The sequence below is a fragment of the Muntiacus reevesi genome, chromosome 2 (genome assembly GCF_963930625.1).
Source record: "Muntiacus reevesi chromosome 2, mMunRee1.1, whole genome shotgun sequence".
NCBI classification, from domain to species: Eukaryota; Metazoa; Chordata; class Mammalia; order Artiodactyla; family Cervidae; genus Muntiacus; species Muntiacus reevesi.
The window spans coordinates 50,036,611-50,173,795 of NC_089250.1; the positions used below are offsets into that span (position 1 = coordinate 50,036,611).

At 51.1% G+C, this 137,185-nt stretch overlaps 7 protein-coding genes and 1 pseudogene across 27 annotated transcripts; 5 read left to right on the forward strand and 3 right to left on the reverse strand.

The window, feature by feature from the left end:
• Window positions 1–273: 273 nt before the first annotated feature.
• CDC25B (cell division cycle 25B) lies at window positions 274–10,216 on the reverse strand. 4 transcript variants are annotated; one of them, XM_065921491.1, is made up of 16 exons: window positions 9,427–9,830; window positions 8,525–8,631; window positions 7,833–7,884; window positions 6,043–6,084; window positions 5,851–5,887; window positions 5,502–5,624; window positions 5,275–5,397; window positions 4,949–5,083; window positions 4,416–4,496; window positions 4,118–4,297; window positions 3,857–3,952; window positions 3,083–3,145; window positions 2,842–2,940; window positions 2,518–2,651; window positions 1,707–1,818; window positions 274–1,552 (listed from the first exon to the last, which is right to left on the reverse strand). In XM_065921491.1, exons 1-16 carry the CDS (start codon window positions 9,624–9,626, stop codon window positions 1,412–1,414), a joined length of 1,725 nt encoding a protein of 574 aa, XP_065777563.1. In that variant the 5' UTR covers window positions 9,627–9,830; the 3' UTR covers window positions 274–1,411. The 4 variants fall into 4 exon arrangements, with proteins under 4 accessions (XP_065777563.1, XP_065777566.1, XP_065777565.1 ...); XM_065921494.1 differs by lacking the exons at window positions 8,525–8,631; window positions 9,427–9,830 and adding an exon at window positions 10,200–10,216; XM_065921493.1 differs by lacking the exon at window positions 8,525–8,631 and having other exon boundaries at window positions 9,427–9,828.
• An 11,152-nt stretch (window positions 10,217–21,368) lies between these two features.
• CENPB (centromere protein B) lies at window positions 21,369–24,276 on the forward strand. The gene has a single exon (XM_065921495.1). It carries the CDS (start codon window positions 21,652–21,654, stop codon window positions 23,458–23,460), a length of 1,809 nt encoding a protein of 602 aa, XP_065777567.1. The 5' UTR covers window positions 21,369–21,651; the 3' UTR covers window positions 23,461–24,276.
• Window positions 24,277–24,406: 130 nt separating this feature from the next.
• On the forward strand, window positions 24,407–30,461 carry SPEF1 (sperm flagellar 1). Of its 3 annotated transcripts, XM_065921496.1 has the most exons (8): window positions 24,407–26,060; window positions 26,958–27,225; window positions 28,231–28,342; window positions 28,692–28,848; window positions 29,026–29,065; window positions 29,213–29,273; window positions 29,484–29,607; window positions 29,706–30,461. In XM_065921496.1, exons 2-8 carry the CDS (start codon window positions 27,117–27,119, stop codon window positions 29,811–29,813), a joined length of 711 nt encoding a protein of 236 aa, XP_065777568.1. In that variant the 5' UTR covers window positions 24,407–26,060; window positions 26,958–27,116; the 3' UTR covers window positions 29,814–30,461. The 3 variants fall into 3 exon arrangements, with proteins under 3 accessions (XP_065777568.1, XP_065777571.1, XP_065777570.1); XM_065921499.1 differs by lacking the exon at window positions 29,026–29,065; XM_065921498.1 differs by lacking the exon at window positions 24,407–26,060 and having other exon boundaries at window positions 26,816–27,225.
• A 2,397-nt stretch (window positions 30,462–32,858) lies between these two features.
• LOC136157874 (glycine cleavage system H protein, mitochondrial pseudogene) lies at window positions 32,859–33,540 on the reverse strand (annotated as a pseudogene).
• A 2,782-nt stretch (window positions 33,541–36,322) lies between these two features.
• On the forward strand, window positions 36,323–49,267 carry ADISSP (adipose secreted signaling protein). 5 transcript variants are annotated; one of them, XM_065921502.1, is made up of 6 exons: window positions 36,323–36,478; window positions 43,395–43,511; window positions 44,791–44,933; window positions 47,266–47,404; window positions 48,245–48,367; window positions 48,605–49,267. In XM_065921502.1, exons 2-6 carry the CDS (start codon window positions 43,493–43,495, stop codon window positions 48,703–48,705), a joined length of 525 nt encoding a protein of 174 aa, XP_065777574.1. In that variant the 5' UTR covers window positions 36,323–36,478; window positions 43,395–43,492; the 3' UTR covers window positions 48,706–49,267. The 5 variants fall into 5 exon arrangements, with proteins under 5 accessions (XP_065777574.1, XP_065777575.1, XP_065777576.1 ...); XM_065921503.1 differs by having other exon boundaries at window positions 36,326–36,558; XM_065921504.1 differs by having other exon boundaries at window positions 36,326–36,478; window positions 43,336–43,511.
• Window positions 49,268–49,655: 388 nt separating this feature from the next.
• HSPA12B (heat shock protein family A (Hsp70) member 12B) lies at window positions 49,656–66,884 on the reverse strand. Its single transcript, XM_065921500.1, has 13 exons — window positions 66,730–66,884; window positions 62,450–62,509; window positions 60,645–60,742; window positions 59,545–59,669; window positions 57,137–57,323; window positions 56,709–56,813; window positions 56,259–56,375; window positions 54,169–54,343; window positions 53,394–53,480; window positions 52,867–52,971; window positions 52,500–52,758; window positions 51,716–51,819; window positions 49,656–51,118 (listed from the first exon to the last, which is right to left on the reverse strand). Exons 2-13 carry the CDS (start codon window positions 62,490–62,492, stop codon window positions 50,463–50,465), a joined length of 2,061 nt encoding a protein of 686 aa, XP_065777572.1. The 5' UTR covers window positions 62,493–62,509; window positions 66,730–66,884; the 3' UTR covers window positions 49,656–50,462.
• Window positions 66,885–90,259: 23,375 nt separating this feature from the next.
• Window positions 90,260–108,309, forward strand: SIGLEC1 (sialic acid binding Ig like lectin 1). Its single transcript, XM_065921506.1, has 21 exons — window positions 90,260–90,553; window positions 90,840–91,199; window positions 91,471–91,767; window positions 93,265–93,531; window positions 93,840–94,094; window positions 95,286–95,585; window positions 96,246–96,503; window positions 97,495–97,824; window positions 98,100–98,354; window positions 98,565–98,867; window positions 100,456–100,716; window positions 100,877–101,188; window positions 101,681–101,935; window positions 102,234–102,503; window positions 102,582–102,833; window positions 103,155–103,457; window positions 104,076–104,336; window positions 105,093–105,395; window positions 105,654–105,756; window positions 106,117–106,189; window positions 106,820–108,309. The coding sequence occupies exons 1-21, from the start codon at window positions 90,505–90,507 to the stop codon at window positions 106,892–106,894; spliced, it is 5,142 nt and encodes a 1,713-aa protein (XP_065777578.1). The 5' UTR covers window positions 90,260–90,504; the 3' UTR covers window positions 106,895–108,309.
• Window positions 108,310–119,814: 11,505 nt separating this feature from the next.
• On the forward strand, window positions 119,815–136,932 carry ADAM33 (ADAM metallopeptidase domain 33). 12 transcript variants are annotated; one of them, XM_065921512.1, is made up of 22 exons: window positions 120,437–120,570; window positions 122,733–122,812; window positions 125,073–125,149; window positions 127,946–128,024; window positions 128,215–128,291; window positions 128,379–128,568; window positions 128,813–128,878; window positions 128,966–129,037; window positions 129,197–129,363; window positions 129,447–129,531; window positions 129,619–129,761; window positions 130,279–130,456; window positions 130,569–130,658; window positions 130,893–131,088; window positions 131,251–131,359; window positions 131,441–131,639; window positions 131,716–131,811; window positions 131,895–132,003; window positions 132,092–132,239; window positions 133,478–133,569; window positions 133,752–133,826; window positions 134,068–134,206. In XM_065921512.1, exons 1-21 carry the CDS (start codon window positions 120,489–120,491, stop codon window positions 133,787–133,789), a joined length of 2,373 nt encoding a protein of 790 aa, XP_065777584.1. In that variant the 5' UTR covers window positions 120,437–120,488; the 3' UTR covers window positions 133,790–133,826; window positions 134,068–134,206. The 12 variants fall into 12 exon arrangements, 11 of the variants coding, with proteins under 11 accessions (XP_065777587.1, XP_065777590.1, XP_065777584.1 ...); XM_065921514.1 differs by having other exon boundaries at window positions 131,734–131,811; XM_065921513.1 differs by having other exon boundaries at window positions 134,071–134,188.
• The last annotated feature ends 253 nt before the right edge of the window (window positions 136,933–137,185 follow it).

Sequence of the window (137,185 nt, forward strand, 5' to 3'; positions counted from 1 at the left end):
GAACAGACTTGATGACATCATTCTTGCCTTCTTGGTGCAGAATTTAGGAACGGAGGGCTAGTTTAGGAAGGTAGACCCCAGAAGTGCTTAAGAAGCCAGATGAGGGAAACAGGGAGGCTGAATCCAAAATCTTGGCAAGACTCGGGAAGAGGGTATGAGGCCACCTCCCCAGGAGTCTTCCAGCCCCAATCCGGTGACTTGCCTCTGCTGTATTCCACCATTAAGGTCTGCCATAGTCTTATTAAGGGCTCAACAGGATAAAATGCTACTTACTCAACTTGCTCAGTGCTTTATTGAACCAAGACCCTTCCAGATGACTCAGCAGAGCCTTCAAGAAGCCCTGCCCATTTCCCAAGATTCAGAATCCAGAGGTGGCTGGCCTTAGTTTAGCTGCTTCCGTGACATTTCCTTTTGAATATCTCCAAATCTTAAAGTGTAAAGATATTGTCCACAGACAGGCACATGTATACTCCTGCTGCAGGCAGTCACGCTCACTGAAATGCTTTCAGTTCAGTGGTTTGTGGACAAGGCATTGTGGGTCTATGGCCATCCATGCATCCACCATCCATCCACACTTCCATTCGTCCATCTGTCCGTCCGTGACGAGACAGTAGCAAGTTCTGACATGGGTTCAGGCCCCAGGGTTCACAGCAGTGAGGGCTAGGTTTCCAGTGGGCTCAGGATGCAGGCCTTAACCCTCACCCAGGGGCCTCCATGGATAATAACATCCCTTTCCGAGCCACAGAAGCCAGGCCCAAGTGGGTTATGAATGTTTGTATCTTTAACAACTGGACAGGGAAAACCTAAACCTTAGCCTGTAACTATCCTGAGATGGGAAAAAGAGAGATCAAACATACAACTAACACTGAAACAGGAAGGAGGAAGAGCTCATGCCTGTGCTAGAGATGTTCACATGGAGAGACGGGAAGGAGAAAGGGGAGTGTAGCACATACTTAGGAGTGTGTTAGCACCTGGGACACAGTGCTAACTCCGAGGGTAGCAGTGGCTCCTCCTAGGAGGCTGGAGCTTTCTCTCAGCCACATACATACATACAAACAAAGCTCTTAGAAAAAAAGAGGCTTTTCCGAATACAGGAAAACAAAGGGTTAACCTAAACGAGGAAGGAAAAAACACCAAAAAGGCTCCTGTTAGACACAAATACTTCCTTTGAGCTAGACTTAATCCAATTTCACTTAGTCAGCAGGCTGGGCTCTCCCGGGGTGAGGGTGGGGGTGTCACTAGGATATGGAATATGACTGGAGTGAGACAGAGGATCAGGGCTGGTGCAGACAGACAGGACGCCCTCACTGTCTTTTCCCTGGACAGCAGACCCTCAGCCCCAGAGACCACAGGGCAGCCGATGGCCAGGCCACACAAAGCAAGGAAGGCTGGTGGGACAGTTGCTGGCCCTTCACTGGTCCTGCAGGCGGCTGCAGAGCTCTCGCCGGCTCCGCTCGCCAGCCCAGCTGCGTGTCTTGAGGCGGAAGGTCTTCAGTTCATCCTTGAAGTCCTCATGGTTCATGGGCCGGTAGTCTTGAGGCTCACAGAAGCTCTAGGGCAGGATGGGATGGGGCAATAAACATAGGGAACTGGGCAATTTCAGGGAGGACCCTGTCCTCCCTTATCTGAGGGCTACTGCTTGGTCAACCCCTTTCCCTGTAGCCCAACCCTCCCACGGAGGCTATGGCCACCCCCATCCATGGTACCGGGTGCTGTGGGAAGAAGTCCTTGTAGCCGCCTTTGAGGATATACATCTCAGGATAGTAGAGGCTGGGGTAGTCATTGGAGGCTCTGTCTCGTTCCCTGATGAAACGGCACCTGGGACCAGTAGGGATGCGGGGGTGAGAGCTGGGTGTGCAGTGGGATGTATCAGGGGACCTGCTCCCTGCACCCACTCCTCTGGGAACCACAGAAGGCTTGAGGGCAGGAATGTCAGCCACAAGAACACTTTTAGTTCAGTCTGGCTAACTGGGTACACAAGAGGTTGGGGAGACAGAAAAAAGCAAATCAAAGGGGCTCTGTGTCCAGAAGACAGTTACACAATCTCTGTCCGAGACATTTCTTCTGGGCCAAGAAAGTGGAGGCAGAAGGGAGACAAGTGAACCAAGTTCAAGAGGTAAGAGTCAGAAGGTCTGGACAAGGCTTGGTGAGGAGATGGAGAGGAAAGAACAATCGAACCCAGGAAGGGTCAGCATCACTGAGGACTGGGACAGGGCCTTTGGATTTTAAGGACACCATTGGAGAGGTAGAATTAGGTTTGGTGGGGATGGCAGCAATGGACAGAGGGAAGATGGGAGGCCTGACGGAAAGTTTGAGAGGAGATAGGAGGACGGTGCAATGCACGGGGAAGCAGGGATAAGGTCTGCTCCAAGCTCCAAGGTGAGATGAGAGGCCCAGGTCCAGGATGGACCGGGGCTGGGCTCACGCCTCTTGGCCACTGGATGGTTCCAGCACCCAAAAGCCTAAACAGGGAAGGTGAGGAGCAGCACTCGCTGGCTGGGCGGAGCCAGGACTCACATGCGGGGGCCCCGCTCAGATGAAAATTCACAGTGGAAAATGAGGATGACTCTCTTATCCAGGTTGCAGGGTGTGATGGGGCTCTGCAGCAGGAAGGTCTCGGCATCCCGTTCCAGAGGCAGGTTCACAGCCGTCTGCCAGAGAAGCCAGAGGTCAGGCCGCAGGCGTGCGTGGCTGACCCTGCCCTGTGCAGTCCCCATCTTTCAGATGAGTGACTCCACCTCTTGAAGGGCAGATCCTAACCCAGGAGAGGGCGCATCCTCTGGGCAGAGGAAGGACAGAACTGGATGAGTCTTCAGGGCCTCTCCCGTCACCCTGTCTCACCTTGATGTGCCCGCCTTCATACTCATAGGGGTATCTGCAGTCGACAATCACAAACTTCTCCACGATGTGGCTGAACTTGCCTGTCAGCAGAGCCACCACCTGCAGGAGGCCACGGAGGTGGGTCCCAGCGGTTCAGGCTGGCAGGCAGGGGCTGACCCAGCGCTTGTAGCCTGACTCCAGGGGAGGTTAACAAGCAAACAGAAGTCCCAAAGTCACCGAAAAATAGCTCATCCCTGCATACCGTTTCTGGTGAGATGTACTTGAGGTCTTGGTGCTTTCCATCCACAGTCTGTAGGAGGAAGGCCTGAAGGGAAGGGGAGAGAGGCAGTGACATTGGCAAGAGCAGGAACCTGAGAAAAATGAATTTTTCCTCAAGTCTGAAAGCCAAACTTACTTGACTTTCCCTTTTATTAAATATTTATTTATTTGTTTTATTTGGCTGCATCTGGTCTTAGTTGCATGGGATCTTTGATCTTCACTGCTGCATGTGGGATTTTTTGCAGCACGTGAACTCTTAGTTGCACCATGTGGGATCTAGTTTCCTGACCAGGGATCCAACCTGGGTCCCCTGCATTGGCAACGTGGCATCTTAGGCACTGGACCACCAGGGAAGTATCTGCTTTGATTTTCAAATTAAGCTCTGGTTCCCAGAGCAACCAAGAAGTGCCTCTAGGGTCTGATCCCCAGACAACAACCTTCCAAGAGGAAATAAAGGTGGGGAGCAGAGGATATGAGCCCTTCATGCCTCCTGCCCCCATGCTTTGCCAAGCAGGCCCCAGGAGGCTCCAAGCAAGATGGAAATCTTCTTCAAGGTGGAAATACCATTGATGGCCTGGACAGATTTGAGATAGGAGATCAAAGAGAGCCAGAGAGAGGAGTCTGGGTGAGAATACAGGATAAGATGCAAAGGACAAAATGAGGGGCTTCTGGGAGAGTGGGAGTCACTGAAGTAGTTGCTGGGTTCAGGGGCCACATGGTAAGGGACCAAGCCTCCTGAGGGTCCCACTGCTGGTACCTTGGAGTAATCCCCGATCAGTTCTCGGTGGTCACTGTCCAGGATATTCTCAATCTCATCATGACACAGAGACTTTGAGCGGAGAATGCGGGCTTTCTGTGAGGCAAGTGGCAGCCAGGGTCAGGGGTGAGGCTGTCCCCTCAGTGCCCCATCTGGTTAATATCTCCCTTCCTTGCACCCTGCCCCCCTCTACAAACCCAGCTGAGAAGGGCTTACAGGGTGGACTTGGAGGGTGGCAGCCCAGCCCGGGAGGGTACTCACGGGTTCCTCAGCCTCCCGCAGCTCCTCCTCTGGAGGGGTCACGCTCCTTCTCCGCTTGTTCTGTACAGGCAGATCCCGGTCCTGCGGGCGCTCCAGCCTCTTGAGGATGGGCCGGATCACACTGCAGGGCATGGACGGAGAGCGGAAGAGCCGCTGGCACTTGCTGTACATGATGAGGTCCTGGCAGAGGCAGCAGGTCCGGGGTCAGCGTTCCTAGCCCCTGCTTTCCATCCCAGTCTCACTCAGAGGGTAGGGCCCCACCACTCCCAAGTTTTGAGGGGCCTCTCCAGGGGCTCACCTGTTCCTCCTCCTTTTCTGAGGTCTTGACCAGTGGGGCACTAATGAGGCTCTCCATGCCTGGGGGAACTACATCATTCTCCTGAGGCCAGATCAGCAAGGGTATGGTCACACTCGCAGACACAGGTCCAACCCCTAAAGCCCCGAGTCCTCCAGGGCAGTTTTCCCAGTTCTCCCAGCAAAACTCCAGGCCAACCGCCCTTGGTGACCCTGCTCACACCTCCACACAGGGCAGTCCCCAGGACCAGGAAACTGCGGGGCCCCACTCGCCGGAGGGACTTGCGTAGATAGAAGAAGCATGGCGATGCAGGAAGATCAGTCTTCCCTTTGCCCTGCCCATCCACCCTCCACTGCAGCACCAGCCACTTCCTCTTCTCTGATTGGCCAGAGGTCAGGCTGTGACTCAGTTACCTCCAGTTCTTCTTCTGACATTGAAATGAGGTCATAGTCTTACTGTAGGAGCTCAGAGCTTACCTCTTTCAGGAGATCTCAAGAGGGGAGAGGTAGGGGCCCTGACAAGGCAAGGCTGTTTACCTTTAAGTCAGTCTCCAGGACATCCACGAATCCATCGTCTTCCTCAACAGCCCCTGTGGAGGGGGTCAGAGAAAAGTGGCATCGGGCCAGGGGGATCAGCTCCTCTACTTCCATCTTCCGCTCAGGGGCGAGACACTGCATGCGTGACGAACAGACAGAGGAGACTCAACATGGGGCCCTGAGACAAGTCTCCACCCTGACCTTCTGAGAAATAAGGTTCCCACTGCCTCAGGGCTCAGGATCACCCCCAAGTTCCCCGGGCTGCCTTCACAGGCACCTGCCCTGCGTGCATGCCTGCCCTGCATGGGTCAGCTCTCCTGGTATACCATCAGGTCGGGAGCTGAGCTTGGCCTCTGGGCAAAGGCTTCTCTGCGGCTGGCCCACTCCCCAAGAGCACGGGAGTGGCTGGGATGTGTGGGTTTCCCCGGCATCTTGAAGACAAATCCATCCTGTGGGCAATACAGGTGGGGTGCATGATCAAATGCCAGAAAACACTCCAGTAAGCCCCCCTCTCTCCCTGAAGTGCTTCGACTCTGGCCTTCTGGAAACGCACATTCTCTTTGTCCTCCCCAGAGCCGTGGGCAGCTTGGTCACACGCCTCACTCTTCCTCCAGGTGCCAGATGCTTGGGAGTTGGTGATGTTCCGCAGCACAAGACTGTGGCCCAGAAGCCTCCCCTAGAGAGCCAGGAAGGCAGTAGGTACAGAAGGCTGCATTCCTCGAGTGCCAGCCCAGGCCCTACCTTCTCCCATCCCGGCTCCAACTCCCCCAGCTCCCATAGCCAGACAAGGGACATGCAACTGCTTCAAGTCCGCCCTCTGAGAACCAATCCAGGTCCTTCCTGCACCCTACAATCCTGGCCAGCAGGCCCAAGTCTCTCACTGGGCCTCAGAGGACACTCACCGGCAAGGACTGGAAACGTCGGATGGCAAACTGCTCACTGCAGAAGGAAACAGGGACACCTCAGGGCTGGAGAGTCAGGCTATGGTGGAGAGTATGCAGGGTGCCCCTCCACCACAGAGCCCTGTACATCCTGGGGCCTCTACCACCCACACGGGGCAGGGGAGCCTGGGCAGTGAAGGCCAAAGCACTTACTTTCGAATAACTCGGCTGGCTGCCTGGATGGCCTGTTCAAACCTAGGACAGAGAAGGGTCCCATTCAACCTAGGTTTCCTCACAGCCCACTGCCTATCCCCAGCCTTTGGTCCTCAGTCCACAAGGCCCAGGGAAGCCTTGTGGCCAGGGGAAAGAGGAGGTAGGAAGAATGCAGCACCTATCAGGGCCCAGGTATAGGGGAAGAGGGAGATAAGAGGCAGCCTGGGATTTTAAAAGCTGCCCTAAATGGAAGAGGCCCGAAGAATGGCAGTGACAGAGACAGCTGGGGTAGGTCTCTGGGTAGCTGAGGAGTTACCAAGGCAACGGTCTCACCAGCCTGCCCACAGGCCTTCCACCTGTATGCAAATCACCTCAGCAGGGCCATATGGCTGCCAGGAAAGGCATTCATCCATCCCATGACAGGCCTTGTCCTGAAAATGGGGGTGTCTCCAGGGCCTGGATACCAGCAAGGCAGGGCTTCCCTCCCCTTGTGTGGGATAGTCCTGGCTCCTCCAGGACAGGGGCCTGGTTCAGTGTGCCCCTGGATCAGCCCTGGTCTGCCATGTCAGACCCCCTAGTGACAAATGTTCAAGGTCATAACCTCTCCTCCCTCCTGTGGAATTTTAGGACCCAGCCTCTGTCCCACCCCCCTCCCCCCTCCTGCCTTAGAAGAAGCCAGCAGGCAAAGAATTCCAACAGATGTTCCTTCTGAGCCTAGGTATGCTACCAGGGACCACCTGCCAGGCAGGGCTTTTCTGTGTCTATGTGTACACACACACACATACACGCACACACTTCTTTCTGTGTAACTGTTAAGGCAGGTGCAGTGTTGGTGGTGGGAAACTGAGGGCTAAAGTGTCAAGAGGATGGGCACCCCCCTGCCCCGCCCAGGTGGGGCAGGGTGGCTGTATGCAGCCAACCTGGCACCAGGATGACCAATTTAATTGGCTTGGTTTTCAGTCTGCACCTGGGCCCTAGGGGTGAAGCAGGGACAGCTCTGTGTTATCATCAAAACCCCACCTGCGGTCCCCACACCACCACCCAATGCTCTCTCCATTTCCTGTTTATGAACAAACCTGCAGCCCAGCCCAGTCTGATCAAAGGCAACGGGAGGAAAGAGAGCCACCGCCCTAAACCCAAATCCACAGTCCCTCAGCCCAGGCTGGGGATGCCTGCTGTTCCCAGGAAGGCCTGGCAGCTGCTCTCCCTGTTGGATGGAACAGCTGTGCTCTGGAAGGTACTACTCATGCCCCACAACCAAGAAGCAGAGAACTGTGTTGAGCAGAGCCCCCCAACTTCTCCACTCTCCTTCACAAAGGGCCTGGTCCAAGGGTTGGCCAGCAGGTGAAATGTCACTGAAACCAGTGGTTACTGATAGGAGGGCCAAGAGCCAAACCAGCTTGCAGCAACTGTTTTGTTTGGCCTAGAGTAAATTAAAAACTTTGAATTAGTTGGACCATATTTTAAAATTGTGATAATTCACAGGAAAAAAAAAAAAAATGTGTATAGGCAGAAAGGGCACATACAGTCCTGTATTCCCGCAAGAGGCTCCCTGTGGCTACTGTTCCTTCCACCCTGGTCCTGAACCCATTCTAAGCTGCTCCCATGATAGTAGACCCTTTCCTGAGACAAGCAGAAATCCAGTACATGGGAAGGTCAATTAATGCCCCTATATGAGGGTTCAAAGAGGTCTGTCTGCTCTCCAAGCTCCCCTAGTGAGTTTAGGGTGGAACTAAGATTTTCAAGGCAGGTTCCCCTCCTTGACCATGTGGTCCCTCTTCTCTACTCACGTCTGGTCTGCCATGTTGGGGTCCATAGAGCTGGGAGAGTCCATGCACAGACCTGAGAGACAGAGTGCCTTGGTTTGAAAGTGGTGGCATTTCCTGCACTTTTCCCTACCATGTCCCAACCCTATTCAGAGAAGGGGGAAAAACCTGTTTTTATCTTAGGTCTTGATACATTACAAACTGAAAGAAAATCCACCCATAGACCCCAAGGGCTGACACATTGCCAAGTTACACAGGGCTCCATCCCCTATTTACTATGGAATCACCTATTACTATGGAAACTATAAAGCCTAAAGTTTAGGCTTTAACCCAAAATTCGGCTAAGCATTTTTCTTGAACTGATTTAAAATAATTTGTTCTAGAAGAGATTACAGCTTTTAATGAAAGTTAAAGCTGAAGGCAAGTGAATGTTATAAAATGACAGACTTTCAGCCTAATTGCCTCCCAGGTGGGGCTGTGGTTTAGGACTTCTGCACCTAGTTTTAAATAGCAAGATCTCATCTCCCTCGGAGGACCCCACCCAGCACCAGCCTTGCTCAGCCAGTCTATGCTGGGTGTGGTATGCCCCACCAGAAGTGAGCAGGGGGAGGCTGCTGGGGTCCCATCAGGTTGTGGTGAGGATGTTAGTCTGATCAGGAGGGAAGTGGGGAGGCTCAGGCAGCCCCCCAAACTCCCCTGGCACCCCTGGGCCTCACCTGCATCAGAAGATTCAGAGGACTCAGACGACAGGGAGGATTCAGACGCCCGACGGGACAGGGATAGGCATGTGAGCAGGCTGCCTATCTGACTCTTTGGGGTCTCGCTGGGAAGGGAGCAGGGACCCAGGGAAGGAGAAAGGTAAATGTGGGGCTCAAGGGCTGGCTGGCCCATGTTCCCACCAACACCGCCAGCCCCCCCAACCTCTGAAGGGCCCTTCCAGTCACTGCACTGTCCCAGGGAGGTAATGGCATCAAGGATCTACCCTCTTCTCAGGCCTTCTACAGAGGCCCTAAGTGTCTTCTCTTTGTTGATTGATTAAAGGTTCTCCTGGGTGCAGGGAAGGTGAACCCAGGGCAAGAGCAAGGAGGTGGGTTGGGACCACCCTGGGGAATGGTGAGGCAGCAGACAGCCCTAGAGGGCCATCCCCTAAACTCTTCAGGTCCCTGCCCACCCACAAGCCTTTCTGGAGGACTGGCCAAGCCTTTGGTCTTTATTGCTTCAAGGACAACCCAGCCTGGAGCTGCAGACTTGCTCAGGGAACAGGACCAGTGTTTAACCCCTTTACCCCAGGAAACAACTGAGGATGGAGGGAACAGGACCACCCTCAAATTCCCCCTCCACGCTCAGGATCCCCTGCCTGGGGCAAAATGGTGGAGATTTGAGCCAAGATTAGGGAGGCAGCATGGTGGAGGTGGGGAAGAGGGTCTCCAGAGGCTTGTGGCAGCCAAGAACAAGTCACTTGGAGGGTGTGAGCAGCACAGCTCGGTCCTGAGCCCTGAAGCAGGCTGTGTCTGGGATGCCTCTCCGTTTGGCACCCATGCCGGGTTCCCGACAGGCCTGGGACCAAACCCTAGTGCGGGCCTCCCACCCTACACCGAGCATCCCTGGGGCCCCCTACCTGCCGAGCCCAGCGAGGTGGTGCATAGTCTGGGTGAGGGTGGTGACCGGCGAGGAAGCGGCTGAACGCTCCGGAGACCCCAGGAGGCCATGAGCCCCCAGCCGGAGGCCCGGGAGGTGGCCAGGACGCTGGGCGCCACCGCGCATGCCGGCCGGACTGAGAGCCGAGCCTGCCACGGGCTCCGGCTGGGGCAGCTCCATCGAGGTGGGGTGGGCGGGCCTGGCGTAGGGCGACCGACAGACGCCGGGCACAGCTGGCCTGGACGAGGTAGGGAGCCGGCCCGGGGTGGAGGGGAAGGGAGGGAGGAAGAGCAACGGGGCAGGAGCGAGAGAGGAGAGGGAAGTGGGGAGGGTGGGGAAGGGAGGAGGGACACGGGGACAGGCCACCAGCCCAGGAAGCCTCTAGCAGAGGCTGCCACCTCCACCTCCTTATATATTCGAAAAATAACAGCGGCCGCGCCGCCGGACGCCGCCAATGGGGGCGCAGTAAAGAAGAGAGGCGGGACAGAGGGCGGGGCCAGTGTGGTGGAAGGCGCGGAGGCTGGACCAGTCCGGCCTCGCCCGGTTCCAGGCTTAGGGTCGGGTGGAGAAATCGAGGAATTAACCCTCGCACTCCCTCCGAGCCAAGGTTTAAGGAGCTGGGCTTCTCAAATTCCGATTCTCAGTATGTGGTTTGGAGCTACCCACCCCCTACCCCCAGCGAATAAGGCCTCAGGAGATACAACAACTTCCTAGAGTAGCCTCAGAGGGACCCAACCCTTTAACATCACTTACAAGTACCGGCTGGCATCCTGAGAGCCTCCATTCCAAGAATCTGCGGAATACAGTTGTGCAATGCGGTCTGTGTTCGCCGTTCCACTTTACCGACAGAGACGATGAGGCGTAGAGAAGTTCATTAACTCGTTCAAGGTCACATGATTGTGCAGATGGTGAAGTGGAGATATACCCTAGGTACATCTACTCTCCCAGCTTCCCTGACCCCGCGACTGGCAGCTCCTGGGGCGGCCCCCAGAGTAATTCCCACGGGGAGCCCCCGGTGCTGGAGGTGGACCCGCGGTGGGGGCCGACACATAACTAGACAGTGTTTCCGGGGGTCCCCGGTTAGATGTGATCCCAAGCCGCCCAGTTTCTTCCTGCAGCTCCAGAGGAGGCTCTAATGATTGGTCTAGTCGTGAGTTTCGGCAGTGAGGACAAAGGAGGGTGTCAGCAGTCTCAGAACCCAGTTATGGAATGCCTATTGATGATTTGGCTAACTTGGTGCTAATGTTTAATTGGTGTTTCTTTGATCAGGGAGGCTGAATCTGTCACTAGTTTTAACTGAGCATCTTCTGATTATCTGATCACCTGCCAGTGAGCTTGCTGTCCTTGACTGTGGTGGGAAGGCTGCACTCAGGGGAGTAAGCTGTTTTTGCACCCCATCTTCCCAGGGAAGAGGTGGCCTCCAGCTTATCAGGTCACAGCTCAAGAATGCTGGCACTTCAGCCTTGAGCCCCTTCCCATACAGCTCCAATCCTTCAGGCCAAGGAGCAGTAGCGGGGGGTGGGAGGGGGTGGCAGAAAGGAGGGCCTGGCATTGGGGACTGGGGCAGGCCAGGAGAAACATGGAAGAGGGAATGAGAAGACCCTAGTCCCATCTGAGAGGGATGAGGAGGGTGGGGATGTGACAAAAGTAGATCATGAACCCCAGACAAATCTTCAGGACTCTTCCCCAGTCACTATAGTGAATGTGTTGCGTATTCTTCCCGAGTTTAGTCTAAACAGTCCTAACCAATAGAAACAATATGGGAGACACATAGGTAATTTAAAATTTTCTAGTAGGCACATTTTAAAAAGTAACAAGAAACAGATGAAACTTTAATATTTTATTTAACCTAATATATTGTTTTTAATTTCAGCTTGAGAACTTTTTAATATTTTTAGTTATTTATTTGGTTATGCAAGCTCTCGATTGGAGCACTTGGGATCTTGGATCTTTTCTGTGGCATGCAGGATCTTCAACCATGGCATGTAGGATCCAGGTCCCCAACTGGGGACCAATACTATCACCCCTACACCTTGGGAGTGTGGAGTCCCAGCCACAGGGACCACCAGTCAGTCAGTTCAGTCGCTCAGCCATGTCCAACTCTTTGTGACCCCATGGACTGCAGCACGCCAGGCTTCCCTGTCCATCACCATCTCCCAGAGCTTGCTCAAACTCATGTCCATTGAATCAGTGATGCCTTCCAACCATCTCATCCTCTGTCATCCCCTTCTCTGCCTGCCTTCCATCTTTCCCAGCTTCAGAGTCTTTTTCAATGAGTCAGTTCTTCTCATGAGGTGGCCAAAGTATTGGAGCTTCCACTTCAGCATCAGTTTTTCCAATGAATATTCAGGGTTGATTTCCTTTAGGATTGACTAGTTTGATCTCCTTGCAGTCCAAGGGACTCTCAAGAGTGTTCTCCAACACCACAGTTCAAAGTCATCAATTCTTCGCACTCAGCTTTCCTTATGGTCCAACTCTCACATCCATACATGACTACTGGAAAAACCATAGCTTTGACTAGATGAACCTTTGTCCACAAAGTAATGTCTCTGCTTTTTAATAGGCTCTCAAGGTTTCTCATTGCTTTTCTTTCAAGGAGCAAGCATCTTTTAATTTCGTGGCTGCAGTCACCATCTGCAGTGATTTTGGAGCCCAAGAAAATAAAGTCTGTCACTGTTTCCATTGTTACTTCACTTATTTGCCATGAAGTGATGGGACTGGATGCCATGATCTTTTTTTTTTGAATGTTGAGTGTTAAGTCAGCTTTTTCACTCTCTTTCATTTTCATCAAGAGGCTCTTTATTTGCTCTTCACTTTCTGCCATAAGGGTGGTGTCATCTGCATATCTGAGGTTATTGATATTTTTCCTAGCAATCTGGATTCCAGCTTGTGCTTCATCCAGCCTGGCATTTCACATGACGTACTCTGCATATGTTATATAAGCAGGGTGACAATATACAGCCTTGACATACTCCTTTCCAGTTTGGAACCAGTCCATTGTTCCATGTTCAGTTCTAACTGTTGCTACTTGACCTGCATACAGATTTCTTAGGAGGCAGGTCAGGTGGTTGGTATTCCCATCTCTTTAAGAATTTTCCACAGTTTATTGTGATCCACAGTCAAAGGCTTTGGCATAGTCAATAAAGCAGATGTCTTTCTGGAACTCTCTTGCTTTTTCTATGATCCAACAAAAGCTGGCAATTTGATCTTTGGTTCCTCTGTCTTTTCTAAATCCAGCTTGAACATCTGGAAGTTTTCAGTTCATGTACTATTGAAGCCTCACTTAGATAATTTTGAGCATTACTTTGCTAGCGACCACCAGGGAAGTCCCTAATGTAATGGATTTTTAAAGTTATCATTTCAACATGTTATCAATATAAAAATTGTTAATGAAATGTTTTACATACTTTTTTTTCTGATACTAAGCCTTCAAAGTCCAATGTGCATCTTACACACACAGCACATCTCAATTTGGAACTGCCATATTTCAAGTGCTCAGTAACCTCATGGGCTATTCTAGTGGACAGTGTGTATCTATATATTCAATTGTATGACCATATTTTTATAAATCTACAAATAGTATATAAAACAGTGTTTTATACCTTGCTTTCTTTTATTTGTAGATATATTTACTCAATTTCCTAATGCTGTACATTTATTAGCTTTTAAATGATGCAACAGATAAGCACAGAATGAATCCCTAAAGAGAAACTGCTGGACAGAACAGACTTTATTGAAATCTTCTTTTCCTTTTCCTAAATCTCATTTTCTGAAGCTGACCGAGTTTTTGAAGAACAGGTAGCAGACCATTTGCTTCTCCCCTGTCTCCCAGTACCTCAAATAGGCCCGAGCCCAAGTTTGGTCTCTCTAACCCCAGTATCCTACCTCTAAAAATTTCTCTTAAGATGATACAAGTACATACAGATGTATGTTTATAATATTGAATAACAATGAAAAATGAAGAGCAAGCTGAGTGTCCTTCAATAGGGGCCTAGAGTAATGAGGGTGGTTCTCCTACACTGTGCAATACCTGAAGCATCTAAAGAGAACAGATATGGGGAGGGGAGGGATATTTGGCACCTGGCAGGCTGTATAATCCTTGTTGTTCAGTCACTCAGTCATGTCTGACTTGGCGACCCCATGGACTGCAGCGTGATAGGCTTCCCTGTCCTTCACCATCTCCCGGAACTCACTGGAATTCATGTCCATGGAGTCGGTGATGCCATCCAACCATCTCATCCTCTGTTGCCCCCCTTCTCCTCCTGCCTTCAACCTTTCCCAGCATCAGGTTCTTTTTCAATATGTCAGCTCTTTGCATCAGGAAGCCAAAGTATTGGAGCTTCAGCTTCAGCATCAGTCCTTTCAATGAAAATTCAGGATTGATTTCCTTTAGGATTGACTGGTTTGATCTCCTTGCAGTCCAAGGGACTCTCAAGAGTTGTCTCCAACACCACTGTTCCAAAGCATCAATTCCTCGGCACTCAGCTTTTTTATAGTCCAACTCTCACATCCATACATGACTATTGGAAAAACCATAGCCTTGACTAGATGGGACTTTGTCTGCAAAATAATGTCTCTGCTTTTTAATATGCTGTCTAGGTTTGTCATAGCTTTTCTTCCAAGGAGCAAGCGTCTTTTAATTTCAAGGCTGCAGTCACCATTCACAATGATTTTGAAGCTGAAGAAAATAAAGTCTGTCACTGTTTCCATTGTTACCCCATCCATTTGCCATGGAGTAGGTGTGACTGGATGCCATGATCTTTGTTTTTAGTTTTTTTGAATGTTGAGTGTCAAGCCAGCCTTTTCACTCTCCTCTTTCACCTTCATCAAGAGGCTCTTCAGTTCTTCTTTGCTTTCTGCCATAAGGGTGGTGTCATCTGCATATCTGAGGTTATTGCTATTTCTCCTGGCAATCTTGATTCCAGCCTGCTTCATCCAGACCAGCATTTCACATGAGGTACTCTCCATATAAGTTAAATAAGCAGGGTGACAATATACAGCAGTGATGTACTCCTTTCTCAATTTGGAACCAGTCTGTTGTTCCATGTCCAGTCCTGTTGTTTCTTGACCTGCATACAGGTTTCTTAGGAGGAAGGTAAGGTGGTCTGGTATTCCCATTTCTTTAAGAATTTTCCACTGATGATGGCATGATTACCCACTGGGCTTTTGGAAAATGGTCTCTTAAAGAAAGGGTTCCTAGACTAAAAGAATTTTGAATCTCATTGATGCACATATTGACATGAGAAAATATTTATACTATGGGCTGAAATATTATGCCAAGTGTGGTCCCATTAAAAACAATATGCACAGCTAAGTATCCTATAAGGGTATTCTCGGAGTGGTGGAATGAATGGTAATTAAATGGTTTATCCTAAAATTTTTCTGTATTTTAAAATATCTTCCAAAGAACAGGTGTAATTTTTAGATTAATTAAAAGAACATGGTGGTACAGTGGATTAGAATCTTCTGGCCAACACAGGGAACACGGGTTCTGATTCCCTGTCCCAGAAGATTCCACATGCCATGGAGCAACTAAGCCCACACAACACAACTACTGAGCCCCTGTACCCTAGAGCCCATACTCGGCAACTACTGAAACTCATGCTCTGCAACAAAAGAAGCCACCACAATTGGAAGCCCAAGCACTGCAATGAAGAGTAGACACCACGTGCTGCAACTAGAGAAATCCCACAGGCAGCAACCAAAAATAAACAAATCTTTAAAAATCAAGAAGTACATAAAAAAGAAGTACTAGAATGTCTCTAGTGGTCCAGTGGTTAAGAATCTGCCTTCCAATGCAGGGGACCAGGGTTCAATCTCCGCTCAGGGAAAGAATATTCCACATGCAGGAACACAACTACTGAGCTCACAGGCCTCAACTCAGAAGTGCACATGCCTCAGTGAAGACCCAGTGCAGCCAAAAAAGAATGGAAAAGAACATGATCTCCATCTGGCCATTCCTCAAATGATTAAACATAAAGTTACCACGAGAAAAGGAGAAAAGCAAAGCAGAAAAGGAAAGATATACCCATTTGAATGCAGAGTTCCAAAGAATAGCAAGGAGAGATAAGAAAGCCTTCCTCAGCGATCAGTGCAAAGAAATAGAGGAAAACAACAGAATGGGAAAGACTAGAGATCTCTTCAAAAAAATTAGAGATACCAAGGCAACATTTTATGCAAAGATGGGCTCAATAAAGGACAGAAATGGTAGGGACCTAACAGAAGCAGAAGATATTAAGAAGAGGTGGCAAGAATACACAGAGGAACTGTACAAAAAACATCTTCATGACCCAGATAATCACAATGGTGTGATCACTCATCTAGAGCCAGACATCCGGGAATTCGAAGTCATGTGGGCCTTATGAAGCATCACTACGAACAAAGCTAGTGGAAGTGATGGAATTCCAGTTGAGCTATTTCAAATCCTTAAAAAAAAAAAAAAATGATGCTGTTAAAGTTCTGTACTCAATACGCCAGCAAATTTGGAAAACTCAGCAGTGGCCACAGGACTGGAAAAGGTCAGTTTTCATTCCAATACCAAAGAAAGGCAATGCCAAAGAATGCCCTAACTACCGCACTATTGCACTCATCTCTCACGCTAAGTAAAGTAATGCTTAGAATTCTCCAAGTCAGACTTCAGCAATATGTGAACCGTGAACTTCCAGATGTTCAAGCTTGTTTTAGAAAAAGGAGAGGAACCAGAGATCAAATTGCCAACATCCTATGGACCATCAAAAAAGCAAGAGAGTTCCAGAAAAACATCTACTTCTGCTTTATTGACTATGCCAAAGCCTTTGACTGTGTGGATCACAATGAACTGTGGAAAATTCTTAAAGAGATGGGAATACCAGACCACCTGACCTGTCTCTTTAGAAATCTGTATGCAGGTCAGGAAGCAACAGTTAGAACTGGACATGGAACAACAGACTGGTTCCAAATAGGAAAAGGAGTACGTCAAGGCTGTATATTGTCACCCTGTTTATTTAACTTATATGCAGAGTACATCATCAGAAACACTGGGCTGGAAGAAGCACAAGCTGGAATCAAGATTGCGGGGAGAAATATCAATAACCTCAGATATGCAGATGACATCACCCTTATGGCAGAAAGTGAAGAAGAACTAAAGAGCCTCTTGATGAAAGTGAAAGAGGAGAGTGAATGAAAAAGTTGGCTTAAAGCTCAACATTCAGAAAACTAAGATCATGGCATCTGGTCGCATCACTTCACGGCAAATAGATGGGGAAACACTGGAAACAGTGGCTGACTTTATTTTTCTGGGCTCCAAAATCACTGCAGATGGAGACTGCAGCCATGAACTTAAAAGACTACTTACTCCTTGGAAGGAAAGTTATGACCAACCTAGACAGCATATTGAAAAGCAGAGACGTTACTTTGGCAACAAAAGTCCGTCTAGTCAAGGCTATGGTTTTTCCAGTAGTCATGCATGGATATGAGAGTTGGACTATAAAGAAAACTGAGTGCCAAAGAACTGATGCTTTTGAACTGTGGTGTTGGAGAAGACTCCTGAGAGTCCCTTGGGCTGCAAGGAGATCCAACCAGTTCATCCTAAAGGAGATCAGTCCTGAGTGTTCATTGGTAAGACTGATGTTGAAGCTGAAACTCTAATACTTTGCCCACCTGATGGGAAGAGCTGACTCATTTGAAAAGACCCTGATGCTGGGAAAGATTGAAGGCAGGAGGAGAAGGGGATGACAGAGTATGAGATGATTGGATGGCATCACTGACTCAGTGGACATGGGTTTGGGTGAACTCCGGGAGTTGGTGATGGACAGGGAGGCCTGGCGTCCTGCGGTTCATGGAGTCACAAAGAATCAGACACAACTGAGCGACTGAACTGAACCACCATGAGATCCAGCAATACCACTCATAGACATATACCCAAGAGAAATGAAAACATATGTCCTTGCAAATAAGTGTTTATAGCAGTTATTAATGGTTGCCAAAAGCTAGAAACAACACAAATGCCCATCAAGCTGACATTTTGATAAGCAAAATGTCATGAATCTCTATAACAGAACATTATTCAGCTATAAAAAAATAATGAAGTCCTAATAGATGCTACATAATGGATGAATCTTGAAACATGAAACTAAGTGAAAGAAGCCAGTCATAAAAGACACATATGATTCTATTCATATGAATTGTTCAGAACAGGGAAATCTATAGATGGAAAATAAATGAGTGGTTGTTTAGGGCTGGGCAAAGGACAGGGGGTGGATAGGGAGATGATAGCTTAAGAGTATGAGCTTCCTTTATAAAGTAACAAAAATGTGCCATTTTTCCTATTTTCCACCTTAGGGAAGTCCACAGTCTACCTTCCTTTCTTTTGGCCCAGGCTGTTCAAAGTTGCCCATCAGGCCTATACCCATTCCTCTTAGCTCATCACTATTCTTTGTGCCTCTCAGCAAACTTTTCATTTTCATTTTCAAGAGCCTGTAGTATTTGCTATTGAATAAAACTTAGAAAATCCAACAAAGTAGAAAATTTTAAAAAAAGCTCAACCACAGTGATTTCACCCAAATATCCATTGATTATAAGCCAGGATGGGTGAGGGATAGGAGGACATAAGTTCACATGGAAGAACCCTCCAAAACGTCGACTTGGTTTCCTGAGGATTTGTGGGAAGGAGTGCTGGTGGCGCTCGTGGTAAAGAAACCACCTGCCAACGCAGGAGACATAAGAGATGCAGGTTCGGTCCCTGGGTCGGGAAGATCCCTGCTATCCACTCCAGTATTCTTGCCTGGAGAATCCTACAGACAGAGGAACCTGGCGAGCCATAGTCCATGGGCTTGCAAAGAGTCAGACATGACTGAAACAACTGAGCTCGCACATCCTCAGCCAGCTGTACCTTCTGCATAGGGACCACAAACCCATTATGGCCCAAGCACTGATCTGACTCTTATGAGAAAAAGTCTCCCAAGTTGTCTTCTGGACCTTGTGATTAGAAGGATATTTTTTATGTCTTGAGATGGGAGGAGGGGGACAGGGAGAGAAACCCTCTCTAAGCAAAACATAAAATCCAGAAGCAATAAAGGAAAAAACTGACAGACCTACCTATTTAAAAAGATTTTTTAAAATTCTCATATCTGAGATTCCTTGTTTGTTGCTCAGTGGCTCAGTTGTGAGATTTCTTAGGCTAAGTTAAAGGACAGCGGCAGATTGGGAGAAAGTATTTTCAATATACTAAAAGATTTTATGTTCAGAGCCTATGAAGAGCTCCCAAAAGTCAACAAAATGACAAATACAAGAGAAACAAAGGCAAAAGATATGACTAGAAAATTCTCAGGCCTCAGATGGTCAATACACATATGAAAAGAGAAATGCACACTAAAAGAATGGTGAGTTACACCTTTCTTAACTTCCAGAACAGGATACGAGACTGAATTTCCTCCTACTGGTTTAGCTGTTCCTCCCAAATTTCTTGTTAGCTTTTCTTGAGCCCTTAACCTTGGAGAACCCAGGGCACTGTCTGGTCCTCCTTTCTGTTTTGTTCACATCCATTTCCTTGAAGCTCCAAATCCTCAGCCTGTCCCTCTGGGTCACAGCCTTCCTCTCTGCCTACTCCTCATGCTACTTAAAGATTTTTAAAAAAAACACTACAATTCATTGCTTTAAGAACTTGTCATTTTTATGCATTTGGTGGAGGAAGAGGCTTCAGAGATTTGTATGTATGTATATATGTATGTATGCTTATGTACATACATGACATTATTTCTGTAGGTACAAACACATACATTTATTGCTAAATGCATGGAACAGCACAGAAAGTGACCCCCTGAGATGTTATCAGTGTTTATATATAGATTGTAGGATTATCATCAAACAGATTTAAAACTATAGTGTTGCTTATAAAAATAACCTAAATGTGTAACAATAGGCTTCACTGATTAGTATTCAACCATAGTTGGGACAATATACAACCATTAAAAAGTTTGCAGTACTTTATCAGTAAGGCAAAATTCTCATCACCTGATGCCAGGTAAAGAAGCATTTAGAAAATTCAGCAGTGGCCACATGACTGGAAAAGACTACTTTTCATTCCAATCCCAAGAAAGGCAATGCCAAAGAATGTTCAAACTATCCCACAATTTCACTCATTTCACATGATAGCAAGGTAATGTTCAAAATCCTTTAAGCTAGGCTTCAACAGTACGTGAACCGACAACTTCCAGATGTACAAGTTGGATTTAGAAAAGGCAGAGGAACCAGAGATCAAATTGCTACCATCTGTTGGATCATAAAAAAAGCAAGAGAATTACAGAAAAACATCTACTTCTGCTTCATTGACTATGCTAAAGCCTTTGACTGTGTGATCACAACAAATTGTGAAAATTCTTAAAGAAGATGGGAATACCAGACCATCTTACCTGCTTCCTGAGAAATCTGTATGCAGGTCAAGTAGCAACAGTTAGAACTGGACATGGAACAATGGACTGGTTCAAAATTGGGAAAGGAGTACGTCAGGGCTGTATATTGTCACCATGCTTATATAACTTATATGCAGAGTACATCATGCGAAATGCCAGGCTGGATGAAGCACAAGCTGGAATCAAGATTTCTGGGAGAAATATCAATAACCTCAGATATGCAGAGGACACTACCCTTATGGCAGAAAGCGAAGAGGAACTAAACAGGCTCTTGATGAAGGTATAAAAGGAGAGTAAAAAAGCTGGCTTAACACTCAACATTCCAAAAACAAAAATTATGGCATCCGGTTCCATCACTTCATGGCAAATGGATGGGGTAACAATGGGACAGTGACAGACTTTATTTTCTTGGGCTCCAAAATCACTGCAGATGGTGACTGCAGCTGTGAAATTAAGACACTTGCTCCTTGGAAGGAAAGCTATGAAAAATATAGACAGTGTATTAAAAAGCAGAGACAAAGACTCTTTAAGGGTCTTAAAAAGCAGAGACTTTGCTGACAAAGGTCTGTATAGTCAAAGCTATGGTTTTTTCCAGTAGTCATGCACAGATGTGACAGTTGGACTGTAAAGAAGGGTGAGTGCAAAAGAACTGATGCTTTGGTATGGTGGTGTTGGAGAAGACTTTTGAGAGTCCCTTGGACTGCAAGGAGATCAAACCAGTCAATCCTAAAGAAAATCAGTCCTGAATATTCATTGGAAGTTAAATGAATGATGCCAAATCTGAAGCTCCAAATCTTTGGCTACCTGATGCAAACAGCTGACTCACTGGAAAAGACCCTGATGCTGGGAAAGACTGAAGGCAGGAGCAGGGGAAGACAGAGGAGGAGGTTGGCTGGCATCACCGACTCGATGGACATAAGTTTGAGCAAACTTGGGGAGACAGTGAAGGACAGTGAAGCCTACTGTTCTGCAGTCCACGCGGTCGCAAAGGGCTGAGCGACTCAATGACTGAACAACAAAAAAGCAACAGGAGATGCCAATATATGCCTATACCGTCTGATTCGTTTTATGCGATAAATTTTTAAAAAGAAAACTACATGCGCCTAGAGATAAGACTGGAAGAAAATGTATCCAATCGTGAGCCGTGCACCTCTCCAGGTGTTGGGATGAAAGCTGCTTTTTTAGTTTCCATTATTTTTCAGTTTCCGGGGGGAAAAATAGCGGGATATTTCTATCTTAATAAAATAAAAAAGACAAAACACGGTTGTTATTCTTTGAAAGTAGCAAATCTCTGCCCACCCGGCGCAAAGGCCGGGCACACAGCCGCAGCCCTCACTGCTGCCAGAGGGTCACCAGACGCCACAGCGCTGGCCTTTCCGGCAGGCCGAAGCGCCCCCGCGCGGTCTGTCCCGGGCGGCGGGGAGAAGGGTGGGCGCGGAGGGCTGGAGGCGGTGCCGGGCGTCCCCGCGCTTCCCGCGAGATCCCGCTCCCCGCTCCGCCCTGCTCGCCGCGCTCCCGGCTCCCCGCTCCCCGCTCCCCGCTCCCCGCGCCGCGACACTTCCTGTCTTCAGCTCCCGCGCCGCCCGCCCGCGCCCGCGCCTGGCGCCTGCCGCCCACCGCCCGGCGCCGCGCCCGCCGGCGCCCCCGAAGGTGCCCCCGGCCCGGCCGGGTCGCCGCCCCGCCCGCCGCCCCGCGAGCCGCTTTGTCTCGGGCGGGGCGCGCGGGAGAGGCCGCCAGGTGCCCCCCGCCGCGGGCCCGGCCCCCCGCCCCGGGGTGGCGGCGGTGGCGCCGGGCCCCGGGGCGGGGGGCGCGCCGGGATGGGCCCCAAGCGGCGGCAGCTGACGTTCCGGGAGAAGTCGCGGATCATCCAGGAGGTGGAGGAGAACCCGGACCTGCGCAAGGGCGAGATCGCGCGGCGCTTCAACATCCCACCGTCCACGTTGAGCACCATCCTGAAGAACAAGCGCGCCATCCTGGCGTCGGAGCGCAAGTACGGTGTAGCCTCCACCTGTCGCAAGACCAACAAACTGTCCCCTTACGACAAGCTCGAGGGGCTGCTCATCGCCTGGTTCCAGCAGATCCGCGCCGCTGGCCTGCCGGTCAAGGGCATCATCCTCAAGGAGAAGGCGCTGCGTATAGCCGAGGAGCTGGGCATGGACGACTTCACTGCCTCCAATGGCTGGCTGGACCGCTTCCGCCGGCGCCACGGTGTAGTGTCCTGCAGCGGCGTGGCCCGCGCCAGGTCGCGCAGCTCTGCCCCCCGGCCCCCAGCGGCGCCCGCCAGCCCTCCCGCAGTGCCCTCGGAGGGCAGCGGTGGGGGTACCACGGGCTGGCGCGCTCGGGAGGAGCAGCCACCGTCGGTGGCCGAGGGCTACGCTTCCCAGGACGTGTTCAGCGCCACTGAGACCAGTCTGTGGTACGACTTCCTGCCCGACCAAGCGGCGGGGCTGTGTGGCAGTGATGGACGGGCACGCAGGGCCACCCAGCGCCTGAGTGTCCTGCTGTGTGCCAACGCCGATGGTAGTGAGAAGCTGCCCCCGCTTGTGGCTGGCAAGTCGGCTAAACCCCGTGCAGGCCAAGCTGGCCTGCCCTGTGACTATACCGCCAACTCTAAGGGTGGTGTTACCACCCAGGCTCTGGCCAAGTACCTGAAGGCCCTGGACACCCGCATGGCTGCAGAATCTCGCCGAGTCCTGCTGCTGGCTGGCCGCCTGGCTGCCCAGTCCCTGGATACCTCGGGCCTGCGGCATGTGCAGCTGGCCTTCTTCCCACCAGGCACGGTGCAGCCGCTGGAGCGTGGCGTGGTCCAACAGGTGAAGGGCCACTACCGCCAGGCCATGCTGCTGAAGGCCATGGCAGCGCTAGAGGGCCAGGATCGCTCAGGCCTGCAGCTAGGCCTCATGGAGGCCCTGCACTTCGTGGCTGCGGCTTGGCAGGCTGTGGAACCTTCCGACATAGCTGCCTGCTTTCGTGAGGCTGGCTTTGGGGGTGGCCCTAATGCTACCATCACTACTGCCCTCAAGAGTGAGGGAGAGGAAGAGGAGGAAGAGGAGGAGGAGGAGGAAGAAGAGGAAGAGGAGGGTGAAGGGGAGGAGGAGGAGGAGGAGGATGGTGAGGAGGAGGAGGAAGGGGGGGAAGGAGAGGAGCTCGGGGAGGAAGAGGAGGTAGAAGAGGAGGGTGATGTTGATGATAGTGATGAAGAGGAAGAGGAGGAGGAGGAAGAGAGCTCCTCTGAGGGCTTGGAGGCTGAGGACTGGGCCCAGGGTGTAGTGGAGGCTGGTGGCAGCTTCGGAGGTTACGGTGCCCAGGAGGAGGCCCAGTGCCCTACCCTCCATTTCTTGGAAGGTGAGGAGGACTCTGAGTCAGACAGTGAGGAAGAAGAGGAAGATGATGATGAGGAGGATGAAGATGATGAAGATGATGAGGAGGATGGTGATGAGGTGCCTGTACCCAGCTTCGGGGAAGCCATGGCTTACTTTGCTATGGTCAAGAGGTACCTCACCTCCTTCCCCATCGATGACCGTGTGCAAAGCCACATCCTCCACTTGGAACATGACCTGGTTCATGTGACCAGAAAGAACCATGCCAGGCAGGCAGGAGTTAGGGGTCTTGGACATCAAAGCTGAGCCAGTGAGCTCAGCCATGCCCCCAACCTGGATGTGGCAGCACCAGGGCAGAGGACTCTCTGGGCGACTGCTGTGGATGGAGGCAGAGTGGGGAATCCCACATCCTTTAGTGATATTCTCCTGGCCCTGTGACAGGCCCAGTCACCTCTCTAGGGCCTGGGGCTGGCATCAACCTCACTGCCTGCTTTTTGCCTCTTTTTCAGAATCCTCTTTCCTCCCCAGTTGCCCCTGGGCATGGGGGACTCGGTGGGGAGGATGGGGAGCTGTCCGGTGCTACCACACCGTGCCATCACTGGACTAGGCCACAGTAGCAGCCAGGGGTGGACCCTGGAAGCTCCTGGCCAGAGAGTGCCTCTCCCCTCTGCCATCCACACCAGGTCTTTGGTGGGGGGGACCCCAAAGCCATTCTGGGAAGGGCTCCAGAGAAAAGTCCAGCCTAGGACCCCACAAGGCTGGCAGCCCCACATCCCTGTCCCCAGGCCACCTTGAGAAGCACAGTCTAACCACGGGCTCCCAGGCCTGCCTCAGCCTGCTTCCCCACTTCCCAACCCCTTCCTCTGGCCCAGTCCATGTTACTTTGGCCCTTGGTTTTCTTTCAGATTGGAGGTTCTCAAGAGGCCCTCCAGAGGAGTGATAGTGGGCACTTCCCTTGTGGGCAGCTGCAGGCCCCATGCCTCTCCTCCCTCTCTGGCAGGGCCCTATCCTGGGCAGGGGGCCTGGGGCTGGGCCCAGAGTCCAGCCATCCAGCTGCTCCTTTCCTAGTCTGAATTCAATAAATCTGTCTGCCCCCCTTTTGTGGGAGTGGACATTTTAACAGCCAAGGGTGCATCCTTCATGGTCTGGGCTTGCGTCTGTCTTGGGGACACTTCTTTCCCGGTTCCTTTTGATCCCTGTTCTGGTGGGACAAATGTTGAGAGAGTGGCTACAGCCCAGGCCCTGACCAGGGTGAGGGGCAACATCTGTATTTAAATGTTGCCTTAAAAAAAAAAAAAAAAAAAGTTGCCTAATCTGCCTGCCTCCTTAAGTGCAGGAGACTTAAGAGAGTCGGGTTCAATCCCTGGGTCGAGAAGATCCCCTGGAGGAGGCAATGACACCCCACTCCAGTATTCTTATCAGGAGAATCCCATGGACAGAGGAGCCTGTCGTGCTACAGTCCATAGGGTCGAAAAGAGGCGGACATGACTGAGTGTCAGCACAGACTTGGGGGAAGGAGGGATCTTCAGTGCACCAATGCCTGGGGGTGGGTTTGAGGAAGCTGGGCCTTGCAGTGCTTAGGGGTTAGAAGCTTTGGGTCACTTGGCTAGGATAGGAGGGAGGGAGCCAACAGTCCCTGGAGAGGCAAATTAAGCTAGGTGCCTGGGAACTAGGCTTATCAAGGCCCATTAAAGAAGATCCTTGCAGGAGAGGGGCAGGAGGGCAGAAAGAAAAGAATGTTGGGGGCAGCTCCTGTGGTCCAGGTTGGAGTTGTAGGGGTATCCCTTGTATGGTGCCTTAAGTAGGGAGTCCTCTACGCCTTTCAGTGATTGGCATCTCCAGTCCTGGTGGCTATCCTTGGAAACAGTGGCAGGGTAGAGGTGGAATTGCTGGGGACACATTGCACCCCGAAGAGGTTGAGGATGTTAACCACTCCCTGTGTGATGCCCTCTAGAGGCCCCCCGCCCCCCCCCCATCCAAAGGTGAGACTGCCTGCTCTGCTGATCCTACCTGCCTTTTCTCACCCCTCCCAGGCCCTTCCTCATTGAGGCCCTCAGGCCCCAGTGGTTCCAGTGAGGGGAGGGCCTGAGCTTGAGCAGGCTGGCAGCTCTGGGCCCCAAACCGGTTTTCCCACCTTGCCTGGCACATCACCCCTCTGTTTCCCTGCCCCCACCTCATTGCAGTTCCTCCTTTCTCCACCCTGGAATGTGGGGGCCGGGGGGGGGGGGGGGCACTTATCCATATCATCTTTTTAAACAGGAAGGTGGAGGGGCTGTTCCACACTTTCCCTTCTACACCTCTGGCACTCAGGGATTCCTTCCAGGCCTTGAAGGCTTCAGAACTAAGAGCAAAAAGCACCTGGGATTCTCAGCCCCACCTTGGCCCACGTCTAGTCCCCATCTGAGTTCTGGAGGATGAGACAAGCCCAGTCTACCCCTTCGCCTGCTCTGGAGTAAATGGGTGGGAGCAGTAGTCTTCTCCCTAGATGCCACTGGCCAATCCAAGTCCCTCGCCTCAAATACCAAGCAAGGCAAATGCTTCCATTTGTCTGCTGCCAACAAGAATGCCTCTTGCTCGAACTGAGATCATCTCTAATGATAACACCAATCGACATGAATAGGGCTCTTACTGTGTGCCAGCCTCTGCTAAACACTAGATGCTCACAAAGCTCCTGTGAGGGGACTTCCTTCCCTGGTGGTCCAGTGGCTAAGACTCTGCTCTCAGCGCAGGGGAGCCTGGGTGCGATCCCTGGTCAGGGAACTAGATCCTACAGGCTGCAACTAAGTTTCAGGCTGCAACTAAAGATCCTGCTTGCTGCAACGAAGACAGAAGATCCCCTGTGCTGCAACTGAGATCCAACGCGTCCAAATAAATAAAATATTCTTAAAAAAAGAAACCCGTATGAGGTAGGTAAAACCATGAGAAAACATGTACAGAAAAGTGCCCAAAGCCAAATCACTAGTCTGTGGCAGAAGCAAGCTCTCTTCCCCAGGCTGATCTTGAAGTGTCCCTTTACTAAGACATTCTTAGCTCTGTTTTCCTAAAGGAACTGGTTACTGACTCAGTTTCTAAACTGAGAATAACTCTGGGAGATGAACGGTGTAGAAGTGTCTATAGGAGCTGAAGCTCCGTTACTTATAACTAACTCCTGTTCCCCTAGTCCCAAAATACAGATCTGTAAATATCCTTCCCATTCTCCCTATTACTCCTTTGGGACAAATAGATGAGAACCATATCCATTTCATGAAGAAGGAAATAGGGTTAAGGACTTAAATGACCTGCAAAGACACTGGTCTTGAGGTCTGGTGTTCTCCCTGGAAATCTGGGTTACATATTAAATGCCTCACCAGGATTCCACTGGGGATGGGGGTGGGGGGTAAGGGACAGTGGTGTGGAGATGGCTCTGTGAGCACAGAGCTTTGAGGAGGGACTTGGCAAGGACTGTCACACAGCCTTCCAGAGTCCAGATGTGAAGCAGCTGGTGACTAACAGTGGACCCCCAGATAAAGCTGACAAACGCTGGGCTGCTGCCTTCACTTGGGACTGATTGCTAAAGGACCCTGAAGGGGATCCTTGTTCTGAAGACACTGATGCAGGGGTTCTGGAGGCCTGGTTGTCTTTGGCAGTTCCCAGAGTGGGCCAGTCTCCGGTCAGCATTTGGCAGAAGTGGTTTCTTGGGAGGCGGGGAAGAGAAACCGCCTTTTCAAAGTGAGGCCTGAAGGGAGGCAGCGGGAGGGGGGGAAACTACAACTCCCAGAAGCCCCTGCTCCCCGGCGAGTCAGTTTCGGTTGCCATGGTTTCAGAAAACAATATGGCCGCTCCCAGCTGGGACGCGAGTCTGGGTTAGAGACGCAGCGGCGGATCTGGGTCTCAGCAGTGGCGAGAGAAGAGGTCTTGAGGGCTCGTGAGGTTGGCCCTGGACGCTATACAGCTGGAACAGGCTGACCTTTCCGAGGGCGCCAATGGCGGGCAGCGTGGATGAGGAAGCACTGCACCAACTCTATCTGTGGGTAGACAACATCCCTCTGTCCCGGCCCAAGCGAAATCTGTCCCGGGACTTCAGTGATGGAGGTGTGTGCTCCAACGTGTGTGAGTGTGTCCGTACGCACGCCTGGGTGTGTCCTGTATGTCTTTGTGTGTCAACGCCTTCTGTCCTTTATGTACGTGTGTACAGGGTCTATGTGAATACATGTCTCTTGGTGCTTGTGTGCTTGTGGCAGAGGGGTTAGGTGTGGGTTAGGGAGAGGGGTGTCCATCTCCTAAGATTTCAATTGCAGAAGTGTGCATCTGTGGGAATGTGAGCATGTGTGTGTCCATATTTATGTATACATGTTCTATCCTTTGTGTGGGGTGTATTGTGTGTGTATATGTGACTATGACTCCTTCCCTGAACTTTAATGACTAAGATGTGTATTTGTGCATCTGCGTGTGTGTGTGCATGCTTATTCTGTGTTCTATATGTCTTGTGGGAGTCTGAGCATGTGTTTGTTCATATGCAAGTTGATATGTTCTGTCCTATATGTAAAAATGGGCGTGTTGTGTGCGTATGTTTCTTTGTGATTATTTAGGTGTCTGTGTGTTGAAGACTCTCTCCTGGGATTTTAATGACAGACGTATGCACTTCTCTGTGTGTATATTGATGCATATGTGATACTTTGTGCTTCCGTGTATATGTGTGTTGGAAACTGTCTCTTGGGACACTGGTGATGGCCCCATGTGTCTGCGTGTGTTTCTACATCTCTGTATCATTGTGTGTTTGTGTGTATTTATATCAATTCCTATATCTCTTGGATACTCATTCTGTAATAGGGGACTAGAGACCTTAGTATTCAGATGCCCTGAGTTAATGGCAAAGGGATGAAGCTCCTCTGGAGAATTTGTCTCTGGCTGATCACTGTTCTTGCTCTCTTACCTCCCCTCCATATTATCCTTCCCCTTTCCACATCTCTACCTCTTCTCTTGGCCCCACCACTCTGCCACCCCTGATTCTCCCACCCCACCCATTCCTTCTCCCTCTTCCTTCTTCCTTACCCATCTCTACACCTTCCATGTCTGCTCCCACCTCCTCTCCCTCAGTCCTGGTAGCAGAGGTCATCAAGTTTTACTTCCCCAAGATGGTGGAGATGCACAATTATGTCCCTGCCAACTCTCTCCAGCAGAAACTGAGCAACTGGGGTCATCTGAACAGGTAACAGAATGCCTGGGCACACTAGTGAGATTTCTAGCCCCTACCCTGGGATCCGAGCAAGGGTTGCCCAGCCCCTCCACCTCCTATAGTCTCCACAGTCCAGGCTGGTGGCTGGGGTGGGGAGGACAATGCATACAGAATCTATCTGGTAACAAAATCAAAGGACTCTTCTTTGGGGGAGGTGACAAGGATCCTCGAGACATACATGCTCTGGGCTCAGGTTGGGTGCCCTTCCATTCCTCCCAGAGCTGTGCACGGAAGGGCTACCACTGCTGCATCTCCTTCCTTCCCCCTACCCCTCACTTCATCCACCCAGGAATCAATCCACCATCCCTGTGTCTACCCCCAGGAAAGTGCTGAACAAACTGAACTTCTCTGTACCAGATGACGTGATGCGCAAGATAGCACAGTGTGCCCCAGGTGTGGTGGAGCTGGTGCTCATTCCACTGAGGCAGCGCCTAGAGGAGCGTCAGAGACGTAGGAAGCAGGGCATCGGCTCCTTACAGGTGCCTCCTCACTCCAGCTTCTTGCACTGTTCTAGGAGAGTTTCCCAGGCAGCAGAAAGATCTGCCTCAGTGACAAGTTGGGAGAAGGGTGTCTGGCTAAAGGGAGCCCACAGCGGGAGGGATGTCCTTGGGAGTGGGCAGCCCAAGGTCACTGCAGACTCTGGGCGGTTCTTTCAGGAGCTGGCTCCCCAGGATGGCACTGACTACATGGATGTGGGTAAGGTAGCCTTTACTTGCCTTCCCTTCCAAGAAGAGCTTTTCTCCTGTCCTTCCTTCCTGTGGGGGAAGGGGTGGGACTATGGGGAGGGGGAAGACAGGAAAATAGGACTCCTTCAGGGTTATTCGTATACTTGCCTTGTCTCAGGTTTGTCCCAGAAGGCCCGAGGGGAAGGTGCCCCAGACCCCCAGGGACGGGGGCAACTCAGGTAAGGAAGCTGGGAGCTCCTGACCTTACCAAGCCTTATATTCTCTCTACCTGGGAGGTCAGGGTGAGGGTTGCATCTGGAAAGATGGGGAAGTCAGGGATGGAGGGATTTTAGGGACAATGAGAGGGAGGGAAGGCTTGGCCAGGGACACTGAAAGGGTGATGGTGGGGTCTAAGATCCAAGCCTCAGCTAAGCTGCATCTCACCCCAGGGAGGGCCGACTGCCTGTGCCCCAGCCTCCAGGGTACAGCCAGGCACTGCAGAGCGACCCAAGTTTCATCCTCCAGATCGCTGAAAAGGAGCAGGAGCTGTTGGCCTCGCAGGAGACCGTGCAGGTGAAGGCACACTGGGAGGGAGCGGGGGGATTGAGGCCTGGGAAGATGGGCAGGGGGCAGCAAGCCACTGGACTTGACTTCTGTGTGGCTTGGCCTAGGTCCTGCAGATGAAGGTGAGACGCTTGGAGCACTTGCTCCAGCTCAAGAACGTGCGCATAGAAGACCTCTCCCGGAGGCTCCAGCAGGCAGAGCGTAAGCAGCGGTGAGCCTGGGAGACGCCCCCTTATCCGCCAGAGCCCTGACATCGCAACTGATGCACCCACCTCGAAGGGCAGACGAATGGGCGGGCGGAGCCAGCTGCTCCAGTGAGCCTCCTGGGACACAAGCGCCCCCTTGGGGTGTGAGTGAGCATGGGGGGCAGTGGGATAGGAACCCTCCAAGCGGAGCCCAGGAACTGAGCCACTCCTTCCGCTCCATCTGGGTCAGGAGAATGGACTGCTTTCCAGAACCCAGAAGCCACATGCAGAGACCTGGCGTGCACCCCAAAGCAGTGCTTGACACCAGGGACTCTGCCTTGGTGCTCCCGGTGCTGGGCCTTAGGGGGTGGTCCCCCAGCTTGGCCCGCACCCTTAGAACCGGGTCCCCACCCTGCTCTGGTGACAGCAGCGTCTCCATCCAGGCTAGTTCTCTGTACCTTGGGTCAAAGAGGAGGCTGTCCGAGACAGCTGAGGGGCTTCCTTGCCCCTCCTGGGCACTCACCTGGGACCCAGCTAAAAGGCTGGAGAACACAGCAGCTGAAGAGGAAGGGGTGAGGTGTGAGCTCAGCCATAGACTGTGCCTTCCAGTTGTCCTCCCCTCCCACAGTGTATGTTGAGAATATTTGGGGGATGTGGAGCTGAGTTGTTCCCATTAAAGTTATGGTGTCCTTCCTGTGCCTGCTTTCTCTTCTCTGAGGGAAGTGAGTTCCTGTTCCCCTTGTGTTATCCCCACCCCTTAAGTGAAAGAGCCTTGTGGGCCCAGGCTGGGTCTCAACTCTTGGGGAGCTGGACCCTGCAGTGGCCACTTCTTGGTAGGAGGATGGTTTTGTGCACTAGGACAGCCTGACTTCTAACTCTTAGAAGTTGAACTCTTAACTAAGTCAGGCCATGACTGACCCCCAAACTTACTCTCAGCATCTTCCAGCATTGCCCAAACCCAACCACAAGTCCAGGCTTCAGATTCTTCCCAAATGTAGCCACAGAGTCACCCTCAAACTTGCTTATGGATTCACCCCTAAACGTGTATGACTCCCGACCCTGCCCACAGACTGACCCCAAGTTCTATGGACCTAGACCAAGCTTGAATCCCAACCCTGACCAAGATACCCTGGCCTTGGTGTGACTTTAACTCTGATCATTACATTCCTAGTAACATTGAACATTTGAATATCCTGGGACCCCACAATTCTATTCCTAGGCATATATTCAGCATCACTTCAGTTCATTTGCTCAGTCGTGTCTGACTCTTTGCGACCCCATGGACTGCAGCACGCCAGGCCTCCCAGTCCATCCATAACTCCTGGAGCTTGCTCAAACTCATGTCCATCAAGTTGGTGATGCCATCCAACCATCTCCTCCTCTGTCATCCCCTTTTCCTCCTGCCTTCAATCTTTCCCAGCATCAGGGTCTTTTCCAGAGTCAGTCCTTCACACCAGGTGGCCAAAGTATTGGAGCTTCAGCTTCAGCATCAGTCCTCCCAATGAATATTCAGGGTTGATTTCCTTTAGGATTGACTGGTTTGATCTCCTTGCAGTCCAAGGGACTCTCAAGAGTCTTCTCCAACATATTCAGCATATCCAGGGGAAACTTAAGTTCCTATGTTTTGTGACACATGGACTGCGATGTTCATAGCAACACTCCTTGTAATAGCAGAACTGAAAAGAACTCCTTTCTCTATTACAAACTTAGTGACTTGAACAGCACATATTTATTACCTCATATTTTCTATGGGTGAAGAGTCCAGGCATGGCTTAGTTGGATCCTCTGGTTCAGGGCTTCTCACAAGGCTGTGGTCAAAGTGTTGGCCAGAGCTATGGTCTCATCTGAAAACTGGGGAAAGATTGACTTCTGAGTTCACTTGGTTGTCGACAGTTAAGTTCTTTGTGGGCTGACGGACTGAGGGTTTGCTTTTTGCTGGCTATTGACTGGTGGCTGCCCTCATTTCCTTGCCACGTGACCATCTCCAGTATGATAGCTTACTTCATCAAAGCCAGCAAAGGAGTTAATGGAGTCTGTTAGCAAGATGGAAGTTATAATCTTCTCTAATGTAATCGCAGAAGTGACATCCATCACATTTGTGGTACTCCATTTATTAAAAGTCATTAGACAGGGACTTCCCTGGTGGTCCAGTGGTTAAGAATCCACCTTGCAATGTAGGGGACTCAATTTCAATCCCTGGTCACGGAAAGAGCCCACAGGCCGTGGAGCAGCTAAGCCTGCGTGCCACAACTAGAGAGCCCATACTCTGCAACAAAGATCCGATGGGCTGCAGCTAAGACCCAAGGCAGCAAAATAAATAATTCATTAAGTCCAGCCCACTTTCAAGGGGAGAGGTACACATAGGTGTGAAAACCAAGAGGCAGGGATAACTGGGAGCTATTTTAAAAGCTCGTGACCATGCAGATGAAGGAACAGTGAAAGGATAAAATCTAGAATAGTGTTACTTCTGAGAGAAAGCAGAAGACTTATTCTATTGTTGATGGACATCTGGGTGGTTTCCAGTTGGGGGCTATTACAAATGATGCCGCCACGAAGATTTGTATACATGTCTTTTGATGTGTAAATAAGAGTGGAATTGCTGGGTCACAGGGTTGGCATTTTATTAGCTCTATTAGATACTGCCAAGTAGTTTTCCAATGAGGTTATAACTGTTTAAATTTTTTTTAAGAAGTTGAATATTTTATTACTAAATTGCTTATTCTCCTGCAAGGCTGTTGCTTCACTGTATAAAAATAGCACCAGCAAACACAGTATATTGCAAAATTAAGACAGTAATATTCTTCACTGGACACTATACAACTAACAAACTTTTCTCCACTGGCAGTTATTTCTAGTGGGAAGATCATTTTGACCCAAGTCCAAGGATAGCTGTAAGCAAGTTACAATGTCATATAAGGTATAAGATAACCATGTTATCCTTGAATTACATAATTTTTATAATTAGTTTTATCAGAGATAATTTCAGGAATTCTGAATATTATAACTGGAGCCTAGCCTAAAAATCAAAGGATTCTGTGGAAAAGATACACAGTGTTTATCTGAAGGCATTAGAAAGTTAAGGGGCATTTTCTTCAGGAAACATTGTTACAAGTAGTTTCTTTTGCTAAAAGTTGCTTTTTAAATATCTATCCAACACTAATTTAAGACAACTATGCTAGATTAAGTTGTTTCAAAGTAGTTTATTTAGGGGTTCCACTTTCATTCCTCAATAGATTTTATGTATTTTTCATATGCTTCTTCACTCATTAGTTCATCTAGTTCTGAAGGGTTACTGAATGTCATCTTGATCAGCCAACCATCTTCATAACAAGACTTGTTGACAAGTCCTGGATTTTCTGCTAGAGCTGTATTAATTTCAGTTACTTCTCCTGATAGAGGGGAATAGAGTTCACTAGCAACTTTGACACTTTCCAAAGCACCAAACTCCTCTTGTTTGTTCAACTTTGTCCCAGCTTCAGGCAGACTACAGTAAACAACATCTCCCAAAGCTTCCTGTGCAAAATTGCTGATTCCCACTGTTCCAACACCGTTTTCTGTTGTTGCCCATTCGTGTTTTTCTGTGAATTTCTGCACCGACAGCAGAGCAGGGCCGGTGCGCAGTGCCCGGACCGCACCCGCCCGCAGTCCCCATGGCCCGCAGTCCCCATGGCCGCGGCGAGCAGGGCGCGCTGGGTGCCGAGATGGCGTGCAGGCTGCCGACCGCGGCCCGCACGCTCCGCACCGCTTGCAGCGCCATGTTCGCACGGGTGCAGAGGGTCTCGGTGCCATAACTGTTTAATTTTTATTAAAAAGAAAGAAGTCCAGGGAATTCCCTGGCAGCCCAGTGGTTAGGACTCCAGGTTTTCACTGACAAGGGTGCAGCTTCAGCCCCTGCTTGGGGAAACCAAGATCCCACAAGCTGGGCTGTACAGCCAAAAAAAAAAAAAAAAAGAAGAAGAAGAAAAAAGGAAAAAATAAAATAAAAATAATGAAGTCCAGAAAACCATGTGTTTGAAGCTGGAGTGGATGCTTTACATATGCTCAATCTGGAGTTGCTCATAAATCCTCCCTTGCTGGCTCACCCTATTCTTGGTACACAGGCTGTTGGACTTTGGGGGGGGGGGGGCAGCTGGGTACCTTCTACCCTGACTTCCTCTTGGCATGAAGAGTCTGATTTCCTCCTGGAGGCTTTCTGGAACCATCTGCATTTGCACTGTGGCTTTGGGGCCTACCCTGGGAGCCTGTAATATCCCCAGGCAGGGAAAGCTCTGTATTGCAGGTCCCCCCAACTGGCCAGTTAGCCAGACTGCCCAGTGCCTGGGAGTGTGAGGAATGTTTGGTAGGGACAGGAGATCACAGTTCTTTTTGTCTTTTATCTCCCACCCTAAACTGCAAGTGCTTTTAACTCCAGAGCCTTGCACAGTAACTTGCTTGTCACATACACTTAGTAAACAGTTGTTGAAAGGAGGTAACAATTAAAAGTCCCAAGGGAAAGAAAAGAAAAGAAATAATAGTCGTTAGTCTGTATGTCTGAAAGAGTCCATAGCAGGGATGATTTTGAGAAGTTGACTAGAAAAACATAACAGGAAGGCATTAACCTGGTCTTGAAAGGAGGGTAGTTTTGCCTATGAGAGAGCAGGAAGGCCATTCCAGGTGGGAAGGTAGTATAAGGAGGGGATCATAAATTCAGATGTCTACATAGACCCAGAGGTAAAATAAATGTCAGAAAATAGGGACTGGTGAGGACTATGGTAAATTGAGGTGTCAGCCTTTGGTGCCAGGCTAGAATTGAATCTACATTGTTCAATCAATAAGAGGAAGAACGAGCAGAGAAGGAGGAAGAATTAGACTTTTTTTTCCAAGAGTTTAGTTTTCTTTAATTAATTAATTAATGTATGGCTGCACTGGGTCTTCCCTGCTGTGTGTAGGCTTTTAGTTGCCTTGAGCAGGGGCTACTAGTGGTGCAAAGGTTTCTCACTGCAGTGGCTTCTGTTCTTGCGGAGCAGCACGGGCTCTAGGTGTGGGGGCTTCAGTAGTTGCAGCACCCACCCAGGCTCAGTTGCCTTGAGGCATGTGGAATCTTCCCAGACCAGGAGTCAAACTGTGTCCCCTGCATTGGCAGGTGGGTTCTTAACTACTGGGCCACCAGGGAAGTCTGAATTAGAATTTTTTAAAGCCCATATGGACTAAACAAAATACATCTATAGCTTACTCTGGGCACATCGTCTGCCATCTTGAAGAATAGACATAGGACTGCAACTGAGGGGGAGACAAGTGGGGCACATGGACTGGTGGAGTTGGATAAAGAGAAAGCATCTAGCAAGAGTGGGTGGGCTGAGATCAGAATGTGGAGATCTCCCGATGATCCGTCATCTCAAACACCAGAGTGTTCACGTTTCACCCAAAATGATGCTAAGAAGTTTGAGGTTTTTCTGGACACTCCCAGAGCACAGAGCACTTTGGAGCAGGGTAGGATTCACTGGAAACGATAGCTCAGGAAGATCTGTCAACAGGGTGTTAACCAGAGACCAGAAGATAAGTTAGGGGGTCACAGGGATCCTGCAGAGGGTAGGAGCCTTGGAGGCTCCCCAGACGCAGTGACCGCGGTCTTTCTGAAAAGAAGCTGGCCTTCAGCCGCCCATACCATCTCTCTCCTAGTTATGTTGTTAGAAGGGTTCATTCCCCGCGGGTACTTTAGGGACCCTGTTCCAGTCAGCGAAATGGGGAGGGGGTGTTGTTTGTTCAAGGACCTGTAGGCGGAGCAGTGGCTAGAACCCTTAAAGATCCGAGGGCTACGTTTTTGCTCCGAAGGCTCCTTGCAGGTGCGCACCCTGGGACGCAGAGCCAGGCGCATCCTTCTGACACTGCGACTGCCTCCATAGAGACCGAGAGCAGAGGCTGTGGTCCCCGGAGGCGCCTGAAGAGGTTCTCCCAAACCCCACCCTTCTTTGTTCTGATGCATTTCTGGGCCAGCCGGGCGCCAAGGATGTGTCTCGGATCCTCAAGGCAGGGAGATTTCCTCCGAGGCAGGGAGATGAGACGGAAGAGGAAGATGCAGAAACCAGAGATAGCAGAGCGAGAATGAGGGTTCTTCCCTTCCAGGACAGGACCTAGCGATACCCGTATCAACTGCCAGGCGGGCTTGGAAGCCTAGGGGGAAAGGCAACCTCCAGGTGCCCCACCTAGCTCTGAGTCCCACCTTACGGCCGCTCCAGGGGGCGGAACACGAGGGACGCCCCTTCCAAGTTGGGCGGAGACGGAAAGTGCAAACCCCAACGCTGAGAGTGGACGCGCGTTGAGTCCATTCAAAATTGCTTCTTCCTTCTCTGGCTTCTGAGCAATTCCGGTCTTTGGCTACAGCAAACTCGAGGGCTAACTTCATCGCGAGAACTTCTCGGGCCCTGGGGCGTGGGTCCTCACAGCGCAGCCGCAGGGCCTCCTGACGCAGAGGCGCATAGCCCGTTGGCGGTTCTCTGGCGCCCGCTTATTGGTCCGAAGCGCCCTCGCCCCACCCCCCCCGTCGACCAATGGGCGGGGGGAGGGGCGTGCCCTGGCGGCGGGCGGTGGCGGCGCGGGGCTCTCTCATGTTCGGTGTTGAGCCCTGGCTGCTGCCGCGGTCTCCAGAGCTGCCGCCTCAGCCACTGCCGCAACTGCGGTCGTCCTAACCGTCGCGGCCTCAGGGTGCTTCCCGCACGGTGAGACTGCTCTTCCTTCTGCCACCTCCCAGTTTCATCCCACTCACAGAGATCTCCTCCTAACCGAGCCACCGTTCTAGGTAGTCGGTGCCTGGGACCCTTCCGGCTGGGGCTGGAGCTGGAGGAAGGCTCCGCTGTCGGGGCCGGGCCAGGGAGGGCTCCTTGGCACCTGAGCTGGGGAGGTTTTAGACCCCAGGGCCGCAGGTGACCGTTAGGTGGTAGAGTTGAAGTGTTTTCCGCGGGGCGCTGTCGAGGGCACGTGTGACACAGTGAGGGTGGGGGCCTATGGGGTCAGCGCCGTCAGCAACTCCCAGCACCCCCTCCCCACCATTGTCATCGCCTCGCTGCTGACCTTGGACGAGTAGTCTCTGAACCTCGCGTGGCTCGGCACCTTCAGGGAGGAGGGTAGTGATGTTGGGGAGTATGGGCTCGCGAAACTACTGCGTCAGCAGAGGTGATGGTGGGACAGAGAAGATTATCTCTGAGGGACAGAGCCGCCGCCTCGCAGCCCGGGAGGGATGTGATTGGGGGTGGAGGGTGGGGGCGGCGTCCAGACGCATTTGTCCCCTTAGAAGATGAGGATAGGATGGGGATGGAGGGTAGAGAGGATACAGATTCATATACCCAGGCCCCTGATGTCTCTGGGAGCTTGATGATTTACCACCCCATTGTCACAGAGCAGGAGGCCTTCCTTTAGGTTCTGGACCAGTGTTTCTTTTAGTGAGCAGGGATCCTGGTGTACTGAGAAGGGAGACATTCAGTTGCTTTCTCTCTCGAATCTTGGCTTTGGGAAGTGTGGGTAAGGCGTTTCTCTGCCCAGGGAGCTGAAGCAGGTCAGAGGCAGCTGTTGCCCCCTGGACCTGGCCTCGCCTGGGTGGGCAGTCAGTCTGGAGGCTAGAGGTGTCTAAGCACCCTCAGGCTAGAGGGATTGTGGGGAGGAGATGCTGGGGAGAGGAAGGCAGCATTTCTTGGGGGAGACAAGAGGATGTGAGATGGTGGGGTTCTTTCCTCAGTTCAGCCCTGCTCCACCCACTTTTGAGAGAGAGACCACCCATACTTACCCTTGCAATTTTGGCCTGCTGGAGGAAGGAGGAAATGGAGTCACATCGAGACTGAGTTGCCACAACCACTCCTGACCTCCAGCCTTGCCTTTCCAGGCCTTGTTCTAGGTATGCAGGCCCTAGTGAGCTGGGGCTGCTCTCTTGTTGCAGAGCACAGGCTCTAGGCACATAGGTTTGAGTAGTTGTAGCACGAAGGCTCAGTAGTTGCTGCTTTCGGGCTCTATAGAGTGTGGGCTCAGTAGTTGTGCCTCACAGTTGCTCCTCAACAAGTAGGATCTTCTCTGACCAGGAATCAAACCTGTGTCTCCTACATGGATTCTTTACCTCTGAGTCACCAGGGAAGCCCCATGCTTGAGCTTTGAGGAACAGCTTCTGTGGGACTGAGTGCTTAAGCCGGGACTGAGTGCTTAAGCCAGGACTGAGCCCAGAATTGGGGTGGGGAAGGTAGGAGATTGTACAGTTACTGGCTCAGAAAATACTTCAACAGGTTGAGAATGGGAATTGAAGAATGAATGAGAAGCAAGGCCCCAAGAAGCATGTCCCTAACCACAAAGCAGAGGACACACTGGGGCTGGTCCTGTGATGCTTGGGACTTGGGGGTTGCAGAGAGGTGCTGGGAGCATGCAGCTGTGGGGTATAGGGTAAGAGGGTGGCAGGTCCTGGAGCTCTACTTTGCCATGGACAGACTGCCTTTGGCCCACTCTCCAGCCTTGGACGCCAAGTGTGGCACAGTCTGGAGTAGCAGCTAGCACCCTGTGTGCATAGCAGGAATCTGAGTTTCTGTGTAACTGTCTGTCTGCCCAGCTGCCATTTCCTTGTTTCTGTTCCTTATGCCAGAGGCGCCAGTGGGCCTGGCTGAGCCCTACCCTGGGTAGGATAACCTTGAAGCAGCTAGTCTCTCTAAAACTGAGAGGGACCTGAGCGGGGAGCTCTCTGTTTCCCATAGAGAAGGTTCTGCCAGTTTCCCTGAGAGAGTATCTGAGAGCTGAAGAAGTCCCCCAAGGCCCTTCTTTCAGCTTCTCAACCCTCCCCATCCCATGACTCTCCGTGGTATCACCTCTGACTGGTATCACCTCTGACAGCTCATTTAAAGAGTGGGTGTCTTTTTTTTTTTTTTTTGCTGGAATGAGGGCATTTCCCAGGATACATATTCTTCACATTTTCTTTATAAGTCCTTCTGGTTGAGGGAGGTGGACAGTGAGTTCCCAACAGTCTGCTCTCTGGCAATCCCTGGAGAACTTGCTGGCCTGGGAGTCAGGGAGGGGGTAGACAGGATGATGGAAGGGAGAGGGAGGCCCCTCAACCCTTGAGCTGTTTTCTGAGAAGGCTAGAGTCTCTGGGGCCTGCCATAAGGGCCATTCCTGACTGCTCAGGATTGGCTTGAAGTGCTTCTTTGATGCTGAAATTGCTGTTGCTTCAGAAAGCAGTCCTTTGGGGGATTTGTTCTGCAAAGGTGGGGGCAGAATGGGGAGTGCTGTCACAGAGCTTCAGGCACCAGCTGCACCAGATCCACTGAGGAAGAGGCCATTGCTTATTCCTGTGCTGCAGGTGAGGAAACTGAGGCACTGAGGCATGAAGTAACTGCCATGCAGCCTGAATTTAAACCAGGTCTTTGGGGTTCTGGAACCCATGCTCTTTACCATGGCCCTGCTGCCTCTTGGGGGCTGAGCTGCTTGGGCCACGATCAAGATTTGGCTGGCACGAGAGGAGGCCTGGGGCTTCAAGGGTACCTGGTGTTTCTCTTTGGACACAGCTGCTGCAGGAAGAGGCCTGATGCCCTCTTCTCCCGATTCTAATGAAGAATTGTGTGTGGCACAGGGTCTGGCTCACAGGGGACAGTGACCAATGAGGCTTTCTGCTGGGAAAGGAGCATTTCCAGCCTTCTTTGGGCCTTCTCGTTCTCTGTTGTCAGTGCCCAAGGGTTACAAGGCAATGCCTGAGTGCTTGCTCTATACTGAGCTCTGCGCAGTGCAAGAGACACAGGTCCTGCCCTCGTTGGTGGCGGCAGTGGGGAGGTAACAGCCGATTGTGGCCAGGCTAGAAGATGCCCTGTGGGAGGCACCACTCTGAGATGGGGGAAAGGGAATGCCTTCCAGCGCAGGGGTTGCTAAGAGAGCAGGGTGGGGAGCTCTTCTTCTGACAGCCTCTGGGCCCTGATGTGCTACGTCTGCCTAAAGGGCCCACTGAGGCCCATTCTTGGGCTCCGTTTAGTTTGGTCCTTCATTCATTTAACGAATATAAAACTAACACAGCTGCTCCCTGCCAGATGCTGGGCTGGGTGCTAGGGACACAGGGTTTGGCAAAAGCACAGTCGCTGTCCTTGCAAGGTGTCAGACAGAGATATTAAACGATCCTAGAAGTGAGAAAGGGAATTCTTTTTGAAGATTTTCAGGCCTATCCTGGAATGGGAGGGGGTGGGAATGGGTTGTGCTGCCATGAAAAGGGTCCCAAGGCTGAGATGTGGATGGGAGAACAGAATTGTTCCAGGCAGATGGCTTGGGTAAAGGCAGGCAGGCAGGCAACAGGCAGTGGACAGGGGAGGAAGACAGGTACAGGACCCTGCATATAAAAGCCCCAGGAATCTTTGCTCACCAGCCTCTGTTTCATCCAGGCTTCCCAGGAAGTGTCCTGGGAAGGATTGCCATTTCCTACTCCAGGGGACCTTCCCAACCCAGGGATCGAACCCACATTTCCTGAGTCTCCTGCATTGGCAGATGGATTCTTTACTACTGCAACACCTGAGAAGCCACAAAATTATGATTGTTGTTGTGTAGTCACTAAGTCGTGTCCGACTCTTTTATGACCCCATGGACTGTAGCCCACCAGTTCCTCTGTCCATGAGATTTCCCAGGCAGGAATACTCAAGGGAGTTGCCATTTCCTTCTCCAGAGGATCTTCCTGATCCAGGGGTTGAATCTCCACATCTCCCGTGTCTCCTGCATTGCAGGTGGATTCTCTACTGCCGAGCCACCTGAGAAGCCTGGGAAATGGGGGGGGATCTTGTCATTTTTCCCCTGGCTGTAGAGATGTGGCTGGAACAGCCTCCGCGCAAGGTAGGGGGAAGGCCTGGTCCCCTTGCTCTTGGCTTGTGTTTCACAGGCTCTGAGTCCACAGCTTCGGGGGTGACTAGAGTGGGTAGATAGGGCAGGCTGCTCTCCAAGGGCCAGACTTTCTGGAGACAGCCTTAGGGGCTGCCCTTCTGGGACTGGCCAAGTGCGGGCCTGCGGCTATTCCTGCATTCCTGAGGCTCTAGGTTTGCCCTTCTCTGTACCTCCTGAGGTTTCCAGTGGGGGTGCTTCTCATACCCAAGCTGTTAGCCCTGCCTTTGAGGTGGGGCTTGGGCCTGGGTGGGCTTTTGCATTGGGAAATGGGGAGGGAGGTAAGGCCTGCTCCTAGGGTAGCTCAGCACCTGAGGGGCCTTGAGGTTATGCCCTCCACAGGCCCAGCCCCAACTCTGAGGCCACTCTATGGTTTTTCTTCATTCCCTGGACCAGCAGAGGTCATTCATATATCACTCATCTCTACTTTAGTGTATGTCTCTGACAAATAAGGACATGTGCATGCATGCATACTCAGTCAGTTGTGTCCAACTCTGCAACCCTATGGACTGTAGTCTGCCAGGCTCCTCTGTCCATGGGATTCTCCGGGCAAGAATACTGGAGTGGGTTGCCATCTCCTCCAGGGGAAATAAGGACATACTTCTCTACATGATCTAATTCCATTATCTCACCTAGCTGATCAACTCTTATTTCTTAATGTCATCTAAGATCCAGTCCTGTTTATTAACATTTCCCAATTATCTCCCAAATTCTCTTTTTTAGGTAGTTAGAAATCCCCCTCTACATATATTTTTCTTTTTGAAACTGACATGGTGGGAAAAACCAGGTCAGTTGTCCCATAGAGTATCCTGCCTTCTTAGTCTCTTTGTGTATTAATTTAGAACAGCAGTTGGCAAACTTTTACTGTGAAGGGCGAGATAGTAAATATTTTAGACTTTGCAGGCTATGTGGCCTCTGTGGCAGCTACTCAGAGTAGTTTTAATGTGTGTGCTCAGTCATGTCTGACTCTTTGCAACCCTGTGGACTGTAGCCTGTCAGACTCCTCTGTCCATGGAGTTTTTCCCCAAGTAAAAATACTGGAGTCAGTTGCCATTTTCTCCTCCAGGAGATCTTCCTGAACCAGGGATTGCTTTAGTGCAAAAGCAATTTTAGGTGGCAGTCCAGTGGTTAGGACTTTCACTGCTAGGCTTTAATCCCTGGGTCAGGATTAAGATCCTGCAAGCCGTGAGGGCACAGCAAAACAAACAAATAAAAGCAATTGTAGACAACATGTAAACAAATGAGTACTTGGTTGTGTGCCAGTAAAACTTTACAAAAAAACAGGAAACAGTGGCAGCCTGACAGGCTGTAGTTGGCCCATCTCCTATCTAAAGCAACTTCCCTCTTTTATTAAAATTAGGTCACTTGTCTTGCAGAATATCTGGCCTTCTGGGTTTGTCTCCTTGCTTTCTTGTGGAGTCATTTAATTGGTTCTGCTTGCAGGTTAGACATTTGGGGCAGAAGTGCCCTGTCAGCGGTGCTGTGACTTGGTGCTGCTTCACATCAGTAGGCACACTTGTGCCCGGTATCCCATTCTGAGTGAGAGGAGGCTGACTAGTGCAAGACTGGCTGATGTCACTTTGCTCCATGGCAAACTTGTTCCCTTTAACCTGAGGTCATCTGTCAGTGGTACTTGTGCATCTGTGAGCATCCACGCCTTCCTGGTTTAGCATCCACTGATTAGTGTTGCTTCCAACATTTGTTTTTGGGGGGGGGGGTTGCAGAATTATTTAGCATTCAGTCATTCCTTTGTTAAGAAAGAGCTATCCTTTAACCACCAGGGCAATTTGGCTTCAAGAAAGACCAAGAGACAGACTGAATTAATTCTCTTTAAGATTGCCAGTTTTCAGAGCAGAGAGTTAGGGTGTTGGTATTGTCGGTAGTGACAAATGAGGGTTTGGATTTGTTTTGCTTTCTTCTTTTTTTCATAATCACTGTGAATGCTCTGATTTTATATAGTTCCATCTGTTAACATCAATTGCATAATATTCTCTTTGATGCTGAGATGGTCCCAGCCCAGTGTTTCAGAGCTGTGCTGCTTACACAGGCTTCCTGGGGGTACCTCCCACTGCCTCTGCCCTGAGGCTGCCCTTGGGGAGCTGAACTGGAAGGCCTGCCAATCAAGCCAGAGTCTGAACTGTGAGTTCTGATGGGTGGCAACCCTGTCATAGGTGCCTGTTCTGTATATGGCCCTGTTTGATCACCAGGAGGGAAACCTCTAAGAACATGTCTTACTCTATAGGCCCCCGTATTTCACCTCCTCGAAGCATACTGTTAATTCTGACCTGGATTGACTTGTGCAGCGAGAATACTGTGACCTCTGGATGTATGATGGTACAACCTGTGTGTCTGGGCTGGGCCAACTCCTGGATCACCAGCACCAGAACTGGCCCCTGGAAAGTGCCAGTAAAGTCCCCTTCTTTTGCTGGCTGCCTCTTCCCACCAGCCTCAGGTCTGCTGGGCACTAGAGTTCTGGGCTGGTGCTTTGACACCCAAAAACTGCAGGTCAGTACATGCTGGCCAGGCTGTGGGTCAGTAGTGCGTCAGGCAAGGGCGAGGGCTCTTGGCAAATGTGGAGTGGGTGGAAGAGTAGGGGGCAAAAGCCCCCTCTGCTTAGGGGGTGCAGGTACCACTTGGACTACTGAGAGCCGCAGGGGTTTGGGTCCTTCCTGAAGGGAAATCTCTGCTCTCCCGCCAGCCACAGGCCCATCGGTGGTCCTGACCTTGCCCTCCCCTCCGCACCCCCCCCCCCATCAGGCTCCTGCTGGTGTCCCTGGAGCATGGGAGGCTGCTGAGCGTGACCGGTGGTGTCCGGCAGGAGCTGCGTGTCTCACCCTGTGGCAGGGAGGGCGTCCATGGCTGCAGCCAACAAGGGTGAGTGCCTGCCTGGTCTGCTGGGGTTTGTAGAGTCTTCTAGTGCACCCTGGTGGAAAGGGGTATTGTTGCATGTGGGGTCTGCGTTGGCTGTGTGTGTGTGTGTCTGTCTGAATGTGACGTATGAATTATATTACATCAGTAATTACACCAGTGTTTGTGTTGGGGATGCCCAAGCCCTAGCAGGGAACCCTGGTGTGCTGACCTGTGGAGGTGTGTGCCCTCATAGCCCCATGTTCTAGCCTCCCCGTTCCACTGTAGAGGTTGGGAGCACAAGGGGCTTGGTGTGAGCACTGAGGCTCTGAAGTGGGTAGGGCTACAGCAGGTTGTGGAGAGGAATTTGGGTTTCATTCAGAGTCCAGAAGGACTCATAGAAGGTTTTAGGTGAGGTAGGATATGAGGGTTAAATCTGAGGGACTCAGCAGGGAAACATGGAAATGCCAGGTTGACCCCTTGGGCCTCCATTGAGTCTTCATTATGTGCAAAAACCCAGGCAAGGACTGGCCCAGGCCCCCACCAAGCTCCTAATAATCTGCCTGCCTTAATTCCCTGACTGCCTGGCCTTGGAAAACCTGACCCAGTGAGGGACAGCCGAGGGCCACGTGATGGGTTAAGCAGAGGAAGGAAAGGTGTCTCTGGGAGGGGGCCTGGAGCTCCCCTGGGTGGTTCTTACCTGCCAATGATCAGTAGTGAGGTTTAGAGGAAGCTGCGGCCCCTTCTATGAGGGCTGAGTGTGGTTTTTGACCCTCTGTTTCTCCCACCCCCAGCCAGGTCCCATGGAGCCCAAGCCCCTTCCTGTCTCTGCCCTTCTCCCCTCTCAAGGAGGTCAGCAGGAGGGGCAAGCAGAGGGCCTCAGGACTGGCAGACCTAGAAGAGAAGGCCTGAGAGATGCGGAGCTTGGAAACGTGAAGGAGAGCACAGGGCAGGGTATCCTGAGCACTGGGGCTGAGTCCTGCACTGCCTGGGGTTTGGTCAGAGTCAGGACTCTCTTCCCTGTCAGCCCCATTCCCTCTAAGTGAAGGGTCATATTAGCTAATCCCTAAATCCCCCCATACCTTCTCTCAGGGTGTGCATTTTCTGTGGGAGGACTAAGCAGGCAGGGGCAGATGGGAGTCTCAAGCCTTATGATCTCCATTATCAAGTAGGATGTGGCCTAGCTCAGCAGTGGATGCTGACTGATATGAAGGGGCAGTCACGGGGCAGGACAGCGACGCGGTGGAGTAGTTTCCTGGGGCTCGAGAAGGCAGCAGCCCCTGGAGCCCACTCCCACTTTTTGTAGGCAACAAGTCCAGAGTCCGGAGTATCCGCTTCGCAACAAGCCATGATGCAGAAAGCTCCCAGAGTCATGTCCACTTTGATGAGAAGCTGCATGACTCTGTTGTCATGGTCACCCAGGAGAGCAACAGCAGCTTTCTGGTCAAGGTATGTGCATACCTCTCCCCCTTATAATCATCAGCCATATTCCCTCTGCCTTCTCCCTGGCCCTGCCCAGATTCCTGGGCCTGTTCCATTTCCTCTAAGCGGGCTCCATCTTTGTCCTCCCCTGGGCCTCGGTTTCCCCATCTGTAAAGTGGGAAGTGTGAGACTGTGATGAGATGCGTGCACTTAGGATGTCACTCGAATGGGAGTGGTGCTGCTGCTACCATCAGCATCTCCCCAGCCACTGCAACTGGAAGGCAGGTGTCCAGGCTTTGGTGTCACAGGCCTGGGTTCAGTTCTGGGCCTCCTGTTTTGGCTCTGTGACCTTGGGCAGGTCAGCTCGGTTTTCCTTCCCTGAAGTAGAGACAGTTGACACCCCAAAGAGCTGGAAATGGAAGGGTGTATGTATGTGAGGCTAATTATATTGATAACACGTGTGACTTTATTTACTCTGCTTTGCCAAACTTCTGGCTGATTTAAGCTCTTTGCAGTAGTATTTATCTCCCCCATGGTTTTCCCTTCTCCCTCTCTTCTAGTGTCCATATCTCGTATACCCTTGGCTCCTCCAACTGCTGGGACACTGTTAGATCCCACATCCATTTGGGAGGGGCAGGAGGAATTCTTTGGAGGGGATGGATTGGAGGGAAACAGGGAGTGAGGCCTTAAGGTTGGACAGTACACCAGGGCTCCTGTGTTGAGCCGTGGAAGGCATGGAGGTGAGCATGGTGGTTGGCATCTGATCTATTGAGACCACCCTGAGGAGGGGCCCAGAGTCATAGCCATTTCTGCCCAAGTCTAAAACCCTTGCTCTTTCTCCAAGAGCTGATAGTTTCCCCAAGGGAGCAAAGAGAATGAACCCAAACTTTCAAAAATAGCTCCCTGCCTCCCATTGCAAAATCTATTCATGTCCATGGTAGAGAAAATTTGGAAGATAGAGAAAACTGTAAAGAAATTTAAAAGTATCTACAATCATACTATCCAGAAATAACTATGGTTAATATTTTGATGTGTGTTGTTCCAGTTTCCTTTCTAGCTTTCTTTCCAAAAATGAAAAGCTGGTATACTAGTGTACATACTGTTTTTTGCTTGCTTCTGTTGTGATCCATCTCCTGTTTGTTTCAGTAAATAATTTTCCATGAGATTTTACAACTGCCTGCTATTCCACTATATCTGTCATCATTGATTTAGCTGGCTCCCTGTCCCTGGTATTACAGTTGTTTCCATTTTGTACTGTTATAAATAAGGCAGTGATGGTTTTATTTTTTTACATCTGAGTATTTCCCCAGGGAAATACTGCAAGTGGTGCAGCTGGACCACAGGGTCACCATTGGCAGGTACAGCCAGAAAGCCCTCTTGAGAGGTGTGCCCTCTTAGCAGAGTGTGGGAGCCATAGGGACTGAGCTTTATCATGCAGTGACATCATACTGATCCTATTGAAAGGCTAAATGCTCCCCCAAAGGACTGGGCCATCTATTTCCTGAAACTGAGCAGGAGAGCGTGTGCCCTGTGAGCTGTGGATAACAGCACGCACATTGCCCCTTCTGGACTGGCACTCCAGTCAGCCTGCCTGCCCGACAGCTACCCTGGCCTGTGGCCTGTCACACAACTGAGTTTCTGAGGATGGCAAAGCTGTGTGTATGAACAACAGAAATTACCCAGGCTGTGAATCAGGGCTGTTGGACACAGTGAGCCTTTGAATGGGCAGGCATCCATGTTCATGTGCCAGTAGGGCAGGCTGGATTCCAAGTTCCATGACTGGTGCCAGCCTTGTGGGCCAGCTCTGGGCTGACAAAGCTCATCTAGTGTCTGTTTTTATGATTCTGACCCACCCTCCATCTTGTGCTATCTATGTTGGCTGGTGGCCCCAGTATGAGTGACTAGCGGACCAGTGTCCCTGGCACATGCTGATAGTGGTGGGGGCAAGTGGATAGCCTGTGTCGTGGGGTTTTGAGCCTTCCCTGTGGCCAGTGGCTGGTGCCTTGCTGTGTGGCAGTAGCCAAGAGGTCCAGGGAGGACTATAGCTTGACCACGCTGTGGCCTTCAGCCAGTCATTTCCTGGCTTCTATTTTATCATCTACAAAATGGGCCACCAAGGAACTTCAGGGCCCATGAGACAGATATGGGCCAAGTGATGGGGTGGGGTCCTTGGAGAAAGGGCCTGGAGCTGCCAGGCCAGGGGTGTGGACCAGCTAGAATGATGGAGGGAGTCAGAATCCCCTGGGATTGTCAAGGAAGCAACTGGAGGGCCCACAGGACCATCAGTGGCGCACCCTGGTGGACCCAGGGGGAGACTGAGAGTGAAGGCGCCTCCGTCCCCTGCCCCGCCCTGCTGCAGGTTGGATTCCTGAAGATCCTGCACAGGTATGAGATCACCTTCACCCTACCCCCAGTGCACAGGCTGAGCAAGGACGTCCGAGACGCACCTGTCCCCAGCCTGCACCTCAAGCTCCTCAGCGTCATGCCCATCCCAGAAGGTGCGTCCTCTGCTTGGGGTGCTGAAAGCTTGCCCTCCTCCAGCAGAGCCTGGGTGTGAGTAGGAGTGACAGCATGGGTACTTCCTTCCCCCCCATCGAGGGCTGATGAGTAGCTCAGAAACCAGGAGACATGGTGCCTATTTATGGGCCTGCTGTGTGGCAACTTGGCAGGTTCCATGTCCCAGCCCTCACTCCTGGACAGAAGGCCACGGGCTCACACAATTGACCTGTGTCTGTTCACTGCCTGATGGTTACTTCAGGGGGATGGTGGGAGCTACTGAGGAACTGCTCTAGGCCTCTAGCCCTTCCTTTGCCAGGGGAAACCTACTGGAACCTCAGGAACTTTGGACAGCTACCTCCCAGCACCCACCAGACCTGAAGCTGCTTTTCCATACCCTGCCACCTTCAGCACCCCTCCTCCCAAAGGCTAGGGAATCAGTTTCACCATTTACAGAAACCCCAGCTTCAGTTTCATGTCCCCCCTACCTCCACTTCATGACTTTGCCCTTAAGTGGGTTGAGCAAGCCTTCTCAGGTCTTTGCCTCTTGCCACCTGATCTGCTCAATCCCTGCCCTGCTCCTTCCTCCCTCCCCCGTCACCCTCTCTCCCTGCCTGTGTTTTTGGGGAATCCCACCTCTTGCAAGCCTGAGTTTGACTTCTGGCCTACATGTAGAGCTCAGTGAAGAATGACCAAGTTCCAGAGGCCTTTGTACCCAGCCCGGGGGGCAAGGGTCGGGGGAGTTTGGGCCATCCTTGCTCCTCTAGAGGTCTTAGTGGTGGGTGGGGACCCATGAGTGCTGGGGGGCAGGAGGCCACAGAGGTGCTGATCACCCCGGGCAGGTTACAGCGTCAAGTGTGAGTACTCCGCGCACAAGGAGGGCGTCCTCAAGGAGGAGATGCTGCTAGCCTGTGAAGGTGGCACCGATACCTGTGTGCGCGTGATGGTGCAGGCGCGCGTCATGGGTGAGAGCTTGAGGCCCGGGTCTGGCTAGAGGAGGGAGGCACCAGCTTGGCCTCAAGGAGTTCCCACCCTCCTTAAGTCTGAAAAAGGGATCCTTGTTTTGGCCCATTCCCAGTCTCCTTGGTGGGTGCCTTTCTCCTCATCCTCTAGCAGAGCTGGGAGGGAAGGTAGAGGAGTCCCCTTGGAGTAGGTGGGGCCAGGGTCCAACCTGGCATACTGACTTGTCACCTGTCTTGCAGACCGACACCACGGCACACCCATGCTGCTAGATGGTGTCAAGTGCGTGGGTGCTGAGCTAGAATACGACTCAGAGCACAGTGACTGGCACGGCTTCGACTGAGGCCCTCCGCCCCACCTGCCTCGGGGCCCCTCAGCCTTAAACCCAACCTCATCTCCCCAAATGCTGCGTGACGGTGTGGCTTCCTCACCCTTCCCCAGGGTGGGTGTGGAGGTGGAGGGTCCAAGGGCCTCTAAGCTAGAGCCTTGCCCACGCCTCTCACCTCATTTGTGCCACCTCCCTGCCTCTCCAACATCTTCTCCCACTTTCTCCTGTGTGCCTCAGCCTCCTGCTGGAAGAAATGGATTGAGCCCCCAAGGAGGCTATCTGAGGAGGGCCAGGGGAGGGCCTGGGGTGGGTCGTACCCACCCCTACCCCAAGCCATAAGGGCTCTAGTCTGAGCCTAGGAGAGGAGGGAGCTGGCTCTGTGGTAGAGCTGCCCCTATTACTACTGCTGCTGTCTCGCTTTAGCCACCTCTCCTGTCTACTCCCTTTTTTCCACTGCTGTCCATGGTGAGGAGGAAGGAGATGCAGTCCCCAATCCCTACCCCCTAGGTCTGTGTTGTTTTTAAATGAATGGTTGGGATAAAATCCTGAAGAAATAAAACTTCCACTGGATACCAGAGGCCAGCAGGGTTTTTGTTCTCCAGGGCCCTGAGAATGCCCAGTCCTTGCAGATGGGCCAAGGAAGAGTTTTGGCTACTTACTCTCTTTGGAAGCAGAGTTTCTTTGTGGTATTATAGCACCTAACCCCAAAAGAGGTATGTGTGGGTGGGGGCATTTTTGGCCTGCCAAGACAACAAAGCCTGCACGGGGAGGGGCCTTCCACCCAGGTCACAGAGGGGTCTTGTGGAGTGGGGTGTTGTTTGGAGGGCTTGATGGGAGACAGCAGCACTCCTTTCTAGTCATTTCACAGCTCCATGCACAGCTGAAAACCTGCCTTTGTAGAAGAACCCAGCCCCCTTCCACTACTCCACTATTGGAGTCCCCCCTTGTGAGATACCAGGAGGCCATGGTTTCACCGTGAGCTTTATTGTCACCTTAGGGCTCTCAGGCAGGTGGGACTGCTGCATGTCACAGGAGGGCAGGCACACTATCCTGATGTCAGAGCTGGGACCAGTGCTCTTTCTGTCCTCCCTACTCTCCTCCCTCTCCATGACCTGAGAGTATGCGGATCATTCCCAGGCTGCCCCTGGGGCCTTCTCAGATAGAAAGGAAAGCCCCCCTCAGCATGTTATCCCACTCCCCCCTTGCCTGTACCCTTCTCATAGCCTGCTACTGCCCTTTCTACAATCAGCATTCATACTCGGTGGTCAGCACCACACCCAGGAAGGTAGGTCCTGCTACTTCTGTCCCTCTCCTGTCAGCTTCGGTCCTTGTCCTGCCTGGCTCCCTATGCAGGCTGAGCCAGCCAGAGCACTCTGCCCTTCGGCTCCAGACCCTGCACAACCTCCTCCCTCTTGCTGCCCTGCCCGCAGCTGTACCCCCACCCTCACCCCCCACTCCCACCCTGGCCCCTAGTTCAGACCAAGGGTCAAGCCTTCTGACGCAGCCTGCTTTCAGGACCACGTGCTCCCTGTGGGGATGCCTTTGCAAACCTTTTAAGTCTCCTTGACCTCAGTCCTTGGAAGCGCCCTTCAGCCTTTCCATCAGAGGACTGAGGCCCAATCCCGAAGCCTGAGTTTCTGGATGTGTCCCCACCCATCCCTCCTGCGACCTCATCTCCCCCCAGGCAGGATGGCGGGAAACAGGGTGGACTTATCTGCCCCAGCCCTGGGCCAAAAGTTTTGTTGGGTCGAGGGGGTGCTGGCACTGCGCCCTCAATTGGAAAGAAAGTCGATGGCGGCGCGCACGGAGCGATTGGTGCTGACATCGACGGCGGTGACCTTAATCTCAGTGTCGCCAAACTGCATGGCAGCGCGGATCTCGCGGCGGCCGGGGGGCATTCCAGCGGCGTCGGGGCCTCCCTCGGCTGGCTCAAGCTCCAGGCTGAGCGCGCCACACTTGCGCACTCCTGGGTCGGTGATAAAGCGCGCGTCCTCCGCGGCGCAGCAGTATAGGTTGATGAGCACTCGCCGCTGTCCCGGGCGCGCTGGGCAGTAGCTGCGCCGCACCTCCTCGCCCAGGGCCACCGACTGTTCGGCGGCCACGAAGCGCTCAAAAACGTCGGTGCACCAGCGGCGACCGTCACGAACCAGCAGCTTGTCAGGCGGGTGAACACCAGCCACGAAGCGGTTGAGCACGCCCACGCCGTAAGTGAGCGGCGATCTACGCACCCGAACCACTCCCGGCGCCTGCCCAAAAAGCACTGCGCCTTTGAGGATGGTGAGGGCTACGTCGTGCGGAACCACCACACGCAGGCCGCGGGCGCCCAGAGCTGCCTGCACCGCGTGCTGCAGCATAGCCGATTCCGCGAAGCCGCCCACCAGGAACAGCAGTTTGACACCCTGCACCTCAGGGCGCTCCAGCAGTGCTTCTGCGGGGACGGGTGGGGAGGGGGTAAGGAAGACGGACGGGGCGTGGGCCCCTGAGGCTACCGCTGCGCAGCCACTGGTGCTTCCCTTCTGCCCTCCTGCATCCCTGGGGCACCGAGAACTAACCATTTCACTATAAAACCTTAGCCTGGTTTGGATGAAGAAAAACACAGAGCACTTTCATGAGGGACTCTGCCATCCTCATGGCCTCTGCTTCCTCAACACTATCTAGCTTTCCCACTACACTGTGGAGGCCTTGAGTAAGGGTGTGAATTTACATGTATTAAATGCCTACTGCATGCAAGACATTGTACTTACTCTCTAGATACTTAAACTTATTGAAATCACTGTGATAACAGTTTGGGGAAGACCTAATACTACTTGGGGAGTCAGCCACTAGAGTTACTTTAACCTGGCAAGACTACACATCTTCCTATATTAATCCCCAGGGCACTACATCCTTCAGGTATTCCTGATGATTCTGGGTCTCAATCCAGTGTATGGATTTGGGGAGGTTTCCAGGTACTAATAGGGGAAAATACTCTCGCATGTGGGTGTGTATGCTAAGGTGAATGAACGACCCAAGCTCAAGCACTCACCTATATGCTGGATGATCCCGCTGACGGTGGGCTGAAAGAGTTCATTCATGGCCTCACAAGACATCCTGAGCATCCCATGTGAGGACCACTTCACGAAGTTCACGCTGTAGATGGTGAAGGAGGCACAGGCCCATGGGTCAGGGCCCAGGTCCTACTTCTATTCCAGGCCGAAGTACCTAGGCACATTCTGTATTGTGCCAACCACACTTGCAGGGGCTTTAGGCTCAGGTCTGTTCCAGGTCCAGACATGAGGTCCCAGGAGAGAAGTCTCCTTTTGCCCCGAGCAGAGGAACACAGACTGGTTGGCTGGCAGGTGTGTGTGTGAGTACGTATGGCTGTAGGGAAAAGGAGATAGGTAGGGGTGTGTGTGTGTGTGTGTGTGTGTGTATGGAAAAGGAGATAGGGGTGTGTGTGTGTGTGTGTGTGTATGGAAAAGGAGATAGGGGTGTGTGTGTGTATGGAAAAGGAGATGGGGTGTGTGTGTGTGTGTGTGTATGGAAAAGGAGATAGGTAGGGGTGTGTGTGGGGATGTGTGTGTGTGTGTATGGAAAAGGAGATAGGTAGGGGTGTGTGTGTGTGTATGTACAGCTGTGGGGAATAGGAGATAGAGACTGGCTTTTCCCTGGGGGCTCATGATCCTCTTGCCTCAGTTTGGGCTGCAGATTTCAGCTGGGATACTCATGTTCCTCCCCCTGCCTCCACCTGGGCTGGCATGACTTGTGCCTGGGCCAGATCAAGTGGATCCCCTACTGCCTTCCCCTGTAGGGGCAGTCCCCACACTCACCTGCTCTTGCGCAGGGCTGTCTCCACGTTGTGGCCTCCCTGCTTACGGTAGAAGTCAATGAAGGAGAACGGTAGGGAGATGTTGAGCGCCCCTGTACGGTGTGGGCCTGCAGTGCGTTTCCGGGCCTCGAAGGCTATAGTCAGATCCACCCAGGCTGCTGGACGTTGCCTTTTGAAGGTGGTGATGAAGTCCTCACCAAAGATGCGGCCCAGCAGCTGCTCGAAAGCCAGGTCCACGCCCACCGCGCCGCAGGGCCCGCCTAGCGTCCAGCAGAGGAGGAAGAGGGCAACAGTGCTCATTCCACTGCCAGGAGGTGCTGGCAGGGCAAGGGCACTCTGGGTACCAAGGGCACGGCCTGGCTACTCACCAGACGCCTTGTAGAGCTCCTTGAGGGTGCCATGGGGCTGCTCCAGCTGGTGCACCGTCAGGTCCACTGTGCCTCCCCCACAGTCTGCCACCACATAGCGATCTCCTGTGGGGGCAAGCATGAGCACACACTTGTGGCCGTTTAGCTCTAGACCCTCTGGAGACTCAACCAGCCTTCAGCCCGGCCCCAGGTCCTGAGCCCTGTCTGCAGGGCTGTGGGGGTTACGGTTGAAAGGGGCTTCAGGTCACCAGGTAGGGGCACAAGGTGTGAGGGAAAGTGGCTCCAGGGTTCTGCAACTCCATCTGCAGAGAATCCTCTGGAGGAATGGGGGTTAGTGGCATGGCTGTGAGTCGGGGTGGGAATGCAAGTGATGGTGAGGGGGACTACCAGTTTAGGTATAGCTATGGAGTTGGAAGGGGCAGGGTTCCTAGAGGATAGAGCTGACTTCAGGAATGTTTTCCCACCTTCAGTAGCTGGTATCCCGCAGGGCCCAAGGAATATCCCTCCATCTCCCCTCCCTCCCCCACCTGCTTGCATATCGGCCCACAGTTCTCCAACACCCGACTCCACCAGGAATGTCCGGCTGTGGCGGGATCTTCGAAGCTGCTCTCGGGCTGAGTGTTGAGGGACAGCAGGACAGTGAGGTCAGGAGGCTGCAAGACCTTGCCTTAATATAGAGGGGCTCAGGCCATGGCAAAATCAGAATTAGGAAGGTCTAGACACGACTGAGCGATTTCACATTCACTTTTCACTTTCATGCATTGGAGAAGGAAATGGCAGCCCACTCCAGTGTTCTTGCCTGGAGAATCCCAGGGACGGCGGAGCCTGGTGGGCTGCCATCTATGGGGTCGCACAGAGTCGGACACGACTGAAGCGACTTAGCAGCAGCAGCAGCAGAGGAACTGGGGAGGAGGGGAGATCCTGAGACCTGTCCCTATCATGGAAGGTTGACTACAGCAGTCTCAGCACTTAGTCCTGGCAGCAGGAGCCTGGGGCTAGTGGGGGTCGGGGGACAGTTGACACGCCAGGATGGGAGGGAAAACTGATTCAGTAGCTGTTTAAGGGAAAGCTGAAGACCTCCACCTTCAGCTCAGAGTACCTTTGTCAGTAACCCCAGCACCTCTTTCTAGGGTAGGCTGTCACCACCCCTAGCCCCACCCCGACCCCTACTCCCCCACCACCTCAGATTCAGGGTTGGATTGAATCTTACCATCCTCAGACAGTGCTACTCTAGGGCACAGTATAGTCTTCAGTGCCTGCCTCCATGGCCACCCCTAGGCACCACCCCTGGGGTTGGCTCACCCTGACGGAAGCTGGAGTCGATGGAGCGGCGCTCACCCAGGCACCCTCTGCCTGGAGCTCGGCTACTCAGATCCACGAGCTGGTGCAGACGCAGCTTGCGGCAGTAGACAGAGGCAGCCTCAGGCTCCAGGGCGATGAGTAATTGCTCTGCATCCTCTCTCGACACTAGTCCAGCCTGATGGTGGTTGGCAGGGTTGGGGAGCATCATGGACCAGGCATCACACTAAATGGCACCTCAGGGCAGGCAACCAGGGCTTGTGGGGCTCCTATCTCCTCCCCATTATAGTGCACTCACGCTAGGCCTCTCAAGGCCCTTCCATGCTGCACAGATTTGGAGCTGTCTCAGAGCCACCCTATGACCAGGCTTGGGGTGGGAGGAATGGCTGTGGCCAAGGATGCCATGGGGTTGCCCAGCAGGGAGGGACCTTAGACTGAGTGAAAACCTAGAGCACCTGGGATCTGCCCCAGGCTGCCCAAGGTGGCCCTGGGCTGCAGGAAGGTCCCCTTCACAAGTCCTGGGTTAGCAGCTGACCACTGGCTGAGGGGGTTAGTGGAGACTCCAGTACAGTGTATTAGGGGGTATAATGGCCAGAGCATCAATCAGAGGGGATGGTGGGGGAGTCCCCTTTAGCTCACTGAACGCCCTTTCTTCACTGGTAATGGACCGTGACCATGGGCTTCCCCACTCTCTTGAGAACTTTGTTCCCAAGGAATGTGATATAGAAGAAAAGACACTTTAGCAGTGAAATTTCAGGCACCAAGGCAAGCGAGCTAGGGGGAAAAAAACACTTTCTGTTACTTCCTGCATCAGGACAGGGGATCCCCATAGGAAATACTTTATGGTTTCGTGGGGTTCCTCAGATTCTGACCAGGTGGGGGGATGGGCTAGGCGGATATCAAGACTTCCTGCCCAGGGCCAGCCCTTTCTGAACTGACAGCCAGGGAACAGTGTGGGAGGAGGCAGGGTGGGCAAACTGGCAGGGGGCTACTGGGGTGGGGGCATTTGTTCTGACTGGGCACGGCCATGCTTTCACTCTGGTCTCTGAAAGGGGGATGGATGCCCACTGGCCTTGGGGTTAGCTCCTTCCAGAGACAAGTGAGGGCACCTGCGGATTTGACACCTAGGAAAAGGTATGCTTCTGGGGGGTTGGGGGTTCTGGAATTCCTGAGATTGGGTGCACTGGAATTCCTGAGATTGCTTTTGGAAATCCTCGGGTGTCCCCCCACCCCTGGCCCCAGTTTCAGGGGCAGGATGAAACAATGAGTCCCCCTCCAACCTTCCCATCTCCACTGGGGGCGGGGGGGGGGGTGCCTGAGCTGCAGTCCCCCTTTCTCCAGAACTTTGGGCCTCTCTTATGGTAGGAAGATCAGCAAACATTGGCCCAAATCACCTCCCTTCATAGTTTCACGGTCTTATTTCCTCTACTCAAGAACTTAAAATGGTTGGGGCTGTGGTAAAAATACTGATGCTGGCTACAGTGGATGTTCCTGGTGTCCTGCCCAGCTCCTGTGAGTGTTGCCTATCAGTTCCCCATTGCCCCTTCTCTGGAGAACTGCCTTCAGCTGAATGGGAACTACCTCATTTGGGGGGGCTTAACCCGACCAGTTACCAGTGACAGACTGATAAGGATGGACCAAAAGCCACCCCTCTTGCCTCCCTGTGGCTAACCCTAGGGTACATTCTCCCTCCAGAGCTCTCCATGGGATCAGGCTGAGGCTAGACTTCAGATGAGACCCATCCCTGTTCAGCTGTTTCTCCTGTCCTGCTTTCCTCACTCCCCTTTCATCTGAGAGTCCTTCAATACACCACATGCATAAGAATTCCCATCTTGGACTCTGCTTCTAGGAAACCTGCATTCAGACACTGGTTAAGCTGGCCTGGGCTGTCCCTTGTCCCTCAGCTCTCTGTTCCCACAGGCCCACCACCCCCTCTCTTGGTGGCAACAACCCTCCAAAATGCCCAGCAGGGTGGGGTTGGCAGTCTTTACACGATGCCTCTGTGGTCCCAAGGGTGGTGTATGAATGAGGGTATGGCGCCATGCCCGGGGCCCTTCCGAGCAACACCCACAACTCTGCCGGCATGTTCTCACCAGGTAGGCAGCCTCCCGCATGAACTGCTTGGCTGGCTGTTTCCAGATGGCAGGTACGGTCAACACCCAGCGCACAGTGTCCTTCTCCAGCAGTGACGGGCACTGCTCCCTCAGCTCCTGGAGCAGGATGGGGCAGTGAAGGGAAGGGCTGGCTTGGTCTGAGGGGAGTGTCCTTACAGGAGCTGGAGGAGCTAATCAGGCCTGAGGAAGAACTTCCCAGCTGACTTGGGAGAATCTTAACACCCCCTTTCCCACCACCACCACCACCACCTCCCCAACACCTGATGCAGGGCTACCAGATAGCTGATGCAGGCTCTACCAGATAGGAAGGCAGAGGACTGGAGAAGATGACCCCTGTCTTCTGACAGTGGCTACTCAGTGGATGGGCTGAGGGGAAAGGATGGACCTGGGGGTTGTCCACCCCAGTAAGCAGAGAGGGTCACAGCGCACCTGAAGGGCATGCTCCTTGAAGAAGCGCAAGGCATGAGCGAACACCTCCAGGGCAGGCATTTTCTTTCCATTTACTGCTTCTAGCTGGGTCTTCAAAGTGAGATCCTGGCAGGGACACAGGGCAACTCTGTAGGAGGCCACAGCTCTCCATTTTCTGACAACCTCTTACATTTAACCCCATTTCCTGTGCTCCCCTCTTTGGTACTGTCCCACTCTGGCTCTAATCTCACGGCAGTTCTTCTCCCCAGCCCTTCTCCTTACCCTTTCACACCCCATGGTCATGCCTCCATCCCTTCTGTTCAAACTCCGCCTCCGGGCCCCCCTCACCTTTTAGCTTTGCCCACCCTCCATGAGGTCTCCCTCCCTGCTTTCCCTCCTAGCCCTGCCTTCCTGGCTGGAGCTGGGCCCTGAGCCAGAATGTGACTCACGGTGGTACTGTGGATCTTCATCTTGAACTTTTCGAAATAGAGCCAGTCACGAGCCTCCTCAGGGTCCAGGTCGTGGTAGTAATCTCGGGCTGTATAGCCAAAGCTGTGAAAGGCACCCTCTGGGGTCAGCAGCAGGCAGGTAGGGGTCTTCTGGTGGGCCACACCTGGGTCCCCACCTTCCCATTTCCTGTGGAGGCAGAAGGCTGTCAGTGTGGTCAGAAGTAATCGTCCCTTCATGGGGTCGGGTGCTGGCTCTGGGACCAGCTGTGTGACTTCAGGCAGCTCACTTGGCTTCCCCAGGCTCCATATGTAAAACGGGAATAATAACGGTACCTACCTTTTAGGGTTCTTGTGAATATGGTGCTTGGCATCCACTTAAATCTCCATAAATGTTGCTCATGGGATCATCTCTATCCATGGAGCCATGGGTCCCATCCGATATCCTCAGCTTCTGCTCCCTCCCATGAAGTACATCATTTGATTTCACCTCCCTGTCCTTTTAACAAGTAGTAGCAGGCCATCATCCATCTGCCTTGTCTGGCCTTCTGATGTGTCTCTCCAGGACCCTGGCAGAGGCCTTTTCCAAGCCAGCTGGATGCCCTCCTCTAGGCCATCTTCCACATAGCTAAGCTCTATGATCATTCCTGTCTGGCCCACCTCAGCAGCTACACCCCAGCTGACTGCACCTTCAACAGGCCCCCAAAACCTGAGATTCCAAACTTCCCTGTATGCTGTCATCATCTGGACCTCCACAACTCACTGCCCAGGTCATTGGCCTGGTAAATCCTTCCTCCCCTTCCTCTGCCTTTTCTGATGCCCTGACTTCTTTAGGCCAAGCTCACCATTGCATCCATTGGGGGAAGGAATTAAGAATCCAGGGAGAAGGAAGAGCATGTGCAAGTTTATAGAGGTGTCAAAGAGTGGGGAGAACTAGCTGTAAGTTGACTCAAAGCAGCAATGTTAAGATCAACTAAGGAGTATCAAATGTCATACCAGAATTCTGTCTTGGTGGGTTTTAAGGGAGTGAAGAAGCATGACCACATTTGCCTTTAGAAATGTCTCTGGTCCCCATGTAGCAACAGAGTGGAGGAGAGGGAGGGTGGAGAAGAGAAACCAGGGAGGATATTGCAGTCATTCAAGTGAGAGAGGGTGGGGCTGAACTCAGGGGTGCGAGTGGTGGAAGAAGTAGATGGGTATTACAGAGATATTAGGGAGATAGAAATGATGGGGCTTGGTGGCTAGTGGGAGTGGGAAGGGCTTGGGAGGAGGCCAGGATGTCCCCTAGTCACTCCTGTGACTATCCTCTCCACAGTATCCCTTCACGTGTCCTCAGCCCTAGCAACAGGCCCAGCGTGGCCTCAGCTGTGTGTGCTGACAAGCTGGGATGCCATTCAGCTCCTAGAGAACTCTAAGGTCCTAGGGCCTTTGTGGCCTCACATGGATATAGAGGGAGCAGAGAAAGGGGAAGGACAGTCCACATTCATGCAGGTCAAGTCCCCTGTATCTTTGGGACAGTGACCCTTGGCTGTCTTTCCATATAGCCTCCCAGGCCCTGGTGAAGCCTGCTGATCCTCCATCCCAGTCTGAGTTGGGAGCTTTGGCATCTTCCACCTACAGGCTACAGTCTCACTAAGATACATTCAAAGGATCAGGGTCTTGAGGCCTGAAGGAAGGTATCAAACAAATGTTTTGTTCAAACAAAACTCAACAAAATTCATCAGAATGGATTTTTTCAGACAGCTCTTTCATGACAACTGTGTGACTTGTCAATTCAGCTAACCTCTCTAGTCCTTCATTTCCTTGTATTTCATTTGAGATGCTGAACCTAGGACTGCCTCTAGGAACCTACCACATAGAAATTCCAGCACAAGTTTCCAAGGAAGAGTATTCATTGCAACGCTTTTTGTAATGAAAAAACTTAGAAGGAAAAACTTCCTGAAAACCATCAATAGAAGAATGAATAAATTATGATACATCCGAACTGCGGAATACTGTGCAACAATGAAAAGAAAATGGTGGCTCTCTCCATATTCACATGAGACATCTACAAAATAGTGCTGAAAGCGTAAAGCAAGTTGTATGTTTTATTTTAAAACCACATATTTGTGCATACATGTGTATCCCTATGACTAACCTAGAAAAAATAATAAAAAATTGAAAATAAAAAGTGAAGCCCAACATTTTCTTGCAGAGGTCAAAGAACTGCCCCAACTGGGGCTGAGGGCCCAGACCTGGGTCCCATTCTCCAAACTTTTGCCCCAGTAGGGAGCCCAGACTAGGGCTGGAAAGCTTCTCTGAGAAGACCCCTTAGTGACAGTACTTCTCCTTAGTGACAGTACTTCTGGGACTAGGTCTCTCCCAGGGTGCAGGACTACCCCCAACCAATCTCCCAGTCCAGCCACTCTCACCTCATCATGTGGATGGCCTCAGGGTCACTGGCAAAGCTGAAGGCATAGCCACTGGATGTGGTGCCAAAGTCGATAGCCACGACCACGGAGAAGGGGGCCTGCTGAGGGCCTCGGGCCTCAGGCTTCTGCAAGTGTAAGACCTAGTCAGGAAGCAGCCAGAGGGCCAGGCTGGCTGTACGTGGAAGTCCTCACCCCTGGCTGTGGTCCAGACCAGCCCTGGCCCACCCCCACCGACCTCCTGCCTGATTTCTCTCCCCTCCTAAGCTCCAGGCTGAGCCCTTGAGTTGCTAACTGCTCAGAAAGCCCAAGGCCTCTCAGGTAGCCCCATGAAGTTTTGAGCTCAAGTTCCTACTTCCCTGCCCTTCTGCCTGGGCTGCCTTAGCCCCAGCCCCATCTTTCATCATTTCAAGCCTGGGCCCAGCTGGAAGCAGTTTTGCTGCCCTGAGCAGCTTCATAGCACATGGACCTGTGTATATGAGACCCTCCTGCTCTTTGTGGCCACAGTGAAATAGCCTGACTCTGTCCAGTTTTGTGGCAGAGAAGAGAACCTCATGCGTGTGCCCCAGAGTGGTCCTTACCTTCTCCCAGGCTAGGACTGGGCTCCCTGAGAACAAGGGGGTCCCCAGGCTGGATCACTAGGGTGAGGCCACCCTGGGTAGGGTGACTTAGGGAATTTGGGGGTGATGGTTATGTCTTAGATATTTCAAGCTAGCAGTTTCCAAACTATTTTTTAGCCATGTGTCTCCTCTTCCCTAGATGTATCTTTTAATAAGGTGGGGCTGTGGTTGACAGGAGGGGAAGCAAGTCTGGGAGGCCCAGTGCTCTGAGGACCTACAAAACTAGTTGCTCAGAAGTACACCTGCCAAGGCAGGCTAGTGGCAAAGGTTCCTGGATGTCATCCTGGAGGGGGTTCATCTCAGTAAAACTGTCACTCCTATAGTCCAAGGTCATAAGGCTAACCCGTCTGGGGAGAACATGAGTATATAGGGCAGGAGGCATGGTGGTATTCCCAGCCCAGACTTGCGAGCTCTTCTAGACACCAGTGTGACCCTCCCCACCACCCATGCCCCCCACCACCCCAAGCCCTGGCCTAGGCTTACTGGGGACTGTGAGGGTGTGAGAGGGGCAATGCCACAGCTTTCCTGGGTCCTTGGGGAGGCAGGTGGGCTGGGCACTGGAGACCGCTGTGGGCTGGAGCCTGAAAAGAGAGGACAGGTCACTCTGGTACAATCAGGGTAAGGGGCTGCTGGCTAGGTCCTGGGTGTGGGGGTTCTCCATCAGTCACTGCCGGGCCAAGGTGAGGGGTACCCTGCTGGGGAAGAAGGACTAGGGAGGGAAGGTAGGAAGGACAGGACTGAGGTGGGGTTGGGGGATACCTGGGTTCAGGGCCCGTTATCAGTTAGAGGCGACCTATTCCTGAAGGGTGACTCATACTTCACCTAGGACTCACTGCCTTCTTCAGCACCCGTCAGACACCGCGGGGAAGGGGAGGGATAGAGAAGCATTGTGGGGGGTGGGCAGGACTGAGTCCAAAGATAGAACGGCAGGAGAGAGGGGCAGGTAAGCTCCTGGGTGAGGATGGAGAAACCAGAAGAGGTGGGGGAACTACAGACCTGAGTGGGAGGTGGAGCAGCCCCTCTCCCCGTTAAGTTCAGCCTCATGTTCTCATCAGGACCTGGGGGAATTGCCTCTCCTACTAACCCTCTGCCCCCAAGGGTCATGGACAGGCCCAGCACTGCGCTGAGCAGCCCTGAGCGGAGATGCGTTTAACCACAGGAGGAGGGCAGATTCCAAGCTCCCCTCCCCCACAACATGCACAGACCTGAACCTTTAGTGGGAGGAAGCAGTGCAGCCCCCAGAAGGCAGCTGGCTGGGAGGCTCAGGCAGTTCAGGAGGCAGGAGGGCCTGCCTGGCTGGACATCCCCCAGGTATGGGCTGGTGGCCCAACACCACCACACCGGCCTTTGCTGAGGCCCCTGTGCAGAGCACTGGGGCTGCCCTGAGATCTGTGTGTGGGGACAGGAGGCTGGCCAGGGAGATTGGTGGGGTCTGGCATTTAGACACACTGGCAAATCAAACAGGCCTGTCTAGCTTTAGGCTGAGCCAGGGCTGGGGCCTCTACTCCCTCAGCCACAGCCAAGGGGCCCTGACAAGTCCCAGGCCACCCTGGCCTTGGGGTACCCTGGGAACATATGTGAGGGGGGGGGCATGAAGGGGACTCTAGGAAGTGCCTGCAGAGGGCTGGCATCTGTCTTGCAGTGCTGGAGGGGCAAGGACGCGGTGGTCACACTTCCAGAGGCCCTTTTTCTTAGCCTACCGGTGCAGGCTCGGGCCAAGCTGCTGTGGCTTGAGCCTGGGAAGGGAGGCAGGAAGGAAGGCCCAGCCCACCAGGTCTTTGTGAGTGGACTTCCTGAGGCGTGTCTGTCCTGCCGCCTGGCCTCCCTCCCCTGCACAAAACCCAGAGCCTGCTCCCAGACCTGGCCAGACGTGCATGCACAGAGTTCTGTGCAGATATACACACACTCTCACTTGAGACCCTGTGCCCAGAGAGCTGCCCTTAGACAGACAGGCAGGGACACACACTCACACATACTACACACACACCCTGCACAAAACACATGCACACCCATACAGCCCTGTGCACACAGGCCTGCCCTGCATATTCATACTTGTAGACACTCGGGGGTCCCATGAACAGGCTTGCAGAGTGTGCACACGCACACACACACACACACACACTCACATACATAGTCCTGTTTCACTAACCCGCCCCGTGCACACACACTCACAGAATGGCTCTCAGGAGCCTCTGCTGAGAGAGGCACGTGGACAGACTAGGGGTTGGTCTGAGTGCTGGGGTGACAGGGACAGTGGGCCTAGATGGAGGTGAGGGGGCAGGTCTTACCAATGTACAGCCCCTGTAGGTCCATCTCCGGGACAGCCAGCATCTTTGCAGGCCCTGTAGCTATGAACAAGAATGGACAAGCAGAATGGCATTTATTTATTCCTTTGTTCCCTTACGGAATAATTATTTATTTACTTTCAGCTGGAGTTCTTTGAAGCAAGTCCCAGACATCATGTTGCTTGACCTATAAATTCTTTAACTTATCTCTCCAACAGATACGGATTTTTAAAAAGACATTGCCACAACACCACTATCGTGTCCAATAAAATCAGTAGTAATTCCTTAATCCAGTGCTCAATCCCACAGTCCTAGCTTGTCTCAAAAATGTGTTTTTTTTTTTTTTTTGGCTGCACCACCTGGCTTGCAGAATTTTAGTTCCCCGAGCAGAGACTGAACCAGGGCCTGCTGCAGTGGAAGCACGGAGTCCTAACCACTGGACTGCAGGGAAGTCCCTCAGAAATGTCTTTTTTTAACAGTTGCTTTGTTGGAACCAGGATGCTCCTAAGTGTTTTCAGGTGCCCACTCTCTGCCAGATGCTGTGGGACATCAGTGACCCAGAGACACACTGTTCCTGTCCTGGGGGCCCATAGCCTGGTGGAGAAATCATTCATAGTCAGATAATCATGTACCTGAATCTGAGATTACAAATGGTGCTATGATGGATACAAGCAGGGCAGAAAGAGTAGCATGACAAAGCTGGAGAGAGGGGTTGGGCTAGGCTTACCATGCAGGCAGATCCTGGTGGACTCAATTTTAGATCTGGTTTTATATGAACGACAAGGGCAAATCCTGAAGGGTTTGAAGTGGCAAAGTGGAGACAGGCGCATGACTAAATCTGTTTTAAAAATCCCACCTGGCTGCATGGAAGTATGGACTGCAACAAGACAACATGAAAACAGGGGCCAATAGTGCTCCAGGCAGCAGATGATGACTGCGTGTCTTGAGACATAAGTGCACACATTTAAGTTAGAAGTTAAAATCAACAAGCCTGACAGAAGTTGGCTGGATTGGACATGGGAGATTAGGAAAAAGAAGGTGTTCTTCTTGGACTGACTGGTCCAAGCAAGCAGATGGAAAATACTGCAGCAGGGCAACCTGGCAGGGGGAAAGGGGCAGTGTTCCCCGTGCAGTTTTTGAAACTGCTAAGAAAACAGACCAAGGAGTCAGGTGACATATGACCTAGAGGTCAGGGAGAATTCCGAGGTGGAGATTTGTGTTTGGAGTCATTGTCACAGGAGGTTTGGCAGAGTAGCGTGGGGGAAGGGAAAGAAGGAGAAGCTCTGAATAAAGGTTGCCAGGAGGAAGGTTGAGCCAGGGAGACAGGGATGCCTGCTATGGTTTCATGAAGATCTTGATAAGAGAAGGCCACGAAGCTAGATCCTTCAGAGATTTTTAGCTGAGACTGGAAACACCAGATTTAATGTTTTAAAGGCCCAGGGCATTTTGGTGGAATGAAGGAGTGGGGTGGGAGTCTGGTAGGCAAGGAGGGAGCAGAGGATGAGAGAACAGCTAGCACTTCCCGCTAGTGCAGCTGAAATCAGGAGGTGATGTGTGTATTACCTGGAAGAAAATAAAGCTTGAGGAGGGGAGGACAGGATTTTATTTTCTAAGATGAGAGGAACTTGAGCTTCTGTCCGCCAGCTCCCAAGAGCTGATTCTGTGCATCTCTTCTCAATGTTGCATTTATTGACATCACATTGATAGCTTGAAATCAGCCATGGTGATTACACCATACAAGCTGGCAAACTGCAAAACGGATTTTTCTCCCTCTTGGGGAGAGGACTGAAAAACATTTACCAACAAAGGCTGGATCAAGGCCACAGGAGAGATGATGGCAGCCGTTATTTATAAGTTGTTTCGATTCATCAGCAAAAACATTGAACCTTTCTTCCAGCCAGGTTCTACAGCTAAGTGCTGGGGAAACACTGCTCAATGAATGGATTTTCTCAACCAAGGATATTGTATTTGGAGCAGAAACAATCTAGAATAACCAAGAAAAAAAGACTCAGGGGTTGTCATTCTAAGCTGATTCCTTGTCCAAACCATTGTCTATAATTACCCCAGCTCTTATCTCTGAGCCTGTGACACATTGAGTGCTCTGATACTCGGCAACGGCCTATTAGGCACCTTAAGGACACCGGGCTGGAGTGCATCTGGTTACCTCTCCATGCCTCAGTGCCCTTTCCTGTAAAACAGATCACGCAGGGGCTTGTGAGGGTCAAGTCCAAGGACGAAAGAAAGGCAGCTGATTAAAAGGCAGATGTGAGCAGTGTTCTTTCCCTTCATAATATGGATTCTAAAGTTTCTCTTGTCAGAATTTTTGGTCCTATTGAGACTTTTATTCTAGTCATTCTGAGTTCTTTAGAGAGGGAGGGAGGCCCTGAATCAATTTGTGTTAAAAAAGGAGGATCCTGCTGATTCTCTGAGAGGTGGAGGCAGAAGCAGGTGGCACCCACACAAGCATGCATCCATGCCCCATATTTCTTTGGGACATCCTTACCACGCATACACACCCATTTACCAGAAACATTTAGGGAGAATGCTGATCATGGGACTCAGGACAACCTCCACTCCCAAACACTACATCTGGGCAGGGTCTGCAGCTGGAAATGGGGGGTGGTAGAACCCTGCCCCAGGGGTCCACTAATTTCAGACTGGTGATGCTTATGGGTTTGAGAATAATTGAATGGGGCAGTTTGGTTTACACAGAAAGTAACCATTTCCTGGCTACAAGAGCAGGCTAAACCCTGGCCCCAGCTTGACCCCTGCCCTTCGCACAAACAGACACTTAATCCCACCTCTGGTCTGTCCCTTAACCTCACCCACAGCCCTTGGCCTCATAATGACCTCTGATTTTCAGCTTTGCCCTGACCCAATAAGCCTGACTGGGGACTAGGACAGGGTGTGGCTGAGTAGGGAGTTGAAACCGGAGATTCCCATCCCACAGTGTTCCCCAGACTACAAAAGCCTAGGACTTTTTGTCCAATGGAGAAAAATCTCCAAGGATCTTTTCCTCAGTTGGGTGTGATGAGACTGGGTCCTTATGTCCCTTCCCATCCCCCACCAGATTACTTGGACATGTGGTCTTGCTGGAGTCCAGGGCACCACACATCCCATCTTCTGCCCATGAAGGCAAAGAGCCCACCCAACTTTACAGCTCACCTCCACACCCCCACAGGCCTTTCCCCTGCACCCTGCCTCTCCTATCCACTGCTCTCTCTCATCATCCTGCCATTCAGCAAAGAAAGAGAAGCCACAGGCATTTTTTCCAAACCAGAGACTGAATCAACCTGGGCCCAAGGGACAGATCAGAAATGGCACCCAAAGGGCTGCCCCCGTCTGTCTCTGGAGAGGCGCCCTCAAGGCGAGGGACCAGAGGGAGGCTGTGGGGTGAGGAAGCTGCCTTCTCCTGGGCTGGGGCAGGGAGCTACAGAAAAGGCCTCCTGCATCCCCTCCCTGTCCTCCGCTTTTCTTTCCATACATCCTGCCCCACCCCCCTGGGTCCCCATCAAGGGAGCAGCCAGTTCACAAACAACCTCAGTCCCACACAGCCTAGGGCCTAAGCCCCTCCCAAGCTCTCCTGCTGTCCATCACCTCTCTTACCTTTCGGGGGATCCAGGGCTGCCTTCACTCTCACAGGGAGTCCATATTTTAGAGCTTCCTCCCTCCCAGCCTCTCTCCCCGACACAAGCTAGCTTTGCCTCCTGGCTCCACCGCCCCCACAGGGAGCCCAGACCCCACTCCACCTGGACTCCCAGGCTGGCCTCACAGAGAGAAACCAGAGGTCCCTGTTCATGAGGCCAGCGCACAGTCTGGCACTGTGGGACCCCAGCCACTCTTGAACTTTTGAGACCAGGGGCCCTAGGAACTCCCCCTGCAGGCGCCCCCAAAGTACACACATATTGAACCCCGGGGTCTCCACCTTCTGGCCTAAGCACCGCGTCCCTCCACAAACTTGCTCCCCTGGAGCAGCCCCCAGCCCCACAGCAGACGCCCAGACATAGAAGTCTCTCGAGCCCCCCCCACCGTCCCTCCCCTCCGACCCCCACCCTCACCAGTGTGGGGTCCCAAAGCCCGGATGGGAGCCCTCCGTCGCTGCCCCAGTTGCCTTCCTGAACCCCAGAGCCCTTCTGGAGGCAGGGGCTTGCAGCTCTGTCCCAGTCCCGTTCTCCAGGGTCAGGAAGTTTGTGGTGGGGGTCTCAGCCGTCAGCCCGCGATGAAACCGCAAATCTTGGCGCCCTTCTCTCCAGGAGCCCAGCAGCGCCCTGCCCAGAACTCACCTCTGCCCTCCCGACAGCTCGCCCTCTGTCCAGACGCCTGCAAGCTGGGCCCGCAGCCGGTGGGGCGGCCGTGCCCTGCCGCGGCGGCCACAGCCCTCGACGTGCGCCCAGCCCCGGCCCCGCTCTCCGCCCTGCAACGCCCCGACCCCTCTCCCTTCCCCTCCCCCTCCCCCGGGCCGGATGGCCGCGCCGCCGCGCCGCCGGGTGGGCCAGCGCTCCAGCCCAGATGTGCGAGGCCGGGGCGGGGCCGGCAGCGCGGGCCTCCGCCGAGGGGCCCCGCCCGGCTCAGTCCACGGCCCCTCCCGGCGCCCCTCCTGCGCCTCCCACTTCCCAGCCACCCGGGGGGCCGCGAGGGAAGAAGGTTGAGGAGGCGAGGTAGAGGGTAGAAGAGAGGAATTTCAGAACCACCCCCTAGGCCTCCTGCAGCCGGGCTGCGCACGGGCCCTCTGCCCACCCCAAGGCTACCATGGGCCAGCTAGAAAGCCCACCTGCCTAGAGGGAGGGCCCTGCCACAGACCCTCAGGGCCCCTTCACCCAGACACCTACCCCCGCACCACATCCCCACCAAGATCCCTAGTTTGGTCTCCAAGGATCAGAGAAAAAGAAGCCAATCTGAGGGTGAGGACAGGCCTTCCAGCCCAGACTGGGCCCTCGGTCTGTCCTTGCTGAAGTCTGGGGCAGGGAGGGAAGCGATCTCACAGTCTGGGTCCCCCCTCCTAGCAAAGGGAGCACTCGGAACTCATTCTGCTTCGACAAGGAGCACGTAGCCCCTTTCCTGTGAGGGCTCCTGGCCTTCTTTCTAACCTAGCCTTCTGTCCCAGCTCATGCTTTCGTGAGGATCTGGGGACCTGGCCTCCAAATAGAAGATTGACAGAGTGGAGATCTGGGTTGCTAGGCCCTTCTAAGGCCGCTAACCTCCCATGCCCCACCCCCCACACCTCCTGGTTCTGGTAGGACCTGGGCCTGACCCATTTCCTTCTGCCCAATGTGTCCCCGCAGAGGCTGAGGCTAGCCTGGGTGGAATAGGGCCAAGGGTTGCTTCTTAGCTTGTCTCTCTGTGCTAGGGCGGCCGGCCTCTTGTTTGTTCCTTCAGCCCCCTCCTCAAAGAAGGCTCCCATAGTTCTCTAGGCATCAGTTGCCTCCACCCCCCACCCCCCCTCAAACCTTGACATGGCCTATTTTCCCTCCCTGGATTACTTTCTTTCCTCCTCTCTGTTCATCTAAAAGGCTCCTCAGTTAAGGTGTCATCTCTTCTAATCTTTTGGCCCTTTTTGTCAGGGCCACTGCTCTAGAGGGCTCCCTGCAATGAGGTTGGGGGTGAGGGGTGTGCAGCACCAAGCAATTTTTGATGTTAGCACCGGGTCAGTAAGCAAGGTATTCAATTGGCAGCCTCCACTGGCTGCTCCAAATGTGTCTGTAAGAGTGTGTGTCTCTGTTGGTGTGTCTCTGTGTGTGTGTCTATGTGTGTGTGTGTCTTTGTGTGTCTGTGAGTGTGTATATATATATATATATGTTTTTGTCCGTATGTGAGTATGTCTCTTGGGATGTCGGTGTGACTGTGTCTGTGCCTGTGTGTCTGTATGTATTATATATGGGCATGTCTGTGTCTTACATCATTTTGTGTATGTATTTGTCTGTTTGTGAGTGTATGACAAGTATGTGATGGGGGCTGGCAGACCTTCATCTCATTGCAGAGACTGAGAAAAGCCAGGGAGGGTTGAAGTGCGGCTGTGCACTAGGGGAAGGGGCAAAGGGTCTAGCCTCCTAAACACAACCTGCTTCTTGTTTTTCTTGTTCCTCCACCCTCACCCCCAGCTTCACAGGCTGGCTCATTCCTGAGGGCCATGGCAGCAGGCTTTGAGCAGGAGTGAAGAATCATGGGTGGGGGTCCTTAGCTCCTGGTGCCCTTCTGTTTAGGAGCCTTCTGTTCCCCACTATTTTAGGCCCCCTCATGTGTTGCAGTCCCACCCTTGGGCAGTTTCCAGTCAGACACAAGAAGACAGCAAACAATCCCAGTGAATCCTTGCCCACTGGGAGATTCAATTCAATTCAATTGCCACCAGAAGATTTGGGCCAAGATAGGCATGATGAGGGTCCCACAGAGCCCCCAAGGGACCTCTCTGAGCCCTTGCATTCCCTCTCTCCCCTCCAGTGCCTTGGAGATGCACCCAGTGACCTCACTGGCTTCCTGCTCCTCCCTGGTGGGGGAGGAGGGGGGCAGGATCTGCTTAGGAGTAGCCTCTCTCCAGGCCTTGCCTCCCTCCTCTGGCCTGCACTCAGGATCTCCCTCTCTCCATTCTGTTCCCAGCCCTGCCCCTCCATTCATCTCTTTCTTGCAACTGCAGGAGACTTTCAAAAGTGCAAATCTGATTCCACTGCTTCACTGATCCTACACTGTCCCTTACCTACAGGAGAAGAGCCAGTGATCCAAGGCTTGGACTGCCGTTGGCTGACCTCTCAAGCTCCCCTTTCCAGCCCTAAAGTCCAACCCCATCTGCTGCCCTTCAAGCCCAGCTTGCCTTCTCTGCTTCTAAACCTGGGCCAGCCCCCAGCCTGCTCTGCTCGGTAGGCAGCACCCTTCCTCACTTGGGCTCTTTGGGAAAAACTGGCCCCTGGGGAATTTTTGTGGGTGATATGTCTGCTCAAAGAGCTCCCAGCTGTGGCCACACCGATCTCGGGTGACCTTGATCTGCAATGCCTTGGAGCAGGGCTTAGGTTCCCAGCGAGAGATTGGGCTGGGTTGCGGCAGTAAAAGCACCAGTTCCTAACCACTAGGTCAGTGGCCAGTGACAAGGGCCCTGGCCTTTCGGCTTTGCAGAAAAGAATTCCCACAAAGACAGAAAGTAACAAAGCAAATAAAGTATTTATTAACAGAAAAAAGAGTACAGTATGTGTGGATAGGTACAAGGGCAGACTTAAAGGGAGAGTCCCTGAGCTGTGCCCTTGTAATAGTTTGAACTACTTTTATGGGGTATTTCTTCCCAGTTCCCTTTGGCCAATCATGTTGATTTACCTGGTTCACAGTCTATATCTGGGATATCAGGATCCTCCCAAGTGTGCCCACTCATCTCTTAGCCTAGATGGATTTTACTGAAAAGACGTAGGGTAGCCTGGCATTAGTTAGCATCATTCTACCTTGGACCTCCAAGGAGCTTTTCTGTGTATGTATGGTCTAGGAGGTCTCCTGACTTTGAGAATGAGAAATATGTGGTCTAGGCAGGACCCAGTGAAGTGAAACTCGTTCAGTCACATCTGACTCTTTGCAAACCCATGGACTTAGCCCTCTAGGCTCCTCTATTCATGGAAATCTCCAGGCAAGAATACTGGAGTGGGTAGCCATTCTCTTCTCCAGGGGATCTTCCCAACCCAGGAATTGAACCCGGAGTCTCGTGCATAGCAGGCAGATTCTTTACCGTCCGAGCCACCACAGAGAGGGCCCAGGCAGGGGCCAGTCTCCTCCCTTAATTGTCCTTTGGACTTTCAGTCAGTAGGGAATGAATCTCCAATTGCTTTACCCTGGCGGGTGGCCCATCTACCTTCTGCCTCAATACCAAGTGGTTTTCAGGAAAACTGTCTGGGTTTGGAAGACAAGAGCAGGGCTCCTCTTGTCTGGTGTCTGATACGCACACCAGCAGGCAGTTTTAGGGCAGAGGGCATGTCTGCCTGTCTTTAGGACATGTCATTCCCCACCTAAGCTTATGTGTACTGAGCGGCTGTGGGGAGAACTTCTGTCTCTCCTCCCTTTTGCCAGAGTCTGGCTGCTTGCTCCACCCCAGAGCTTGGGGCAGGCAGACACATCACCGACACACCACACACACACATGCACACACAGCACATACCATATATACCGGGGGAAGGAAGGTGTTCCTGCCTTGGGAGGAAAAGGTGGGCAGAGGTTGTTTTTTTTTCCCTCTCATCAGTACCCTGTTAACTGCACCTGATGGTGTGCTGGTACTACCTGCTGTTTATGCTGCCACAACACCCTTGGTGAGGAAGGACTGTCCATCCTCACTCTACAGAGGAGAAAGCTGAGGCTTAGAGAAAACAGGACATTGTCCAATTCAGACCCCTGTCGATTCAGGGCACAGATTGATTCAGTGGGCTGTCTCAGAGTTTGTGTTCTTGCCAATGCCACATGTTGCAAGAGACTGATGAAGGGAAGATGGTATCTGGGCACTCAGAGTCAGGCTTCCTGAATAGTTGTCCAGTCCTGCCTGCCCCTCCCTGGAGATGGAAGGTGGGTGGCTCCTGGGACAGAGGCCTCTGGAGTGTTCCTCTACAAGATTCCTGAGGTGTGAGCTTCCTTCCAGGAATGACTTTGCCTGCCCCACCCAGCTGGATTTCCTCTCTGTGGCCCACTGCCTCCATCTGCATCATTTCCCTTTTTGGAAATGGGAGCGTGGGAGGCCCAGTGTGTGCCTATCAGTCCTGATGGTGCCCAGCCTCTGCTGTTCATGGGCAGCTGGCACTTTCTCCTACATAAAAAGAGAGCCCTGGGGTTCTCCCTTCGTGCTGAGCCGCCCTAATACCCTGCCCTAAATGACCCCCAAAGCACCAGAATTGGCCTGGTCTCCCAGAACTCTGCACTGACACGGCTCAACTCAGCCCCTTCTCCAGTGTGATGTCATTAGGGCTCCAAACGGGGACCTTGGAAAGACTTCTTGGAGGTGGTCTGTGTCGTGAAAGATGACTGAGAGAGTTCTTGATGTGGAAAAGCAGGAAGGGCCTTCCAAGGGGAGGAAGCTGCAAACAAAAGCATGGAGGATGGAGTGAGCAGGAGGCAGAAGGGGATCAACAGATTTAGCACTGGATGGGGCTGGTGTGTGTGTCCCTGGTGCTTTCAAGTACAGAGAAACCTCCCTTGTCTCCTTTCCCAGCAGGCACCCTTGTTCTTTGCTCAGGAACCTCAACCCTGCTTGCTCCACTTGGACACCTTCTGTTTGGGATCTTTGACCACTGGGAGTTCAGCTTCATTGCACAACCCTTTCTCTGCTCACCCCTTCACTTTCCTCGAGTGACACCTCCCCTTGTCAACCCCTATCCCATAGAATAGCCTTTCTGCTAGAATATAGGGATACAGAAAAGGACCGAGACTCTAAAGGAAGAAAAGATGTTGAGGAGAGATAATGCTTTCATTTCAGCCCTGTCAAGTTGGAGGGAATGCCATAGACAGTGCTGGATGCCCTTGCCCTATTACTTAATCTCCTTTTCTTCATAATAGAATCTTCTTTTTTCAGTCATGCACATGCCCCAGCATTAAGAATAGATCTCCCAGCCTTTCTTGCTGCTAGATGTGGCCTTGTGACTGAGTTTTTACTATTGAGATAAAAGCAGACATGTTCCATGGCACCTTGCAGCCTTTAAACATTGCTATTGACTCCCTACTGTCCATGTTCCTTATCCTGCTTTTCTCCATCTTGCCTGGAAGGTTGATGGGATGATGGAGCTCTAACCATCATGTTGGACTGTAAGGTTGAGAGTCACACCCCAGTGATAGCAGAAAACAACTGGCAAAGAGACTGGCACTCTTTGAGAGTAGGTAGGCCCATCTAGGCCGTGCCCATCCAAGGCTGTGTACTTGCAAATGTTTAAATGTGAAAGAAGGAAACTCTTTTGTTTAGGACCTTGTATTTTCAATCTATAGAGCTGGACTATAAAGAAAGCTGAGCACCGAAGAATTGATGCTTTTGGACTGTGGTGTTGGAGAAGACTCTTGAGAGTCCCTTGGACTGCAAGGAGATCCAACCAGTCCATCCTAAAGGAGATCAGTCCTGGGTGTTCATTGGAAGGACTGGTGCTGAATCTGAAGCTCCAATACTTTGGCCACCTGATGTGAAGAACTGACTCATTGGAAAAGACCCTGATGCTGGGAGAGATTGAAGGCAGGAGGAGAAGGGGATGACAGAGGATGAGGTGGCTGGATGGCATCACCAACTTGATGGACATGAGTTTGAGCAAGTTCCAGGACTTGGTGATGGACAGGGAGGCCTGGCGTGCTGCAGTCCATGGGGTAGCAAAGAGTCAGACTTGACTGAGCGACTGAACCTTTGATTTTCAACCTCTGTTACTCATAGCAAAATGTAATCCTATCTGATTTGACCCTAAGGAAAAATGTTGACTAGGCAGTGGATAATGGATCTGGAGCACAAGCAGAATTTGGAGTTGAGGGTAGGACTTTGGCAGTCATTCTCATGGAGATGTGAATTGAAGCCACCAGCGTGATGAGATCACCCAGGCAGAAGTATGCTGTGTGGAAGAGCCAAGAGGCCTTCCCAGAAGGCAATCCGCCCCCTTCTTGCCCAGAATGACTATCCTGGCTCTGCTGCTCAGTTTCAGCCACCCTCTTCCAACACAGATGTCATTGCATGAGGAGGGTTCTGCCACCTCAGCAGATTTCTTGGCTTTTATGATGCAGAATCTGGATGGCAGGAGGCTGGGGGAAGACAAGAAGTGTATGAACTAGGATTAGGGGAAATTGTTTTGAAGAGTTTTGGGAGAGATACTTTTAAAAGCAGCTGTAATTTATAAAAGATGACAGGAAGGAGGAGAAATGGGCTAAAACACCTTTTAGAGAAAGATTTCATTGCTATGAACTACTCTACTTTTATCAGACGATGCATACTTAGTCATTTCAGTTGTGTCCGACTCTTTGTAACCCCATGGACTGTAGCCCACCAGGCTCCTCTCTGTCCATGGGATTTCCCAGGCAAGAATGCTGGAGTGGGGTGCCATTTCCTTCTCCTATCAGACGATGGTTGATAATCTATTGGATGGTTTCTTGGAGACATTCATTCACAACTTCATTTTAGGAACATTTCCTCTTCCAGGTTAGAAGTCTTTTCCAAATTAGAGATTCAATAATTGGAATTGGTTTAGGACTTCCTTTTCATGCCTTTCTAAAAATGTAAAATCATTACATAGAAACAAAAAAGTGTAAACTTTCTATTCAGGCAGACTTTGTATTATATTTTGGTTAGTGGATATATAGACTGGAGTAAGTAGTTTAAATTTTATTAATTTTCCTCTTCTGTAAATATGGAGACATTAGCACCTCCCTCATTGCACCATTTCAAGAATCAGTGAAATAAAATAAACAGTTTGCTTGGCAAAAAAAAAAAAAAAATAAATAAAAAAAATAAAAGCAGCTGTGGTGTGTATGGCAAAGTGGATTGGAGAAGGAAAAAAAGAGGTTTTATAATGTGTTGTTGTGAAAACCCCTTTTGTGGTGTTTAAGAAAACACACAACTTGAAATGTGTTGAAATTACTTTTTGGTTGCTAGACTGGACCTCATCTGTCACAACATCACCTGAGACTGTTCCACTTGGATGACGGCTTGAGAAGCGCCACCCACGTAATAGAAGTCCATTAAAGCGGTGTAAGTAAAGGAGAAGCTCACGTCACAGACACAGGGGTTTGTATATTATAGAATCTGGGAGCAGAGGAGTGCAGCTGGGCTCCACAAGGGGCTGAAACAAGGAACTGGAAATAAGCCAGCAGCAGAGAGCTATCACCCTGGCCACTTTCCTCCTTCTGCTGCTCCCTGTATATCTGCTAAATTCTTCCTTTGCAGCAGACTGTCTTTTTAAACAATTTAGTAGATTTCATTTTCAAACCCAGTTTTAGATTCATAAAGATACTGATCAGATAGTAAGCAGTTTCCATCTATCCCCTCTCTCACACAGTTTCCTCTATTACTAAAATCTTGGGTTAGTGTGATATATTTGTTATAGTTCATAGTTTACATTAAATTTCACTCTTTATGTTGTGCATCTGTGAGTTTTGCCAAACACATAATATCACATATTCACCATTACAGTTTCATACAGAGTAGTCTCACTGCCCTAAAAATTCCTGGTACTTTACCTATTCTTCTGCTGAACACCTGGTGACCACTGATTTTCTTTTTTCCATTTATTTTTATTAGTTGGAGGCTAGTTACTTTACAATATTGTAGTGTTTTTTGCCATTCATTGACATGAATCAGCCAAGAATTTACATGTGTTCCCCATCCCGATCCCCCCTCCCTGATCTTTTTACTATCTATAGTTTTGCCTCTTTCAGAATGTCAAATAGTAGGAATCATACAATATGTAGCCTTTTCAGTTTGGCTTCTTCCACTTAGTAATATGTATTTAAGATTCCTTCATGTCTTTTCGTGGATTGACAGCTCATTTCTTTTTTGTACCGAATAATGTTATTCCATTTTACGTATGTAGCACAGTTTATTTATCCATTCACCCAGTGAAGGACAGCTTGGTTGCTTTCAGGGTTTGGCAATTATAAATAAAGCGTCTATAAACATTTGTGTACTGGGGTTTGTGTAGACATAAGTTTTCAACTTAATTGGGGATATATCTAGAAGTGTGACTATAGATCATATGGTAAGACTATGTTTAGCTTTGTAAGAACCATAGTGGCTGTACCGTTTTTGCATTCCCATCAGCAGTGTGTGGGAGTTGTTGTTGCGCCACATCTTTGTCAGCATTTGGTGTTGTCAGTGTTCTGGATTTTCACCATTCTAATAGTTGTGTAGTGGTGTCTCATTGTTGTTTTAATTTGCAATACCACACATGTTGTTTTAATTTGCAATAACACAATGACACGTGATGTTCGGCATCTTTTCATACGCTTATTTGCCATCTATGTCTTCTTTGGTGAAGTATCTGTTCAAATGTTTTGCCCATTTTTATTTATTAATTTTTTACTTTTATTTTTGGGGCTATGCCTCACAGCACACGGGGTCTTAGTTCCCTGGCCAGGGGTCAAACCCAGGCCACCTGCAGTGGGAGCCCGAAGTCTTAACCACTGGATCACCAGAGAATTCCCTGCGTATTTCTAAATGGAGTTGTTTGACTTCTTCCTTTTTTTAAAAGGATTTATTTATGATTTTTGTGTTTCTGGTTGTGGTGGGTCTTTGTTGCTGAATGCAGACTTTCTCTAGTTGCGATGCGTGGACTTCTCATTGTGGTGGTTTCTCTTGTTGCAGAGCGCAGGCTCTAGGCACACGAGCTTCAGTAGTTGCAGTACATGAGCTCAGTACTTGTGGCTCACAGACTCTTGAGCACTGGCTCAGTAGATGTGGAGCTCTGGCTTAGTTGCTCCGGGGCATGTAGTTCATCCCAGACACCCAGGGAGCTACAGGTGTTTCCTGTATTGCAAGGCAGATTCTTCACCAATGGGCCCCCATGGAAGCTGCTTGATTTCTTGAGTTTTAAGAGTTCTTTTTATATTTTAAATACAATCTTTTATCAGATATGTTTTGCAAACATATCTGATAAAGCATATCTATATCTGTGCTTATCTTTTCATTCTCTCCCTGGATTGCCTTTTCTTTATGTCTTTTTTCCTCCATGCATATGATCATTCCACAGCTCCTGAATTTATTTGCCTTCAATTCAGCTACAAGCAGATGCCAAATAGTGTCTCTTAGTCCCAGTTCCAGATTTTTGGTAGAGACTGTTTGGTGAAGTGGAAAATTAATTATGGCTGGATGGTATGGTGACTTTAAGGTAGCTGGAAGGGGATCTGAGAAATGTAAGTTTAGTTTTCTAGCCTTTCCTCTGCAGTACAGGAAAATAAACCAGAAGGAGGTGGGAGGGGAGTGGGAACCCTCCATGTAAATACAGGAAATAGAGCCTGGTGGGTGTTTGGCAGGCTGCTGCTATGGTGTAGTAACTGTAGGTAAAGAAACTCATCCAATATAGAAGGAGACAAATCAAACAGCAAAATTTCCCACAATCAGTGCCAATCCTCAGAACTTTTTCCATTTTTAGATATTCCAGAGTTTAACATCATAGTTTTAAATAGTATGCTTTACCTTGATTTCTCAATTTAGTAACTCAGAGAACACCTAATAATGCCTCATCATTAAAGCAAGAATTTAAATCACACTATCTCTCATCTCTCCATGTCTACTTCCTCAATTGTGTTAGCTATATTATTACTGCAGTCTTATTTTTTGTGTTATTCAAGTTTTAAATACCCTGGGTTTAAAGCTTAGTTCCTTTCTCATCAACTTCAGACAGAATTTCTTGAGCCCTAACCTCTAAGCCATCTGCCGTCTTCCTTCCCCACCTCCTTCTAATTTCTGGTGGTTTTGTCTTTGCATTCCCATGGTAAAAGTTTATAATACTTCTATTCTGTATTATAATTATAGTTAAATCTTCCACTCTTTATCTTTAAGTTGAAAACCAACCAATTTTATGATTATATCAGCGTTATTTACTGCAGAATTAAGTAATAAGGTAACTCTGCTGAGAAGGAAATATATTGCCATTTCCTCCACCCTGTGCTGCTTGAGGCAGAATATGTGCTGCCTCAAATGCTAAGGTTAAGCAATTTCTCTTTTGTTACACTCCACTAATTGCTCAAAATCACGCCTCAGATGTGTTTGCTTCATATTTTATTCCTGGAATAGATTTTATTGTTTCTGTTTTTCTAATTGCCTCCCCCCCCCCCTTTTTTCTGAGAGAAGAAACAGATGTTGTCTCCATTACGTTACCACGAATTCCACTTGCCATCATCACTGTCCCATGCCAGATCCTTCGTCTGTGTAGTGAGATGTGGTAGCTGTTGCTGAGTTTATCCAGCATTCCATTCACCTCTCCTCTCTTTTGGTGAACTGCTGCGCCCCACTCCAGTGGTATGATTTGGAGTTTTTTCCCCAACTGCAGTACCTTCAAGGGTGGGCTGTACCCAATGCCTGGCGGTTTACCTTTATGGTGACTGATGAGGGTTGAACACAAAACTGATGTGAGAATAACTGGAATCCAATGGGACTTGATCAGTGGCTATTGAGAATGAGAGGCACTCACCCCTTTGGCTTCAGGTAAGGCTTGACCCACGGACTTTAATGATGTCATCAAGGGCCCAGAGTCACTATATATCTTTCTTCTGCTCTCAGTGTTTTATTCATTCCCTGGCTCCTCATGGTGGTCTGCCAGGAGCGACATGTTTATCTCATGTAGCAAATGTGGGGGTTGGGGGGTCAGTCTCATCCAATTCACAGAACTTGAGAATATAAGTGGGAAATCAGTATTTTTTTTTATCAAAAAGAGAATGAATTCATTTTGTACACTCAAACCACAGATGTTCACACTCTTTTGATTGAATTTCTTTTTATTTCAGTGATTCTAGCTTAAATTTCCAAGTATTATTTCTTGCTTTATTTTCACAGCTTCCCCTTTTTGGTTTATAAATGTAATAGCATTAGAATCTTTTTATAAATTTTCTTCTGTTCCTTATCTATTTCCTCTGGGATCAGTTTTTCACCTTTTATTTAATTTATTAAAGAGGCAGAACAGTTGAATGATTCAGGGTATGATGCAAGAAACAGGCTGCCTGGATTCAGATTATATCTCTCTGCCCTTTACTAGCTAGGTAAGCCTCAGCCAAGTTATGTTGCCTTTTTGTGACTCAGTTTCCCAGAAAGTGGATAATAATAGCACCTAACTCAGAGATTGTTACATGGGTTGCAGGCATGCATGCTAAGTTGATTCAGTCCTGTCCGACTCTTTGCGACCCTATGGACTATAGCCCACCAGGCTCCTCTGTCCATGGGATTCTCCAGGCAAGAATACTGGAGTGGGTTGTCATGCTCACCTCCAGCGAATCTTCCCAACCCAGACCAGGGATCGAACCTGTTTCTCTTACATCTCCATCGGTGGGTTCTTTACCACTGGCACTGCCTGGGAAGCCTCGTTACATGCATACTGAATGTAAAATGCTTAGACCATGGACAGGTCCACAATAAGCCCTGAAAAGGTATTTACTGTTCTTTTCTTTATCTCTTTGTTTTTTTCCCCCATCATCTCCTTTCACTAAGAGTAATGACAAGGAAACAAGAATTCTTCTTCCAGTCAAATATACTTCTGCGCCCTCTTATTGATATTTTTATGACAACTGCCAGGTAGTACAGGATACATTCAGTTGGTTCCACCCAGATGTGTGTCCATCTTATGACCATTCTAATGATCCATTTGCAAGTTCATTAAGATGGATGTATGTGTAGATAAATATAGTGGATACATATATTTATATATGGCCCATTATCTGGACAAGGGTTTGGGATGGTACAAGACCTTAAAATTATACATCCTCAAAATGGGCTCTTTGCCCAGTGCTATTCTTTGTTAATCCTTCTCCTTTTGTTGATTTTTCTCAGTTGTCTGGTAATACTTGGTAATACAGTTCATCTTTATGACTGAAGGGCAGGGCTGGTCAGTATTGGCATTGATGTAGGGTATCTACCCTGCCCTGGTGCGTAAGCAGTGGGCAGGGCGATGGGGAGTGATCCATGTGCCACTCACCATCCCTTTAAGGGGTGAGGTCTCCCATGGTGGGTCCACTTCTGCCTCTGTGCCTGCTTGGTCCTTTGGGGCAGCTTTTTCTCAGGAAGGCTTTGACTATACTTTCCTCTGCCCCCATCTGCGCCTTATTGCAATTTACCCTTCTATCTTCCAGAAGTAAATAAAAATCCCTGGACAGTTGAGGCCCCACCTCCAGCCATCAGTCCTCAGGCCTTTGATGGCTTTGCTTCCTTTTCTCTTTCCTCACTGTGCTTTTGATGGTATTTGAGGGACTAGGAGCGGTAGGGACATGTTCTCAGCCCACCATCTTGAACTGGAAGTTGGTGTAGTGATTTAAATGTTTCTGACTCCATCCAACTCTGCACATATGGGGTCCTTTGGGGCCTGCAGTTGTTCACACTGGATGTCCAGACCCTGCTCAGGAAGGAAAAAGGGAGAGATAAATAACCTGGGTCTTCTAATTTTCTTGCGAAGCCTCCAAGCCAGTCTCTCAGACCTGGGGGCTGTTTGGGGAAGGAAGGTGGCCCTTCAGTTTTGCTAAGAACTCCGGAGACTTCAAACTCTCAGGGAACAGAAGTGAGTGAGTCCAAGGTGCATGTACTGGGGAGGAGAGCCAGAGGGACAGACAACAGGCTTGGAGAGGTGCTTAAAAGGGTGAAAATCCAGGGTGTATGATTAGAGTGGAAGTCATCTTTGGGGGAGCAGAGCACCGCCTTCAGTCACTCCCACTCTGCACTCACAGAGCTCTTCCGACAGTCCAGGCCCTGTCAGAAGCTTTTCCTGCAAGCTCTTGGGAGGCTCCAGGTTCTGAGAGGTGTGACTGACTTCTCCATGATTGCATAGCTGGTGAAGGATATGTTATGGATTTGAACTCAGATCCATACAGGGCCTGGGATCCTAACTACTGGGTTACATGACTGCCACCTGCCCCAAAGCTGACCAGAGCAAGCTCTGGAGGAACTCTCATGGGTCACTTGGGCTGAGCTGTCCACACCTCAGATGTTGCAGTTGGGTCTCAAAGGAGAAAAGCAAGGAAGCAGAGAGCTCTGGCGCCCTCTGGGGGAGATAGGAGGCTCTGCAGAGTTGCAGCAGTGGAGGTGGTCAGAGGCCTAGGCCTGGGATCCAATTAGGTCCAAGAAATAAACGATTGAATTAGGGCAGTAATTAGCCTCCAACTAATAAAAATAAATGAAAAAAAAAAAAAAAAAGAAACACATAAAAAAAAAAGAATTAGGGCACTGATTGTTCTGTATGAGAGCAGGACTTTACCTCCCCAACTCCTTAGTAAACAGTCCCCAATATTTACCTGGGCACATCATCTACAGGAATAAAGACATAAGGCTATGTGTCTAATTTCTGGCTAGTGCAACATAAGCAGAAAGGAAGTGCACAATATAAGGGATTAGCTTTAAATGAGGGAGCATACCTGCCTTGTTCCTTCCTCCATCCTACTTTCTGGAATACGGATATAATGACGAGCTCAAGCAGCCATTTTGAACCAAGAGTGAAAACAACCCACTGAAGAGGGCAGAGTGAAAAATAAGAGGGGGTCTAATTTCAGAATGATCATGCAGTTGCCCTATCAGCCTTGGATGCCAACACTTTACTTGAAGGAGAGGGAAATATTCTATTTATTTATTCTATTTTATTTAAATCACTGTTACTTTCCATTTTCTGTACTTTTAGCCAAGCTTTTTTCTTTTCACTTAAAAAATTAAGCTTGTTCATGCCAGAACAAAAGTAAAATGCATTATCAAAATTTTACTAAGCCTGAACCATAAGCCGTGAAATAAATTAACTTAATAGCCATTTGTTTATGAATAAATGGATTTTTGAATAGGATTTAATTTCATATTCAAGATTTTATATCTCAAGTATTTCCACTAAAAAAATACTGTTTGCTGTCTTTGCTCATGTTCTTTCCCAATTCTGGTGTGTTCTATTGTTTTAGAATCTACCATTCTTAGGATAGTCTGTGATATGATATGTTTAACTATGAAGTGGAATTTTTAAGATTACTTTATGTCTTTTCATGGCTTGAGAGATAATTCATTTCTCTGAAGAAAATTCCATGGTCTGAATGTGCTACAGTTTATTTATCCATTCATCTACTGAAGGATATTCTGATTGCCACTAACTTTGGGCATTTATGAATAACACTACTACAGAAATCTGTGTGCAGGTTTCAGTTCAGCTCTATAAATGCCAAGGGGCACAATTGCTGGATTGTATGGTAAGAGTATGCTTTGTTTTATAAGAAACTGCCAAACTGTCTTCCAAAACTGTGGTAGGGACAGTTTTGCATTCCCATCAGTAACAAATGAGAATTCTGTTGCTCCATATCTTTACCAGTACCTGATGTTGTCAGTGTCCTGGATTTTGGCCATTTTAATAGGTATGTAGTGGTGTCTCTTTTTGGCTTTTCATACTGTTCATGGGGTTCTTGAGACAAGAATACTGATGTGGTTTGTCATTCCCTCCTCCAGTGGACCACATTTTGTCAGAACTCTCCACTATGACTGTCCATCTTGGGTGGTCCTGCACGGCATGGCTCATAGCTACACCGAGTTATGCAAGTCCTTTCACCACAACAAGGCTGTGATCCATAAAAGGGTGCTGCAGTTCATGGTATCTCAAAGAATCAGACACAACTAAACTACTGAGCAACAACAACAAAGCCTTTGACTGTGTGGATCACAACGAACTGTGGAAAATTCTTAAGAGCTGGGAATACCAGATTACCTTAACTCTCTCCTGAAAAATGTGTATGCAGGTCAAGAAGCAACAGTTAGAACCAGACACGAAACAACTGACTGGTTCACAATTGGGAAAGGAGTACAACAAGGCTTTATTTATATTGTCACTCAGCTTATTTAACTTCTATGCAGAGTACATCATGCAAAATGCCAGGCTGGATGAATCACAAGCTGGAATCAAGATTGCTGGGAGAAATATCAATAACCTCAGACATGCAGATGATACCACACGAATGGCAGGAAGTGAAGAGGAACTAAAGAGCCTCTTGATGAGGGTAAAAGAGGAGAGTGAAAAATCTGGCTTAAAATCAACATTCAAAAAACAAAGACTGTGGCATCCAGTCCCATCACTTCATGGGAAATCGAAGGGGGAAAAGTGCAAACTGTGAGAGATTTTATTTTCTTGGGCTCTAAAATCACTGCAGATGGTGACTGCAACCTTGAAATTAAAAGACGCTTGCTCCTTGGAAGGAGAGCTGTGACAAACCTAGACAGCATGTTAAAAAGCAGAGGCAGCACTTTGCGGACAAATGTCCATCTAGTCAAAACTAAGATTTTTCCAGTAGTCATGTACGGACATGAGAGTTGGACCATAAAAAAGGCTAAGTGTCAAAGAATTGATGCTTTTGAATTGTGATGCTGGAGAAGACTCTTGAGAGACTCTTGGACTGCAAGGAGTTCAAACCAGTCAATCTTAAAGAAATCAACCCTAAGTGTTCATTGGAAGGACTAATGCTGAAGCTCCAATACTTTGGCCACCTGATGTGAAGAGTCAATTCATTGGAAAAGATCCTGATGCTGGGAAAGACTGAGGGCAGGAAGAGAGGGGGGCAATGGAGAATGAGATGGTTGGATAGCATCACCGACTCAATGGACACAAGTGTGAGCAAACTCTGGGAGACAGTGAAGGACAGGGAAACCTGGCATGCTCCGGTCCAGGGGGTGCAAAGAGTCAGACACGACTTAGTGATAGAACAGAACAGTGGTATCTCATTGTGGGAGTTTTTGGTTTATTAATTTGTTTGTTTTTGGTGTAGACACATGGTCTGGGGGGATCTCAGTTTCCTGACCAGGGATTGAACCCTAGCCTTTGGCAGTGAAAGTGCAAAGTCCTAACCAGTGGACCACCAGGGAAGTCCCATCATACTTGCTTTAATTTGCATTGCTCTGATGGCATTGATGTGGAGCATCTTTTCATATGCTTATTTTCCATCTGTATATCTCTTTGTTAGTTGCTCAGTTGTGTCTGACTTTTTGCAACTCCATGGACTGTAGCCCTCCAAGGTCCTCTGTCCACAGAATTTTTAAGGCAAGAATAAGGGAGTGGGTAGCCATTCCCTTCTCTGGGGGATCTTCCCAACCCAGGGATAGAACCCAGGACTCCTGCATCAGGAAGATTTTTCACCATTAGTGCCACCTGGGAAGCCCATATATCTCTTCAGTAGTAGTAGTGTTAGTCGCTCAGTTGTGTCCGACCCTTTGTGACCCCATGGACTGTAGTCCACCAGGCTCCTCTGTCCATGGGATTCTCCAGGCAAGAGTACTGGAGTGGGTTGCAATTCTCTTCTCCAGGGGATCTTCCCGAGCCAGGAATCTAACCCAGGTCTCCTGAATTGCAGGCAGATTCTTTACCATCTGAGTTACAGGGAAGCCCTTTATACAAAGAGAAATTTATCTCTTTGGTGAGGTCTTATTTTTCTGTAGCCAAAAACTTTTATCTTGGACAAATATCTCACATCCCCATGTCTTGATTCTCACATTTGGAATGAGACTAATAGTGCCTACCTCACAAAATGTTTGTGAAAGTTAAAAATATGTGTAACAGTGAGACCTATTGAGAAATTACCAAAGAATTTTTTATTTTAAAATTTGTTTTGGCAACTATGGACTTGGAAAACACAGGAAGGTCATGTTCCGTGACCAGGCAAAGCAGACAAGTCTTTGTTCTCCTTACCCTAAGGAAAGGTAATCTGTGCTATTGAGACTTAGGCCTTGTATCAGTTTACCCTTGTAGCTAACGCACAACCACAGAATTCTCAGTGGATTCCAGCAATAGATACATAGATCTGACAGGTTGGCTGAGGTCTGACTGACTGGATGCATGGCCTGTGGGTTTGGTTCAGGTCTGTTCCACATGTTTCTCATCCTCTTTGTCCCCACAGGTTAGCTGGAGTTTCTGCTTGGCAATGGCAGAAATCTAAGACAGCAAGGCCAACTATGCAAGTACACTTCATTACTATGTTTGTGTTGTGTTCACTCACACCTATCGGCTAGAGTAAGTTACATGGCTAAGTCCAAAATCAAGGGGTGGAGGAGAATGCTTTACCCACCATGGCGCTGTGGGGTAGATATGTGTAGTCTAGAGTCGACTGAGGGATTGGGGCTGATAAGCCACACTCACACAGGCCTAGAGTTAGGGGGTCTCTGGGCCCACAAGTCTTATGTTGGTGTTGGAGAAGGAGGCAATGAGATTGCTTCAAAAAATGTCAAAACAGGAAATGAACAGGACTTACCTGGTGGTCCAGTGGTTAAGACTCCAAGCTACCAAATCAGGGGGCCCAGGTTTAATCCTTGGTCAGGAAGCTAGATTCCACATGCTGCAACAAAGATCAAAGACCCCACCCACTAAGACAAATAAATAGATACATTTTTTTTAAAGGTGTATACAAGGGCTACAAAAAGGACAGAGTGATAGAGTTCAGTCTCTCTGGACCTGAGGATTTCGGGGTTGAATGTCAGGAGACATCTGTTTTGGGCCACTGAGACCTGAGATCCTGGGTCCCTCCTGATTCAAGGTTTCATGTCACTTTTGATCTGCATGTGTGGGTTTGCCCACAGGGTATAAACAGCCTGATCTGGCTGGGCTCCCCACCACTACAGATAGGCTAGGGCTGAGCTGAATTACATTTGAGTTGTGAAACAAAGAAATGTATTGTCACTTGTATCCAAGATTCTTTGGAGCAATTAATATCTGCCCTATACCCTAAGTGCCTGACACATGAAGTGAAGTGAAGTGAAAGTCACTCTGTCGTGTCTGACTCTTTGCAACCCCATAGACTGCAGCCGGCCAGGCTTCTCTGTTCATGGGATTCTCCAAGCAAGAGTATTGGAGTGGGTAGCCGTTCCCTTCTCCAGGGGATCTTCCCAACCCAGGTCTCCCGCATTACAGGCAGATTATTCACCGTCTGAGTCAACAGGGAAGCCTGAGAATATTGGAATGGGTAGCCCATTCCTTCTGTAGCAGATCTTCCCAACCCAGGAACTGAATCAGGGTCTCCTGCATGGCAGGCGGGTTCGTTACCAGCTTAGCTACCAGGGAAGCCCTGGCACATAGTGGATCCTCAATAAAATGGGCTCTGTTATCATGCATGACAGCATCACAGCCATGACAAGACCTTTCCTCTTCTGCTTTAGCAGGGGTGGGGGTGCTGTTGAAATCCCGTGGGGACACATGGGGGGAGGGACAGTGGGGAAGGGAAGAAGGATTAGAAGATTAGAAATACTCTTCTAGCTTGAGACTGGGGCCTCTGCGTCCCTCACATCTAGAGCCTGCTTCTCAGAGGGTTGTCTCCAGAATAGCCAGGTGCAAGGGGGTACTTGGAAGGTCCCAAAGGACTTGGAAAATCAACACCTTGGTCTGGGTGCCTTGTCATGCTCCCCTACCCCAGGACAGACTTGTCTCCTCTGTTGTCAGTAGGAAAACAGTGTGCAGAACGCTCCCTTCCTCCTCTCTCAGATTCCCTAAAAGGCCAAGTGGTCCCCAAAGAGAGGAGTATGGTTGTGGCTGGTGACCAAGACCCCTAAGTTCCCACTTTGCCTGAGAGGAGTCCCCCTCTCAGGCAAAGAGGCCCAAGGTTCCACATCTGCTTGCTCAAGTCCCGGAGTCGCAGGCCTTGCCGGGGTCTTCCCCTGCCTGAGAGGTCTTTCCGGTCTTGATGTTGTGCAAGACTGGTCTTCCTCCCCGACTAGCTTCCAGGGCAGGCAGTGGAGCTGAGGCTTTAGGAAAAGAGGAAGCAACCCCGAGCTGGGTCTCCTCTCCTGGAGAGACAGCAGCACTTTGAGCTCCTGGCCCTCCCCCATGTCCTCCTCACCTGTGGTTCTCCAGCTCTGCAGCCCTGTCCCTCTGTGGAGCAGGTACTACCATCCCCAGGCCTAGAGGACGAGCTGAGGCTTGGGAGCAGGGCTGGATTGGGATTTGGTGGAGGACACCTGGGTGTCCAAGCCCAAGACAAAGATACGCTCATAACCCAAAGGCTTGCACAACACCAAAGTTTCCCCAACTCATATCCCAACCCCCATCTAACCCTGACTCCTGCCCCGTCCAGCCTTGGTACTTATTCCACCCCTACCTCACCCTCCATTGCATCCCATCCCCAACCATTTAGTAACCATCATCTCCATCCAGCCCCAGGCCTGACCAGCACCCTCACCCAACCCCATCACTCTCACCTCCATGCCAAGACTAATTCCATTCCAAAACTCAGCCTAACCATCACTTTCACCCCAAACCAACTGCAGCCCAACCCTCACCTTCCCCTCAGTTTTCTTCATTCATTACCACTTCATTCATCTGAGCAAAGGCCCCCCCCGCACCATCCAGCATAGCTTGATGGGATGGGCATTCAGGCTAAGGGCATTTACAGCCAGATTAAGGAAAGAAATGTGACACATCTACTACCCATTTCAAAGCCGATAGACCTCATTTATGGATAATGTAGTTTTCCGAGTTAAATGGCCTACGTTTGGGACTTTCCATTATTATGAAGACAATGTGTTCCCAGAATCTCCCATCTGAACCTGCTTTCTGACCTGTTGAGCAGAGCGCTGAAACTGGCTTGGTCACCCTCTTTCCCTCCTTCTCCAACTTGAATAGGGAAGTTGGGAGAAGCTCTGGTACTGGGAAATAGAAACTGAATCCTGAACCCACGCACAGCTGCCTACAATGAAACTGCCTCTGTCCTTTCTTCCCCAGGCCAAACTTGGCCTCTGGGATCAGAAATCAGGGACTTGTGGCCCTAGTCGCCCTCCCAGATGTCCTGGGACACTTGGTCTCATACTTACCCACTCACTTGAGCAAACATGGGTGTCCCCCATGTGCCATACACCCCAACGCAGTGCTGATGTGTCTATCAGCTCTGAGGAGTGGGACTTTAAACCCTGTCTTCAGAGGGTCCAAGGCTTGGAGATTCTAGGATGAACCCTGGGACTGTGCTCTCCCAAATGGTCATTGCCTGAGGGCTACAGTGCTTCCCGTCCCCAGTATAGCCACCCCCTTCCCAGGAGCTGCAATCATCCGTCTACCATCTGGAGGTGCTAGGCGCCCACCAGACACCCCACCCAACCCGAGCCCTAGGGACACCTCCCTGTCAACACCAGGCTCTTAACTGGGACAAGGAGCTCCCTTCCTGGGGCTCTTCATGCCCTTTCTTTTTTTCAGGAAAGTTCTCTGGGCTGAGGCTGGTCTTTGGGGTAGAACAAGCTGAACCAATAAGCTGGACTCTGGTGGGACTGACCCCTTGGTTATTGGGACTGGGCTAAGTATAGGTGACATCTACAGGAAATGACTTTCGGTGGTTCTAGAAAGGGTCCTCTCAAAAACCCCTGCTCCATTCTGGGGTCAGTGTGTCTAAAATCCCACCATTTATCCTGTAGCTTCAGCATTCCTCTTTCCAGGGCCCCAAATGGGAGCAGCAGGGGAGCTGGGGACAATATGAACATTGGTGGTATCCCAGCTGTAGAGGAGCTGACCCTGATGCTCAGTGTGGCCCTGGGCCCCCGGGGCTTCCAGGACACAGCACCCAGGTCATGGGGCCCAGCCTGGGCCAGCACAAGCCAAGGACCAGGTGGGGAGGGTGTGAGTACATCTTCCAGGGAGAGGAGCAGGACTAGGACTGCCCAAAAGACTGAGGACAGGCCACTGGGCCTCACCAATGACCAGACCTGTCTTCAGGAACAGCCTAGCCAGGGGCCCCAGTCTCCTGAGGAACAGGGCTCTGCCTATTCTTCCCACAGTTTTGCCTTTGCTGTGCTCTCTCTAAGGACATCCCTCCTCTCTTCACACGGCAAGTCATCCTCACAGGCAACGCAGCGCCTCTCCAGGCTCTGTTCAGCCTCTCCCCAGGAGTGCCCTCTGGTAGCCACCAGAATCAGCTGGGCCCCATCCCTGAGACAGATGGACTTGGGACCGGAAGATATCATGAGTTTCCTGTCCCTACTTCCAGGTTCCCCAGGCCCTTCCCCTCACTCTGCAGGGTCAGCATTTAGGGCCAAGGAAGATTGCAAAGTTGACAATATGGGTTTTGTATGTGTATGTGGTAAAGTTTACTGTTTTAACTATTTTTTAAGTATGCGATTCGATGGCATTAAGTATGTTCATACTACTGTGTAACCATCATTACTATCTATTTCTGGAAGTTTTCCATCATCCAAAATAGAGACTCTGTACCTATTAAACATTAACTCCTCCATCCCTCCTCTTTCCAGGCCCTGGTAACTTCTATTCTACTTTCTACGAATTTGCCTATTCTACGTATCTCATACAAGTGGATTCATTTAATATTTGCCCTTTTGTGCTTGGCTTATTTCATGTAACATGTTTTCAAGTTTTGCCCATGTATGTAACATGTGTCAGAATTTCATTCCTTCCTATGGCTGAATACTATTCTGTTGTATGGATATATCACATTCATCTGTTGATGGACACTTGGGTTGCTTCTACTTTTTGGCTATTATGAGTAATGCTGCTGTGAACATGTGTGCAATTATCTATTTAAGGCCCTATTTTTTATTCTCTTGGGTATATACCTAGCGGTGAAGTTGCTGGATCATATGGTAATCTATGTCTGACTTTTTGAGGAAACACAAAACTTTCCCAAGGGGCTGCACCATTTCACATTTCTACCAATGGCACACGAGTCTTCCAATTTCTCCACAGCCCCGTCAACATTTGTTATTTTCTGGTCTTGTTTGTTTGTTTACAGTGTGAAGTGGTAACTCACTGCGGTTTTGATTTGCCTTTCCCTAATCAGGGGCTTCGCTGGTGGCTCAGAGGGTAAAGTGTCTGCCTGCAATGTGGGAAACTCGGGTTCGATTCTGGGTCGGGAAGATCCCCTGGAGAAGGAAATAGCAACCCACTCCAGTACTCTTGCCAGGAAATTCCCATGGACGGAGAAGCCTGGTAGGCTGCAGTCCATGGGGTCTCAAAGAGTCAGACACGACTGAGCGACTTCACTTTCTTTCACTTTCAATGACTACTGATGTTGAGTATCTTCTGATGGGCTTGTTGACCATTTATATATCATCTTTGGAGAAATGTCTATACAAGCTTTCAGCACATTTTTTCAAATTTAGGTTGTTTGGGGGGAGGGTTGTTGTTAAATTATAGGAGTTCTTTATATATTCCAGATGTTAATCCCTTATCAGCTATATGATTTGCAGGTATTTCTCTCCCATTCTGTGGGTTGAATTTTCACTCTCTGGATAGTATCCTTTGATGCAAAAAACATTTTTCATTTTGATCAAGTTCAATTTATCTATTTTTTTCTTTTGTTGCTTTGCTTTTGGTGTCATGCTTAAGAAATCATTGCCTGCTACTAGGTCATGAAGATTTTCACCTGTTTTCTTCTAACAGTTTTATGGTTCCAGAGGCACTCTGTGGTGAAGGGCCTGCCTTCCTGTGCATGGCATACAGTAGGCATATATCTCTTGTTTGTCAGCGATATGTCACGCGGGGTTCTTGTGTCCCCTGTCATACCAGACTTGCCCTGCCATGAACTCTAAACCCTCAAGGACCACACTCTCCTCTTGCCCACTGCTGCAGGGGGCGAGGGGCTCTGCACCGCTGCAGGACACATGTCCTCAGCCCCAAATCCTGAGAAATGGGTGCTCACAGCTACAAAGAACAAGGCAAATACAGAAATGGCTCTAGGGTGGCTAGAGACCCCAAAGGGAAAGTTTCAGCTAGAAGCCACGTTGAAGACTGAATAAGATTTCAACAGGCAAAGATCATTTGTGGTGAGGCCAGAGCTGGATAGCTGGAGAGCTTGTGGGCAGACACGACCAGCCCCAGGGTGGGAACTGGTCGCAGGGGGAACAGTAAATGGGGGCAGAGCTGGCAGTAGGAAAGGAAGGCCTTTCGGGGATGTAGGGGAGCCACATTTCATGGGCAATGGGGACCCATAGTAGGTTTTTGAGCAAGGGAGGACTCTTGAAGTCTACAGTTTTCTAAGTGCTCAAACTCCATTATGGTCTACAACTGGTAAGACTGGTGGTAGGGAGACAAATCTCAAGTAAGAAACCATCATTTTTGCTGGATGCCTTGGAGTAAGTCATTGTGCCTCTCTGACCTCCGGTTGCTGGTGACTTGGGCAGCAGGGAGGGGGCAAGGAAGTGAGGGAAATAGAGAAACAGCTGTTCATCTTTGAAGAGGCTGGGAAAGCAGAACTTAGGGTGGGGCCAAGCGACAGACAGAGGATTTTCTGGGGCCACCAAGTGAAGGCATTCCTGGACACAGCGTGAGCTGGGAACATGGGCTTCTGGATCCCAACTGGCAGCTGCCCTGACCTCTCACTGGGTCAGCCAGCATAGTGTGTGGGGAAACAGGACTGGCATCCCAGCAGGCTCTGAGACCGAGGTTCCCTAGGAGACCCCTGTGTGCCCAGCACAGTGCTCACCCACCTCATAGGCAACAGAACCAGCGTGAGAACCTGCTATGGACTTCTTGCTCCAGCTCCTCCTCCTGGCCTTACCTATCCCAGCAGGTAAGCTTTGCTGGCCTTTTCCTTCTTGCAGGGCCTGGCCTCGGCGAGCCCAGCCTCTGTTGGCCTGGGCAGACTGAACTGTATCTGGTCACAGATTTAGCTGCTGAGGTTGAAGGAGGGCATGAGGAGGCAGTGACAGGGAACAGGGACCCTCTCTGAGGTGCCCAGAGGGGTTGCATTGCTGGGGGCCGGGCAGGATTTGAGAGTGCGTCTGGGACACCTTCTGGGGGGCAGAGCATGACCCCAGGGCTGCATTACACTCTTTCTTGTCCTATCTCACCCTCAGACCTGACCTCGTGGGGCGTCTCCAGTCCCGACACCGTGCAGGGTATAAAGGGGTCCTGCCTCGTCATCCCTTGCTCCTTCAGCTTCCCTGCCAGTGTGAATGTGCCCCACGGCATCACAACCATCTGGTACTATGACTACTCTGGCCAACGGCAGGTAGTGAGTCACTCCACAAACCCCGAGCTGGTGCAGGCCCGCTTCCAAGGCCGCGCCCAGCTGCTGGGGAATCCTGAGCTGGGAGCGTGCAACCTGCTGCTGAAGGACCTGCAGCTCGAGGACTCGGGCACCTACAATTTCCGCTTTGAGATCAGCGAGGGCAACCGCTGGGTAGATGTCAAAGGCTCTGCAGTCACCGTGGCAGGTGAGAGCAGGCTCACCGGCCGGAAGGGGCTCCAGGCTGCTCCTGGCCCCACTGGCTCACAGCCCCAGCCCTGGTCCTAAACCCAAACCCAAACCCAGCCCCAATCTTGGCTGCAGTTCCAGCCCAGCCCTGTGCCCCCTGGCATTTGCCCCCAGTGAACCCCTGGCTTTCTCCTTCCCCTTGAAGTCCCGTGCCCCGGGCTGAGGTCTCCAGGGCAGGAGGTCTCAAGTATGGTGAAGGGGAGCCCCCAGCCTCCTGTCTTTGTCCTCAGAGGAGCTCATCATGCCCACCATTGCCTCTCCGGCTGAGCTGCGTGAGGGCATGGAGGTGGACTTCAACTGCTCCACTCCCTACGCATGCCTGCAGGAGCCAGTCACCCTGCAGTGGCAAGGCCAGGACCCTGCCCGCTCCACCACCTCCACACTCCAGAAGCTTGAGCCCACAGGCATCCACCACCTGGTGACCCTCCACATGGCCCTGTCCTGGCAGGACCATGGCCGCACCCTGAGCTGCCAGCTCTCGGCGGCCAGCCGTAGGACTCAACGCGAGATTCACCTCCAAGTGCAGTGTGAGTGAGCGTGGTGGGTGGGGTGGGTAGCGCATCCTTGTTATTGAGCTCATACACATCTGTGGTTCCCCAGTGGAAACCATCCCTTTCAGGCCTGTAGAAATAGCCAGGCTATGCTTGGACCTCCAGGGTGGAGCAGGTGGAAAGAGACGGCTAAGCCCCAAGAGTAGTATTGAAAGGCTCCCTCCACTTCCAGTCCCTGAAGCTAGGCTGGGCAGGGAAGGGGAGACTCAGCCAGAGAACTGGGGGTTGGGCAGTAGGGGCCCTGGGATTTAGACCAGCTCTGGAGGAGGAGGAGGAAGCCAGGGTTCATCCCTTTCCTGCCACTCACACTCCATGACCAGGGGAACACTTGGATATGGCAAAGAGACAGTGGGAGGAATTCCAAGTTTTCACTTGATTATGCATCTTCCCATCACAGTAAAGACAGGCAGCCTGTTCTAGAACAACTGCCTTACACAGGCATCAGGCTGCTGGCTTCACCATAGACTAGATGAGCAAACTTTGGACAAGTTACTTGCCTCTCAGAGCCTCTGTTTTCTCACCAACTCTCTGTGGTGGAGGTAATAATAAATGATAAATACATTTTATCTCACAGGATTGTTATGAAAATTAAAAGCATCAAAAATATTAGTTTCTATTATTTTCATACTTACATAGATTAAGGACTTGAAAATACTAGCTCATTTTTTGTTTTTTTTCCACACTGCATGGCTTGCTTTGGCGGGAGGAGAAGGGGACAGCAGAAGATGGGATGGTTGGATGACATCACCAACTCAGTAGACATGAGTCTGAGTAAACTCCAGGAGTTTGTGATGGACAGAGGCCTGGCATGCTGCAGTCCACGGAGTCACAAAGAGTCAGACACGTCTGAGCAACTGAATTGAACTGGACTGAACTGCATGGCTTGTGAGATTTCAGTTCCCTGACTAGGGACTGAACCCGGCTCATAGCAGTGAAAGCCCAGAGTCCTAACTACTAGGCAATCAGGGAACTCCTGAAAATACTAGCTTTTATTAGCATAGTTACATAGAGAGAGGCTTTAGAAAAAGATTTAAAGAAATGCAGTTTCTTTGTATCGTTGGCATCTCCCAACAAATGAGTTAACCATTCTCAGAGAGAATTTGACTCTGCCTTTAGCCATTGCGTTAGGTGGTTTGTCCTTTGCCAGCAGCTGCCACAAGCCACTAAAGCAAGCAGTGTGCCCATGGCCCTCAGATAGAAGAGATGGCAATGGACGTGTCAGGGGCAGAAAGCCATTGAAGGCAGTGCAAGCTGAATGCTATGCCAAGCATCACGATATCAAGCCGTCAGTAGAGAAGGACAGGAGCAGGCTTCCTCACAATGTACGGCCAGTGCCTGCCCTGGACAGGGGACTAATGGGAGTTCCAGTTTATCTGGGTGGGCTTCCTTAGGGCAGAGTGTTGAAAGGGGAGTGGAAAAATGCCCCTGCCTTCCCTGGGCACCATACTCGACAACCCCTGTCTTGCCTTGCAGATGCCCCCAAGGGTGTGGAAATCCTCCTCAGCCCCTCGGGGCGGAACATCCTTCCAGGGGATCTGGTCACACTCACCTGCCAGGTGAACAGCAGCCACCCTCAGGTCAGTTCCGTGCAGTGGGTCAAGGATGGGACGCACCTCAAAAACCGGAGTCATGTACTACAGTTGCCCCGGGCAGCCTGGGCTGATGCTGGCGTCTACACCTGTGAAGTTGGGAATGGCGTGGGCTCTTCGGTCTCACCTCCTGTCAGCCTCCACATCTTCAGTGAGTCCTGGGTGAGCCTGGGTCTTGACCAGAGGGTAGGGAGGCATCCAGGCCATGGGGGCTGAGGGAAACGAGGCCAAGGTGCCTCCTGGGATGCCTGTGTGGAGTTCCGGCTTGGCTTCTGACAGGTGACAAACCTCCCTGGCAGTGAACAGGGCAAAGAGATGCATGGCCAGTCCAGGAGGCTCCTCCTCAGAGGGGTGTGGCGTACAGCGTGCAGAGGTTTAGGCCGACGGGCCGCAACCCTGAGGGGTGGGGCCTGGAAGTCACCCGAGTATCCCTCAGTGAGCTCTCTGCTGCCCCCACAGTGGCTGAGGTCCAGGTGAGCCCAGCAGGCTCGATTCTGGAGAACCAGACTGTGACCCTGGCCTGCAGCACGCCGAAAGAAGCGCCCAGGGATCTGCGCTACACATGGTACAAGAACCACGACCTGATGAAGGACACCCACAGTCACATCCTCCAGCTGCACTCAGTCACCAGGGCCGATACAGGCTTCTACTTCTGTGAGGTGCAGAATGCCCAGGGCAGAGAGCGCTCTGACCCAGTCAGCGTGGTGGTGCGCCGTAAGTGGTGGGGACGAGGGCCCTGGAGCTGGGAGCCAGGCCAAAGATTAGAGCCCCGCAGGAGGGCTGGGGTCCTGGGCCGGGGTGCCCTTGAGCTCACATCTGGGCAAGGCTTTGAATTCCCCAGGCCTCAGTGTCCTATTTTAAACAACTTTTTATTTTGAAATAAGTTCAAATGTAAAAGTTGCAAGAAAAATACAAAGAATTATCATATACTTTTAACCTCGATTCCCATTTTTTAACATTTGATTTTCTTTCTAACAATATATTATACATGTGTGTATATATGTACTCACATACATATATGTATGTGTATTCAGAAGCACATATATGTGTGCACACTTGCACACATTTTCTCTACATAAACACTCTATTCACATGTGTATATACATATGTCCTCTATATGTATACATGAACACATAATCTATCTATCCATTTATATTCCTCAGGCATAATGGCCCTTTACTCCTTAATTTCTCAGCATGTATCTCCTACGGTCATTCTCATGTATAACCATAGTACAACAATTGTATGTAGTCAAGAAACTTAACATTCATACAAGATCATTATCTAATTTACAATCCATGTTTAAATTTTACCAGTTGGCCCAATAATGTCCGTTATGGTAATTTTTTTTCTGGTTTAGGATTCAATTCAGGATCTTGCTTTGCATGAAGTTGTCAAGTCTCTTTATTCTTCTTTATTCAGTCTTTCCTTGCCTTCCTTGACATTGAACCCTGACGAGCACAGGTCAGTTGTTTTGTGATATTCTCACCTTGCATTGGTCTGAATGGAGCAGACCAAGCCCATGCACCTGGGCAGGGATACCATGGACATGATTCTGTGTTTGTCTCCCTGTGTCACCTCAAGAGGCATGTGGGGTCAGCCTGTCTCATTGCTGGGAGTGTGGACTTGGATCATTTGGTGCAGTGCTGTCCTCTGCCAGGTTTCTTTACCAGTTTTCCCACCATTAAAGTGGGGTCTCTGGATCCCCACTCTCAGGGTGACTGCAAGGATTGACTAGGAAGACAGAATGATTTGGCCAGTCTGGGGACAAATAGGAGCTGCTGGGGTCACTAACTTTTCCCAGGGCATCATAGGACAAAGTAGGTGCAGGGGTCAGAGGCTATAAGAGGAAATCCAGGAATGCCCCTGTTGAGGGTAACAGGCCTGCGCCTCATCTCCATACAGACCCACCCCTCACCCCACGCCTAACTGCCTTCCTGGAGACGCAAGAAGGACTGGTGGGCATCATCCAGTGCTCTGTGGTCAGCGAGCCCCTGGCTACTCTGGTGTTGTCACATGAGGGCCTCATCCTTGCCTCGACTTCCGGAGAGGGTGACCAGAGTCCACGCTTCAGTGTCTACTCTGCCCCAAACTCCCTGCGTCTGGAGATTCAAGACCTGGGGCCAACTGACAGTGGGGAGTACACATGCTCAGCCACCAATTCCCTTGGGAATTCATCCTCCACCCTGGACTTCCATGCCAATGGTAAGATGGTCCCACTGGGGCTGGTAGAAGGAGCCTGAGGAGGAGGCCTGCTCTGGCCTCTTCCTCCTGAGAACTGAGAGGGCTCAACCGAGGGCCTGACCTAGCTGGCTAAAAAAAAAAAAATCACATCAAAGATCTGAGCTATAATGTCATCCCAGTCTCAGAGTTTCCTGTAAGTCAAAACAAAATGGAAAACATGGCAGATTGAGTTATTCCTTTTGTATCCATTCTGACTCTGAACTTACAGGGTTTTTCAATGCACATTCATTTGTTTTTTATTTACTGAACATTTGGGGGCAGACTCTGTGGTAGGAGTCAGATGCAGAAGCCCAAATAGAGAGGTTGAGTCTCGGTGCACATGTTGCCCTTCCCTCCTTCTGAGGCAGGCATAGCTAATCGATCAAGCCAGGTATTTGACGTAGGCCTAGGATCTGGCCCAGAATGCTGCTCAACCATGCTGCAGCCAGCTACCAATAGATCTGAATTGGCATTCAAGGTCAAACCCTTCTGATCATCAAGAGATTCACAGAGCTGATGCTATGATGCTCAGAACTCCTGATAATTGAGTTGGGAGAAGCCCAGGAGGGCTTCCTGTAGTGGGTGGCATGGAGCCGCAGACATGCAGGGGAGCTGAGCTTTCTCCTCTCCTTCTCCCACTAGTGGCCCGCCTCCTCATCAGCCCGGCAGCAGAAGTGGCAGAAGGGCAGGCGGTAACACTTAGCTGTAGGAGCAGCCTGAGCTCAATGCCTGACACCCGCTTCTCCTGGTACCGGAACGGGGCCTTGCTTCTCGAAGGGCCCAGCAGCAGCCTTCTTCTCCCTGTGGTCTCCAGCACTGACGCCGGCTCATACCACTGTCGGGCTCAGGATGGCCATGGCACCAGCGGGCTGTCCTCACCTGCTGTCCTCACTGTCCTCTGTGAGTAGCCTTCCCGCCGGCCCCTGCCTGCTGTGGGAAGATCAGCCACCAGAGGCAATCAGCCCCCTCCTCCAGGCCCTCCTGACTCTGTCCTGCCCTGAGTCCAGATAGAAGGCAGCCGCAAACCTGGGCACCATGGACCTGACCACCCTAGCTGAAATATGGAGACCGAGTATAGGGCATCCCATTTCCCCATCCCAGTCCCATCAGAGCTCTGCCTCTAGCCTCAGACCCATCGTGGACACCATGTCCAAGCTTTATCCTCTGGGGCTGGGCCCTAGGCTGCACCCTCACAGGTGCAGACACAAAGGCAGAGCCTCCCCACACAGGGCCTGCATCGTGTCAAGGGTGGATGCTCCTGAGAGGCTGACCAACATTCAGGACACATTCAGCTTCCAGCACACCTTCCCTAACATGTGCAGGACACAGGTCCAGGGACTGTCAGGAAGAGCGGTCACCTCTTGGGGGTTTTCTAGTGTTCAGTGTGAGATCACCTAGGAGTCTTGGTCCCACTCTTCAGAAACTTCTAGGAGGAGGGCAATTTAGGCATTATCTGTTCTCCTGGGAGCTGGGTTGGAGATCAGAGATAAGAGACAGGCAGAGTCTTAGGGGAGGGGGTGTGAAGAGAGGACACAGATCGTAAGACACCCAGGGATTGCTCTGTAGGTACCCTGCCCAGGAGCACATGGCGGTTATGCAAGGTGGCTGCTAGCCCCTACAGTTTTAGCTCTGTCTAAGCAAGAAAAAGGCCCCCCTTCCTCTGGGAAGACTCAGTCCAGTGCTAACGCGTAGTTGAGCACACGGGCATGGGCTGAGGTCCTGCCATCCCAGTCCAGTGGTCCTTGTATAATGCACAATCTGCACAGCTGTTTGTGGCAGCTCTGGGTTCATGCCTTTGCTCAGTGTGTTTTGGGAGCCTAGTTAGCTTTGACTGCACCCCTGGGAGCCTGGCAGAGGCTGTGGGATAGTGCCCATACTCTTCTTTCTCCAGACGCCCCACGCCGACCCACGTTCACTGCCCAGCTGGACCCTGACACCGCCGGAGCCGGTCAGCGAGGCCTCCTCTTGTGTCGTGTGGACAGCGATCCCCCGGCCCAGCTGCGGCTGCTCCACAGGGGTCGCGTGGTGGCCTCTGCCCTGCCATCAGGGGGCAGCTGTAGCACCTGCGGGAGCTGTTCCCCACGCACAAAGGTTACCAGAGCCCCCAACCTGCTGCAGGTAGAGATCGAAGACCCGGTGCTGGAGGACGAAGGCGTGTACCTCTGCGAGGCCAGCAACGTCCTAGGCAACGCCTCTGCATCAGCGAACTTCAATGCCCAGGGTGAGGCAGGGGAGGGAGCAGGTCGCTTGGGATCAGGGGCTGGTGCTTGGGACCCTATTCATTTGCAACCCCCAGCTCCAAGGAGGGTCAATTGGGTGAAACCACCTCCTGTCAGCAGAGCGAGTTCAGTTTGCTCCCCTTGCCCCGTGGGCACCTAGAAGGGGCTCCTTCCCACCTGCTCCAGACGGGGAGGCAGGACCACTCACCCCGGGGACCGGGGGGAAGCCGTCAGGGTTGAGGCCTGTCTCAGTAAGCCTGTGCTGCCTGCTCTCCAGCCACCGTCCTGGTCATCACACCGTCACACACGCTGCAGGAGGGCACCAGAGCCAACCTGACTTGCAGGGTGAGCCGGGAAGCTGGCGGCCCTGCCAACTTCACCTGGCTCCGGGATGGGGCCCTGTGGGCCCAGGGCCCCCTAGAGACCCTGACGCTGCTGCCGGTGGCCAGAACAGATGCCGCCCTGTATGCCTGCCGCATCCTCACCGAGGCCGGTACCCAGCTCTCCACTCCTGTGGTCCTGCGAGTGCTCTGTGGGTGATAGGCAAGGGGATTTGGGCTCTTGGAGGGTGGAGGGAGTGGTCTGGGGGAAACAAGGCTGAGGTTGGGTTTGAGGAGGCAAGAACATGGCTTGGGTGTGGGCGCGTGCGGGCCAGGACTGCGTATCTGGAGGAGGACAGCCTGGCAGCTGAAAAGTGGTAAGCTGGGCAGGGACTGGCCTGAGCTCCCCACTGTCTCTACAGACCCCCCAGACCCTCCAAAGCTGTCTGCTCTCCTGGATGTGGACCAGGGCCACACGGCTGTGTTTGTCTGCAGTGTGGACAGTCGCCCTCCCGCCCAGCTGGCTCTGTTCCGTGGCGAGCACCTCTTGGCCACCAGCCCGGGGCCCCAGCTTCCATCCCGTGGCCTCCTCCAGGCCAAAAACACAGCCAACTTCCTGCAGCTAGAGGTCCAAGACTTGAGCCTTAAGGACTCTGGCAGCTACCGCTGTGAGGCCAACAATACCCTGGGATCAGCTAACACTTCCCTTTTCTTCCAGGTCCGAGGTGAGTGTCCTCTGTAGCTGTGGTGCATCCAAATGTCCTGGGGGCCACTCTGCATATGTATATAGAGATATGTAATATATGGGCTTCCCAGGTGTTACTAGTGCTAAAGAACCCCCGTGCCAATGCAAGGGATGCAAGAGATACAGGTTTGATCCCTGGGCAGGGAAGAGCCTCTGGAGGAGGAAATGGCAACCCACTCCAGTATTCTTGCCTGGAGAATCCCATGGACAGAGGAGCCTGGCAGGCTACAGACCATGGGGTCGCAGAGTTGGACACAACTGAAGCGACTTAGCACGCACATGGAATATGTAATGTATGTGTTAAGTCATTCAGTCATGTCGGACTCTTTGTGACCCCAAAGACTGTAGCCCACCAGGCTCCTCAGTCCATGAGGTTCTCCAGGCAAGAATACTGGAGTGGGTTGCCATTTCCTCCTCCAGAGGATCTTCCCGACGCAGGGATTGAACCTACATCTTTTATGTCTCCTGCATTGGCAGGAGGGTTTTTTGTTTATTTATTTATTTATTTTTTGGCAGGAGGTTTCTTTACCACTAGTGCCACTTGGGAAGCCCCATATAATGATCACATTTGTATATACATTGTTGGTTGCTGTTCAGTTGCTAAGTTGTGTCTGATTACACATATATATATATATGAATATATCCATATTTTTCATTTATCTCTCTGTATATATTCTTCTCTAATAATCCTGCCTAAGTGAATAAGCCAGAAAAAAACAAAGTTAATACCAATAATGCTGGGAAAAAAAACTTTTTTTTTTTCCTCCCACAGTGACAAGCATCAATTTTTGAACATTTTCCCTGGGACTTGGTTCTGTATATCCTATTTATCATACCCTTTTCACAGGCGGAGAAATTGAGAAATTTAGGGGCTTGCTCATGGTCACATGACCAGGAGGGGACCCTGCTAGCTCTGGATGAATTCAGTGCTGGTCTCTGGCACAGTCTGAGCTCTCAATCACCACTCTAGCTGTCCCTCCTTCTTACTTCCCCACCCTGCTCTCTTCCTGCCTCAAACCTGGGGGGAACCAGGGACAGCTCTTTGCCTGGTCTTCCATTCCTGGGCTCTCATGACTTGGAAATTGGGTGCAGAGATAGGCTAGAGAGAGCTGCTAATTTCCCCTTCCAAGCTGTTGGTCACCATGCTGAGGGCAGCTCATGATCAGTACCGTGGTCCTTGGTTGGACCTAAATCCCTACCATTTCTGTGCTTTATGGGGTCAAAACAACATCTGTCAAGAGCTAACACGTGCAGGTGCTATGCATGGCACTAGGGTTGGACCCAGGTAAGGCTCACCCTGTGGAAGGTGAGATATGATTGACAAAGCAAAACGATAACTCAAGGTGCTGGGCAGTGAACGCCAGGTCAGAACCAGGGCAAGGGAGTCAGGCGCAGGAGAGGAAGAGGCATGAAGCTGCAGTGGGGCCCTCAGCAGTGGTCTGGTGGGTGAGCAGTGGCTCTGGCACATGGGGTTGGGGTCTCGCTGTCCTCATGTGTACACAAACGCAGTCCCAGCTGCAGAGGGGTGTGGTGGAAGGCCCTCACCTGCCCTTGGTTTCTCCCTGCAGGAGCCTGGGTCCGGGTGTCACCATCGCCTGAGCTCCGGGAGGGCCAGGCTGTGGTCCTGAGCTGCCAAGTGCCCACAGGGGTCCTGGACGGGACCTCATACCATTGGTATCGAGATGGCCAGCCCCTCCAGGAGTCCACCTCAGCCACAATCCATTTTGCAGCCATAACTTTGAGCCAAGCTGGGGCCTACCATTGCCAAGCCCAGGCTCCCGGCTCAGCCACCACGAACCTGGCGGCCCCGGTCAGCCTCCATGTGTCTTGTAAGCACTTTGATCCCGTTCATGTTTCTTGGGGAAGGAGGGAGCCAAGCGCATGACTGGGGAAGGGGACCTTGAGCCCCTGGTCCTGGACTCTACTTCCGAGAGAGTCCTAGATGAGGGACCACCTGGTCAGACCCTGACCATCGTCTGCCTTGTGTAGATGCCCCTCGTCAGGCCACACTCACTACCCTCATGGACACAGGCCCTGGGCGACTGGGCCTCCTCCTGTGCCGTGTGAAGAGTGACCCTCCAGCCCAGCTGCGACTGCTTCACGGGGACCGCCTTGTGACCTCTACCCTGCAAGGAGCTGGGGAGCTTGTGGCCAGCTCTCCCCGGCTACAGGTGGCGGTGGCCCCCAACACACTGCGCCTGGAGATTCGCAATGCAGTGCTGGAGGATGAAGGCGTCTATACCTGCGAGGCCACCAACGCCCTGGGCCAGGCCTCGGCCTCAGCCACCTTTGATGCCCAAGGTCAGAATGGGGGTGTGAGTGGGTGGCTCTTTTAAGAGAAGAGGAGGTTGGAGAGGGTTCTGGAAGCCTGAGACACAGGCAGGAGGGCTGAACATCGGACAGTCTGCATTCCCACTCTTGAGGGCAGCAGTCTCCAAACTTGGTTTTCATTGAAGAACCTTTTTTAAAAACAGAATTTTACATGGATGCCCAGGGGATAAAACTAATCAGACAGGGGTCACTCAAGGAGAAACCACGGCAAGGCTTTTGAGGCCTGGGTTCCCCCAGGTGGTCCTCCAACAGGGTCAGGGAAGGCTCAGGGCACTCCAGGGAGAGCTCTGCGGGGGACCACCTGACAGGTGATGAGCTGTTGCCCAAGCTCCATCTCTGAGCCTCACTTACAGGTGGGTCACCTGTGCCTCCCAGAGGCTGAGAGGCTGCCCACCCTACAGATGGCTTGCCTTCCACAGCCTTCGTATTCCCTGGTGTCCCTGTGCCCTCTTCTGTCCCCAGCTGTGAGCGTGCAGGTGTGGCCCAAAGCTACTGTGCAGGAGGGGCAGCTGGTGAACCTGACCTGCCTTGTATGGACCACTCACGTGACCCAGCCCACCTACACGTGGTACAAAGATGGGCAGCAGCGCCCAGAAACTGCCCACTCCATCGCCCTCCCCAATGTCACGGTCGTGGATGCCATCTCCTACAGCTGTGGCGTGTTGATCCCTGGCCAGACACTCCGTCTCTCTAGGCCCGTCACCCTGGATGTCCTCTGTGAGTCTGGTTGCAGGCAGGGTGGAGCTTAGGAAGGAATAACAGCTTGTGGGGATCAGGGCACGGCCGAGTCCCATAGTCATCTACCCCAGGAGCTCAGTACCCAGCTGTACCTAGTACTGGCCAAGGAGCATTAGAGTTGGGGGGGGGGCATGGGGGCAGAGGAGCAGTGCCCCAGGTTGGGCAAGTGGAGGCCATTGAGGGCAGGGAGCCAAAGCCTTCCTGTTTTGAATGCCACCTGCAAACTGGCCTCCTTACCACTGTGTGAGCTGAACTCCTCTGCCTTTATGCATCACAGATGCACCCCGCAGCCTGCGCCTGACCTATCTCCTGGAGAGCCGTGGCGGGCAGCTTGCCCTGGTGCTGTGCACCGTGGACAGCCGCCCACCTGCCCAGCTGGTCCTCAGCCATGCTGGCCGCCTCCTGGCCTCCTCAACCGCAGCCTCCGTCCCCAACACCCTGCAGCTGGAGCTGTGGGAGCCCGGGCCCAGCGATGAGGGTCTCTACAGCTGCTCGGCCCGCAGTCCTCTGGGTCAGGTCAACACATCCTTAGAGCTGCGGCTAGAGGGTGAGGCAGGGGCTAGCCAGGGGTGGGATCAGCTACGGTGTCTCGCTGGACCCAGCTGACCCTGTCTTCTTGGTACAGGTGTGCAAGTGACCCTGGCTCCGTCCGCCGCTGTGCCCGAGGGGACCCCTGTCACAGTGAGCTGTGAAGACCCTGCTGCCCGCCCACCCGCCCTCTACGCCTGGTACCACAACAGCCGTTGGCTGCAGGAGGGGCCAGAGGCCTCTCTCTCCTTCCCAGTGGTTACACGGGCTCATGCAGGAGCCTATACCTGTCAGGTCCGGGATGCCCAGGGTACACGCAGCTCCCGGCCCACAGCGCTGCATGTCCTCTGTAAGCAAGGGTCCTTGCCTGGGGGTGCCCAGGGTGGGTGAAGGGCGCTTCTGGGCCCTGGTCTGGGTGGGCGCAAGGCTGCACAGGACTGAACCTGGGAATGGACGCTTGGGGAAAGACACAGGGGATGAGGGAAGATTCCTCAGGGTCCTCTGAGCCCTGCCTGGAGGAATCTGCCCACAGGATTCCTGAGAAGCTGTCACTCCCCAGAAGTGACCATTTTCCCAGAGGCTTCAGCCTCACCAATGCCAGGCAGGTGGGCAATGGCTAGCACAGGGTTTCCAAGCAAGACCCTCAACTCCGCCCTGCTCCACAATCCAGATGCCCCCCGGGACGCCGCTGTGTCCTCCTTCTGGGACTCAAGGACCAGCCCCATGGCTGTGGTACAGTGCACCGTGGACAGTGAACCACCTGCCGAGCTGGCCCTGGCCCGCAATGGCAAAGTTCTGGCCACCAGCAATGGCATCCATGGCTTGGCAGTGGAGACGGGCCATGTCCAGGTGGCCCGCAATGCCCTGCGACTGCGAGTGCAAGCTGTGCCCTCAGGAGACGAGGACACCTACGTCTGCACAGCTCGCAACTTGCTGGGCTCGGTCAGCACCTCCATGGGGCAGCTGCAGGCAGGTGAGCTGGCCAGGAGGCAGGAGGGGCGCCCTTGCTGTGGGGTCTGAGTCTGTGTGAGGGGTGGGGCTCCCACAAGAAGAAGCTGGCTGGCCTGACCTGATGGAGAGGAACAGTGCCCACTGGAGGGGGGTTGCTCAGGCTGAGGGGTAGAAACAGCCTGGCTTTTGGAGAGCTCCCTACAAGAGAGGTGGGTGGAGGTATGGCAACATCTCAAGGGGAGCATGGCTGGAGGGGAGACACAACCTTGCCCTCAGAGAGCCCAGACTGTGGGTGGGAGCACAGACCTGCCTTTGGGGAAACTGGGAATGGGAGGACAGATCCAATCTTACCTTCAGGGAGCTCAATTTGAGGGACAAGGTGCAGACCCATCCTTGGGGAGTTCAATCCAAGGGCAAGACACAACCTTATCCATCAAAAAGCCTGAATTGATGAGAGAGGGAGGCATCGTTTTGCCCCAGAAGTCCCCAGGGCAAGGAGGAGAGGTAACCCTGTTCACAGTCTGATGGGGGAGACACAGTCCCACCTTTGGAGATCCAGATCCCATATTATGCACAGAGGATAAGCCAGAGGTTGCAGCTCCCACAGGTCTACAGACCCCAATCACGTCTGGTCCTGCAGGTGTGCATGTGGTGGCCGAGCCAGGGCTAGATGTGCCTGAGGGCACAGCACTGAACTTGAGTTGTCACCTCCCTGGTGGCCCTGGGCTCATGGGCAACTCCACCTTCACTTGGTTCTGGAATGGCCGGCAGCTACACACGGAGCCTGTACCCACCCTCGCCTTCACCCACGTGGCCCGCGACCAAGCTGGAATGTACCACTGCCAGGCTGAGCTCCCCACTGGGGCCACCGCCTCTGCTCCAGTTACCCTCCGGGTGCTCTGTGAGTGTCACATCCTTGACATCCTCCCCCTGCCTCAGTCTCCCCACATCTCACATGCCCATTTCAGGTCTTCCTCCTCTTCTGTCTGCAAAAACCAAAGACTTCACAGCAATGGAGTCCTGGGTCAGAAGATCCCCACTGACTGGTGTGTGATCCTGTGCCTCTCTACCTTGGTTTCCTTATCTGTAAAATGTCAGTCCCCTCTCCTTGTGAGGGGTCCAGGAGGTAGAGCATGCAGAGTGCCTGGCACACAGTAAGCCCTCATAAACCTTAGCCCCTATTTTATTCCTCGCAAGGGCCCCACACCGTATTAGTCAGCTATTGCTATGTAACAAGCCACCCCAAAACCTAGTGCTTAAAACAGCAGCCACTTTTATTTGCTCACAAGTCTATGGGCCAGAAATTTGGGCTGGGCTAGCAGTTCTGCTGGTCTTACATCATGTGGCTGCTGTTATTTCAGCTTCTTGGCTGGCAAATGGAGTGGGCTGTCGGTTGGGCCTCATGTGTCCAGCAGGCCGGCCTGGGCTTCCACATGGTTGTTTTCCAAGGAGAGCAGAAGCTGCAAGGCCCATTGAGGTCTAGCCCTGAAGTCACACAAAGTCACTTCTGCCTTCAAAGGCAATCACAGATTTAAAGAGTGAGGAAACAACCTCTACCTCTTAATGGAAGGAGCAGCAGTCACCTTGCATGGGATACAAGGAGGGGAGGAACTGTGTAGTTGTTTCTGCAGTCACCACACTCCCTGTCTTCCTACAGATCCCCCCGAGACACCCACGATGACAGTTTTTGTGGAGCCTGAGGGTGGCATCCAAGGCATTCTGGACTGCCGAGTGGACAGTGAGCCCCTGGCCAGCCTGACCCTCCACCTCGGCAGTCGGCTGGTGGCCTCTAGCCAGTCCAAGATTGCTCCTGCCAAGTCACACATCCATGTCTCAGTCACCCCCAATGCCTTGAGGGTGGTCATAGAGGAGCTGAGGCCCAGTGACCAGGGGGATTATGTGTGCTCCGCCTCTAATGCCCTGGGCTCTGCCTCTGCGGCCGCCTACTTTGGAACCAGAGGTGAGAGCTCCCACCCTATCTCCTAGGCCGTTCTGCACAAAGGCCCAGTTCTCAGGTCCAGAGGCTTCCTTCTGAGGTCTTTCCTGAATCCCTTCTGCTTGTCTAGTCTAGACTGATTGCTTGAAACTCCTTGGCATATGGAAATTTCCAAGAGAAAGTAGAACTTAAAATAAGTTTCATCTTGGGGGAGTCAGTTTGGGAGGGAGGATCAGAAGCCTGGAGCCACAGCCACCCCCTAAGCCTCACTTCGTGTTCCAGCCCTGCACCGCCTGCAGCTGTTCCAGCAGCTCCTCTGGGTCCTGGGGCTGCTGGCTGGCCTTCTCTTCCTACTGCTGGGCCTGGGGGCCTGCTACACCTGGAGGTGGGTCTGGAGCTAGAAGGTGAGCAGAGTAACCTCATCCTTCCCCCATGTCCCTCCCACCAAATTCACAAGCTCCATACTTTCTAGCCTGTCCCTCTCCTTCCCCTTGCTCCAAATTTGGGAAGCCCATCTAAAATTGTCTCTAAATCTATCTTTCTGTAGTTTTCTTCTTTCCTTTTCTCTGCTCTCTCACTGCTGAAGAAAGGACTGGGGAGGAAGAAAGATCAAGTAGCCTACTCTCCACAAATCTCCCCCACAGCTCTGTGTAGCGAGCAGGGTGTAAGCTTACAGGGTGAGGGGATGGAACGGGGGCAGGTGGGGGAGGAGAGAGGCTCTCTGAGTCCACTCTTGTCCTTGCAGAAGGAGGCATTTTCATAAGCTGAGAGAATGTGAAAATTCAGTGGAGATGGCTTCTCAGAAGGAAATCATGCAGGTAATCCCTTCACCATGTGGGCACATGCAGACACAGTACTTGGCTAACCAGCACTGTGGGGCTAGCACCGAGAGATTTTTCTCATTTATAGGACAGTGCTTGGGGCTGGGGGAGATTGGAGAGAGAGCAGAGACCCAGCACCCCCTGGGAAGACAGTGGGAGCCATATTCTGAATAGGGCAGAGCAGCCACGGGCTTGCTGCATGGCTGCCTGAATAACTGGAGCAGCATTCTGAACTGAGCAGCGTCGCCTCTACTTCCAGGACACATCTTGCAACACGGGACCCCACCTGGGTTTTAGGGTCTCTCTTCCTCACCTGATTCAGCAGGGGTGAAAGTCTGTTTCCCCTCGCCCGTGGTGTGTCCCCTTCTGTAGATAACCCATTTGGCGGGCCAGGGCTCCCAGGCACATTTCAGCCATGCACACTCTCCGATCCCCTGGGGACCCATACCCAGGGCTGGGGACTTGGAGGACTGCCCTCCAGAGCTAGAGGTCAGGTGATGACTGCTCCCAGAGTCCTCCAGTGACCAGTTTTCTTGGTGGGAAGCTCATTGATCCTGATGTAGCCACATCTTGGACCTCATGTTGGGCTCTGCCCCTGAGTTGACCTGTGGTGTTTCCTGCCTTTAGGAGGAGGAAGTCACCAGAATCTGTGATGACTCGGGCCCTGTGAACAATGCGGCGTTGGGTTCTGACTCCCTCTGAAAACATCTCTGTGGCATCTGACTTTCTATGACCTGGCTTCAACCACCAAGAAAAATGGGTGGTGAGAGGTGGTGGTGAACCTCAATCTACCCATAAGGGTGTTGACCCTGGACAACTGTGAAGAGAAATGAATTGATCACATTGTCTATTTCTCTTTCTCTCTTCTCTGGATCTCATCTCTCTATTTACCTTCCAATGCACTACCTCTTCACATCTTCTTCCTCCAAGCTCACCTTGGATTTCTGGGATGGATTAGAATATAAGAGCTTTCTATATCATTACAAGCTGGTCAAGGCACCCTATAGTGACTAGAATACAAGCTAGGCTGCTCTAAAAAGACCAAATACAGTAACTTCAACATGAAAGAATTTGATTTTTCTCTCTCATACTAGTCTGGGTATGTTATGGTGGTTTAAGATGTTGGAGCTCTGGACTCTTCTCTTTTGTTTTTCTCCATCCCTAAAATGTTGCTTTTGATTGTGAAGTTCACAATGATCCCATTGTGCTCATACTCCTTCCAGCAAGAAGAGGGAAGAGTGGAAGTGAAATGAAAGGCACACTCATTCCTTCTGGATACAATCCAGAAGTTCTGGCTGGAATTTTGTCATATAGCTACTCCAAGCTGCAAGGGATTTTGGGAAATGTAGTTTTTATTATAGTTCCAAAGGACTCCCAGCTATGGACTCATCCCTGAGACTTTGAGAACATTGATGAGAATGCTGCCAGCAGGCCATATTCTGTCTCAGTGCCCATCTACTGAAGGCCAGGGTATGTCATTGTCCTTTCTGGTCATGAGTCCTGGAGTCTCACACATTAAGACTGAGAAAGTCAAGAAGGATTCGTGGTCCCTAGGGAGAGGGAATGCCAGGCAGTCGAGTTGCCAAACAGGCATCTTGTGCCAGGCCTAGCCCTTGAAAGAAGAGGTGCTCCCATTTACAATCCCCACCCCCAGAGAGTGTGGGGAGCAGACATGGTATCAGCATCCTTGTTTCTGCTCCAAGTGCATTCCTGTCCACGATCAAGTGAGCTCACATCCTCTTCCTGGAAGTGTGTGCACCAGGGGCTACTAAGACAAACAAGGGTCACTAAGAAAGAATAACATGCCCCTAGGGAAGTCAGTGCCTGAGGGGAACCAGTTCTCAGGTGGGCTAGTGACAGATGACAGATGACAGATTATCCTGGTGGCAGATGGTGGGAGGAGCACAGAGCTCATCACTCTGGGATTTGAGATGACAAATGTGAAGGGAAGTGGGAAGGTGGCATAGAAGATAACAGGTTGGGAAGAGATTGGAGGCCAGGTGAGCTTCATGCAGCCGTAGATGGACTCTTCTGGTTCCAGGTCCCATTCTTATTAGTGCCCAATTGCCAGGCTCTTCCTGGAGCCTATCAAGCATGTCCTCCCAATAAACATACATCCTGTGACATAACTGGAATGAATCTTTTTCTTGAAAGACAACTGCTGGACTGGAACACAGAGGATTAGAATGTAAGTGGTGTTTCTTCTGGAAGACTGCCTGCTGAAGGCAGCAGTGGGTGCAAAGTACATAACATTTACCACAAACTACCTTCAGTTCAGTCGCTCAGTCGTGTCCGACTCTTTGTGACTCCATGAATTGCAGCACACCAGGACTCCCTGTCCATCACCAACTCCCGGAGTCTACACAAACCCATATCCATCGAGTTGCTGAAGCCATCCAGCCATCTCATCCTCCGTCGTCCCTTTCTCCTCCTGCCCCCAATCCTTCCCAGTATTAGTGTCTTTTCCAATGAGTCAACTCTTCATATAAGGTGGCCAAATTATTGGAGTTTCAGCTTCAGCATCAGTCCTTCCAATGAACACCCAGGACTGATCTCCTTTAGGATGGACTGGTTGGATCTCCTTGCAGTCCAAGGGACTCTCAAGAGTCTTCTCCAACACCACAGTTCAAAAGCATCAATTCTTTCACACTCAGCTTTCTTTACTGTCCAACTCTCACATCCATACATGACCACTGGAAAAACTGTAGCCTTGACTAGACGGACCTTTGTTGGCAAAGCAATGTCTCTGCTTTTTAATGTGCTATCCAGGTTGGTCATAACTTTACTTCCAAGGAGTAAGCGTCTTTTAATTTCATGGCTGCAGTCAACATCTGCAGTGATTTTGGAGCCCCCCCCAAAATAAAGTCAGCCACTGTTTCCACTGTTTCCCCATCTATTTGCCATAAAGAGATGGGACCAGATGCCATGATCTTAGTTTTCTGAATGTTGAGCTTTAAGCCAACTTTTCCACTCTCCTCTTTCACTTTCATCAAGAGGCTTTTTAGTTCCTCTTCACTTTCTGCCATAAGGGTGGTGTCGTCTGCATATCTGAGGTTATTGATATTTCTCCCAGCAATCTTCATTCCAGCTTGTGCTTCTACCAGTCCAGCATTTCTCATGATGTACTCTGCATATTAGTTGTACATATTAGATGTACACCTGCTTATTTGCAGGGTGACAATATACAGCCTTGACGTACTCCTTTTCCTATCTGGAACCAGTCTGTTGTCCCATGTCCAGTTCTAACTGTTGCTTCCTGACCTGCACACAGGTTTCTCAAGTGACAGGTCAGATGGTCTGGTATTACCATCTCTTTCAGAATTTTCCACAGTTCATTGTGATACACACAGTCAAAGGCTTTGGCATAGTCAATAAAGCAGAAATAGATGTTTTTCCGGAACTCTCTTGCTTTTTCTCTGATCCAGCGGATGTTGGCAATTTGATCTCTGGCTCCTCTGCCTTTTCTAAAACCAGCTTGAACGTCTGGAAGTTCACAGTTCATGTATTGCTGAAGCCTGGTTTGGAGAATTTTGAGCATTACTTTACTAGCACGTGAGATGAGTGCAATTGTGCAGTAGTTTGAGCATTCTTTGGCATTGCTTTTCTTTGGGATTGGAATGAAAACTGACCTTTTCCAGTCCTGTGGCCACTGCTGAGTTTTCCAAATTTGCTGGCATATTGAGTGCAGCACTTTCACAGCACCATCTTTCAGGATTTGAAATAGCTCAACTGGAATTCCATCACATCCACTAGCTTTGTTCATAGTGATGCTTTCTAAGGCCCACTTGACTTCACATTCCAGGATGTCTGGCTCCAGGTGAGTGATCACACCATCATGATTATCTGGGTAGTGAAGATCTTTTTTGTACAGTTCTTCTGTGTATTCCTGCCACCTCTTCTTAATATCTTCTGCTTCTGTTAGGTCCATACCATTTCTGTCCTTTATTGAGCCCATGTTTGCATGAAATGTTCCCTTGGTATCTCTAATTTTCTTGAAGAGATCTCTAGTCTTTCCCATTCTGTTGTTTTCCTCTGTTTCTTTGCATCAATCGCTGAGGAAGGCTTTTTTATCTCTCCTTGCTATTCTTTGGAACTCTGCATTCAGATGGGAATATCTTTCCTTTTCTCCTTTGCTTTTCACTTCTCTTCTTTTCACAGCTATTTGTAAGGCCTCCTCAGACAACCATTTTGCCTTTTTGCATTTCTTTTCCATGGGGATGGTCTTAATCCCTGTCTCCTGTACAATGTCACAAACCTCCGTCCATAGTTCATCAGGCACTCTGTCTATCAGATCTAGTCCCTTAAATCTATTTCTCACTTCCACTGTATAATCATAAGGGATTTGATTTAGGTCATACCTGAATGGTCTAGTGGTTATCCCTACTTTCTTCAGTTTAAGTCTGAATTTGGCAATAAGGAGTTCATGATCTGAGCCCCAGTCAGCTCCTGGTCTTGTTTTTGCTGACTGTATAGAGCTTCTACATCTTTGGCTGCAAAGAATATAATCAATCTGATTTCGTTGTTGACCATCTGGTGATGTCCATGTGTAGAGTCTTCTCTTGTTTTGTTGGAAGAGGGTGTTTGCTATGACCAGTGCATTCTCTTGGCAAAACTCTACTAGCCTTTGCCCTGATTCATTCTGTACTCCCAGGCCAAATTTGCCCGTTATTCCAGGTGTTTCCTGACTTCCTACTTTTGCATTCCAGTTCCCTATAATGAAAAGGACATCTTTCTTGGGTGTTAGTTCTAAAAGGTCTTGTAGGTCTTCATAGAACTGTTCACCTTCAGCTTCTTCAGCATTACTGGTTGGGGCATAGGCTTGGATTACCATGACATTGAATGGTTTGCCTTGGAAACAAACAGAGATCATTCTGTCATTTTTGAGATTGCATCCAAGTACTGCATTTCGGACTCTTTTTTGACCATGATGGCTACTCCATTTCTTCTAAGGGATTCCTGCTCACAGAAGTAGATATAATGGTCATCTGAGTTAAATTCACCCATTCCAGTCCATCTTAGTTCACTGATTCCTAGAATGTTGATGTTCAGTCTTGCCATTCCTGTTTGACCACTTCCAATTTGCCTTGATTCATGAACCTAATATTCCAGGTTCCTATGCAATATTGCTCTTTACATCATCGGACCTTGCTTCTATCACCAGTCACATCCACAACTTGGAATTGTTTTTGCTTTGGCTCCGTCCCTTCATTCTTTCTGGAGTTATTTCTCTACTAATCTCCAGTAGCATATTGGGCACCTATCGACCTGGGGAGTTCATCTTTCAGTATCCTATCTTTTTGCCTTTTCATACTGTTCATGGAGTTCTCAAGGACAAAGTACCTTACACTCAAGCAATTCATACCTCTTCCTGCTCCCTGAGGCTCTGGGCACTGCTCACCTCTGCTCGCATGACCAGCACTGTGCTTGGCAAGCACTTGGTAAGGGGTGTTTTTTCTACATTGCTATTAAGTGGAAACTGTGGGTTAAAATCAGATGGGATAGGGAGAGAGCAAGCCAAATGCAACCAAATATTCCCTGGTGGCTCAGGTAAAGAATCTGCGTGCAATGCAGGAGACTTGGGTTCCAGAAGGGAATGGCAACCCACTCCAGTATTCTTGCCTGGAGAATTCCATGGACAGAGGAGCTTGTCGTGCTGCAGTCCACGGGGTCTCACAGAGTGTGACACAGCTGAGCATGCACTCACCTCGCCAGGAAGAGAGGGTGAGGGGAGGACCACGAGCAGTCACAGAAAGGATGGCTACTGGGGGATTTGGGAACATTTGACCTGGGGTCTTCATCTGCTTCTGCACACCTTCAAGCGGGTGTAGGTCCACCAGGGATTGGAAGGTTCTCAGAGATGTTAGTAGTTGTGTCTACCCCTGGTAGTCTGAGCCTCCTCAAGACTTTTGAAATAACGTTTAATTCAAGCGTAGCACACATAGAAAAGTGCACACATTTTAAGTGTACAGCTCAATGACTTTTCACAAAGTGAATATGCCCATGCAACCAGCTCCCAGAGTCTCCTTTGTGTCCCTCCCCCAGTCAAAGCCCCCAAAGCTAACTAGAAACAGACACCCCTCTTTTCTCCCATTCAGGGAGGATTTGGGGAAGAGGTTTCACAAGAGAATGTGGATCCTGAGAGAGGGCAAATCAAGAAGTTACAAGTCCTTATCCCCAGGGAGAGGGGTTGATGCCTCTCTAGCCTGTCTACACTGGAGCACCCAGCATCACCAAAGCGATCTACGTTTGTACTAGATCTGGTTCCCCAAGACAAGGTTTCATGTGCAAGTGAGCTATTAAGGATATGTTCCCAGGGGAGACCAGGAAAGGGGTGGAAGAAGCAGGACAGGGAAAGGGAGGAAGTTAAGGACACACACAGCATTTTTTCATAATGTCTTAAAACTAAGAACCACCCAAAGGTCCAGCAACAGTAGTGTCAATGAAGAAAACATGTGGTTATAGTCCACAATTGAATGCTACTCAGCAGTAAGTATAATTGAGCTGAAGTCATACACCCCAGGCTGGATATATCTCAGAAACTAGGGGAAATGTTTTCAATTCATACTCCAGACAAAGGGTTCATCTCCCTTATATAGAGAGTTCCTTCAAGTTGTTAAGAGAAAGACCTCAATAGAAAAATGAGCTGGAGATATGAATAGGCAATTCAGGGAAAAAGACATACAAACTGTTCATAAGACATACAAACTGACTCATAAGACAAAATGGAAATGAAGACTCCATTTTCACTTGCAGACTAGCAGATATCATATCAATAAAGTCTTGATAACTGTGTTGGGAAAGTTGTAGGAAAATGAGCACCCCAGATGCACTTGTAAACTGGAACAAGTCGGAGGGCAGCTTAACTCTATCTGCCCAAATCACAAGACACATATCTTTTGACCCAGAAATCCTGCTTGTAGGAATCATCTCACAAATGAATTTGTGCATGAAACTATCCATTACAGCATTGTTTGTACGAGCAAAGTGTTTGGAAACCATTTATATGCCCAAGAGGAGACTATGAATAAAAGACATCGTGTAACTATTAAAACTGATGAAGATTTTCGCCATTAGAATGGCTAAAATTTTAAAGGCTGACCAACCCTGAAATGTTGGTGAAGATATAAAAAACTCTGACACATTGCTGGTGGGACTGTAAAATAGTACAGGTACTTTGGAAAATAGCTTCTTTAAAAAATTAAACATGCCTTTTACTGTGTGACCTTGCAGTTCTACTTCTAGGTATTTACAGATGAGAAATGAAAACATGTTCATGTAAAGACTTACACAGTAATTTGTGGCAGCTGTATTTAGAAGAATCCAAACTGGAAAAGAAACCAAATGCCTAACTGGAGAATAGAGAAACCGCCCTTCCCTCATACCAACCAACATGCTCAGTACTACAAAAGAGCAAATTACTGCTACATGAAACAATGTAAATGAATCTCAGATGCAGAGATGGGAGGAAACCAGACACAAAAGACTATATGTTTTGTGATTCTACTTGTATGAGGTTCTAGAATAAGCACGTTTTATCTATAGATAGAAAGTTTATCAGTGGTTGCTTGGGGTTAGGAGCAGGGGAGAGACTGACTGGGAAGTCAGTCAGTCAGTTCAGTCGCTCAGTCATGACTCTTTGCAACCCCATAGACTGCAGCACACCAGGTTTCCCAGTCCATCACCAACTCGCATAGTTTACTCAAACTCATGTCCATCGAGTCAGTGATGCCATCCAACCATCTCATTCTCTGTCATCCCCTTCTCCTCCCGCCTTCAATCTTTCCCAGCATCAGGGTCTTTTCAAATGGGTCAGTTCTTTGCATCAGGTGGACAAAGAATTGGAGTTTCAGCTTTAGCATCAGTTCTTCCAATAAACACTCGGGACTGATTTCCTATAGGATGGACTGGTTGGATCTCCTTGCTGTCCAAGGGACTTTCAAGAGTCTTCTCCAACACTATAGTTCAGGAGCATCAATTCTTCGGTGCTCAGTTTTCCTTATAGTCCAACTCTCACATCAATATATGACTACGAGAAAAACCATAGCCTTGACTAGATGGACCTTTGTTGGCAAAGTAATGTCTCTGCTTTTTATTTATTTATTTTTATTGTTTTATGCAATCAGTATTCATTTATTTATTTATTTTTAATATATTTTTTTCTTTTTTCCATTTATTTTTATTAGTTGGAGGATAATTACTTTACAATATTGTAGTGGTTTTTGCTATACATTGACATGAATCAGCCATGGATTTACATGTGTTCCCCATCCCGATCCCCCCTCCCACCTCCCTCCCCATCCCATCCCTCTGGGTCTTCCCAGTGCACCAGCCCTGAGCACCCGTCTCATGCATCCAACCTGGGCTGGTGATCTGTTTTACTCTTGATAGTATATTTGTTTCAATGCTGTTCTCTCAGGACATCCCACCCTCGCCTTCTCCCACAGAGTCTAAAAGTCTGTTCTGTACATCTGTGTGTCTTTTTCTGTTTTGCATATAGGGTTATCATTACCATCTTTTAAATTCCATATATATGCATTAGTATACCCTATTGGTGTTTATCTTTCTGACTTACTTCACTCTGTATAATGGGCTCCAGTTTCATCCATCTCATTAGAACTGATTCAAATGAATTCTTTTTAATGGCTGAGTAATATTCCATAGTGTATATGTACCACAGCTTCCTTATCCATTCGTCTGCTGATGGGCATCTAGGTTGCTTCCATGTTCTGGCTATTATAAACAGTGCTCCGATGAACATTGGGGTACACATGTCTTTTTCAGATCTTATTTCCTCAGTGTGTATGCCCAGGAGTGGTATTGCTGGGTCATATGGCAGTTCTAGTTCCAATTTTTTAAGGAACGTCTGCACTGTTCTCCATAGTGGCTGTACTAGTTTGCATTCCCACCAACAGTGTAAGAGCAGTCCCTTTTCTCCACACCCTCTCCAGCATTTATTGCTTGCAGACTTTTGAATAGTAGCCATTCTGACTGACGTGTAATGGTATCTCATTGAGGTTTCGATTTGCATTTCTCTGATAATGAGTGATATTGAGCATCTTTTCATGTGTTTGTTAGCCATCTGTATGTATTCTTTGGAGAAATGTCTGTTTAGATCTTTGGCCCATTTTTTGATTGGATCATTTATTTTTCTGGAATTGAGCTGCAGGAGTTGCTTGTATATTTTTGAGATTAATCCTTTGTCTGTTGCTTCATTTGCTATTACTTTCTCCCATTCTGAATGCTGTCTTTTCACCTTGCTTATAGTTTCCTTTGTTGTGCAAAAGATTTTAAGTTTCATTAGGTCCCATTTGTTTATTTTTGCTTTTATTTCCAATATTCTGGGAGATGGGTTATAGAGGATCTTGCTGTGATTTATGTCGGAGAGTGTTTTGCCTATGTTTTCTTCTAGGAGTTTTATAGTTTCTGGACTTACATTTAAACCTTTAATCCATTTTGAGTTTATTTTTGTGTATCTGCTTTTTAATACGCTGTCTAAGGTTGGTCATAACTTTTCTTCCAAGGAGTAAGCCTCTTTTAGTTTCATGGCTGCAGTCATCATCTGCAGTGATTTTGGAGCCCCCTCAGAATAAAGTCTGTCACTGTTTCCACTGTTTCCCCATCTATGTGCCATGAAGTGATGGGACTGGATGCCATGATCTTAGTTTTCTGAATGTTGAGCTTTAGGCCAACTTTTTTACTCTCCTCTTTCACTTTCATCAAGAGGCTTTTTAGTTCCTCTTGGCTTTCTGCCGTAAGGGTGGTGTCATCTGCATATCTGAGGTTATGGACTGGGAAGAGGCACAGGGAAATTACTTGGGGGTGATGGAAATGTTTTATCTAGACTGGAAGTGATGACACAGGTGTATAAAGTTATCAAAACTCATCTAATTGTACACTTAAAATAAGTGCATTTTTATTGTGTGTAATAACGTTAATTTTAAAATCCAAAGTAATAATAATAGAATAGTAGTAATAATTATAAGAATAGTGTTGATGTGGACTTCCCTGGTGGTCCAGTTCCTAAGACTCCCCACTTCCACTGCAGGGGGCATGGAGGTTCCATCCCTGGTCAGGAACTAAGATCCCACATGCTGCCCCCTCCTCCAGCAAAAAAAAGAAAAAAAATAGTGTTAATGAGATCTCTGATAAGAAGGATCTTCAAGGCATATTAACTGGGGGGGGGGGGGAGGTGCAAAAAATGTTTAAAAAGAGGGGGAAAAATGTTTGTATTGTCTTGGACACATGGTAAAATAATCAAAAAACCTATACAAGAAGGTAATAACAGCTTTCTGTTGGAGGGATGTGGTCTGAGCGGATGCGCTGTTCCCTGCAGTTCCCACCATACTTCTTGGTGTTTTAATCAGGCCAGCATAGGTTACCCTCCCCACCACAACTCTTACTGAATTTTGAATTCTCAAAAACAATCCATTTCCTTAGAAGTTAACATTCCTCACTATCAGAACACATGCTGCTCGCTATCCAGATTTATTACTTAGTAAACAAACTTTTTTTTTTTTTGCCTTTTGTACTTTTTTTTTTTATTAATAATTTTTTTTAAATTTTTTTATTTTTATTTTTTTATTTTTCAGTGGGTTTTGTCATACATTGATGTGAATCAGCCATAGGGTTACACGAATTCCCCATCCCGGTCTCCCATCCCACTTCCCTCTCCACCCGATTCCTCTGGATCTTCCCAGCCCAACAGGCCCGAGCACTTGACTCATGCCTCCCACCTGGGCTGGTGGTCTGTTTCACCACAGAAAATATACATGCTGTTCTTTTGAAACATCCCACCCTCCCCTTCTCCCACAGAGTTCAAAAGTCTGTTCTGTACTTCTGCGTCTCTTCTTCTGCCCTGCATATAGGGCCATTGTTACCATCTTTCTAAATTCCGTATATATGTGTTAGTATACTGTAATGTTCTTTATCTTTCTGGCTCACCTCACTCTGTATAATGGGCTCCAGTTTCATCCATCTCATTAGAACTGATTCAAATGAATTCTTTTTAACGGCTGAGTAATATTCCATGGTGTATATGTACCACAGCTTCCTTATCCATTCATCTGCTGATGGGCATCTGGGTTGCTTCCATGTCCTGGCTATTATAAACAGTGCTGCGATGAACATTGGGGTGCACGTGTCTCTTTCATATCTTGATTCCTCAGTGTGTATGCCCAGAAGTGGTATTGCTGGGTCATATGGCAGTTCTATTTCCAGTTTTTTAAGAAATCTCCACACTGTTTTCCATAGTGGCTGTACTAGTTTGCATTCCCACCAACAGTGTAAGAGGGTTCCCTTTTCTCCACACCCTCTCCAGCATTTATTGCTTGTAGACTTTTGGATAGCAGCCATCCTGACTGGCGTGTAATGGTACCTCATTGTGATTTTGATTTGCATTTCTCTGATAATGAGTGATGTGGAGCATCTTTTCATGTGCTTGTTAGCCATCTGTATGTCTTCTTTGGAGAAATGTCTGTTTAGTTCTTTGGCCCATTTTTTGATTGGGTCATTTATTTTTCTGGAATTGAGCTTCAGGAGTTGCTTGTATATTTTTGAGATTAATCCTTTGTCTGTTTCCTCATTTGCTATTATTTCTCCCAATCTGAGGGCTGTCTTTTCACCTTACTTATAGTTTCCTTTGTTGTGCAAAAGCTTTTAAGTTTCATTAGGTCCCATTTGTTTATTTTTGCTTTTATTTCCAATATTCTGGGAGGTGGGTCATAGAAGATCTTGCTGTGATTTATGTCAGAGAGTGTTTTGCCTATGTTCTCCTCTAGGAGTTTTATAGTTTCTGGTCTTACATTTAGATCTTTAATCCATTTTGAGTTTATTTTTGTGTATGGTGTTAGAAAGTGTTCTAGTTTCATTCTTTTACAAGTGGCTGACCAGTTTTCCCAGCACCACTTGTTAAAGAGATTGTCTTTTTTCCATTGTATATCCTTGCCTCCTTTGTCAAAGATAAGGTGTCCATAGGTTCGTGGATTTATCTCTGGGCTTTCTATTCTGTTCCATTGATCTATATGTCTGTCTTTGTGCCAGTACCATACTGTCTTGATGACTGTGGCTTTGTAGTAGAGTCTGAAGTCAGGCATGTTGATTCCTCCAGTTCCATTCTTCTTTCTCAAGATTACTTTGGCTATTCGAGGTTTTTTGTATTTCCATACAAATTGTGAAATTATTTGTTCTAGTTCTGTGAAAAATACCGTTGGTAGCTTGATAGGGATTGCATTGAATCTATAGATTGCTTTGGGTAGAATAGCCATTTTGACAATATTGATTCTTCCAATCCATGAACACGGTATGTTTCTCCATCTGTTTGTGTCCTCTTTGATTTCTTTCATCAATGTTTTATAGTTTTCTGTGTATAGGTCTTTTGTTTCTTTAGGTAGATATACTCCTAAGTATTTTATTCTTTTTGTTGCAATGGTGAATGGTATTGTTTCCTTAATTTCTCTTTCTGTTTTTTCATTGTTAGTATATAGGAATGCAAGGGATTTCTGTGTGTTAATTTTATATCCTGCAACTTTACTATATTCATTGATTAGCTCTAGTAATTTTCTGGTAGAGTCTTTAGGGTTTTCTATGTAGAGGATCATGTCATCTGCAAACAGTGAGAGTTTCACTTCTTCTTTTCCTATCTGGATTCCTTTTACGTCTTTTTCTGCTCTGATTGCTGTGGCCAAAACTTCCAACACTATGTTGAATAGTAGTGGTGAGAGTGGGCATCCTTGTCTTGTTCCTGATTTCAGAGGAAATGCTTTCAATTTTTCACCATTGAGGGTGATGCTTGCTGTGGGTTTGTCATATATAGCTTTTATTATGTTGAGGTATGTTCCTTCTATTCCTGCTTTCTGGAGAGTTTTAATCAAAAATGAGTGTTGAATTTTGTCAAAGGCTTTCTCTGCATCTATTGAGATAATCATATGGTTTTTATCTTCCAATTTGTTAATGTGGTGTATTACGTTGATCGATTTGCGAATATCAAAGAATCCTTGCATTCCTGGGATAAAGCCCACTTGGTCATGGTGTATGATTTTTTTAAATATGTTGTTGGATTCTGTTTGTTAGAATTTTGTTAAGGATTTTTGCATCTATGTTCATCAGTGATATTGGCCTGTAGTTTTCCTTTTTGTGGCATCTTTGTCTGGTTTTGGAATTAGGGTGATGGTGGCCTCATAGAATGAGTTTGGAAGTTTACCTTCATCTGCAATTTTCTGGAAGAGTTTGAGTAAGATAGGTGTTAGCTCTTCTCTAAATTTTTGGTAGAATTCAGCTGTGAAGCCATCTGGTCCTGGGCTTTTGTTTGCTGGAAGATTTTTGATTACAGTTTCGATTTCCTTGCTTGTGATGGTTCTGTTAAGATCTTCTATTTCTTCCTGGTTCAGTTTTGGAAAGTTATACTTTTCTAAGAATTTGTCCATTTCATCCAAGTTGTCCATTTTATTGGCATAGAGCGTAAACAAACTTTTTAAAACAAGAACCAAATGTTAACGAGGCCCAAAGGGAGTGTGGGAGTCTACGGCTTTGTGCCATTCTTCGCGCCCTGCCCGCCTCCCCTCATCTGACACCACCAGGGACAAAGGGCTGCCCCACGCTCCGCCCGCCCGTCCTGCTGCCTTGCCTGTGCGGGGCCGGGAACCCCGGGCCCGGGAACCCCGGGCCGGGGCCTCCACTAGTCCAGCCTCCACCCGCGCGCCTCGGCGGGCAGGAGCTGGGGTCCCTGTGGCGCAGAGGTTAGCTTGGGGCCGCGGCCGCAGCTGCCTGTCGCGGTCGCCCGGGCCACTCTGGGCAGGACTGGTGGCAAGGTGAGGACTGAGGTCTGCTCCGAAAGACCGCGGAGGAGGGCGCTTCTCGAGCAGACCCGGGCAGCCACAGGTGGCCCCTAGCTCCGTCTCTGCTTCCCCGCTCGGGTTCTCAAAAACCCTTCTTGGGGGTCCCTGCCCCATCTCACTTCCTATCCCCACGAGTAGGGGGCCCTCTGAGACCCGGGGCCCGGCTCGGCAGGGTCTCGCAAGCGGGACCGCACAGATTCCCGCCCCCGGCCCTCCGAGCTCTAGGGGGATGGATCTGGCTCCCCGAGGGCACACGCCGCCGGCCTGGGGTCAGGACGGATGGGCGGCGATGGTTGCAGGGGCAGGCGGGGCTCCGCGCGGGGTCCCGCAAGGAGGGGGTGCGAGCGGGAGGGCCGGCTATATAGGGCGTGGATCGGCGGCGATCCAGCCGGGGTGGAGCCAGGAGCCGGGAGTCGGGAGCCGGGAGCCGGGAGCCGCAGCGACGACGCTGGGTGCTCAGAGCTATGCGTCCGGGGTCGCCCACGTTGGGGCTGCTGCTGCTACTGGGACTACCGTGGCCGGTGTGGGGGACGGGAGAGTTTCAAGGTGAGTGAGAAGTGCCCCCCAGGGTCAGGGGAGGCACTGTCGGGATGGAGGTTCAGAAATTCCCGGGAATCCCGCGGGCCAGGACAGGCCCTGGGGAGGGTTTGGGAAAGTCTCCGTAGGAAATGCCCAGGGACTATCAACTGTAGTTAGGCTGACATCTTGCCCCCAGATGCCCTGTGCCAATGGTTAAGCAGAGTGGCAGGGCCTCTTCCCCTCTGAGCACCCACAAGCTCCTCTGGATTCTCTGCTCTGGCCCCATCTGGCAGTGTGAAGGTCCCCGGACCTCCATTTCCAGCGGTGCTTGGTCCTCCAGGAAGCCCCAGACCACTGGTGCCCTGGAGTCCCTGCTGTGGCCTCACACTAAGGGACTAGCTGTGGCCTCCACACTCCTGCATCATCCCACATTCACTGCCTCATCCCCGGGGCTCTGGGGCAGTGTGTATATTGTTTATACTGTTGCCTTGTTTGGTTAGATAGCAACTGCTTCAAACAGAAGGTGCCTGATAGCAGGGCCCTGAGGGAAGCCTCTAGCTCTGTCTCTTCTCAGAGTGACCCCTCCAAACTCTCTGTGAGATGGGGTTGACAAAAATCTCTCCTGCACATCAAGTGCCTGACCAGGGGGCAAGAAGGGGAGGGCAGCCTTGGGTTCCAGAGCACTGTGCAGGGGGCAGGGGTGTCACAGTGAGGGGCACAGGGCTAGGATCCTGCTGTGTTCTGGGATGTGCGTGGGGAGGGACAACAGCCCTCAGGCCTTTGGGGATGGTCCACAGGCATTCCAGTGCTCCTGCTTTAGACTGAGGTCTGGGAACGATGAAGGAACCCCTGGCAGGAATGAAGAGGGGCTCTGTGCTCCCCAACACCACACTGACTCCTCTGTTTCCACTCCCATCCACCTAGTTTCATCTCTGCCTCCTTGCCCCTATCAAGGTACCAAGGGCCAGTGTGTGTGCGCAGGGCCAGGAGAGAACCCCCAACCCACACTCACACGTGCACCCCTTCCCCTCTCCCCCTTGGGAAGCCCAGGGCCAGTTGGATCTAGTTAAATCCTCTCTGGCCTGAGACCCCCACCATGGCTCCCCTCATGCACTCAGACCCCTCCCTGCACTAGCCCTTCAGCCTCCATTCCAAGGTCCTGCACCTCCCTACCCCCACCCCCATCTCCTTAATGGCAACTGCTGATCCACTCAAGGAGGACTTGGCAGAGGGAGACTTCCTGGAGCTGTTGCTATCCCAGGTCTTTGATGATGGGGTCTAGAGGAGGAGATGGAGAAGGAGAAAGGAGTTGAAGTGGTCTGGCAGGAGCTGAGCCACTTCCACAGGCAGCCATCTCAGCCTGGTCGGCACTGGGGGCAGGGCTGGGGTGGGTTTGGGGAGCGGTCAGTTCTGGGAGCTAGGCTTCCCCAGGGACTGAGTGCCAGAGGGGCGGGAAGGTTGCCTGCAAGTTCTGGGCAGCCTAAGGTCTGATTCCTTCAGGGCGGGTGTGGGTGTGGTGAGAGTTTCTGGGGCCCACTAGGGGGGGACTGGGAGCATTCCAGGGGAGCATTCCAGGCGCCTTCTGAGTAATGCTTGGCTCCTGGAGCCCCCTTAAGCATTCCCAGCCTGGGAGCACTCAGGTTCTGACTCCAAAACAAACCCCTCCCCCCAACTCACAAAGGGGGCTTCTGGGCCAGGGTCCTTGGAAGTCCTGCTCCTAGCACAAAGCCCCAGGGGAAGCTCTGGGCAACATCTGGTTGTTGTTTTTCTCAGATGGTGGCAGAGAAACAGGCATCCTCTTTTCACAGATCTCTCACCCTAAAAGCATTTGCTGCCCCATCTAAAAATACCCGAAGCTGCCTCCCATTTCCTTCACCCTCTGTTTTGGGGGCCTTGGTGTCTTCCTTGTGATCTTTGATCCCTGTTTTCCCCTCCCAAGGTCATTAGAATTCCCGAGTCCCCAGCTGAGTTGTTCTTCCCAGACTCCTCTCTCTCCTGCCTTCCTGGCAGCTCCTGGGTTCCAAGGATGCCCTATGGATAGTCACCCTTCTCCGGGCTAAACCTTTGAGTATTGAAGATCAAGTGTCCTGTTCCTGCCTGCTGACATCCTCTAACTCTATCCCTGTGTTGTCTCCAACTTCCCTCTGTCCCTCCGGTCCCTCTTACCTTCTGCTCTGTCCTCACCCCAGGAAACACCCTTGGAAAGCCAGTCATTCTGCACTGGAGCCTAGATGGACGACCCCAGCACATGGTCACCCTGGAGGAAGCGGTCAGTACCAGGCCATCCCTTCCCGTGTAGAGGCCCAGAGTCTCTCGGCCCCTTTGCCCCTCCCCAGATTTCATCATGGCAGTTTTGCTAGGGTCCCTAGATTTCCAGAGTCCTTTAGGCCCCTCCCCAAAGGTTTGGCAGGTGGGGGTGGGAGACATCTAGATGGAGAGAGGTTGCACATATGGAAGTCATTTTCCAGTTTCCTCTCCCCCACCTCCTCCCTAACCCTCTCTTTCCAGTATTATTCAGGCCACCCCCATCCCATCAGGCAGAGGTGTAGCCGGAGTTCGTGGGGCCTAAAGTTTTTCAGGGACCTTTTTAAGAAAACACCAAAATATCTTCTTTTTGCAAAGTGACACTGGATGCACTGCTGTCCTCGCCAGGATCCTGTCATTTAGGGGCCTGAAACTTCAACCTTACTGACTCATGCAGGATCTACTTCTGCCCTTAGATGCAAGCCCACCCTGTTTTGTTTCTTATGGATGCTCTACCCCAGTCTCCTCCCAACAGTCATCCATCACACACTTCCAGAATAACCTTGCCCCCATCTGTATGTGCCACGGAGCCCGACATCCTTTGTGTGCCCATTTCACAGAGGGGCAGACTGAAGCCCAGAAAACTTGCAGAAACTGCTCAAGGTCACGTTGCTCTTTAATCGATAAGCCTGAGGCCTGCTAAGGTCTGAAAAACTTCAAACCATTGGCCAATGGCCCCCATGCCTTGAGGGGCCTATTCATCCTTAATTATCAGGAAAGAGAGGACAACCCACTGTCCAAGCCTGCAAGGAAGAAGGCAGAAGAGCACTGCCATGAAGGCCAGGGCGCCCCCAGGGCCAGCACCGCTCAATCTAGGGTCCTCCCTGGGCCCCCAGACCCTCAGGGCCTCAATTCAAGTGGTCAGCATGGTGCTGGCCTGAGATTTGAAACTGTTCCTCACATGCTGGGGCCACCCTGACTGTAGACCTCCTTCTGGGCCTGGCCTGGGTTGTGACCAAACAGGAGGGGAATGCCAGAGGGGCTTTGCTTTTTCCCACTGTCTCTGTCCCTGAGGAGCCTGCCAAGATGAGGACAGCAGACAGCGTGGCAGGGAGTCGTGTCCTTGAGGCAGGCAACACCTCCATTTCAGGTTGGAGATGGAGTGCACGGTGAGTGGTAGGGTCACCGGAGGGGGAGAAATGAGGACAGCAGGGGCTGCAGAGAACAGAAGGAGGGATGGGAGGGGGGCAAGGGGATGCTTCCCATCTGAACTGCCTCCATTCCCTAGTGCAGACCTTTCTCCAATAAAACAAGTGGCATTCCGACCACATGAGCTCATGCTCGGGGCGTAGGGGGGCTTCAGGCTGGGGGAAGGGACCATTTGCTCCCCACCTGCAGAGGAAGGGCCCCCCCAACAAGACTCTGAGCCTCTTGGCCTGAGGCCCAGGACAGTGCATTGTGGGATAAGAGGGAAGGGCCAGCCAGGGTGAAGGCCAGCATTCCAAAGACACAGCCGCTCTTCAGGAGGCTCCCAGCTCGCTCCAACTCTGGGCCCCCAGCCAGGCTGAGTGGACAAAGAGGGGCAGATGGGGTACTCCCACAGGGTGGAAGCCGCAAAGAAGGTAGGGGGAAGGAGAGATGGGCAGGCTGGCTCCTGCTCCCCCTCCTGACATCCAGCCGAGAAGAAAGCCAGTGTTCTCTTGGCCTGGGTTGTGGGTCAGGGTTTACTTTTCAGGCTCAGGGAAGCAGGTGTGAGGTGAGCCTGCTGGGGGTGTAGGAAAATTTGGTGGTGGGGGGAGGAGTTTGTCAGCATTGGAGGTGGAGGTACTAAGTCTGAATCCTACAGGGAGTGAAAGGAGAGGTTGTGAGGAGGCCCAAGCCGTGGCTCCCCCACTCCCCAGCATCAACATCTTCAGGACCGCGCTGTCCTCCTTGTGTGGAGGGAGCCTTCTGGGCATGAAAGAGGAGCGAAGGCCAGAAGAGCCCAGGGCCCTCAGGCAAGGAATGGCATCTTTCCAAAACCCTTCGTCTCTCCAGGGAGGATGCGGAGTGAACCTAGAACGTTCTATCAAATGACTGCTGTTAGAACAGACATTCTGAGTTTGGGAACATCTTTGCATGTTCGCAACCCGCACCCACCCACACCCACCACGGCAAGTGGAGGTCTTCTGCCCCGTGCTCTCCCCGTGAACTCCCTTGTCAGCTACCTCTATATTCCTCCTGCTCCCTGGCAGGCAGAGGGCCTGGATGCCCACCCTCTCAGCCCGATACTCCTTCTTGCCCAGGTCCCAAACCTAGAAGTGAGGCTGGTGGCCTTGGAGGCTGAAGGTCAGGAGCTCCTGCTAGAGCTGGAGAAGAATCAGTGAGTACCAGGTTGGGGAAAGAGCTGGGAGCCGAGAACTGCTCCTCTCTCTGGGGAAGGATCACTGCTGGGAGCAGGGATGATGGGATCCCCAGAGGGAGGCTGGATGGGGTGAGAGCCCAGAGGAGGAGGTGCAGGTGACAGGGAGAGTCAATGCTGGCCCACGACTGGCTCCCTTGAGACTGTAATGGGTTATTGAGGTTGGATTCGCTGTGGGGCATATCTCCTATCCCAGCCCCCAAAACATCTTGTCAGCTTCCTGCCATGAATGAGTGAGCATCACCTGCTGGGTGCTCATAGGGTGTGCTGAGTCAAAAGAGAATCCAAGATGGATTCCAAGAATGGGCAGGTGGTCCAGAAGGCAGGAATGCCAGGCACAAAAGTACAGTGGCTACAAAGGTCAAGGCACATTCAGGGGGTAGCAATTCGTCTGGCTTGCCTGGGGAGTCTCCTTCTATAGGGAAGGGAGCAAAGAGAAACAACTTTGGGGAGTCCTGGTAGAACCAGATCACAGAAGGCCATCTTGGTGCTGAGTGTCCAGGATAGTGCAAACCCAAAGATTCTGAGCTGCTGAATGAACAAGCAGAGCTGGGCTGGGTGAAGTGAGTGTCTACGATGGAGAATGGGTTCTTGAAACCATCTAGATTGTATTATCAACATCTCTCATTTATCAAGGGCTTGTTTCATCACAGGCACTGTTCTGAGCACCCTTCATACACATTTTTTATTTGCCCCCATGCACTGAGAACAAACTCAGGTTCCACCATGCCTAACTATAGTTTCTCTGGGGTTCAATATCCCCATGTGTTAAAAGAGGTGATCACGTCACCTCCTCCCTAGGTTTGAGTATGTGGGTGGAGTTGGGGAGCAAAGCTGGAGGAGGGGGAAAGACTGGAGGTGGAGAAGCAGGCATCATAAGTCTTTGGGGGCAGTTTTGGGGTAAAGAGGCCAAGGTGGAGAGGGATGAAGGATTTTCTTCAAAGAGAAATTGACTTGTGGTTGATCCATCTTGGTGGGAAGGATGCTGGTGAGGTGAAGCCTGAAGATGAAATCATTACTTGAGTGGGGTCTGGAGAAGGAGAGGAGGAGGATCCCTGCTCACACGGGCGGGATCTGCAGGTGTGATTTCTGTTTTCTCTGGAAATAGGGGGTGAGCCTCAGTGAAAGACAGCTGGGGAGATATGTAGGATCTGGGAGCCTGAGGAGATTTGAAGGAACTTTGAGTGGGAAGAGGTGCCCCAGAGCAAGGGTCTCCAACCTCTAGGATCTAATGCCTGATTATCTAAGGTGGAGCTGATATAATAATAGAAATAAAGCTGATGTAATAATAGAAATAAATAGAAATAGAATAATGTAAATAATAGAAACAAATAGAAATAGAATAAATAGAAATAATAGAAATACAATAAATGTAATGCACTTGAATCATCCCCACACCATCCCACCCCTACCAACCCCACCTCATCCCCATCCGTGGAAGAATTATCCTCCATGAAACCGGTCCCTGGTGCCAAAAATGGTGGGGACTTCTGGGCTAGAGGTTTGTCCAGATATCCAACAAGGATAGGCAGCAGCCAGGGCCACCTAAGGAGTTCACAGTTCTTTGGCTCCAAGGTCCACCTTCTTGGCAGTGTTTCCTGACTCTTCTCCTGCCCGATCTCTCTAATACCCCTGACCTGTGGATCCAGCTGCCTGCCACAGGTCCCATGAGAACCACAAACTTTCCCCTGTTCCTGCTCCTCCCTGGTGCTCCCCACACTCCCATTTCCACATCTAAGCAATTACCAAGACTCCTTCCTGACCTTCACCTTGCTCCCTCTTGCTCAAGATTTTTCAGAGTTAAGCAATGCACAATCACTCCTTTCCTTTCTCTAAGAGACACCCTGAAAGTGAAAGTCGCTCATCGGTGTCTGACTCTTCGGGAGCCCAAGGCCTATACAGTCCATGGAATTCTTGAGGCCAGAATACTGGAGTGGGTAGGCTTTCCCTTCTCCAGGGGATCTTCCCAACCCAGGGATCAAACCCAGGTCTCCCACATGACGGGCAGATTCTTTACCAACTGAGCTGTGAGGGAAGCCCATATAAGACACACCTTGGCTGCTTCTTCAGTGCTAGCCCTGTGCCTCACTCATCAGTTCAGTTCAGTTGCTCAGTCGTGTCTGACTCTTTGCGACCCCATGGACTGCAGCACGCCAGGCCTCCCTGTCCATCACCAACTCCTGGAGTTTACTCAAACTCATGCCAATTTAGTTGGTGATGCCATCCAACCGTCTCATCCTCTTCTCCCGCCTTCAATCTTTCCCAGCATCAGGGGTTTTTCTTTTTTTTTTCCCCATTTATTTTTATTAGTTGGAAGCTAATTACTTTACAATATTGTAGTGGTTTTTGCCATACATTGACATGAATCAGCCATGGATTTACATGTGTTCCCCATCCCGATCCCCCTCCCACCTCCCTCTCTACCCCATCCCTCTGAATGTCTTTTGATGATTTTGAACTGACTCATCAGGGGCTTTTCAAATGAGTCAGTTCTTCCCATCAGGTGGCCAAAGTATTGGAGTTTCAGCTTCAGCATCAGTCCTTCCAATGAATATTCAGGACTGATTTCCTTTAGGATGGACTGGCTGAATCTCCTTGGGACTCTCAAGAGTCTTTTCCAACACCATAGTTCAAAATCATCAAAAGACATTACATTACTTTGCCTCACTCATAGAGCTACTCAGTTAGCATTTAAGGAGGAAGACCAGAGGGTGAGGCAGGGCTGGATTGGGTAATTTCTGCAACACTCCCTCCCAGCAGGCTGCTGGCCCCAGGATACACAGAAACCCACTACAGCCCAGATGGGCGGCCAGTAGTGCTGTTCCCCAACCACAAGGTGAGATGCTTCCAAGGGCCCTGAAGACAGGGTGACGAGTGCTGGGGATGCACCCCGAGAGCCTCTCCACCGTTTCCCCCTTCTCCTCCTGTCCTAAGGAGAAGGTGGAGCTAGTCCCCCACCACGCTTTCTTTCTTGCCCCTCCACTTCAGCCCTGGCTGAGATTTGGGGCTGGTCCTTTGCTCTCCAGGATCACTGCCACTACCATGGGCATGTGAGGGGCTTCCCGGACTCCTGGGTGGTCCTCAGCATCTGCTCTGGGATGAGGTGAGGAGTTCTGGGGGAGGAGGCTGGGCCTGGGGCTAGGGAAAGATGTCCCCTGACTGCCCTCCCCTGCACCCCTTTGCACCCTAGGGGCCTGATCACACTCAGCAGCAATGCCAGCTATTACGTGCATCCCTGGCCAGCTGGGGACTCCAAGGACTTCTTGACCCATAGGATCTTCCGGGTGGAGCAGCTGTTCATCGGGAAAGGAGCCTGTGGCCACGGGGACCCAAGGGACAAAAGGGACATGACCAGCCTTTCGTGTGCCACCCAGATCAGGGTCAGGGGCATGGGCAGGGGTGGGAATGGAGAATCCAAAGCCCTTTAAAATCAGAAGAGACAGGAACAGTGCAGCCCCAGTTTAGGGCCTCCTGTCCTGATATTTTTATCTGGGAAGCTCTAAAATAGCAAAAATATTTTAGAGTTAACTTCGTGCTGTCTGAGAACTGGGGTTGGTGGTCAGGGTTCAAGCCCAGCAGCCTGCCACTCAGGATCACCATTGCCACCCCCCATCCCCCACCCAGGAGAGGCGGGAGTCCTTCCAAAGTCCGAGGTACCTGGAGCTGTACATAGTGGCGGACCACACCCTGGTGAGAGGAGCCCCAAGGGGGTTGGAGAGCCTGGCTGGGGTCAGTTCAGCCTGTCGTCCCACCGCCGCCGTATCTCTGCCTCTCTAGTTTTTGACTCAGCACCGGAACTTGAACCACGTCAAGCAGCGTCTTCTGGAGGTGGCCAATTATGTGGATCAGGTTGGGTCGGCAGGGAAAGAGCCCTTCTGGGGGTGACTGCGACGGGGCAGACTTGGAGATACGGAGAGGGAACGGAGGGAAGAAAAGAGGGGTGCTCCCATGGAGGAGCCCAGGCACCAAGGCGGTGCTCCGCTTCAGCCTGCTCCCCTGCTCCCGCAGATTCTCCGGACTTTGGACATTCAGGTGGTGCTGACCGGCCTGGAAGTGTGGACCGAGCAGGACCAGAGCCGCATCACGCCAGACGCGAACGCCACGCTCTGGGCCTTCCTGCAGTGGCGCCGGGGGCTGTGGGCGCGGCGGCCACACGACTCGGCTCAGCTGCTCACGTGGGTGCCCCCTACCCCCACGCGGTCCCGGCCGGGCGGCGCGGACTCCCGGCCCGCCCGGTCATGCCGCGCTCCGCTCTCAGGGGCCAAGCTTTCCGCGGCGCCACAGTGGGCCTGGCGCCCGTCGAGGGCATGTGCCTCGCGGAGAGCTCTGGAGGCGTGACCACCGTGAGCATCACCTGGTACTGAAGCGGGAGGAGAGGTGCCGGGAGGTGGTCCTCGCAGCCCGCGGTGACCGTAGCCACGCCCTCCCAGGACCACTCGGAGTTCTCCATGGGTGCCGCGGCCACCATGGCCCACGAGATAGGCCACAGCCTCGGCCTCAGCCACGACCCCCACGGCTGCTGCGCGGAGGCAGCGGTGGAGCAGGGCGGCTGCGTGATGGCGGCGGCTACTGGGTATCCGCGCCGGGCCGCGGTGCGGGGGTGCGGGGGTGCGGGGGTGCGAGGATGCTGGGGCGGGGCTGCCGGGCGGGACCTGGGCCTTCCCCTGCTGACTTTCTGTGAGAGAAATGGTTATCCCTGTTTCTTCCGTGAAATCGGGATGATGGTAACAGTTCCCGCCCTAAAGCAGGCAAAGTGGATACCCATGTTGTGATAAATTATTTTCGGAACAACCTTTCGAGGTGACTCCAACCCCGGGAAGAGTGGCGCTGGGTCGGGATTTGGGTCCTGGGCTGCTTGCTCCTGGCGTCACACCCTCCTGCCTCGCGCTCGCTGTGTGACTGTGCGCGAGTTACTTACCCTCTCTGGGTTCTGCCTCTAGAGAATTCGAGCTGTCTGTCGCGCAGGCGGTGTCTGCGCATCTACTGGCTGCTTGGTCAAGCACCAGTGTGCTGGGGGGTGGGGGGATTGGAGACACGCAGGGGTTGGCGGGGGTGGTCCCCGCACGCCCGACGCCCTCCCCCGCCCGTAGGCACCCCTTCCCGCGCGTGTTTAGCGCCTGCAGCCGCCGCCAGCTGCGCGCCTTCTTCCGAAAGGGAGGGGGCGCTTGCCTCTCCAACGCGCCGGACTCCGGGTTCCTGGTGCCGCAGGCGCGCTGCGGGAACGGCTTTGTAGAAAAGGGCGAGGAGTGCGATTGCGGCGCCGGCCAGGTGGGGTCCGCAAGACCAGCCCCGGGGGACCAAACTGGCTCCCGCCCGCCCCGTCCCCGGAGGTCTGAGCGCTGCACCTTCACCTGGTCTCTCCTCGCCTTTCCGGCTCCAGGAGTGCCCCGGCTCCTGCTGCCTTGCCCACAGCTGCTCGCTGCGTGCGGGGGCCCAGTGCTCCCACGGCGGCTGCTGCGCACACTGCCTGGTGAGGGTATGGGAGGCTCCGGGGTGAGGGTGGGGGGCACTTGGGAGCCGGCCTGTTGGTCTTGGCTAATTGGCGCCCTCGGGTTCCCTTGTGGGTGCTGGCACTACTCTGTGCATGGGTTCTCCTGAACTTCCCCACCGGGCTCTCCCGTGTCCGACTGGCGCTCTCTAGAAGTGAATCTCCGTTTTCTCTCTATGCCTCGCCACCTTCCCTTCACCCGGGTCACCTGCGTAGCTGAAGCCGGCGGGCACGCCATGCCGCCCGGCTGCGGGAGACTGTGACCTCCCTGAATTCTGCACCGGAGCCTCCCCTTATTGCCCGCCGGACGTTTATCTACTGGACGGCTCGCCCTGCGCCAGAGGCCGCGGCTACTGCCGGGATGGCGCGTGTCCCACGCTGGAGAAGCAATGCCAGCAGCTCTGGGGGCCTGGTAAGCCCAGGAGCGCGCTCCGCCCCCCACCCGCAGTTCTGAGCTGCTTGGTGCTCTAGGGGAGGTGTGCGGGCGGCGGGGGGGCGGGCGGGCAGGGAAACCGAGGCAGAAGGGGCGTGGCTCCAGGCTGGGCTATCCCCAGTCCGGCCCCTGCTTCCTCAGGCTCGCGTCCAGCCCCGGAGGCTTGCTTCCAGGTCGTGAACTCCGCGGGAGACGCCCAGGGGAACTGCGGCCAGCAGGGAGACGGCGGCTTTGTACCCTGTGCGCAGAGGTGGGGAGCGGAGGGAAGAGAAGCTGGGTAAGAGGGTATGGAGAAACACCACGCGGTTTGACCACCTCCACTTCTCCCTAGGGATGCGCAGTGTGGGAAACTGCAGTGCCAGGGCGGAGAGCAGAGCGCACTGGTGCCACATGCGGTGCCGGTGGACTCCACCGTACACCTGGGCAGCCGCGAGGTGACTTGCAGGGGGGCTTCCGTGCAGCCCGGTGCCCAGCTAGACCTGCCTGACTTGGGCCTGGTAGAGGCAGGCACCCAGTGTGGACCTAGAATGGTGAGCCCTGCCCATCCAAGCGCTCACTGCCACTTGAGTCCCATGGGTCAAAGCCTCACTGCCCCTCACTGCCCAGTGCCCTCACTGCCCACAGGTGTGCCAGGAAAGGCGCTGCCAGAACACTACCTTCCGAGAGCTGGAGCTCTGCCTAATGACCTGCCACGGCCGCGGGGTGAGTGGCCCGCAAGGTGTGTGGGGGTTGACCCTGGGAGTCCGCAATCTCATAGGACCCTCCTTTTCTCTCTTCCTCTGCAGGTTTGCAATAGTAACCGTAATTGCCACTGTGCTCCAGGCTGGGCTCCGCCTTCCTGTGACAAGCCAGGCTTGGGCGGTAGTGTGGACAGTGGTCCTGTGCGCCCTCAAAGTGCGCCCACGGGTGTAGGGGGAGGGAGGGCAGGTGGGGAGGAGCCACGTGGCGCACTCAGGACTCAGACGTACCCTGTCCTCCACAGACCGGGACACCTTCACGCTGGCGGTGATCCTTAGCTCTGTGCTCCCTCTGCTCCCCGGGGCTGGCCTGGCCTGGTGCTGCTGCCGGCAGCCAGGACTCTGTCTCCAACAACGCTTCTGGGGCTCAAGGAGGGACCTCATGTGCAGGGGGTAGGCACTGAGCTCTAAGGTTCTGCTCCGCAGAGCTCTGCTGGACCTGGCGTAGCTGGGGTGGGGTCTGTTGCCCCCAGGGGCAGAGAGGCAGGCAGAAGCAATGGAAAGAAGCCTTGAGCAGAAGCCCAGTGGTCTTCCAGTGAAGCCAAAGGTGTAGGTCCATGCAGGGCTCCCACGGCCCCCATTACTGCGCTTCAGTACCCCTTTTCCATGTCTCCTGTTTCTCCCACCAAGAGGCTGCTTTATCCTTGGCTTTACCCTGTTTTTCCACCAGCTCACAGTGCAACTCCTGCTCCACTGTGCTCTTCAAGGCCTCTCCAGTTTCTCTCTCATGAACTTTCAGCCCTCTGACATTTCCTCTGCCTAAATCTCTGCTGTTACCACCTTCAAGTTCCCAAATGCTGGGGCCAACACACCTTTACTTTCCTTGTCACTTGGCAGCTATGGTGCTGGCTGTCTTGTGCCAAGGACCTGCCCCTAATACAGAGCTCCATGACCTGGGGTGAGGGCCACATGATACCAAGTATTGTAAGTCTAGGGCTGCCTCCTCACTGGGTGCGGGGCAAGGCAGGCCCCCTTTGACCACATCTGATACAGCCTGGCCTTGGGAACATTTTGGGCAAAATGAGGGAGAGGGCATGGTTTGGACTGGAGATGGGAATACAGGGCATCCCAAACAGGAGCAGGGCACAGCTGAAAGGGCCTTGACATAAGAGTGTTGATTGTGGGTCTGTGAGCAGAGGATCAAGGTGGTCAGAGCTTGGTATGTCATCACTGGGGGCTTACAGAAGGCAGCGACTACATGTCATCACCGTGTAAAGTATTGAGACTGTTGTTTCAAAGAGATATCAAAGGATGTGGTAAGGCCCTGGAAGATGAGGTGTGAGCAGCTGAGCATAACTCAGAGTCTTCGAGGGCAGCAGGGCCACCCAAGAGCAAGGAGCACAGACACCTGTACCACTGGGAGAGGAAGTCCATCCCTCTTTGGGACCTGAGTGACATCAACAGCTGGAAGATGTTGGGGTGTGCCAGAGTTTGGGGAAAATGTCAGGGTTGGAGACAGAAAGTGTCCAAGGCCCTGGGAAGCATAAGTCTCTAGGGTTCCCCTCAGGAGGGAGCAGGAAGTGACCTGGAGAGAGTGACCTGGGTGTAAGCCTCTACGGCAGGGAAGCAGCCCCAGGGTGCCATGCTAATGGTCGCTATCTCAGTCTCCCGGTCTCTAACCCACTGCCCAGATCCAAAGATGGCCCACGCAGAGGCCACCTTCTGGGCAGCACCCACCCAATGGAGTTGGGCCTGACAGCCCCTCGAGAGCCCCAGCCCTTGGGTGAGTGAGGCACAGTAGGAGATGGGGAGGGAAGGGAAGGGATGGGCTTTTGTCTTCTCTTTCCAGCCGGGCCCCTCCTCTCCACCTAGCACCCAATCACCTTGAGCCCTGTGCCCCACCCTGTAGCAGGGACTCTTGCCACCTTTGTTCACAGCACTCTTCCCCCACCTGTTGCTTCCCAGACTTTGAGAACTCTGCTAGAACCCAACAGCCACCTTGAGAAGCCTGTTCCTCATAGCCCTACTTGTACCCCTAAGGTAGGTGGGGCCCTCCCCCTCCCGTAGTTCATTTATCTTCCTCTAAGCTCCTCATCTCACAGTCCCTGACTCGGAGGTTTTTGAACTTGTACATTATGGAAATGAGACAGACCTTGTGGAGAAGCTGTTGTCTGAGGCCAGTTGCTGGAGGTCCTGGGATGGGAGGAAGAAGTTCTATGGTTTTCCCCGAGGGAGGAGAAAGGGTCCCAGCCCTTCCCTGGAACCTCCACTTCATTCTCAGCAGGTAGAGTCCAAAAGCCAAGATCCTGTCTCTGGGGAAGTGATTCCTGACATGAGAAGACTTAAGGACAGGTGGCTACTGACTGCCACTCCAAGGAACTCGGACCCTCAGGGGAAGAGCCAGCAACTCAGCTGACTTCTTGCACCTTCAGGCAGCTTCGAAATTTCTTCCCTGAATTACTGCCATACCACCTACTCCAAGACCCCGGAACCTCATCTGAATTTGCACAGTGTTGTCCCCAGTCCTCAGGGCTGTGGGATCCTCTTAGAGTACACCTTCCAGCGAAAGCAAGAATCCATCCACCCAGGAGTGAAGGCCATGTAGTCACTGACCTCCTGTCACTAGGGGGCGCTGGGTCAGGCTGGGCACCCAGAGAGGCCTCTGTCCCAAGAGTCTGGTGTTGGTGTGCAGTCCCCCAGTCGCCTCCGACTCTTTGCAACCCCTATGGACTGCAGCACCCCTGGCCTCCCTGTCCCTCACCACCTCCTGGAGTTTGCCTAAGTTCATGTCCGTTGCATTGGTGATGCCATCCAATCATGTTATCCTCTGATGCCCTCTTCTCCTGCCCTTGATCTTTCCCAGCATCAGGGACTTTTCCAATGAGTCATCTGTTCCCATCAGATGACCAAAATACTGGAGCTTCAGCTTCAGCATCAGTCCTTCCAGTGAATATTCAGGATTGATCTCCCTTAAGATTGACTTGTTTGATCTCTTTGCAGTCCAAGGATCTCTCAGGAGTTTTCTCCAACACCACAGTTTGAAGGCATCAATTCTTTGGCACTCTGCCTTCTTTATGGTCCAGCTCTCACAACCATACATGACCACTGGGAAGACCATAGTGCTGACTATACAGACCTTTGTCAGCAGAGTAATGTCTCTGCTTTTCAACACACTGTCTAGGTTTGTCATAGCTTTCCTGCCAAGAAGCAATCATCTTTCCGATTTCATGGCTGCAGTCACTGTCCAGTTCAGTACAATGCAGTTTAGTTCAGTCACCTGAATGGAACTGTATAAAAGGAGTCTGTTACTCATACTTTATTCAGACCTAGCTCTTAGGAGGGCAGTGACTGCTGGGCCAGAAGCCTGGACTCCAGGGGCCCTATATTTCAGACTGAATCCACTTCCCTGGAACCTGACCCCTGCAAAACAAACAAAATCCTTGGGACTTCCCTTTCTGCATCCTATTCTCTTGTCCTTCAGATGCATCCTCCACCCCACCCCATTCCTAGTCCTCAGGTGAGATTTTTAGAGGAGCAGCAGTCCCCTCACTTTGGATGTTAATCAACCCCTCCTCCACTCCATGGGAGGGAACAAAGGAAGCCATTTTGGAGAGGACTTCAAAGAAGTCAGAAGAAAGCCATGTTGCCCTTGACCCTCTGTGAGTCTTCTCTGTCTGTAAATTCAATACCATGGGACTCCCTGAGGGTGACAAAGGGTGGTTTCTGGATGACAGCCAGGCCCCAGAAGTACTGGGCATAGAATGGTGTTACCTTGCTTGAATGATCCCTTGGCTCCACCTCTCCTGCCTCCCATGGACACTCTTAGCAGCCATTTACTCTCTCCCCTTGCTTCATGCAAGAGTTGCTTAGTGACCTTCTTTATCAGCCAGATATTGCTATATAACAAAACCACCTCAAAACTTAGTAGCTTAAAACAATAACCAATTCTGTGAGTTGGCAAATTAGGTTGAACTCAGCTGCTGGTTTGATTGGTTTCAACTCACCTCACTTAAACATTTGCAGTCAACTGTAGGCCACTGCTTTTGGGGATGGCTGGCTTTTGGGTAGGGAGATGGGGAGAGTGGGCTCTGTGTCTCTCATTTCTCTAAGAGGCTAGCCCAGGCCTGTTCACAAACAGCTGGGGAGGGTTCTAAGAGAGCAGAACCCGGATTAGAGTGCAACAAGGGAGGCACTTAGCTTGAGCACAAAAAAAGTAATCAAGATAAATAATATTTTAATGTAATATTTTGTAAAGATCAAAATTAGTACAAAGTCCATGATGAGCAAAATAACAAAACTTTAAGACAGGATCAGTTACCATACCAAGGCTTTTAGGAAACTGAAACAAACAAAAAATCTGTAGTTGTGATCTTGAGACAAGTACCTTACTCACTTCGTCCTGCAGAATAAGCTTGCCAGGCTTCTTGAGAGTCCATGACAGGCACATTTTACTTCCATAACATTCTGTTGGTCCAAGCAAGTCATAGGATTCCAGGGGTTGGGAGGTAAACTCCACCTTTACTCCAGGGAGGAGCAGCAAAATCACATTTCAGAAGATGTGAAGAATTGGAAAATGTTTGCAGTCACTCGCTGGCAGCAGAGTTGCAGCCTCAAGGCTCAGGCATTGCTTTCACTTTACCAGTTAAAGGTGCTGAATGAGAGTGTTTGCTAAAGCCCCCTCCTAGGTTCTCTGTGGGATTCTGATTCATGGAGATGACAGAACAATGACACACAGAGGTTAGTGCCATCGAAAGAAGTTTTTATCCCTTACAGTTCCCTCCAGAAGGGGGGTGCCCACTGAGCAGAGTCAGATAGGGAAGCACCCAGTTTGTAAGGAAAGACTGAGGAACTGCCAGATTGGAAGAAACTAAGGCAACACTGACCACTAAGTGCATTGTGGGATTCTGGATGAGATCTTGAAACAGACAGAGGACATAAGTGGAAAGACTGGGGAAATGCAAGGGGATTTACAGTTAAGTGTCTTGTACCAACGTTAATTTCCTTGTTTTAATCATTGTACTATGGTCAGGTAAGATGGGATGTTAGGGGAAACTGGGTGAAGGATATAAAGGGAGCACTAGCATTTTTGCAGTGTTGCAACTTTTCTGTAAGTCTAAATACCAGCTAATAAAAAGTTAAAAATATAAAAGGAGAAGAATTATGTTGTTTCATAAATTTAATAGTTTAGTATGGGAGAGACAAGGTCAAGTGGCTCCCAGATCTATCCGAAGGTGCTGCCTGGGTGGGGACTCAGTGAGGGCGGGAATCATTCCCAATGCAAAGGCTCCTCCCACCAGAGGAATAGTCAGCATAGACACCTAGGTTTCCATCACTGCGGCCCAGGGGTGCTGGGAAGGAGGCACCTGTCTGACAGGGGCTCTGTCTCCTGTCGTCTGCTC

Coding starts and splice junctions, on each gene's coding strand:
- CDC25B (XM_065921491.1), bottom strand. CDS start 9,626: ATGGAGCTGCCCCAGCCGGAGCCCGTGGCAGGCTCGGCTCTCAGTCCG. Junction 5,888..6,042: donor GCCAGCCGAGTTATTCGAAA/GTAAGTGCTTTG, acceptor TTCCTTCTGCAG/TGAGCAGTTTGCCATCCGAC. Junction 3,953..4,117: donor TGCGGGAGGCTGAGGAACCC/GTGAGTACCCTC, acceptor CTTGCCTCACAG/AAAGCCCGCATTCTCCGCTC.
- CENPB (XM_065921495.1), top strand. CDS start 21,652: ATGGGCCCCAAGCGGCGGCAGCTGACGTTCCGGGAGAAGTCGCGGATC.
- SPEF1 (XM_065921496.1), top strand. CDS start 27,117: ATGGCGGGCAGCGTGGATGAGGAAGCACTGCACCAACTCTATCTGTGG. Junction 27,226..28,230: donor CCGGGACTTCAGTGATGGAG/GTGTGTGCTCCA, acceptor CCTCTCCCTCAG/TCCTGGTAGCAGAGGTCATC. Junction 29,066..29,212: donor CACTGACTACATGGATGTGG/GTAAGGTAGCCT, acceptor GCCTTGTCTCAG/GTTTGTCCCAGAAGGCCCGA.
- ADISSP (XM_065921501.1), top strand. CDS start 44,288: ATGGAGCCCAAGCCCCTTCCTGTCTCTGCCCTTCTCCCCTCTCAAGGA. Junction 44,439..44,790: donor GAAGGAGAGCACAGGGCAGG/GTATCCTGAGCA, acceptor CACTTTTTGTAG/GCAACAAGTCCAGAGTCCGG. Junction 47,405..48,244: donor CGTCATGCCCATCCCAGAAG/GTGCGTCCTCTG, acceptor CACCCCGGGCAG/GTTACAGCGTCAAGTGTGAG.
- HSPA12B (XM_065921500.1), bottom strand. CDS start 62,492: ATGCTGGCTGTCCCGGAGATGGACCTACAGGGGCTGTACATTG. Junction 57,324..59,544: donor GAGGCCATCCACATGATGAG/GTGAGAGTGGCT, acceptor CTGCCTCCACAG/GAAATGGGAAGGTGGGGACC. Junction 56,376..56,708: donor TCAAGGAGCATGCCCTTCAG/GTGCGCTGTGAC, acceptor ATCCTGCTCCAG/GAGCTGAGGGAGCAGTGCCC.
- SIGLEC1 (XM_065921506.1), top strand. CDS start 90,505: ATGGACTTCTTGCTCCAGCTCCTCCTCCTGGCCTTACCTATCCCAGCA. Junction 94,095..95,285: donor AGTCAGCGTGGTGGTGCGCC/GTAAGTGGTGGG, acceptor ATCTCCATACAG/ACCCACCCCTCACCCCACGC. Junction 105,757..106,116: donor GGGGCCTGCTACACCTGGAG/GTGGGTCTGGAG, acceptor TTGTCCTTGCAG/AAGGAGGCATTTTCATAAGC.
- ADAM33 (XM_065921507.1), top strand. CDS start 120,489: ATGCGTCCGGGGTCGCCCACGTTGGGGCTGCTGCTGCTACTGGGACTA. Junction 122,813..125,072: donor TGGTCACCCTGGAGGAAGCG/GTCAGTACCAGG, acceptor CTTCTTGCCCAG/GTCCCAAACCTAGAAGTGAG. Junction 131,360..131,440: donor TTTGTACCCTGTGCGCAGAG/GTGGGGAGCGGA, acceptor ACTTCTCCCTAG/GGATGCGCAGTGTGGGAAAC.